The 141,742-nt window shown below is 53.8% G+C and overlaps 1 protein-coding gene across 3 annotated transcripts; it reads right to left on the reverse strand.

Annotated features, from left to right (window-relative positions):
* Positions 1–22,925: 22,925 nt before the first annotated feature.
* PAX7 (paired box 7) lies at positions 22,926–117,189 on the reverse strand. Of its 3 annotated transcripts, XM_088023044.1 has the most exons (10): positions 117,105–117,189; positions 114,278–114,513; positions 113,553–113,682; positions 112,517–112,651; positions 66,608–66,807; positions 60,528–60,693; positions 58,982–59,184; positions 30,065–30,313; positions 29,368–29,422; positions 22,926–23,041 (listed from the first exon to the last, which is right to left on the reverse strand). In XM_088023044.1, exons 1-10 carry the CDS (start codon positions 117,187–117,189, stop codon positions 22,926–22,928), a joined length of 1,575 nt encoding a protein of 524 aa, XP_087879170.1. The 3 variants fall into 3 exon arrangements, with proteins under 3 accessions (XP_087879170.1, XP_027964388.1, XP_027964387.1); XM_028108587.2 differs by lacking the exon at positions 29,368–29,422 and having other exon boundaries at positions 30,067–30,313; positions 112,517–112,645; XM_028108586.2 differs by lacking the exon at positions 29,368–29,422 and having other exon boundaries at positions 30,067–30,313.
* Between the last annotated feature and the right edge of the window lie 24,553 nt (positions 117,190–141,742).

The following is a 141,742-nucleotide window of genomic DNA, read 5'->3' on the forward strand; positions in this document are numbered from 1 at the left end:
ATAGGCTTACAGACACAGGGAAGAGATGGATTAGCCTAGGAATGACCTTCATCAAAGTCACCCAGCTTGGGCAGGGGACAGAGACCCCCTGTCCTGGGAGCTGAGACCCACTGGCTGCCTCCCCTGTCCACTCCTGATGAATCCCAAAATTCCCTGTCTAGCCCATGGAGCTGGAGCGAACCCCAGGCAGCGGCTGCTCATCCTTCCATCTCCAGCCATAAAGAGACAACAGAATGGAAAAATAATTAAAAAATAACAGTGGAGGTGGGGGGGCACATTGGTAGGGGGGAGAGCTGGGGGCTGGGGAAGCGATTTCTAGAGAAGAGACGGGTGGAGGGTTGGAGTGGCTGGCGTTGAGATAACCAACAGATGCGATTCTTCAGATAAGCGTAGCAATTTAGATAAATCTCAGGCTTTGGAGCTGGTAGCCTGCGTCTGCCTTTTTTCAATTTTATCTCTGAGCCAAGGGAGGGGGAGGGGGAGGGCAGGGAACTCTGTGGGGTGAGGAGATGGGAGGAGGGGAGGGCAGGGAGGGGGGCCAACTTCATCTTCGGGGACTTTGGCTTTTCTTTTTAATGTGTTTTTCCCAGAAGGTGGGAAATGCCAACACACACTCGGAGACCTAGAAGGCGGCCTATGTTTTTTAAAAAGCGGCGGACAAAAATCAAAATATTTGAAAATGTATTTCATGGTAATTATGTCATATTTCATGGGCTGGTGCCACTACTGAAAGAGAGGCTGAATGCCTTAATTTGTATAGAAATTGTAATCATTTGTTCATTTCAAGGTGAAAATTGCATTTTTTAATTTAAATTGTATCCTGCATGATAGTCTATTATCTAGTAAAATTGTCTCCATGTCTGAATGCCTTATATGCAGCTGCAATGCTTGTTACAAATCCACTTATATTCATAAAAGCAGGTGGACATCTCAGGAAATGGAAGCCGTTGTGTGTGCGCGCGCGTGGATGCGTGTGGATGCGTGTGGGTGCATGTGGATGCGTGTGGACACGGTGGCCCCTCTTGCCCGGCTCTCACTCCTGCCTTCTCGTCCTCCTTCCACCCCCCACCTCTGACTCTCATGTCAGCATTTCCAGATCTACTTAACAAATGAGAGTTAGTTGGAATAAATGAGGAATAAATGCACAGTGTGGAAGAGCAAGCCTCGGTCCAAGTCCAGGGGGCCGGGCAGGGCTGGGTGTCCCCCTTGTGCGCCCTTCTCTGGGCAGCTTGCCACCTCAACAATCCCCACTCTGGGCCTGACTGCCTGACTCTGAATCCTGGTTCTGCCTCTGGCTAGCTGCGCTCTGGGACTTAGTTTCTTTGCCTTTAAAATGGGGTAACAACAAAATCTACTTCTGGTTGTTGTCAGCAAGCCATGGAGGGGGTGGGGGGGACAAATCTGCCGGCGATCTGTCTAAATGATCTGCCAGCTGAGAGTGGCTTTTAGATTTTTTAGTGGGGGAAAAATAAATCAAAAGAAATGATAGGAAGTAACCTGAAATTCAAATTCAAGTGTTTATAAATAAAGTTTTATTGGAACACAGACATGCTCATGTGTTTATACATGGCCGCCCTCCCACCACATCAGAGCTGACAACTGTTACAGAGACTGTAGCCCACAGAACAGAAACTACGTCTTTATAGACAAAGCGTGCCCATTCCTCAAATAACATAAGTGAAGTGCTTAGCCCAGCGTCTGGCGTGTCTAGGCATCCATCCTCATTAGTGGTTACGACAGGCTGGGGACTTAAGGAAGTTTGAGTGTCCAGAAGAAAATCAACCAACCAGTATTTCTGTGGCAACAGTTACCATCTACCCAGCTTACATAGGTGGTATGTACTGGTCAAAGATACAGAGTTTCTCTCTGGGGCAAAAACTGGAAATGGGGACCTTGTTTTCCCCCCAGGAATTTCGTACAGGGTTTTCTTAAAAAGTCTATGACTTTTTTTAATCCCTGAGATGTCAGAAGGGGTTCTGGACCAAGAGTTAGATACTCTATCCATCCACTTCTCTAGGGCTTAGTTTCCCACCTGTAAAATGGTTCCCTTCCAAGGGGCGTCTGGGTGGCTCAGTCGGTTAAGCGTCTGACTTTTGATTTCGGCTCAGGTCATGATCTCATGGTCATGGGATCAAGACTCCACAGCGTGGAGGCTGCTTGAGATTCTCCTTCTCCCTCTGTCGCGCCCCCTGCTCGCATGCACTCTCTCTCTCAAAATAAATAAATAAAATCTTAAAAAAAAAAATGAGTCCCTTCCAGGGAAAGGTCCAGCTGCAAGTGCCTTATGACATGTGCAAAGGGTCAGCACGTTCCTGGCATATGGCAGCTGTCCAGATGGTCCTTTTCTTCCCCTCCTTCCACTGGGGTAGGTTTGGTGGTCCCTGCAGGACCCTATTCAGGAGCACCAACTACCCATCTTTTAGTCCATCCAACCATCCATCCATCCATCCATCCATCCATCCATCCATCCAACCATCCATCCATCCATCCATCCATCCACCCATCCATCCATCCATCCACCCATCCATCCATCCATCCCTCCCTCCGACAATTTCCAAAGCATCTCCTATGTCCCAGGTACTGTCTTGGAGGAGGCTCTATTGTGGTGTCTCTCAATTCCAGGCAACCTTGGGCAAAGGAGATAGAAAATCTACACTCAAACACAAGCTGGGTGTCCCTTGGTGAGTGACTTCATCTCTGACCCTCATTTCCCCAACCCCAAAAATCATTGCCCTCTCCCTCACAGGGTTATGGGGGAGTGCTAGAGAGGGTGTGTGTCAAAATGCCTCGGAAACTAGAGAGCCATGCAATTGTTATTTAAGGATTTACCTTCCCCAGGAGTCAGGTTGGGGATGACTTGCCCAAGACCACACCGGGGAGAAAGTAACGCAGTTAAGTTTAAGGCCAATGCTTGGTGTTACAGACTGGATGTTTATGTCCCCCCACACCCCAGTTCCTGTGTTGAAGCCTTAACCACACTGTGATGGCGTTTGGGGATGTGGCTTTTGGGAGGTAATTGGGATTAAATGAGGTCATAAGGGTGGGTCCCCCACGATGGGATTAGCACCCTTATAAGAAGTGGAAAGATGCTGGAGTCCTCTCTCTCCATGCGCACGTGCCAAGGAAAGGCCACGCGAGCACACAGCTGGACACAGTCTGCAAACCAGGCAGAGTTTGCACTGGAACCCAACTACACTGGTACCACGATCTCAGACTTCCAGCCTCCAGGACTGTGAGAAAATAATCATTTATTGGGTTTAAGGTAATTTTTTAGAGTCCAAGCCGACTGAGACACCCAGGTTCTTAGCCCCCCACCCCACTTCCTCCCTGGATGTATTTTATGAAGGGAAGAGAATGCTAGCCTTGTTGTGTAGCCTGGAGGAAACTGGGGTTCGAGGGAGCCAGGGATGGGGCTCTGGGGCCTCAGTTTCCCCATTGGTTGTCAATACCAGCTGTGTGACAGAACCAACAGGGGAGCTAAAATAACAATAAAACAATAATAATAAACATGCCTGAGCGCCATTCCCAGAGGGTCCCCTGTATGGGTCTAGGAGGGGCCTGGACCCCAGGGCGTTTAGTGCCCCTCCCCCACCCCTCTGCGATTCCACACAGAAGATTTGTTGGGTGGAGGCCCTCCCCAAGCAGCAGTGCCCTGAGCATGAGGTCATCCCAGCCCTTCCCGTGAGCCCAGGGGAAGCGGAGGGGCGCCAAGGGGAGCAGTTCACATGGCAAGTCCGCCCATGCCCCAGCCCCAGCCAGAATTCCTGGAGGGCTCCCAGTGCTCCCTGCCAACTCCGGGGAGTTTGGGAACATGGGCGTAATTCAACTGGGATGGATCCTGGGGCTGGGAAACTGGAACCTGGGGCCCTGAGCTTGTGCCTCTTCCCCAGGAGCACCTGCTCTGTTCAAGAGCGGTCTACGTGGGTGGGGCGCTCTCCTGGCCATCTTCCAAGCAGGGTTCCGCATTCACAGGGGCATTTACCATTTCCCGTGGGCCTACTATGTTCTAGATGCCTTGCTGACCACCTGCCACCATGAGGACCTCACCAGTCGTTCTACCGTCCTGGCTTCTGGTGCCATTCTTCCTGCTCTCCTCTTGCCCCCTCTGCCTCTTTTGCATGTTCCTTCACTGGATTCCTCTCCCTTCGACCTCAGACGGCTGGAGTGCCTGCAGCCTGGTCCTTGGCTCGCTTTTCTTCTCCTGTCTCTACCTCACTCATCCCTAAGTGACCTCAGCCAAACAAATACCAACTGAATTTCCCGAGTTAGCTGCTGCGCCCCCTCCTCTCCCGCACGCTCCACAATGGCCAGGCGCTGCCATCTCCACTCGGGGCCCCTAGGCGGTTCTCCGCTCCCACCTGTGGGACCCCTTCCCCGCCCTCGACTGGCTCCTCCCCAGTCTTCCCATCTCTGTAAATGGCCTCTCTGCCACCTACTTTTTAAGCCAAGGCCCTGGCCAGTTGCCTCCCACTCCTCCTTTCTTACCCCCTTCCACATCCCAGGTCATGAGCAGGACCGGCAGGTTCCTCTTCCAAAACGGGTCCTGAATCTGTCCTCTCCTCTCCACCACCGCATCTTTTTTTTAAAGATTTTATTCATCTATTTGACAGAGAGAATGAGCAGCAGAGAGACAGGGAGAAGCAGATTCCCCGCTGAGCAGGGAGCCCGACATGGGACTCGATCCTGGGATCATGACCTGAGCCGAAGGCTGACGCTTCACTGACTGAGCCACCCAGGCACCCAGACAACCTTTTCTTGACATAAATCAGATCATGTCATTCAAGATGCCCCCGTGGCTGTCATTCACTCTGGAAATAAAATCCAGCCTCTGCCAGGGTCTACAAGGCCCCTGCCCATTTTGCCCTTCCCATCTCCCACCCCAGATGAATGACTGATTGACTGCCTGAAAGAGCAGATGCATGAATGAATGTCCTTGGAAGGGCCTTGGCTGGGAACTGAGAGCCAGAGTCACAAGCCCTGGTTACTCTGGAACTTAGGACAATTCCCTTTGCTCTCAATATTTGTTGCAATAAAATCTCCTGTCAAGTAAGGTCTGTTACACCCATTATATAGATGGAAAAGAGGAGTCTGGGAGGGGTTCCGTCCCAAGCCAAGGTCATCCACTGGTAACTAAGAGGGGTAGGATTTGAACACAGGCCCATGTGGTTCCAAAGCCCACAAACCTTCTACTGTGCTTCTGCTCTGACTGTGCCTCCCACCCGAGACCCCTCTCCTTGTCTCCAGGTTAGGGCCAGAGGCTCATCTAGCTGCTGCTTGATGCCCCCCCCCCCACCCCCGCCAACTCTGACTGGGAGCGGGAGCCCTTACTCTGCAGAATCCTCCAACCCCCAGGACCTGGCCACTCCCAGACCAGCTGCATGGGCTTGGAGAGGACACTTCGTAAACCACAGTGTACCGGACGGCCACATCCAGCTGTCTTCCTGAAAGAACAGCTCAACTGCTACTCTGGTAAGGATGGAAAAATTCCATTAACTTAGTGGGTCTGGACGCAGTGTAGGACGGCTGAGGCCTCTGTCTCCCAGCCTCTGGGCAATGGAGCTAACCCCTCCTGATCCCCCTCCAATCTAGAGTTTCTCAGCCTCGGCACTATTGACATTTAGGGTCAGATAACTCTTTGTTGGGGGCGGTGCTGTGCATTGTAGGGGGTTTAGCAGCATCCCTGGTCTCTACTCACTAGATGCCAGGAGCAATCATACTCAGGTGTGACAACCAGAATGACCTCCAGACTACCAAATGTCCTGGGGCACCAGTAAGAAGTGCGGCTCTCATCTTGGGTGTGGCCTGGTCCTTATCTGCCGTAGCTTACAGGATAGTAACCGTTCTCCCAAATCATACCATGCTACGCTACAGGCTTCTAAGGTTAGTGACTCATGTTGAGCACCTGCTAAGTGCCAGGTGTTAAACATCTAACACAGATGAACTCACTCACTCCTTACGGCAGCCCTCTGGGGTAAGTATGATTATTACCCCGTTTTATAGATGAAGAGACACAGGCCCAGGGACATTGGGTGAGTCACCGACAGGGCTCTGTTCCTGTAGAAGGTGTGTGCCCACAGCCACGTTCTCACTCAATCCTGGCACCTTTGCGAGGCATGGCCTTGTGTTGCCCAAATTCCAGAGGAGGAACCTGCAGTTCGTGCAGTTTCCACGAGTTCACCTAGTGCCCACCAGTCATGGCAATTGGCAGAGTCAGAGTTTGACCCCCAGCCCTTATGGTAAAGCCCATTATCTTCCCACCACTCTCGGCTGCCTTTTAGACTCATAACTATGCTTCCAACTTGACAGGTGCTTGGGGATCGTTCACTTATTCAACAGATATTTATTGATGTCTACTCCACACCAGATCCTGTGGTTAAGAATGTGGGCTCTTCTGGGATGCCTGAGTGGCTTAGTCAGTTAAGCGTCCGCCTTCGGCTCAGGTCATGATTCCAGGGTCCTGGGATCGAGTCCCACATCAGGCTCCTTGCTTGGCGGGGAGCTTGCTTCTCCCTCTCCCTCTGCCTGCCATTCCCCCTGCTTGTGCTCTCTTTCTCTGACAAATAAATAAAATCTAAAAAAAAAAAAAAAAGAATGTGGGCTCTTCCTTATCTTTTAGACACAGGTGCTGATGTATCTAAGGATGAAATGATGGGGACCTGGAATTTGCTCCAAAGTAGCCCAGGATGTGGAAGGGAGGTGTGAGAGGGTACAGATGAGCTGAGCTTGGTGGGGAGTTGATAATTACTAAAGCCAACGGATGGCTACATCTTGTGATCGACTCTCATGAAAATTTCCACCGTATAAGGCATCTAGCAGTGTGAACGCTGATTCCTTGTTTGGGTTCAAATCCCAGCTTCACTACCTAGGGTGTGATCTTGAGTAATTCTCTTTGCCCCTCTAGACCTCAGTTTTCTCATATGTGAAGTGAGGGGACAGCGATTTGTAGCTCGCAGGGTCTTTATGGGGATTAAATGAGGAAGCAGAGAGAGGGCAGGCCCAGTCCCGTACAGTGTGGGGACCTGGTCAGCAGTGGGACTCCCGGGGGGCGGGTCATAGCAGATCCTCATTCACTGTCTACAGGGGGAAGTGGGGAGCCAGTCTCATCACAGGGCTGACCCTAGTGGTCTCCTTGTTCTCCTCCAGCCGTGGTCACCAGGGAGGCTCTGAGCCCTGCGATGGCCCGGGAGGGACTGTAATCCTGAATTACCCACAGAGCGAGGAGGAGACAAAGCTCCTGATCCCCATGAAGAACTCTGACTCTGTGCAAGTCCGTCCCCCTGGCCCCAGCATGACGAGGTCTCGTCTGGAATTCCTGGTGGCCGAAGTGCCACCTTCCCACCCACCCAGCCCTCTGCCTCTTCCTCTGTGCTCCCTCGGGGCTGACCTCTTTCCCTCAACGGCTCTCTGGGCCGCTTGAATTATTCTCATGTTCCCAGACTCTCCGGAGTTGGCGTGAAACACTCGGATTCCTCCAGGAATTCTGGCTCGGGATGGGGCACGGGCAAGCGTGCCATGTGAACTGCTCCCCTTGGAGCCCTTCTGCCTCCCCTGGGGATCGACTCATGCTCGCAGGGTTCCTGCTTGGGGAATGGGCCTCCAGCGAACAAGTATTCCATGAATTGCCTTACATTTCCCAGAAGGTCTTGCGCTAGCAAGTTGGAGCCATGTGACCAATTCCATATGAGAAAATAACAGTGTAATTTCTGAGTTGAGGCAGCTAGAGCCAGCATGCCCCGGCCACCCTTCTCTTCCCTGACTAGGGAGACCTGGGAGGCCACGCATTCCAAATGGTACAGCAACATGGAGGAGAGAACAAACCTTTCTAATATTGGCCCACTGAGATTTGGGGTTTATGTGTCTCAGTAGCAGAGCCAAGCCTCACCTGGCTAATATAATACGGCCTTTAAAGGGGTCAGCTCCACCTCCAGAGGGTCTGGAGACTAAAGATGAGCTACGTGGGCAACTGGACATAGCTCCCCAATAAAATCTCTGCACACTAAGGCTCAGATGAGCTTTCCTGGTTGGCGACAGTCTGTGTGTATTGTTATATCCCGTTGCTGCAAGGAGTTATCACTGGCTTTGACTCCACAGGGCAAGAAGCTCGGTGTTTGGAGGCCCCCCGTGTTTGGAGGCACCCCCCGGATTCCAGCATGCATATCTGCCCCAGCCTGATTTGTCTCTGCATCCCTGTGCTGTCGTAAACCATAACCACGAGTGCAACAACTTTCAGTGAGCCCTCTGAGTCCTTTTAGCAGATTATCAAACCTGAGGGTGGTCTTGGGAACCCCCAAACTCCAAAAGAAATGAGTGTCAGAAGTAGGGGTGGTCTGGGGGCACTGTCTTTGCCTTCTTCTGTCATGGAAGAATTATACCTGGATGTGGTACCAGGTGAACAGACCCGTGTTCCCCGGAGGTGTGAGTCATGGGCTAACCTGTCTTCTGGAGACACAATCATAGATGAGGAAAGTGGTGATGGAGGTCACCCTCAAGAGCACGGTGTTGTCCAGCAGGGCTTGATGCCCCCCATCCCACTCCCAGGTGTTTAGGCCATCCCATAAGGGGGCTGGCGCAAATGTTCAGCCAGTACCGTTTATGGGAGTGGAGGCAGAGGTGAAATCGAATGGACTGTTACCTAGTACACAGCGGTGATGCTCAAATATAGTCCCACGGCGGAAGTTCAGCATCACCTGAATATGCGAAGAAACGGAAGAAAGTCTACAGCACAAAGATATTTATGTAATTCTTCACACACACACGGGTATTTTTCAGGAATCTAAGGATATACATTCAACATGGAAGACGCTAACGGATGAAGAAAATGATCAAAAAATAAGACCATGAAAATTACATTTGATTAGAGCTTACAGAGCTACAGGAGGGCACCATAGTTTATAAAATTACTAGCAGAACTGGGGCCCACTTGTCTCGTCTTTTTTGGGAAGTCTTCGCCTTGCACTGCCCCCTTTTTCTGGCTTCTACCTCAAGCCAGTGCACCAGCTAGCATCGATTTTGATACAGTTCCTTTTGCTTTTTGTGCCTCATGTCTCCCACCTGCCTTCAGCACCCCATGAACCCAGAAATATGGGTAGATCTTGATGCCTCCTCCCAGCTAGTCAAGGGGTCTCAGTCCTGATTGCAGCTTAAAATCACTTGGGACTCTTAAAAATTACCTGCACCCCCACCCCTGCACCAAAATGCTGACTCATTTGTCTGGGGTGGGGTCTGGCATTGGCCCTTTAAATGGCCCCAGGTTGAACCCATGGATGGGAACCAATGGGCTAGATGCTCCTCATTCCGGCTTCCCTCCGTCAGAGCCTGTTCTCTGGCCACTGCCATCATCCACGTGTGTCTCCCCAGCTCGGCTTTCTAAAACACCTTGAACAGGACCTGGCATAGACTGGCCTCTCAGGGGAATGTTTCTTTGAGATGAACTGTGTTACAACTGTTCAAACAGATGAGTCACACATGTCTTATTCAGTTCAGCCTGGTGCTGCAATCATATATAATTTTTTTTTCAGTTGCTCCCAGGTTCAGCAACTAATTTCCACCTGGATCTTAGATCTCTTACTTACAGAGGAAAAAATAGTCATCTTTTTTATTTTTCAAGTTTTGAACTGCTGGGATCCACCCCCTTGCCTGTGAGCCTACTGCTTTATGTGGAGTCCATGGGTTTGAGGCAGTAAGTGGGTAAGGGCAGGCTCTGGGGTCATTTGGGCCTGGGCTTGATGCTTCCCAGGCATGAGATCCAGAGCAGAATACCAACTGCTTATCATAAAACGGGCTCACGTGAGAACGGAGAGAGATTGTATATGCAGAATGCTTAGTGCACTATCTAGCACATATAAAATATATCATAAATAAAAACGTATTCTTACCAGCTTCTTTTGGTGATGTTAGACATCTCCAAGCATTAAGACTGCCTGCAGAACCAGGGGCCCAAGAGGGCACAGAAACTTGGGGCCAGTAGGCAGAGAGTTTATGGAGAACTCCAGGACCAGTGGTCATATGGAGCGCATTTACCTGCACGTGGGACAGAGCTAATCTTGTCTTTCTGGTCGGAGGATCATGAAAAAAACTTCCTGTGAGTCAGAGAGTGTGAGAAATCTCTGGGGTTTTTAAATGATTTTTTAACCTCTGCCCAGCCCTGAGACCAACCCCGATGGTGGAGCAGCATTGAGGTGATGGCAGTGGTGGCAAGTGGTCCTCTAAAAGCCAGAGAGAAAACCCTTCTGTCTGGATGGAGGAACCAGGCAAAGGGGCCCCATGTTGTGAGGAGTGTGGAAGGAGTCCCAGAGTTTAAAAAATATATATATATTTCTCTCCTGTGTCTTCTCCCTGAAAGCAGGTCCAGTCACATGCAACTGTGACAGTGTGGGAAGCTAAACACTAACAGAACCCCATCTTTCCAGCCAGAAGGACCAGAAAAGGGGGCCCCTGGGAGCCAGGAGTTATAGGGAAAATCTCCAAGAGGAAAGAGATGGAGAAGAGGAATCCTTAATTCTGTGTATGAATTGACACAAATACTTGCCTCACCCTCAAGCTGTGAGTGCACAGAACACACATTAAAATGCAAGACAAAACACAGCAAAGGCTTTGAGGACTGAAAGATGCTATAAACCACTACCCTAGTCCCAGAGTGGCACATGAGTGGGATAGACCCAAACAGCATAGCAAAGGCTTTGCATACTGGGCTCAAGTTGAAACTGCTCTTCCTGGAAGGCAAGACAGATCTTGAGATCTGAACTTAAATGGGTTGATTGTCTGCTAAATTAAAAGAGCAACAAAACAAACAAAGACCCCATTCTCCAAGGGATTTTAACAGGATCCAGAGTCTCACAACATAATGTTTCAAAAGTCCAAAATCACTTGATGTATCAAGAACCAGCAAACTCAACTGATTCTCAAGGGAAAGGACAATCAATAGATGCTAACCTTGAAATGACCCAGAAATTGGAATTATTAAAGGTTTTAATATGGCTTTTATAACTGCACTCCATGAGGTAAGGTGAACATTCTTGAAATGAGTGGAAATATAGCAATTCATAGCAAGGAAATAGACACTACAAAAAAGAACTAAATAAAAATTTTGTAACCAAAACATACGGTATCAGAAAAATAATAAAAATCACTAGGTGCATTTAATAGCAGGATGGAGATAACAGAAAGTAGTCACTGAATTTGAGAAATGATTTAATCTGAAGAACAGAGAAAAAAAGATTGAAAAAAATGGACAGAGCTTTGGAGACTTGTGGGGTAATAATGAAAGACCTAGTATTTCTATCATCAAAATCCCTGAATAAGGGGAGTAAGAGGTAGATACAGGAAAAATATTAAATAAAAAAAGTGATGGCTAAAGTTTTCCCAAATGTAAGTGAAAAAACATAAATTTACAGATTCAAGAGGTCAGTGAGTCCCAAAGAGGGTAAGCTCAAAGAAAACCATGCCTAAACACAATCTAATCAAACTTCTGCAAATAAAAGATAAAGAAAACGCTTTAAAGCATTCAGAGAAAAACTACACTTACACAAAGGGAGCAACAGTCTAAGTACCTGTGGGTGTTTCATCAGTAACCACAGAAGCCAGAAGACATTGGAACATCTTTTCTGAAAGAAAGTAAACTGTTGACCCAGAATTCTATACCTAGCAAAAAAATCCTTTGGAAGTGAAGATGGAAATATATATACTCTTGGATGAGGGAAAGCTAAGAGAATTCTTAACCAACAGATATTCTCCAAAAGAAAGAGTAAAGGAAGTTCTGGCGGAAGGGAACTGATACCAGAGGGTAACTTGGAAGTTCAGGAATAGAGAAAAGGCAACAGAAATGGGAGATATCTGGGGAAATATAATAGACTATTTTTCTCCTCTTAAGTTCTTTAAAATATATGATTGTTCAAGGGAGAAGTATAATATTGTTTGGGAGTGTTCAGTGTATGTGCATGTAATACATGTGTCAGCTATAACATCAAGGGTTGTAAACTTCTATATTTTATTTGAAATTGTAAAATATTAACTCTAATTAGACTGCAAATGGTAGGTATATAATAATCGCTAGACCAATCACTAAAAAATATTAAAACATGTGCCAAAAAGCCAACAGATAAATTAAATGGAAAACTAAAATATACCTAAAGAATCCAAAGCAAGGCAGGAAGAAAGAAAAGAGAAATTTAAAAAGGAGATTACAAAGAAATAAGATGGTAGACCAAATCCAATTACATCAATCATACATTAAATGTAAAAGGCCTAAATATAGACCTTAAGGACAGAGATTATCAGACTTTAACAATGCTGTCTATAAGAAACCTGTTTCACTATCTGTATAATTATACTCTAAAAATTCTCCAGGATGTTTACTGTCCAGCTTTTTTACATTCAATATTTATCAAAAAACTCAGTTGGGGAAAAAAGTCATGTTAAGTGTGATATTTTGTTTATGAGCTTACCCTCCCTCTTTAAGAATTCCAAATGATCCTTGGATCAAGTGAAGTCATCAGAGAACCCAGTGTCCAGATCATATCTTGTTCTTATCTCTCCCCACCTGCCACCAGGGTTACTTTTATTGAATTACCATTAACCTGTATTGAAGACCTTTATAAGAAACAATTCCTCAAGAACAAATCAAAACCACAACGAGATACCACCTCACACCAGTCAGAATGGCTAAAAATAACAAGTCAGGAAACAACAAATGTTGGTGAGGTTGTGGAGAAAGGGGAACTCTCTTACATTGCTGGTGGGAATGCAAGCTGGTACAACCACTCTGGAAAACAGTATGGAGGTTCCTCAAAAAGTTAAAAATAGAGCTACCTCATGACCCAGCAATTGTACTACTAGGTATTTACCCCAAAGATACAAACATACTGATCTGAAGGGGCACCTGGACCCCAATATTTATAGCAGCAATGTCCACAATAGCCAAACTATGGAAAGAGCCCAGATGTCCATCAAAAGATGAATGGATAAAGAAGATATGGTATATATATCCAATGGAATATTACCTAGCCATCAAAAAAATGGACGCTTGCCATTTGCAATGATGTTGATGGAACTAGAGGGTATTATGCTAAGTGAAATAAGTCAAAGAAAGACAATTATCATATAATTTCACTCATATGCGGAATTTAAGTAGCAAAACAGAGGAGCATAGGAGTAAGGAGGGGAAAAATAAAATAAGATGAAATCAGAGAGGGAGACAAACCATAAGAGACCCTTCAATATAGGAAACACACTGAAGGTTGCTGGAGGGGAGGTGGGTGGGGGGATATGGTAACTGGGGGATGGGCATTAAAGGGAGCACATGATGTAATGAGCACTGAGTGTTATATACAATTGAATCACTGAACTCTATCTCTGAGACTAATAATACACTATATGTTAATTAATTGAATTTAAATAAAATGAAATTTTAAAAAAGAAAAAGAAAGGAAACAAACCTTCACAGCACATCTTTTATATTTCGGGAGTTTGTTCTTGAGTTCTTATTTTTGACATCACACTGTCCTATTTAAGAGGACACCAGGGAGAACTATCCTTTAGCAAGTTTCTTATTTTCTCATTGACATCAATACTTGCATAACTCATGGGTTTTCCTATTTTCCATTGGCTGCTAGGAAACTCCAGGCATCTCTCTATAATGTTAATAAACATTCCTACAATAAAAGATCCAAGGGTCACATGAATTTGTGAAACACAGGGCTAAAGAAAGTGAAATTGGTTTTTTTTATTCTCGATCTCATATAATCTTCACAATTGCCTTGGAGGTTGGTACCATCGTTATGCCATTTTTATAGATGATGAGAAAACTGAGTCCTCAGAGAGACCACTTCCCCAGCGTTAACTAGTAGTGGTGTTAAGATTAGAACATGCTGTTTGATTTCAATCTGCTCTCTTAAAACCATAGGCAAATCATGTATGTAAAATACCTAGCAAAAGCAAATGTTTATCCATATGACATAGGCAGCTAAAGAGCAGGCCTTAAGGGCTAGCTTCACAAAAGTAGGGAGTTCTGTAGGGTCAGGTGGATGTGGACCAGCCCAAAGAATCAAGGAATCCAGCCACCCATACCCCAACATTTACCTAAGCCCTTCTGCCTGGGAATGCTCCAGTTCAATTTTACCCAAAACTGTTCTTGATAATCCACAAACTTCATCCTGGTACCTGCTCCTCACCCTGACTTCTCCCAGTTCCTACTTTCCTTTCTTGGAGGTCTGCTCTCCATGGACCAATTTGACGGGGCTGGGAAAGGGGGCTCCATGGGTTTCAAATGTATGATGGAGGTAACTACTTATGGTCAGCTGTGTACCACTGGACATGGAGAAGGTAGAACCAGACAGAGGGATTTGTGTGTGTGTGTGTGTGTGTGTGTGTGTGTGTTAAATTTCCCAAGTAATGGGTCCTAATTCTTAACTCCTCTGTAATAGATATCCAAACTCTTTCCATGCCTCAAGGTAGGTGGAATGGACTTCCTGGTCCCTTGATCTTGGGCTTGACTATGACATTTGCCTTGGCCAATGGGAGGTTAATGGATCTGACAAGAGAGGAAACTTGAAATGGGGCTTGAAATGGACCTTCACAATGCCCTTTGAACTCTGGTGATACGTACTCATGGCCCAGTAGCAATCTTCTTCATGGGCCCCCAAGAACAAATATCATCAGACCTAGAGCCAAAAGTCTTCTTATTATTAGTTTTCTATTGCTGCATACCCAATGACCGTAAACTTAAGAGGCTTAACACAACCTCCCCTCCCTGCTTTATTATCTCACAGTTTCTGTAGGTCAGAAGTCTGGGCACAGTGTAACTTGGTCCTCTGCTCAGGATCTCACCAGGCTGGAATCAAAGTGTCACCAGGGGCTGTGATCTCATTAGAAGGCTCAATTGTGGGAGAATCTTATTTCCAAATCCATTCGGGGTGTTGGTAGAATTCAGTTCCTTGGGTAAGACTGAAGTCCCCACTTTCTTGCTGACTGCTGACTGACTTTCTTGCAGCTCCTAAAGGGTTCCCTAATATCTTAGCAATGGTTCTGTTGTGCTATAGCAGCTTACTTCTTAAAGACTGCGGAAGATCTCACTACAGTCTGCTGTGATGGAATCTTGGGTAATGTAATGTAATCACGAGAGTGCCTACACCATCATCTTTGCCAGACAGTGTAACCGTGTCAAGGTAATGACCATCCCATCATGTTCACAGATCCCACCCACTCTCAAGAAGACATATACCAGGGAACAGGAATCTTGGTGGACATCCTGCAGGTGATCTGCCTACCATACCACCCAAGCCTAGATTAGCCAAACCATGGTTGACCCACAAAACTGTGGAAGTGAGAATTAATGTTTGTTGTAAGCCATTATGCTTATTATGCAGCATTACTGTGGCAATGGCTGACTGATACACTTCAAGAAGTATTGTCCTCCTGGTTCACACAGTGTCCTATTTGCATTTTGGGGAGGCAACCTGTTATGATGGACAGGATACTGGGACAAGTCCTGGGTTTGAATCTCTACTCTTCCACCTCCTAGTTGGGGACCTGGGGCCAATTGCCTCACTTCTCTGGGGTCATTTTCTCATCTGTATAGTAGGGTCCACAATGCTTACCACAGAGGTTTAGTGTTAACTAAAACAATGGCTGAGGATCACCTGGTACACAGTAGGCACCATAAATGTTAACATCTTTTCTCTCTAAAGCTCATATTTCTAGCCAACATGACCTTGTCTTCCAAGAATGAGTGTGGTAAAAATTCTGGGAGGGGTCACTGCCATGCTGATACCTGTGGGTTATCTCACTGGTGTCTCCTCATCAGATGACAGGGGTGACCTGTAGGGCTCTCTAACCCTGAACCAGATCGTGGAAGAAAGCCCTACTTGGTTTCTATGGGGTACAGACCATTGGCATCCACCCTCAGACCAGATCCCTGCTCCATGTCTCCAGCACTTCAATATTAGGATGCGACATGGAAGCCTTCTTTTGGAGAGTTCAGTCCCTACTGGTAACTAGCTGTGTGAGCTTGTGCAACTTTCTGACACTTGGCTGCTTTCCCCATACATTAATGGTGAATTCTGCGCCCCCCCAACATCATTGTCATGCTGATGATAGGACAAAAAGTGCATGCATGGGCACACCACAGGCGCTTTGTAGTCAGTGTTTTCTTTCCCTCAGAGAAGAAACCATCTTTGTGGTTCTTTTAGTGCCACTCTCTGCCCCACTCTACCTCCAGGGTCCACCCTGGCAGGGTGTTCAGAGCAGGTCTTTACAGAAATATTTGTTTTCACATCATTAGACTCACTTGAATCTCAGGAAAACCCCCTGCATAGGTGGGCATGGTGGTCCCAAGTGCTGTTCCTGATAGTCCTGCCTCTCATCTCCCAGGCACAGGATGGATTACACTTCCTTTCCCCGTTTCAAGGTCAGTGTGGCCATGTGACTTGCTTTGGCCAATGGAGGGTGAGCAGAAGTGTACACCAGCCACTTCAAGTGGACGCTTTAAGAGCCAGTGCACAATTTACCATATCTCTCTTTCATTCTGGTACCAGCAGCCAGTAATGCTCAAGACAATGCCCATTCTCCATCAGGCTGACTATGATGAGTAGCGGTCACAAATATGAAGGAGAAAAAAAATTAAGCTTTTCGTGTTTTAAGCCACAGAGATTTGAAGTTGTTGGTTACTGCATTCTAGCCTGATACACTGGGACAGATATTATTCCTATTTGAAGGATCAGGGGAAGTGGCTTGTCTACAGTCACACAGAGGGTACCTGGGACCAAGGACAAGGCTTTACATGAGGGAGCATTTTGATTCTTTCCAGGGGAGAGAGAGCACAGAGGTGACTGGAGCCCTGAACATACTCTCCCTGGTGCCTCTGGGAAGTGAGTCCCCACTCCCTGCAATAGGTATTTACATCACCAGGGCCAGGAGATTGATTCTCTGCTCAGAGCAAGCCAGTGGCAGCCTGGGGAGTGGGGGGGGGGGGGCTTCTGGAAGCTGTGCTTTCAGGAGGACCAGGTGTTCTAGACTCAACTCCACAACAGATAGATGCCTCATCTCTCTGTCTTCTGTGTCCCTCCCACTCAGGGCTCATATATCTCCTGTCTCAGGAATTTCTTTCATTCACTAGTAAATTTTACTCCAGGAAAGATTGTGAAACTCATTCATATAAGATGTGCATGAGCAATGAGACCAGGAACAGAGGCTACTATGTTACACAGCATTACTGTGGCAATAGCTGACTGATACACTTGTCCATCCAATAACCGTTCTTTCCTTTTCCTTCAGACACAGAAAACTGGTTTTATTCTGGGCAGTAGTATGCCTGGGCAGAAAATTACATTTCTCAGCTTTCCTTGGTCTGTTGGATGGGATTCTTAGAAAAGGTCTCTAAGAGGGGGGGCAGAGAGCTCCAAGGGAAAGTTGTGTCTGGGAGCAATTTGGCATCACTCAGCACACAGTACCGAGTATTGCTTTCCCAGCACTGGTAGTGGACAGCTCTGAGCCATTGGGGGCACTCTCTGGGCCACCTTCCGGACCAGCTTTCGGCTCAGTTTATTATCAGGGTAACCTGAAAGATCCTTAGGGATTATCTAACCTGCTTTTTAAAAATATATAGAGGGGCGCCTGGGTGGCTCAGTTGGTTAAGCGACTGCCTTCGGTTCAGGTCATGATCTCAGAGTCCTGGGATCAAGACCCACATAGGGCTCCTTGCTCAGCGGGGGGCCTGCTTCTCCCTCTCCCTCTACCTGCTACTCCACCTGCTTGTGCTCTCTCTGTCAAATAAATAAAAAATCTTTAAAAATTTAAATAAAAAATAAAAATAAAAATATATAGAAATAGGGTCTGAGACAGGGAGAAAATTTTCTCAGGACCCACATCGAGTCACATGCAGAGCTAAGAGCAGAACTTGATCAGTTCTTGACTCTCCCCCATATCTTCCTGACTTACTGAATAACTATACAGTTGGGGGTGGGAGGGTGGGGAATGTGGCTGGGAGCCCTGATTCTGACATAAGCTGCCTGGGTTCCTAGAGAGCTGGTACAAAGCTCTGTAGGGATACTGCAGGGATACTAAGTAGAGGAGGGAAGACCCAACCTCCCTCAGTCCTGCCCTGGAGCACTTGGCTGGGTTAGATGGACTCGGGTCCATAAAAATATCCTACCAATCCTTAATGTACAATTTCTCCCAGCAACTCCCCCACCTTGCCCTTCTTGTTCAGATCATCCAAGTAAACCAGTATGCTGGAATGACATGGGTATCCTGGTTTAGAGCCAGGGGAACATATGTGGAGTAGATGTTGCTGTTCTTCGCCCAGATCCCTTTTACTGGGCCAGTGTACCTGTCCCCTAACGGATGTGATGTTGCTGCTAAGGGTGCATTGCCGCATCTTTCTCTGGAGAACTGCCCTCAGCCCACAGGAGCCACTTTGACCAGAGTTGCTTGGGCACATTAGCCTTTACCTACCTACCCACATCCCCAGGGACAGGCAGCAGCCAATGAATGACTGACACTTTGGAACAAAAGACCAGTCCTCCAGGCTCAAGGTGAGACTAACTATGTGCTACTTATGCTCCAGAGTTCCCTGCACTATCAGGTTGAAACTAGATTCCAGTTAAGACTCCCTCTTTGCTTAGCTCCTTCCCCTGTCCTATGTCATTTCCTTCATTCCCTTATGCATTTCTCTTGAGGGTTCCCCCTCCATAAATCCACCTGCCCATGAATCCCCATATCAGGCTCTGCTTCTTAAGGAAACATGGAAGCTTCTCCTCCTCCTCCTTCTTCTCTTTCTTTTTTTTTAAACATGAACACTTCTGAGTGCTCTCCTACCTTCTAAATTCAACGTACTGGGAGAGGGCCACAGAGGGCTCTAAGCTTAGCAGCAAGAAGTCTAGCCTAGTGAACAGAACTGAAATTTCATCAGAGAGATGTTTAAGCAACAGCATTCATTGATCAAATATTGATTAGGCATCCACTACATGCCTAACAGCTGCTTGGCACTGGAGGACCCTGTGGTCCTACCCTGACCCTCTAAATTAGGGCAAAGGCCTTCTCAACCACCCCTTGGTTCCTTTTAGGGCAGCTGCCTAATGACAGTCAATTGAGTACATGGAACCTTGGAAATGCTTTAATTTCTTTTAATGTATAACAGTTACGCCTGAGTTACAGAGGAAGCGCTTACAAGCAGGTAGTTAAAGCAAATGCCAGTTTCTCTTTCTAGTCTACTATTCCATATAGCTGAATAAATTATGGTGCGATTATATTTAAACACACACCCTTGCACCCACAGGCCCACGCACACACCCCACTCATACTCTCATGCACACACACTCACTTCCACATGGAGGAATATGGCTGTGAGTCAAACACGGAAGTAACCAGGTTGCAATTATTAGGCAGAAGGAATGATCTAGAGTGCTATGTAGGTATTTCCCAGGTGGGGAATTGGCCATGTTAGAGTTGACAGAAAAAGCATTCAATACACAGTTGTCTGAGCATTTCAAGATGGTGGCCAGAGTACCCCCCATTTGGTCTTGGTTAGGTGTCTTTGCAGGACAGGGCTGTCAACTTCAAAAAGCGTCCAGTAGTGAAGGGCACATCGGGAGCTCGGCGAGAACATCAACCCGAGAGAGGCCCCAGAGAATGTCTTTTTTGGGCAATCATGGAATTTCACCAAGTTCCAGGATCCAAATCTCAGAATGCTTCGCCAGCTCCATCTAAAACAACGTTGGATCTCGGTGGAGTCTGGGCAAAGTCTTGGACCTGTTCTGCTCTCAAGCCATAGTCAGATTGGAAATCTGACCTTCTCATTTTTCTTCTGGGCAAAATTCCCTCTTCATCCTTCTTTCCTTCTCTCTTATTCATCTATCTCTCTTCTTCATGTTCTTCTGGCAAAAGAATGGCAAAAGTAAATCAAGTAAAAAATAAGAGTATAAAGCATAGCTTGGTTCTTACACATCACTTTTTTTTTCATAGCAAGAGAGAAATACCAAATGAGAAAACAAAGCAATAAAAATGAAAGAACCCAGCAGAGCCTGGAATGTATACTTTGAAACACACAATATGCAGATATATCCCTACAGATGGTCCCTGGCACTAGCACGACACACACTGTGGGGGTTTTCTTTCTTTTTTAGTGTATATATATATATATTTATATAAAAGTCAACTTCCTATAAACGAACAGCACATCACCACATTTCCAACTAATGTACAATGAGTTCAGAAGAGGGACCCCCCCCATAGGTAGGACCAACAGCTACTTGTGATAAGTTGGAGGAAACATCTCTTATTTTGCTACAGATTCTATTTACAGGAATGGATAGGGATTGTTTCTGGGCTGGCCTGGCCATTGCGATTCAGGCCTTCTTTCTCAGGCTGTGGTCAACCCTCAAGAGTTTGAAGCCTTGTACCTCTTGTCCCATGTTATCTCTCTGGTAAAGATGTGAGCTGCCAGCATGAGACTGAGTTTTATGAACTGAGTTGGCTAGACACGTTAATACACAAAGTTTTAGGGAAAACCTGCCAGGGTCAGGGTCTCTTTCTGAGGGGGGTGGGGCTCCAGGGGGGAATAAGTCCCATTTACTACCAAGATGGCAGCTTGGGAGAACTCCAGAGAAGTTGGACATAATGAGAAGTCACTTGGTTTATTCCCATTTCATCACAGGGGGCAGATATTTGGGATTGGTCCTAGCACAGGAATGTCGCCTCCCGGGGGTAAGGCTGGGCAGTTTTGATGTCATCTGCCTGAGAGCCCTGCTCGTGTGTATGTAACCGGTCTCAGATGATTTCTGAGCCAGGCCTCCAGGGGGGAGGATTGACCATTCAAGGAATGTCAGTGAAGACTGTGGTTGATCTTAAGAGCTGCTTCCTGGCTGGGATGGTCACAAACACAGGAACTGGGTCATCAAGAGACGACACAGTCTTCCTTTCCATCCAGAGCTTGAAGAACCAAAAGTCTTCTGCAGTAGATGCTCCAGTTGAAAGCTTGGGTGAACTCCATGGGCTACACATGTCCAGGTATCTGCTGCTACCAGAGAGTCTATTTGTCCCCATGTATGAATAGGTTTCTCTAAACAAGAGATACGAGCCACCCTGGCCACAGTCCAGGGCAGGCTTGATATTACCACGTCTGAAGATGAGAAACAGGTGAGCATTTGTCACTGAGGTGGCGTCCATGCAGGAAAGTGTCCTAGCATCTTGCCAGTCCTGTTCCCCAGTAGGGAGGAACTCAGGTTGACTCATAAGGCAGCAGCCCTTCCTTCCAGGAATGTCTTGTTGGCTGAGAGCAAGCGGCACGGGTTGAGCAAAGAGGTGGCCTCACGTACCCAGGTGGGGACAAGCAATCTGGCCCAGTCTCTGCGGATTCAGTGCTGTGTCTCCCGTCACAAGTGCCTTTAACCTAGTAGCACTTGATAAAGGTTATCCAAGTGTAGATTATAATCATGGTGATGGTGAAGATGAATATAATTTTGATAAGTAGGTGAAGGTGGTGAAAAGTCCCAAGGGAGGCATAATCAGGGGCTTGAACAATTCCCCAAAGGTCTCAACTTTTAAAGAGAAGGGATATGAGGAAGCCATGGGTGTGGCCAAGGAAGGCGCCTTTCCCCTATTCTCTGAACCCTTTGGCATCCCCCACCTGTCCAGGAGCGGTGGCTTGAAGACTGGTTACATATGCCCCCGCCTAGCTGTGCTGGATGAGCAGACAGGGCCCTCTCAGCCTAGAGTGGATCCACACTGAAAGGTGCCACTGTCAGTGGGACGGGGACACACCCCCTCTCCCCCCAAATGTTAAGGGGAATCCGTGGGTAAGCAGTCCTTACTGGTCCAAGAAACCTCCTCCAGAGCTCCAGGGGAAGCTCTCTGCACTCCTGAAGCTTAAAGGGCAGATGGAGGTCCCCTTCCCAGAGGGTCAGGTCTCCGAGGGACACTCTGTGAGAAATCACAGCTCCATGGGTTGTGGACTCGAAGGCAAGTGCTGAAGTCTTTTGGTGACAAAAGTCTGTGCCCACAAGCAGAGGGACCCCAGCTATGAAGACCCCTTCTGAGCCGGCCCTATGACTCTTCACACAAGACTTGCTCCCCTCCCCCTCCCATCTGATTCAGAGAATGAGAAAACTGAAGGGCCCGTGGGCTCCCCAGGCCCCACACAGGGTGGGCAAGGTTGGAATCTGGGCTTCGGTCCAGGAGCCTGCTGCCTCTGGGTGCCTGGGTTGGGTCCTTGTACCCCTGGCAGCCCACTGCTGGTGAGCCCTGCCCCCTGGTAGGCCTCTTCCTGCCCTTTCTGGTACCCCGGCCTGGGCTAGATTCCTCTCCTACACCCAGCAGAGGTGTGTGGGGGAGGGTCCTGGAGTCCTCAGAATTCCTGGGTGATTCTCCTGGGAAAACCCCAGGGCTAGGGTCCCCTCTCTGCTGATGTCCCAGCATCCAGAGGAGGAATGGGCTGTGGTTCTGGCCCTGAGCCAGAGATCCACCTGAGAGGGCTGCCTCCCAGCACTTCCAGCTGAGAGTGACCCTGGGAGGTACACCCTCACCTCTGGCCAGGGTACTCGCTGGAGTCAGGTCCAAAGGGCTCCAGTACCTCATTCCAGACACCATCCTCCTTTGGGTGCCCAGGGTGCTCTATTCAGGGTGAGCTTCCATTTCTGTGCCTGAGATAGCACAGAGGCCAGGACAGGGTCTGACTGGGGGGAGGGTTTGACTGACCCGAAACCCTCCCGGGGAGACAGTGGAGGGGCAGACTCCAAGGGGGTCACTCTGGGGTCCTAAACATAGGTGAATGGTAGACTGGCTGCACATCTCCAGAGGGTTGGCTATGAGAAGGGAATGGGCTCCTTCCCTGGCCTCCTGGGACCCTAGGGCGATGAAAGGACTGAGGCCGGGAGGCTCAGGGATCAGTAAGGGTTGGGCTGGGACTTGGTCTGGGGCAAGTCGCCCCAGGGGCCCTAGTAGGCCTGGCCAGTTTCCACAGGCAGGAGTCCCAGCACAGCAGAATGCTCCCCAAGCTTCATACGACGCTGTGTGGAGAGGCTCACGTTTTTGGCCAGGTAATCAACAGCAGCTGGAGGAAAAAAAAAGAGAAACTCATAAAAATTGACATTCTTTTTACCTATTCTTCCATCTGCTCTGCATCCATCCATCCACCCATCCATCCATCTTTCCATCCATCCATACATACATTTATTCATTCATTGATTCATCCATTCACCCTTCTGTCCACCTGTCCGCTTGTTCTTCCATCCATCCAACCATCCATCCATTCATCCATCCATCCATCCATCCATCCATCCATCCATCCATCCATCTTTCCATCCATCCATACATACATTTATTCATTCATCGATTCATCCATTCACCCTTCTGTCCACCTGTCCGCTTGTTCTTCCATCCATCCATCCATCCATCCATCCATCCATCCATCCATCCATCCATCCATCCATCTCTTCATGAAGCTCTTTCTCTTATCTCCTCTCTAACCATTGAGCAAATATTTACTTAACACTTATTATTTGCCCAGCTCTCTCGTAGGTTCTGTAAGAAGGTACAGAGGATATCCACATTGCTGAGTGAAGAATTAGTTCCAACACACCTGTATGTATGTCTGCTATGGGAAATGTCCAGTGCATCCCACAGAGCCCAGGTAGTAATGAGGGCAAGGTCCTTCTGCCTTCTCTGGACCCTGAGCCAGCTCATGGATGAGGCAAAGCAATATCCCTTACTCAAAAGCAAAGCAGCTTTTGCAGTTGAGCCAAGGGGGTCCATGCAGAAGGAGGAGCCAGGACCTTGATATGCAGGGAGCTGAGACCTTTAGTCTTGAAGTTCTGGCCATCCAGAGGAGGGAGATGAGAGTCTGAGGGTGTGTACTTGTGTGTATGCGTGAACAGTGGAAACAAAAATCTGTGTAGTAATGGGCACTAACATGAATGTTCACATATGATCAATGTTCACACATGTACATGTGGATAGATGTGGGTGAGCTGTGCATACCTGTGTGAGTAGAACGTGGGGATGCCTGTGCATGCACAGGTAAGTGCGTACAGGTGAGTTGCCCCTAAGCCAGGTACACGTGTGTGTGTGTGTGTGTGTGTGTGTGTGTGTGTATGTGTGTGTACAAGTGTGACTGCTAGGTCTGCATGTGCATGTATTCTGTCTTGATTGTATGAACTGCACCTGCCTGAGGCTACAGCAGAAGTCAGCCCTGACCAAGTGATTTGGCTGGCATGTGACCAAGGCCTCTTGAGGCAGAGATGCCTCCTCCCAAGCTGGAATCCGTGGCTGTGGCCAATTCAACCCCTGGGGCCTCTCAGATCCAGAGGTGAGAAGAAATGTAATGAACGCTACCTTGGAATCACGAGGCCTGGCCCAATACTCTCCCTGTCACCTGCCCACCGAGGGACCCTGTGGGTAGAGCCAGGAGGTGTGGGCACAGCCAGTGGGCAAGGCTCAGGGGGGTGAGATGGCCAGTACCAGGAATTGAGGCCCTATTCCCTAGGGTTTCAAATCCTGCACGCGCCAACTTTTACTGTGTGATTTAGGCCACACCAGCTCACTTATACAAGCCTCAGTTTCCTTGTCTGTAGATTGGGGATGCTGATAGCACCTAGGTCAACGAATTATGGGGATGAGGTGAGCAAATGCAGATGAAGAGGTTAGTCAGCACTGCGCCTGGTACCCGGTGAGCTCAATGGCCTTGGGCTCTCGTACGATTGGGACTCAGTGAGCAGATGTGACCTTTGATGGAGGCAGGAAGGAAAGGAACAGCAAATGGAGCAACTCAAGAGTCCCACCTATGTCCTGTTCATGCGGCTTTGGGCAAATCACGTTGCTTCTCGAGACCCATTTCCTTGTCTGTAAAATGGGTAGAACAAATCCCAGCCTCCTCAAGGGCTCTTATGAGGATCAAATGAGATGATACGCTTTAAGATGCTGGGCATAGAGGGCTCAGCAATTGCACCTAGATTCGCAAAGGATATGCAAATGTCCTGGGGCTTTAGGAGTGCCTGGCTGGGCCCCATGTTCCTCAGCTTCCCAGGCTCTAGGGCCGGAGCTGAACCCCTGAGTGCTGTCCCTGAGGTCACCCAGCCTCCAGACTCCCAGCTGGTAGCACAGAGGTGGCGGTGGCCAGCCTTGCCCTGCCTTGGGGCTGCCCCTCGCTCCGGGTGGAAGCGTGAGAAGCTCTCATCTCCGGCCTCAGGGGGAGCCTGCAACTCAGGCATCTCATCTCTGCTACTTGGAGCAGGTCTTATCTGAGTCCCGGGCGACCTCAACCTCGACCTCACCTCGAAGAAGCTAATCTGCAGAGTAGCAGTAGAAAGAGAGGGGGATTCTGGCCTAAGCCCTTCCATGCACTATCTCAGTTCCATGACCCCATTTTACAGGGGATGCAGCTGAGACCCTGCCCTAAGACACTGTGTAACTTGAAAGGTCACATGGCTCTCAGGTTGTGGAGCCAGGATTCAAGGCCAGGTGGTTTGATGCCAACTCCTAACCACCCCCATGCCCTTCACCCACAGCCTCCTACAGAATAACCCCTGGTGTGTGCACAGCACTTCAGAGGCTAGGAGACACTCTACACCCCAAATCCTGCATTGGCCCCATTTTTCTCCTCCAGGAAATGTAAGTGACTTGTCCAAGGGCACATGGCCAAGCCAGGTGACCTTTCCTGACTCACCGAAGGCTCTGCCTATTCCCCCTGATTCTACCTCATGCCCAACTCTGTGCCCACCTCTGCAGTGCTCCCTGGGGGTGGATTGGAAAGGTCTGGCTCCAAACAGCAATCAGAATGACAAAGCCTGATCCCCTGCCTGTTGTGTGCTCCCTGTGGGCTGGGTGGACACAATCTCATTTCACTTCTCACCAATCCCAACAATCTCAACAATGGTACAGCTGTTCCCATTTTACAAAGGTGGAAACTGAGGCACAGCAAGATTGTGCTGCTTGTGCCTGTGGTCACTCCATGTCGTCCTTTTTAGCCTCTCCCGGCTGCCAGCGCGGGCTGAGTGCACAGTAGGACCCACGCCCTGTCAAGGTGGGCAAGGAGACACCAAGAAGCCCAACTTTACTGATGAGCAGCCAACTTCAAGGGCACCCCTTGTGTCGCAGAGCCTGCCTCTCCCTGGGGTCGAGCCGGGGGCCGGCGAGGGCAGGGCTGTGACATATCTCATTACGGCCTCTGTCAATGGCCCTCCCTGTCCCTCTGTCTCTCTGTGTCCCCTCTCCTCTGCCTTGTGCCCGCGCCTGGGCTCTAAATGTCTCAAATTAGATTAATCGGGAGTTGGCAGGAGATGCCAACCAGTAAACAAATCTCAGCCGTCAGCGCCTCGTCAGCCCGCGGCCCCAGAGGAGGACCCTTCTAGACACAAATTCTTATTAGACTTGTCAGATCTATTAAAATTCTTTTCACACTTCTGCGTTCTATCAGCCCCATCATTAGTACGGCCCTGGCCTCTGGGAACACCAGGGCCATATTAATCTGCCATGTGCCCCATCCCTGCCCCCTGCCCCCACCCCCTTCAGGGACAGGAAGACAGACAGATGGACAGATGATGGCCAGGAACAGAAGAGAAGGTGTGGAGGTGTCCCTGGGAAGACAAGGGGCCCGGGAAGAGGAGTGGACTCTCCTGCTAGGGAGTCTGGCCACAGGCACACTCCTGGCCACGGGCACACTCCACGCCCGCCCACAAGGGAGCCTCTCTGAGGGCTGTAGGCATGGCTGTGTTCACATGGATACGGGCTCTCGGGCAAATAGCCTTTCTGGGATCCACTTCCTCGTCTGTCCAGGAGGAATAACCACATACACCACACAGGGCTGCCATGAGTGCCAGACACACAGTAGATGCTCAATAAACCTCGAAGCCATGTGTACAGACACACACTAGTGAACCCTCAGAAATAAAGTGGTGTGTGTCCAGCTCTTCACACGTAGGTGCCTGTGAAGTCACGGACGGGAATCCACACAAAGGTGGGCCAAGGTGTGTATTGTTACTGAGTGTCTTACATGAGTTTGTGGTCTGGCCAAAAGAGAACCAGGTTGGAAGTTAGGGGACCCAGGGTCCACCATTCACCTATTGTGGCCTTGGGAAAGTCTCTAGAGCCTTAGCTCTTGCATCTGTAAGCTGAGGAAAAATAAAATCTACTTTGGGTGGGGTTTTGAGGATGGCATCAAATGAGGAACATGCAATTTGCCACATGCCTGGGCTAGACTCATGCACGGGACAGAAGGCAGCAGGTGATGGGTGGACCTAGGCACGCACAGGGGCTGTCTGGGATGTGCACTCTTGCACATGGACTGGGAGCTCAGTCATAGGTGTCTTCAGTGTCCCATGAACATGGGGCAGGTGGTCAGCGGCAACATGACGTGTCCCTGTCCCTGACTGTCCTGGAATGTCAAAGGTGAGGAAGACAGCACAATGGAAAAACTCTGGGTGTCTAATCCCTGGACTCCCATTTCCCAGATGGCAAAACTGAGTCTCAGAGGCAGGGTGACCTGGCGGCAGAATCAGTGGTAGTGGGGCCAGCTCTCCCTTGGGCCCCTCCCAGCCGAAGCCTGGAGCCTTTGTGGGGGTGGGGTAGGGTCTGCCCGGGGATTCCCTCTGGATAGGGCTGGAGAATATGGCTCAGGAGGAGCTCTGAGCCACCCCTGGAGGAGCCAGGGGAACAGGGCTGGAGCTAGAGGGGGAGAGTAGGGGGAACGGAAACGAGGGAGGGAGGGGGAGGGGAAATGGCTCTGAAGAGCTTCTCCCCTAGCGAAGGAGGAACAAACACTCCTTTCTCGCCTCCTGGGCCCTTTCCCTTTTGATCCCCCCTCCCTTGCAGCCCCCATGCTGACTTTGGGGTTAATTTTATTTCCGACTTGGGCAGGCACCCCTGGAGCAGGGCGCGGGGGCTCCGGGTGTGACTAACGCCCGCCCCAGGCCGGGGCTGCTGCCTCCGCGGAGCTGCTCTCAACTCTTTATCAAGAGCATGTGTGTCCCGCTCGCTCTGCCCGGTAACGGGGGCTGGGGCCGGGGATTGCCCTGGGCCCCTCTGGAAACACTCGCGTGCACATGTGCGAGCCCAGCTCTCAACCCTACCTGCACACACGTGCTCTACCCCCTCACACACTTGCTCCTCCCGTGGCAACTCCACGCAGTTACACGCACAGGCAACACCATGTGTCCACGGCCCGACGCACAGCTAAACACAGGTACATGCAGCCTCGCCTATGTGCGCACCGTAGCTCTCACGCACCCAGATTTACGCACCGCATGTGTAGCGTGCATGCCCGTACAGAACATCTATGCACCCACAGACACATACAAACTTTTGTGCACGCCGGAATGCACATGTATACAGACATAGAGCCACGCATATCTGCACACTCTTACACACATCTGCACACACGCATACGTTTGTTACACATGCCCACAGAGTGACATCTGCCAATCACGTGTCACACATGCAGGCACACACGGAGACAGCCAGCCACATGTACACACCTGAATGTACACTGAAACACACATGTATATGTGTGACAGACTCATAAACTCACGGGACCAAACGTGAGCACTTGTGTGTTCATATACAGACTCACGTGCGTATCACATGGCCGCAACAGGCTCATTTAAACTCAGCTATGTGAATAGCCAGGTGTACACATACGTGTACCACTCACATTCACACATACAAACACACACCTACACACAAGGATGCACACGCAAACACGTGTGCTGAACGACACAATATACACAGACACACGAATCATACGTATCCATGACACACGTATTCTCACACACGCACGCACACACACACACACACACACCAAACACACACATCCATGGGGCGGGGGCCGTGAACACAGCTCAGAGGTGGAGGGTGGCACAGCTGGCCCTCATTTAGCTGTGGAGGCCAAGGCCGAGCGAGCAGGAGCGGCTGGTGTGGGGGCAGGAAGCAGAGGTCAGTGAGGCTGGGCTAGGCGGGGGGGGGGTGGAGGGGGGCAGAGGACGCCCTCGGGCTGGGACCTCAGCCTCGCCCCGCACGCCCTTCTGATTAGTTTGACACCAGCAGGTGAGGCCTTTGCCAGGAGGGGGGCAGGAGGGGAGCCCGGTGACCTCGGCTCTCGGTGCCTCATGGCCTGCCCTGACGCTGCCCCATCTGGCAGCCGGAGGCTGTGGCCGGGCCTGCCTTTTGCAGCCTCTGGTCCGAGGGTCAGCTTCCCCCCTCCACCCCACCCCTGCATCTAAGCAAGGTGCCAGGGGGATGGGGGCTGGGGAGGGCCCAAGAGACCAGCTCAAAGTTTGGAGCAAACAGGGCTGAGGACGGTTGGGGCTGGGATACAGAACAAAGATGAAAATCCAGCTGTCGCCCACACCCAGGGGGCAGAAAGGGGCAGGGTCTCTAGCACCACACCATCCAACATGGCGGCCGCCAGCCACACATGGCCACTGAGCCCCTGAAACGTGGCCACGCCGCCGAGAAACCGGATTTTACATTTTAATTTAATTTTATCTAATTTAAATGTGAAAACTGAAATTCGACTTAGCTTAGTGGTTGGGAAACTTTACAGTATATTTGGAACAACTTGGGTGTGTAAATCCACTTCTCAGTTGTAATTTTACGAAATTTAAATACAGATCGAGTAGTTCCAATGAAAACTTAGTGTCTGAATTAAAACGGGCTGGATTTCAAAGACACCGCATGAAAAAAGAAATGCAAAATAGCTCACTCATAACTCTGTATGGATGACATGTCAAAATGATCATCATTTCAGATATACCGGGTCAAACAAAATACATTAGTGAAAATCATTCCACTTGTTTCTTCTTACATTTTAAGCTGTGGCTACTAGGACATTTTAAACGCCATTCTTGGCTCCTGGTACGGTTCTTTGGGACAGCACTGCTCTAAGGCCACAGTAGGGGGAGTGCAGGGGCCGGGCTCAGTATCAGCTTAGGACAACAGTCCATTCTTGCCGGGCCTCGATTTTCTTATCTGTGAAATGGGCACCCCCCACCCCAACACCGCCTCGCAGCGCTCTACAAATAAGCAGACGGTCCTCGGAGTGGGGCAGGGAGGGGGAGGGGGACGCCTGGGGCGCCAGGCACTCACTCTGGCTGTATTGGCCATACTGGTAGCCAGCCACGGGGTCCACGCTGTAGCCGGTGGTGCTGTAGGTGGGCGGGCAGTAGGACTGGGAGGTGGGCAGGCTGTCTCCCGGCTTGATGGAGTCGGCCCGCTGGCTGCAGCTGGCCGAGATGGAGGTGGCCGAGTCCAGCCCGCCGTGCAGCGGGGAGATGGAGAAGTCGGCCTGAGGCTGCGGCGGTACAGCGCTGGGGTTGCTCAGAATGCTCATCACCTGTGGGGGAGAGATGGTCAGTGCGGCCCGAGCAGCGGGTGTCGGGGGCTTGGAGGACGGGCCCCACAGACACGGTGTGTGGGGGGACGGTGCCAGGCTGGCCCCAAACAGGCCTTGGCTGGGGTTGCTCCCTTGAGATCCCTGCACAGCCCCAAGAGCCTCAGTTTACCTGGTTTGCTTGCCCTTATGGGTAGGACGGCTAGTGGTTTCTCCTGGTTAGGTCCTGACCCATGGACTCACCCCTTGCAGAGAGCTCCAGGGGGCAGGGCAGGGCCTCATTCCCCTCTTGGATATCCCCAGGCCTGGTTCTAAGGGACATCTGGTGTGTCTGATGAATGAATGAATGCATGAACGAACGAACTAGTTGATGATGTCTCTCCCATCAGACAGGGGCTCCTCCAGGACAGGAAGCTGAGCCTCCCCTGTCAGACTCGGATGCCCCCATCTTCCAACACAGAGTTAGAACAGGACTCTGGATCTAGTCTGGCTTCACCCCTGGTCCTGTGGTACGCCTGCTCTGCTCTTTACTTTGAGATCCTGCTTCTACAATGCCAACATCCATGGCCAACGCTTTCAAAGAGCCTCGCGGGTACCCCTCCTTGACTCTGGTAGCTCTCAGATGTCTGTGATCATCACCCCTTCCCTGCTTGGCTGGGACAGCAAACAGGATCTCACCACCAGTGCTGGTGACCCCAGAGTGGCAGGGTGAGGCTCATCTCTAGATACTCAGCTTAAAGAACCTGGCGTTTGTTCACTGATGTGTTCACTTATTCATTCAACAAACATGCATTGATGGGGACTGTAGCCCCAGGCCTCAGGCAGGGCCCTGGCTCTTCAGAGGAGGAAGAACCATGGTCCCTGCCCTCGGCAGGGGGGATGTCTGCATCAGGAGGGGGAGGCAACCAGGAGAAGACCATCAAGATATGAAGTGGTGAGGGGCATGACAGAGGCCGCTCAGGGGGGCTGTGGGAAGGGAACTCAGCCAGTCTGGTGGTCCAGGCAGGCTTCTGGAGGAGGTGACACCTGCTGTCCAGCTCTCCAGGACAGAGAGTGGGGAAAGGTGGTGCAGGCAGCAGGTGTCTCTCCGTGTGGGAGCACGGGCGTCCCGGCCAGTCCCGGGAGACAATGGAGAGGCAGGCCGTTGTGCAGCCGACCTGCAGGGCCCAGGACCCTGGTGACCTCTTGGTGATGCCACACCCCCTGTGGGAGGGAGGCTTCGGTGCCAGGTGGGAAGCCGAGCTGCTAACCTGCCCAGCAGCAAGCTGAAGAAGCAGGCTGTGGTCCGTGCTGGGCACACGGCTGTGTTCGCTGATTTCCCCACTTGCCTCTCGGGAGAAGGCAGACTAGGGGCACTGCTAGAAGCAATCTTGCTGCCGACTGGATACCTTCTGGAAACTTCTACCTTCTCCTCTGTGACTTGTCCCTACCATAGGCACTGAGGCAGGGCGGGGGTGGAGGGCATGGATGTGGAATCCTCAGCCCAGGGACAGCCCCTGGGCTTCTCCACTTACAGCTTCAGATGTGCCTTAGCACCTGTGACTGCCCACAGTCTTGAGGAAGAGACATGACGACTGTCCCTAACTCAGAGGGTGGCTGGGGGGATGAGGTGGGGTCTGAATACAGAGGGCTTTACGCCTGGCCAGCGCTCCCGGGAGCAGGGCCCCAGCTCCCCGAGGGCTCCTCTTCCCTTCCCCCTTCCTTTCCTTCATCTTGGCATGAACTCACATGGCTCGCCCAATCCAGAGCCCTACAGAGGTGCATGAGGCTGAGCCGTGATGCCCCTTCCTCAGATGAAGGAACAGAGGCCTTCAAAAGGCTGTGTCTTCTCCAGACGTCACCGCAAGTCTGTGGGGAGCAGCTCGGGGTCCAGAGGCCTGAGCCCACTCGCCTGATAGGGTCAGGACTGACTCTCAAGGATGAGTTTGGGCATCTGAGCCCTTCAGAGGTCCTCAGTCCAGGGGCCAGCAGCAGCCTGTACTCTGGGCAGCCACTGGCTGGGGGTGATTGAGGTTGGGGCCCCTCGTGGCTGGGGCATGAGCACAACCTCTCCCTGACCCTCCCCTGGATGCTCCCAACAGAACCCCCTCACTCTGGGGTCACCCTCCTGGGTCCTTGCACTCCCCCTCCCCCCAGAGCCAGAGTCAAGGGCACTGGGCCTGGGGGGCTGGTCTTTGCCTCCACTGCAGCTAGTAGGGCTTAGGTGGGACTTGACAGTGTATCAGCCCTGTCCACAAGGCAAAGACCCGAGGGGATGGGTGTGTGAGAAGGGGAGAGTCTGGGCAGGTGTCCGGCTACTCTAGGCAGTGGCCTGACCTGTGGAATCTCCTACATGGGAGGGTCCATGTAGGGGTACAGGGGTGGTGGCAAGAGGGACCCCATGAAGGGGGTGTTGTGTGAGGATGCCTGACACCGTTGGGCAGTGTTTGTTGCTTTCTGACTGTGGAGATGGGTTCTCCAGGGCCTAGGAAATTTGGTGTATGTTTGGGTGGGATCTTAGGGGGAACTAAGGAATCTAGCACTTGCCAGGGGGTTAGGGGACCTGATTCTCTTCCATGTTGCCTGTCAGGTGCCCAATCTAGACTCCACTTTCCATCTAAATTAAGAAAATCACCGGGGCGCCTGGGTGGCTCAGTCGTTAAGCATCTGCCTCCAGCTCAGGTCATGGTCCCAGGGTCCTGGGATCGAGCCCCGCATCGGGCTCCCTGCCCCACGGGAAGCCTGCTTCTCCCTCTCCCACTCCCCCTGCTTGTGTTCCCTCTCTCGCTGTGTCTCTCTCTGTCAAATAAATAAATAAAATCTTTTAAAAAAAAAATCACCGCCAATCCCACCCCCCCGCACCATATAAACATTAATCCTCTTCTCCCCTTGAAGGAGGCCTGGACTCCAAGAATAGACTCAGAGGCTTAGGGAAAACACACAGGCCCCATGTCCCTTCTTTCAGGAGGATAATTATGGGCACGGGGAGACTCTTGGGAGGGTCTGTCAGCTCTGGTGAGACCCCAGTTTAATCCTTCCCTCCTGCACACGGCCAAGACGCCAAGCTCAGAAGAGACGATGGAATGGGAGGGGAGGGGTTCGGGAGAGGAGGAGCATGTTTTGGGATGGGCTGGGAGCTATGTACAGACAGTACTCATCCTGCAGGACAGAGAACTGCCACAAATCTGACCACAGCACTCAAGAATTATCAGTGGCGGGGCACTTGGTGGCTCAGTCATTAAGCATCTGCCTTTGGCTCGGGTCATGATCCCAAGGTCCTTCTCTCTCTCCCTGTTGCTCCCCCAGCTTCTGCTCTCTCCTCTCTGGCTCTCATTCTCGCTCTCAAATAAATAAATAAAATCTTAAAAAAAAAAAAAAGAATTATCAGTGGCTCCTCATTACCTCCCCGATAAACAGGACAAAATCTTCTAGTGATCAGACCGCTACCTACCTGTGCCAACCCCTCCCCTTCTTCCTGTCTTACACTTTGTGTCCCAGCTAGACCGCATGATATGGTGTTTCCCAAAGACATCTGTCATTCGTTCATTTATTCATTCAACAAACATTTCATAGAGTGCTACCAGTGCCAGGCTGCAGAGAGGGCTGGCCCATGAGCTCTTTGAGGGCAGGACAGGACTGGGTCTCACCTACCCTCGCTGCCCCCGCACCGAAATTGTGCCTGCTACATACTATGAGCCCAGAAAAACCCGGCTGAATTCATGGATATCACTTAACAGATCTTAAGTGAGCACCTATTATGTGCCAGACACTGAGCTGAGCATGGAGGACGCAGCAGTGAGCACCAGCCCTCCGTGCCCTCCTGGAGCCAGCTTCTCATGAAGGAGGCTGACAATAAACCAACAAATACATAATATAGTTTCTGATACCGGGAAGTGTTTATAGAGGATAAACGAAGGGGACAAGCGCAGTAGTCAGGCAAGAGCTCCCGAAGAGGTGATATCCAGCAAGACCCAAAAAAGCCAGCTATGGGAGGATGTAGCAGAAGAGCTTTGCGGGCAGAGGAGTCAGCAAGTGCAAAGGCCCTGGGGTGGGAACACACCCAGCAGGTTTTAGAAATAGCAAGAAGGTCAATGTGGAGAGTGAAAATCCTGAGAGCTGCAAGGCTTCCTAGAGTTTGTCAGAAGGGGCTTGTGTGGTGCCCAGTGGCTCGGGAGTTCTCAGAATCAGCTCAGGCCTGGGGAGATTTTCCTGTAATGGGATTTGTTCAATGGGATTTGCCCTGGAACATCAAATCAAATCCACATCTGGGATAGGTGTGAATGGGGATGCGAGGAGGCTGCTTACTCTCTCTCAGAGTCCCTGGTGGCCTGTGGATCAAAAGGGCTGCCATTTCATCCAACCCCCTGTCTCCAGGCATAGCAGTTTCCAAGCAAATGGGACAGGACCCAATTGAAGAGACGTGGGAGCATTGACTCCTTGAGCAAACAGGCTATTGTTACCTAGATTATGCAGACGGGGAAACTGAGGCTCAGAGAAGAGGAAAGGCACACCCGAGATCACACAGCCTGGAAGCGGCAGGGTTGGGATTTGAACCTGCGTCTCCCTGACCGGGAGCTGGGCTGCTTCTCACCAGGCTGTGCCAGAGACTGTGGGGAGAGAGGCCCTTGACAACTCTGTGGTGGGGAGTGCTGTGGACCTAAGTGGCCCTCCGCGGCTGCCGGTTGGCCCCTGGGCCCCTGGGAGCCCCTCTTTGCCCGCAGAAGCAGGAAGCTTTGCCCAGGGTTAGGGGCTCAGCCGAAGTCTGGGGCCTGCAAACTTTTGAACTTGAGGAAGTCCCAGTCTGATGCGGTAATTCACCCCCCTCAAGAATGCTAAGGCCTCTCCCCCGGTGGGTTTTACTTTTTTCCTGGTGACCTTGCTTTCGCTAATGTATTACTTCTTGGTACGTTACCGTTACTAACTCAAAATCAATACCGACCTCCACATCTGTAAGGTTTTATCTGAAGGCAAATCTCCGGGCTGTCCATCAGGCTGAGTGACAGCCATCCCTTCCTCGGCCCCCACCCGCCGCGGCCCCCGCCCGCCCCCAGTCCCTTCCTCTCCCTCTGCTCTAAATCAGTCCCAGCCTCCACCAGACTAAATCAATAAGGGGCGGCCTCATCCCCCTTCCGCCGCTGGGGAGAGGCTTGCAGGTTTGGGGGGTGGGGGCTGCGGGAGCCCCGTGCCAGCCCTCCTTCCACATCCTCCGCTCGCCACCCCCTCCCCGAGATGTGGTGGCGAGCTCCCCTCCTTTAAAAGAAGGGGATGGGAAAAATGTAATTAATTCCCTCCGCTCCTGAGCTGGCCCCAGGGCCTGGGACCGAGGAGGCTGAGCGGTGGGATCTGCACCCTCTGTGATAACCGAGCGCGCTTCGGGAGTGAGGCTGCAATTAGAAGGGGGTCGCCATCACTGGGGCTCCGTGGCACGGTGCGGGGTGGGTGTTTGGGAGCCGCAGGGGAACAGAGAGGAGACAAGGTGGGGCAGGGATCACGCCTGGAGAGTTCGGGACAGTGGGACCCAGAGATGGGACCAGGGCTGGAAGGAGGCCAAGGGCCACCTGGACCCATGGGCAGGTCAGGGAGCCCCACCTCCGCAGCCGGAGGGGATCCCGAGGCCCCAGAGGGACTCAGCCGTTCCGTGCTCTCAGGGGCTTCCCTGTGGTGCCGTGGGCCAGAGTATCAGCACTAGCATCCGGGCTCAGCCGCGGGTGAGCTGTGACTCTCCACAATTTCTTTAACCTTCTGTGCCTCAGCTTTCTCATCTGTATAACGGGCACGGCAAGAATTGTAGCTACCTGCACGGGCATTTTAAGAAATAACTGAGTAAATGCACCTTGCATGCTTAAGGCAGTGCCGGGCACGCGGTCTGTTCTCAGCACAGGCCCACTCTCCCCCTCCACTTTCACCTGGATGAGAAGGCACCTGGCCTGAGCTTGAAATCATTGCTGGAAGGCGGACTCCAGGAACTCCTCCCGGTCCTGACTGTGTCTTTCTCATCTCTTCTTCCCCAGGGGCCTGGTGCGCAGTGGGAGCTTTCTGAGTGGAGAGGCCCTGCCCGCACACAGAAGGGCACGGGGCCCTGATGGCCAATCTGCGAAGTCTCCAGCAGAAACTGAGGCCCAAAGGGGGCAGTGACTTCCACTCCAGGAGAGTCACCACAAACTAATGGCACACCACGCCGGGCTTACTGCCACTCCCTCGGGCCCTCCGCCTGGGGGTGGGCTCCAGAAGGACCTGCTGGTGTGGCTCACTGAGCACCTTCATCTCCGCCTCCAGCCCTGGGCCCCCAGCTCACTAGCTTGTTCTCCTGACTTCCACAAGAACTGAGGGAGGGGGCAGGTTTGGGGGGCAGCCTAGCTCACCACGTGCCCTGGTCCCCAAGGGCCTGGGGTCCCTCCTTGTGTGCAGATCGAGTTCACGGGGGCAGGCTGAGGGCTGGGGTGTCGTGTCTGCCCCATTGGGCTCTGTCTGCTCGGTTACTGCCTCCCCACCTTGGCTGCCCACTGGAATCAACCGGGGAAGTCTTTTAAAATGACGACGCCAGGGGGACGCCTAGGTGGCTCAGTTGGTTAAGCATCTGCCTTCGGCTCAGGTCGTGATCCCGGGCTCCTGGGATCAAGCCCTGAGAGTCGGGCTCCCTGCTCAGCGGGGAGTCTGCTTCTCCCTCTCCCTCTGCCCCTCTCCCAGCTCATGCTCTCTCTCTCTCTCTCTCTCTCTCAAATAGATAAATAAAATCTAAAAAATAAATCAAATGCAGATGTCAGGCTCTCACACCCTGTAGATGCTGAGTAGTTGGTCCGAGGGTCTGGGCATCAGGAGCGTTCCCAGCCTGCTGCCCCAGGTGATTCTAATGTGCAGCCAAGTTTGTGAAACACTGCTTTCAAATCAAATCATTGTTATTCTTGCTACACACGCATAATAACGACCGCAAGTCCTCATCCACACGGATGAAGACACGGGCGCGCACACAAAACACACTGACACTCACACCGGTTGCACACGGCATTATGCAGACACGCCAGCACGAACACACGAAAAAGTGCGTGTATGCACACAGCTAGGCCAAAGCCCATCACATGCCTCACAGACCCACACTCGGGCAAACACGCACACACATTCACACACACCTCAACCTCACAACTCCACAATCGTCAGCTCACTGATGCAAGCCGACGAGCCACCGTTCACCCTGCTCCAGCCCCCAACGGACACCCAGACACACATCACACAAACACACCTCCAGCCCGTCCCACCGCCTGTCCCCAGCTCCACACTGGGATTAGTGCAAGCGAGAAATCACCCACCCAGGCAGCCAAGCACCCGCCCCATTCCCCCTCTCTCCTGCTCCCGGCTTGCTAAGAGGATCGGGCCCCCTCCCCTCTCCCTGCCCCCTGTGGACAGCGGTAATGGGCTTCGGGTGCTGACTTTGAGCTTCCAAACAAGATTTCCTGCAGGTCTCCCCGTCCCCGCCCCCCTTCGCCTTCCATCTCTCTGCTTATGGCCCTCACCCTCCCTCCACCGTCCACACCTCAACCAGGAGAGCTGGTGCCCCGCCTGGCCAGCAAGCTTGCCTGCCCCCGTCCACCCACCCCCAGACCCCAGCCCCTCTCCTGCGTCACCACCAGCCTTCCGTGAATGCTTTTCTAAGCCTGGCTACTGCCATTCTCTTGCCCAGCACAGCACCTTACAGTTTCCAAAGCACTTCCCTTCAAGCCTCAAACCTTTCCAGATGAGGGACAGGCTTAGGGGCTCACCCAGAGTCACCTAGGGAATGAGTGGTCTCAGTGGGGCAAGAACCCTCGACCTCTGACTTCTAGTCCAATACTCTTGTTCTGCACCTGACGGTGGTCTTCGTTTACCATAGACAGCTCTCATTCTTAAGTCCGTGCGTGTGTGCATGTGCGTGTGTGCGTGTGTATACGGTGTGGGTGCACGTGGGAGTATCACATGTGGGAATATTGCTCCCTAGCCCCAAACTCCTTTGGGTTAACTCTCCCTTCCATGTAAGAGTCCAACATAGCTGACCCGAAAAGACTCAGGAGACAGGCAGGCTCTGTTTGATTGCAGAGGGAGGCAGGGAGGGGAATCTCTGCAGAGAAAGGCTTCAGCCTAGGCTCTGTTAAGAACTCCCAGAGTGTGGAGGAAGATGCAGGAAGGCTAAGCTGGAAAACAGTGGGAAGTCTTGGGCTTGGGCCTCACCCAGAGGATGCTATCAGCCTTACTGTGGCCCTACCCATTGACCCTGATCCTGACCCTGACCCAGGAGGTCTATCCTATTCCCAGTGCCTGGCACATAGCAGGTGTCCAACTGATACTGGTTGAGTGAGTGAATGAATGAATGAATGAATTTATCTGTCATCCCCAGCGCAGGGCCTGGCATAGACTTGCATGAATGAAAAGAAAAAATGGAGGGGTCTTGTGGCACATTCAGATGGTCCCTCAACTCCATGGATTTCAGAGCCTCCTCCCCACCCTGGGGGTCCTTGAGGCTTAGCTAAAGACTAGAAGGGGGGGGGATGGACAGAATGACTCCCACTCATTGTCTAAGAAGTTAAAGACTTTCTCTTTCTCTCTCTCTCTCTCTCTCTCTCTCTCTCACACACACACACACACACACACAGACACACACACACACACACACACATTTCCAATGTTTGCTCTATGAGATGTCAATCTCCAAAATCTGGAAATATCTGGAAGCACTGGAGGGGGGCTGGCTTTGGCGTCCACTCCCTGGGTGGTGCCTGGGTCAGGTGTCCATGCCAGGATGAGTCCAAGGACTCCTGGCTCCTGGCAGGGGCTGGAGCTAGTGGGGTACGGTGGGATTTGGGGACCATCTCTGATGGCACGATAATGGTGGAGGGGGATTAGAGCGACTGCTGTGAGCGGCGGCGGCGGCAGTGGCGGGGCTGCAGAAGGAAGGGGCCGATCGCTGGGAAAGATATGACTATTTAAAGATAATGATTGCATAAATTTAATTAGCACACTTTCACGCGGCAAATGGCCGTTTTGTAATTAATGTATCTGGCCTTACTAAGCATGAAAGATTCCATCTCCTCCCCCTCCCCTCCTGCTCCCCCTCCTCCGCGGCCCTAATGAAAGACAGAGAGCAAGTGACAGAAACAGTTTGTCAGTGGCTCCAGGTGTCAGGGGCCTAATTGGCTGAGCTGAGGGGAGGGGGGGTGGGAGGGCTGAGACGGGGGCCGTGGGGGGGGGGCCTCCTGGACTCCGGGCACAGGTTGGGAAAGGAGGAGGTGGGGAAGGCCCAGGATCTCGCCCCCCTGGCGTGGGGGGTGCTCCCCCTTGGTAATTGCCAGAGACGAGGACGCAGATTGGCCGTGGCAGGGAGTGAGTGGTGACAGGGAGGCCTCGTTAGTACCTGGGCAAACAAGCTGGCACATATCACAATGCGTTAAGGACTCCCAGCCATGATAGCTCAGGGCCCGCTCCCCCTCTCCCAGGAGCCAAGTCCCTTGAGCAGAATGAACAAATGCCCTCCCCGCCCCCCTGCCCCTGGGTATGGAGAGGCTCAGAAGGAAAACTGATCGTCAGCTTCCATTATTAAGCACCTACTGTGTGCCAAGCACCTACTATGGGCAGGCAGCACTGCGATTCACCCCTTACACCTGCAGTCAGGAGGATGGGTGTTTTCATTTTGCTGAAATTGGAATGCATTTTACCACCCGGAACGCCTTGCTGGGGCTGTCCTAGCAGCCAGGTAGCATCCGTGTTAGGCAGCAGTGACAACGGGGCTGGGTGTGAAGCTCCTCTCGACACCTTCCGAGAAGATCAAGGATGGGCCAGCATCAGACTGTCTTAGGTTCCAGGAAATATGGGTATTGGCTGTTCCGTGTTACAGGTCAGGAAACTGAGGCTCGGGGAAGCCCCAGGCTACACAATGAATAAGTGATGGGGCTGGGATCTGAGCTCAGGAGGTATAATTCTGAAGATGATTCTCCCTCTAGCATCTACCTAAGGGACCCACTGCAGGGCCGGCCCAGCCCCCTTCCTACCCCCACGGTGCCATCCCCTGCAGGCTGGCTAAGATGCTTGGCGGACTCCATAGGAAAGCCTCTTTGTTAGGTGCCTACAGCTATCAATCACAGTGATGTCCTCCAGAGTCAGAGCTGCCTGGTTTTCCTGGAGGATGACCAGGGAGGGAACAGAACTGAGAGGGTTCCCGCTGCCATGTCCCTTCCCCTTGCGCCGTGGCTGTCTCGGGGCTGTGTGCACACCCTCCTCTCTGACAACGACCCTCCACTGTCTTCACCAGCCGCCCTCTGCCAACCTCAGCCGCCAGCCCCTGCCCAGTGTTCTCCGAGGAAGGCGGGGCAGGGAGGCCTGGAGCCAGCCTTGGCCGGGTGGAGCAGGGCCCAGCCAGCCCTCTCCTGGACCAAATTCAATTTCAAAGCTTAATGAGTTTGCAGAGGAGCCCGGTGAGCTCGCTGACGCTCCTCCTTGCCGGCTGGGTGGTTCCCGGCCGGGCCACCGAGCGCTCAGCGGCCCGAGCAGGGAGAGCCCTGGGCTCCATCGAGAGTGGCGGGGGCACTGAGCGAGTGAAAAATGTCAGAGCAAATTGCTCTTGACAGCGTTAATATCTGCACCTCATAGCAATAATTACATGTAAATAAATAGCAAAATCACACTCAGCTGGAGGCAGCTTGGGGAGGACAGACGCTGCTAAGGACCAGCTGGGGACACGGATGCTCTGCTTCAGCCTTTTCTTTCCTTCTTAGAGTCTCTGCGCGCCCCCTCGCCCACAGCCAGAGTCTTGCTGCAGCACAGAACACAGAGCGCTCGGGCTCCTGGCCGCTCGGACTGAAAATGGGAGGGAAAAAGAAAACATCTGGATCCCCACCCCCTCCCGTTCCCATCCAGCTGTGGGAGAGCGGCTGGAACATGCATCCTCCCAGTCTCTTCCTCACCTCTCTCCGCAAGCGTATTATTCCACCTGGGGGTCTTTTAGAGACACTCACCTCTGAAATCCACATCTCTGTCCCAACCCCTATCGCCCCTATCCGGGCACCCTGCAGGCCGCCTCCTGGCCTTGACCTCCACACTGCTGCCCTGGCCCAGGTCCTGCTTCTGCACCCTCTGCTTCTGTGATCCTATCAGGCTCTCAGTCATCCAGACCCCACACGGCCCCGTCATCTCCAACTCCCCGGCCGGGCCCGACACCCATGCCGCTGAGCAACGTCACGCGCCATGCGACGTCACCAGCTGAACGTGGCGTGACTTCCTGGTGAGTCAACCTGACACGATGCTACTTTATTACCTTATTAGGACCAACAACTATGGCGGCGCAATGGCAAAGACGCCGTAAGGTGCCTGCACGTCTGTGTCACAGGTCTGTGTCCCCACGGCCCCAAGAGTACACACTCAACCAACAGCAGGGGTACTTTGGAGAGAAGCTGAGAGGCCCCGGGTGTGCAACCGAAGTCGCCTCTTGCTATCATACTGGTTTGCTTCTGGGCTTCTGCCTGCAAAAGCAAGGACCATGTCTTACCCACGTCTGGATTCACAGTACTTAGCGAAAGGCCTCCGGAGGTGTTTGAGGGACCAGGAAAAGAAACAAAATGGAAGTGGAAGGGCCAGGGGGACAGGGGAGGAAGGAAGGGAAAGGTGTAGGGAGGTGGGAGGTAGGGAGGAGTATCAGGCACCTGATACTCTTCAGACGAGCCCAGGTGTACTGCAGTGGCTGGGTTTAATCCAAGGTTCCATCCCCACCCCCTCCCCAGAGGGACCCAGGGGCCTGTCCTCCAGGGGCCCAGCCTCCCTCCCACTTCCTGTCCGCCTCATAGAGAGTTCCCAGTCTGGGCTCCGTGCCCCAGGAGGAGGAGTGCAGAGGGCCCTCCAGCTACTTCGCTGCCCGGCCTGCTTTGCCTGCACAGGGCAGGGAACGCAGGCTCCATTCTTCACGAAACAAATATCTTCTCCAGAGCAGCCCCCGCGTCCCACACCGTCTTATTTAGTTCACCGACTAATCCACTTATCGAGGATAAAGCGCCCGTGAATCCCCATTTGATAAAGGCAGTCACAAAATTAGCAAAAATGTGCCCACGGCTCCGACGCACCAAACAAACAAGAGGCTGGGGACGGCTGCGGAGAGATGTTGTCTCCCTTTGGTCCCCGGGCCCCGGAGAGATGCGGGAAGAGATAGCAGCCCTCTCACGGGTACTGCAGGCTGCGAAGGCGATGCCACGGGTTATTAGGGAAGGGGGCTGGGCGAGGTGGCGAAAGGAGCTGGAATGGAGTCCCAGCTCCACCCCATGCCAGCCCGGGGCCCCAGCTCCCTTTACAGCCCAACTCCGTGACCCTGTGCCCAGCACACCTCCAGATATAGCCGCTCGGCATCCTGGCTAGTAGTTCTCCACGGCTTTCGCTCCAAGCCTTGCCTGTGCTAACTCCTTTGCTCCTCACTCCAACCCTGGGAAATCGGTACCCCGGCCACCCATGTTTTATAGATCAGGAAGCTGAGGCACAGAGAGGTCAAGTCACTTGCTCAAGATCATACAGCTGGTAGCCACTGCCCCCAGCTGGAGAATTATTATCAAAAGCTCTCCCGTTCACCTCTGGCCAATTCAAACTCAGCCGCCATCTCCAACCAGGGTCCCCAACCCTGACGGCAGTCCCCCAATTACCTGGCCATACCCCCGTGATTCATGATGCCGTCCCTGCCACTGCACAGAGCCTTCAAGTTGCTGGAGCCTGTATGCCCGCTCCCCCACAATCTGATGATGCCAAGTTCACCTCCCTGTACCTCTGTCAGAGCCAATGTTATTCTGTGCCCCACGTGCACCATCAGTGACTCTGGCGCCAGGGCTGTGGGGGCCTTCTCGCGGAGCCCAGAGGTCTCCCGGCTTTGCCCCAAGGGGCTCCAGGCCCTTTGCAGACACCACCTCCTCCTGACCACAGCAGCAGGGTTATTAATGCCATCACACAGATGGGAAAACGGAGACTTGAATAAAAACTCGGCCAGAGTCAACCGGCCCATCTGAGGGTGGCTTTGAGGAGGGGTCTTTTCTCTGCTCTTGGTGGCTGGAGAAGGTCCAGGAAGAGGGAGGAACCAGGAACAGGATTCTGGAAAGCTCAGTCCCTGTGCTGCCCACATAGCCACCAGCCTGGCTTGGGGAGGAGGGGCTGGTCTCAGACCTAGGGGGCAGGGACATTAATCACAGGGAGCATCTGTGGGGGGAGGAGTATCTGGAACTAAAGGGAAACACTCATCAGAAGGGCAGGACTTCTCACCCCAGGCTCCCGGGGCTCTGAGACCAACCACCACCACCCCCAGAAGGCCAGGGCTGGGTGCAGGGCATCTGGGGTTCAGGCCCGGGCAGCCCCCTTTGTTTGGGAAAAGGCCCTGCCATGGATACCTGGCCTGTCGGTGGGAGGAGGGAGAACAGAGCAGCAGGACTCGGGGGGATGAAGGCACCTTTCTGCTGTTGCCTTCCTGCCGGAGGGAGCCAAGGGGACACAGCTGGGAGGTGGTGGGGCTGGGGTCCATGCTGCAGAGTCCGCTGTGTCTCTCTCAAGCCCTCTCTCCGTGCGCCCCCTCCAGCTTTGGGGGCCCCCTCCTGTCTCAGATCCCTGTCCCCACCCCACTTCTGTAAGTTTGTGTCCCTCCAGCTGTGTCCCTGAGTCCTCATCACGCCTTGCTCGCTGGCCTCCCTTGTTTGCTCTGTCTTCCTGCCCCTGTCCCTGCCCCTGCCTGCGTACCCCTCTCCGAGTTGCTCTGTCTCTCCTTCTTTCCTTCTCTCTCCTCCCGTTTCTGTCTCTCACAGTCTCTGGGTGTCTCTCTCTTCCTGTTTCTATCCCTTCATGTGCTTCTCCAGACTCTATCTCCCCCTACCTCTCTCCCTCTCTCCCCGTGCCCCAGCCGGTCCCTTTCCCTGATGTTCTCTACACCAGCATCTTAGACCGTTTCTCTCTATGGGTCTGTCAGTCGGTCACGGGCACCTCCCTGCCTCTCTGCCCATCACTCCTGCATACCTCCAGCAGGAGGTACCTCCCCAATCAACCTGGAGCTCCTTGCACCAAACCTGAGCCCACTACGCCCGGGGTGCCAGGCTCACACCCTGGTCCAGCTGGCTGTCGCCATAGCACAGGACTGCCGGGCCAGGGGAACCCTCAGCCCACCTCCCCTGCTCCCCTGCTTCTCCTCTGGGCCTTCCCTCCCAGGCCCCTCCTGTTCTCCTCCCTCTGCTGTCCAGGGTGGTTCACTGAGTCACTGCAGGGAGCTCACAGGGATTGTGAGAGCTGGGCGGTTGGGGAGGGCACTTGAGCTAGTGCTTCTCAAACTTTCCTGCACACGTGAATCCCCTGGAACCTTGAAGTCCAGACCAGACCCAGAGCAGCCAGGGTCTAGTCCAGCCTCTGCCTGTGCTGGCAGCCCAGCCTGGAGGAGAGTTTCATCTCTGCCATCCGGCAGACCTGGGTTTTGGATGCCGACATTATCCCTTGCTGCTGATCTTGAGCTTTGCCTCTCTGAGTCTGCAAAACCGGCATGACGATTCCAGAGCCTCAGGACTCAGCGAAGATCAAATCACAGAACGGCGCAAAAGTGCCTCATGGACCCCCATGCTCTAAACAAATTGATGATGACATTGCCATTATTACGGACAATATCGGTGCTGAAAGAGCCACCCTGCTCCTGCCCCTTCGGGGGCCAAAGCAGGGCGGGACCGCAGTTGGGACAGCTGCTTCCTCCCTAGAGAGGGAGCATGGTATCAGCTGGGGTTGAGGTCAGCACCCAGGGGGCCTGGGGAGTTAGGGGAGCAGGGTAGTGGGGGCATTATCTGTGGTGGGGAAGGGAAGGCAGGCCCTGCGGGAGGCTCAGGGACTTCGGCCCTGGGCATCACGTCTCAATTTCAGCCTGGATGTGCCCTTTTGTATAAGATGCTTGGCAGGGGCCCTCGCAGGACCTTCATCTTCCGACCCCAAAGGTCAGACCCACTGTCTGGAGAGAGGGATGCATGCTGAGCCCTCATACTCTCTGCGGGTCCCCAAGAGACCAGCAGGATGGAGGAACAGGAGCTGGCCAGGGGTGTGTCTTCCTCACACATCCCACCCGGCTCTGCTCCATGCTCCAGATTTCCCAGGGCTTTGCGTCAAAGTGGGGATTGCCCATGGCACTTGGAGCAGAGGCACAGCTGAAGGTAAAGGCTGTCCTTCCAGCCATGGCCACGCCCACTCGTGCCCTCGGAAAAGAATCCCTGAGTCCTTCTAGGCAGTGAAAAGCGTGCAGGGCCATTGTGGTTATCTTTCTTAGTAAGAGGAAGCACTGGGTTAACTATTTCTGGGATGCCTTCGGCCTTGGACATTGCTGAAGAAGAGATCTCCGTTCAGTTCAAACAGACCCTACTCTGAGGTCATTTCCTAAAGAAAGGGGAGGTCAAGGTGCTCCTGGGAGGCTGACAAGGTGAAAGGTTGCTAATCCAGTGCTTTGATAATCCAGGCTGCCTCAGTTGGTGTCTTCTTTTAAAATATAGATTCTCCTGGTTCCCATGCAGACCTATGGCATCAGCCAATCAGGGTGGAGTCTGGGATTTAGATTTTTAACAGGCATTCCAGATCATTCTGATGCACAGGCTTAGGAACCACAGTCTCTACTGAATCCCCGACACCAGATTCTGCTGCTGCCCCCTCCCCCCCACCGAATCGGGACGCTCAGTGCTTTACAAGGCCAACCCTTCCATGCCGGCTTGGATGCGGACGCCCTGAGCTGAATTCTACCCCTGCCCCATGACCTCCACCCCCTGCCACCAATGGGAACGCGCGCTGGCTCTCTCTGCCCCCAAAAGACAGCTCTGTGGAGGTTTCTGGTAGAATGATGCAGGTTCCCTTTTGGCTTACTTTACAAAATCTGACCTCCCGAACCTCCAAGTCAGACCGCAGCCTGCCAAGGGAGCTGGTTGGAAGCACAGCTGGACCCCTCCAGGTCATCCCTGTCCAGCCCAGTCAGGTCAGACCTGAGGAAGGGGTGTCCCTTGTAAGGGGACTCTGGGGGCGGTCACAGATATCCCTCTACCCCCATCCTCTCCTTGTCTGGGGCATCCCCTTTTCTCTGGAGGCTTTTGGCTCCTGGTTTGCTTCCTTGTCTCTTGCAGAACCAACCGGAAGGGAGGTCGTCCAATGCAGGGGCCATGGAGTTGGGCAAAGAACGAACGCTCAGGGTGTCCATCCATGCCCACAGCTGTTTATTGGATCCCTATTGTGTGCTAGGTTTTGTGGTGGAGACATGGGCCACCAGCAGAACCTGGTCCTGGCTTTAGGGGCAGAGAGCAGTATCCAGAAAGTTAGAATTCAGAGCCAAAACTGCTACCCTGGGAGGGGGTGTGGCCGCCCAGACTGGAGGGTCGGGAAGGCTTCCTGCAGGAAGTGGCCTCTGGGCTGAGACCAGAGAGATGAATGGGTCTTGGGTAAGTGAAGAGAGGGAGGGCGAGCATGTTCTAGGCGAGGGAGGGCCAAGTGCATTGGTGCAAGGGGGCAGAATGAATGCATGGGGAGTGGGGGAGGAGCCCTGGCCCCGCCGAGGAAGCGAGTCTCCGGAGCGCCGGCCGCTGGCTCGCCCACCGTCGCCGCCCGGCCCCTGGGCCACCGCGCGCTCCTGGGTGGACGGCCGGGCCAGGCGGCGCGCGTTCCGGGGGCGGCCGGGCTCGCGCTGCTCCCCAGTCCCGGGCCCGGGCAGCAGGAATTAAGCAGGCCACCGAGCCCGAGCTCGTCCTTATCTCGGGGAGACAGTTGTTGGGAATCACTTTGACTGAGTGGTTTTGTCTCCCCGCATTTTCCACTGTCAGGCGGCCTCAGGCCATGGATCAAAGGCGCGGCGGCGGCGGCGGCGGCGGCGGCGGCGGAGCGCGGGGAGGGGAGGGGTGGGCGCGCGGATCCGGCCGATCCCGCGCCCCTCTGTCCCCCCACGGCCCGGACCCAGCCCCGCCTCCCCCGGCCCGGAACTGCGCCCAGCCCCTGCCCGGAGCCTCTCTCCCCCAACCCGCTTCCCCATCCAGGGTCGTGAGCGCGTGAGGTCTCAGAGCGGGCAGATTGGGAAAGGAGAAATGGGGGGTGGGAGGGGCGGGGGCTGGAGACATAGGGAAATGAGAGAAGGAGTGGAGAAGAATAAGAGATTAGGAGAAAGAGAATGGGAAGCAGGACTGGATTTGCGGAGAGATGGGAGAAGGAAGGAAAGGGGTCTGAGAGCCGCCTGGGTGCAAGTGGGGTGAGGGACAAGGGGTGGGGAGCACTGGGGTGCTGGAAAGAGGAGTGCGGTCAGCAGAGAAATGGGAAGCAGAGGGAAGTGCCCAGAAGAAACCCCAGGTTCATTTCCCATCAGGTGGCACCAAGAGAAAATTCTGGGCTGAACCATGGGACATGGAGGCAAGACTGGCTGGAGAAGGAAAGTGGGGGACATGTCTGGCTGGGCTGGCGCCAGGGAGTCTGTCCTCCCTCTAAAGAAAGTGCTGGCCTTCATCACTCACAGGGGAACAGGTGCTGAGTGGAAGTGACTGGCCAAGGCCATACAGGAGGGGCGGTGGCACTCAGGCCTGACCTTCCAAAGGTCACCAGCAGTGCCTTAGGGGACACTGGTGGAGATCTCAGATGCTCCCAGGAGCCCCAGGCGGGGGGAACGTCCTCTGCCAGTTTCCTCCCCATCAGCCATTATCCTGCAGCCTAACTCCTAGGGGTGGCTCAGAACACCTGTCCCCACTCCCAAAGGTGTTGGAGAAAAGTTCACAGCTGGGGAGAGGGCCAGGAGAGAGGAGGGGCTGTGGGAAGGGTCCGCAGAGAGGGGAGCCCTGGGGCTGAGGTTGGGGCAGGGCAGATGCCTAGACAAGGAAGCAGGAAGGAACAGGGGAACTCCAGGGCACCAGGGGAACATTAATTCTGCAACAGGAGGTCTGGGGCCTGGCCCTGCCCCAACTCATTGTGTGGCCTTGGAGCCCCCATCTGCAAATAGCTACCCTGAAGTGTGCCAGATGCCAACACGCTTTGCATATCACAACGGGCTCATTCCTCAGACTACTCTATGAGATGGGAACTACTGCTAGCCTTGCTTGATGGTGGGGGAAACTGAGGCAGAGCAGAACCTCTTTGGAATCATGCAGGTAGGAAGTGACAGTGTTAGAGACTGGGACCAGGCGCAGGGACCCTAGAACGCATGTCTTGACACCCCTGCTCTCTTGCCTCTTGGGGCTCTGGGAATAGTGGAGATCAAAAATCTCACCGGCAAGTGGGAAACAGACCATTCTCATGACATGTGCCAGGTGAGAGCATGGTCTCTGGGGCCAGGCAGGCTGGGTTCAAGTCCAGGGCCTGCCACTTGTTAGCGGTTTATCTCAGGTAAATGATTTAAACTGCTTGGTTCCTCTGTCCCCCCATTTGTGAAGCCCTCCCCTTCCAAAGGAGATGGTGCAAAGATTAAATGAGCTGATCCATGTGAGGGGCTTAGCACAGCATCTGGCCTGCAGTAAGTGCCCCGGAAAAGAGAGCAGTTCTTTTTATACAATTATTTGTCTAGTAATACAAGCACTTTTAATACACCGATAAAATGTGATAAATGCACAGGCAAATCACAACTAACCCACCAGGAGGGGGTGAGCAAAGGCGTCCCGGAAGGTGGCCAAGTCTTAAGGAATAAGCGGGAGTGGTTTCAAGATGACAGGGTGGTGGAGGAGGAGTCTCAGCAGAGAGACACAGAAGGAGTCCCGGCAGGCACAACGTCCTCGGGGCAGGGGAGAGCGTGACCCCTTGGGGACCTTCCCAGTCCCCTTGCCTGTCCTAGCTAGGGTACTGCCCGGCCTCCCAGGTCCGGTCGCTGGCCGTCCTGGTGGCCTCCCTCCTGCTGGGGACCCCAGGGACTGGCCTTGAGCTGCTCAGTGCGTCTGCCCGCTGTATTAATTGCTAATCTCCCTCATTTTCTTCCCCTCTATCTGCTGGGACTGTCTCATTCCAAGTCCCCATGCTAATCAGAAAGAAGGGCAAATCCGCTATCCGCATTCTTTCCCACCAAACCAGGCAGCTCTAGGAGGCTAAAGCCCCGGCCTGCTGGGAAGCCCGGAAGGCCCAGGCTGGGTCCCCATGAAAGTGAGGAGGAGAGATGTGGGACACAGAGGAGAGCCAGCCCCTGTCCACGGATCTACAGGCTGTGGCTCACGTGCTCGTACAAAGAACCCACAGAAATCACAGACTCTGAGCAAGAAGGTTCCTTACTAGCAACTGGTCCATCTTTTTCATTGCACAGATGGGGAAACTGAGGCCCAGAGGGGTGGCATCTACCAAGGTCACACAGTGAGTGAGAAGCAAAGCCAGCAGGGAGCTCAGATCTCCCGAAGTTCTGATTGGAAATTGGCCAAGCCAGACCTCCAGTCCCAGAAAGGAAATGGCCCTCTGCTTGAGGATGGACATCGCTCATTCAGTTTCTAATCGGGGCAGGGAGAAGCAGAGAGGAGAAAACTGTCACTTAGTAAGTTCTTACTATTTGCCCCGCATGGTACTAGGTGTTTCCCATGAACAAGGTCTCATTATTGCTCATAATCTTGCAAGGTGAGTAGTATCGGCCTCATCCTACAGCTGAGGAAACCGAGGCTCAGAGAGCTCGTGTAACTTGCCTGTGGTCGCACAGCAAGTAAGTAGAGAAGCTGGTATCTGAACCCCAGGCTGTATGATCATTCCACTTGCTCATGATGCATCTGCACTAGACACTGGTTTAGTAGTTGCCCTATGATTTGCTGCTGTCCTGCCCGCACCAGCCCCCTACCCCTTCCCTAAATATTGTCTCCCCTGAAATATACTTGGTTAGAGAGAAACAGCCATGTCCATTTCTTTTTTGAGCCTCCCTATAGGCTGCATTAATAACAGGAGCCAGGGAAATGAACTTGAAGGGAATTGTAGGTAATGACATTCAAGTACAAACTGAACGATCAGCTGCCTCAAAAACCTTTTGGGAACAGAGCATGGCTGCGTGTGATCAAGTTGCAGAGGCCCGGGGGCTCACCACTGGTGGCTAGAGGCCTACCATGTGCCAGCCACTGGGTTCTGTGCTGTGCCAAAATGAATCAATAGCCACCGGGTGCTGCTGCCTCGCCTGTGGTCCCCCTGAAGAGTGTGGTCCCTGCCATCCAGGCTCCCCTTCCCCACTTGCTCACGCCAGGCCTTATCCTGCCTGTGGGAAGCCTGCACCCATAGCTTCTCAAGGTGCGAAGATCGGATTGCTGCACCTGTTTGGGTGGTGGGCAAAAGAGGGGCCCAGAGCAGCCCTGACTGAGGGCAGCCCTCGACCCACATCTCTTGTCCAGACTCAGAGATGTGGACTTAAGATGCTATCTTTCCAGAATCCCACCCGGTCCTCTAAGGAAGGAGAAAGGGCCAGGGTGACCCTCCTACTTCTCCCTCGACGATAAAAAGACTCTAAATTCAAGCAGAAGCAATAAACCCGGCCCCCCAGTTCCTGGCAGTTCCTGCACATAGGCACAACCTGCCTCCCTCAATCGCAGTCTGGAAAGTTCCTGATCCCAGGCTCGCCTCCCCCGCTCCTATCCCCTCCACCCAGGAAAAAGGAGTGAGAAAGGCAGAGAAATAAACAGGGGTCTGTTTTCACCGGAGATGAGGCTCTGTCCGGGCCTCTCCCTGTGGGCTGGAACTGAGCCTCTGATTGACGTGAGCAGGTGGTTTTGTTTGGCGAGGAGCTGCCGGGAGGGAAATAACTCAGCTTTTCCCACTGAGGAGGGTTAACTGTGGACAAAGGCAAAGCTGGATGTGAGAGCAGGATCTTGGCAGGGTCTGTCCCTCTAGGGGCTGGCAGGGCTCGAGGATGCCCAGGGCCCCACTGCCGATTCTCTGAGCCTTGTGGCTCATCCCTGTCCCAGGGCTGGCCTGGCAGGAGTCAAGGGGAATGGGCACTTGGGGTGTGGGGTCACCCGATGAGCTGAGTGGACACGACTCACCACCCCCACCTGGCACCCCCATCAGGGCTCTTATGAGAGGGTGGCAGATGTGGCTTGTGGCAGAGGGGTATCTTGAAGCTGGGCTAGCACTGGGTATGGTTGGGGAGGGCAGATGCTGCCAAATGGCATCTGGCTTCAGGGCCAAGAAACTCTGGCCATAGACTGTCGCCCTTCCCACCAGCTGACCCCTGACCCCATCACCATTGGTCACGGTGAGAAATGGGTACATGGGTTGGACGGGGTGACTCAGCTCTTCCCTAATCCTGGGGAAAGCCACTGAGGGTCAGAGCCATATCCGTCCAACCTGAGCCAGTCACTCCCTCCTTCCTTGCTCATCCTTTCCAGGGACCCGAGGCGGGAGAGCAGAGATAAGCTTTCCCCGTGTTTTCTGCAGAGAAGGGTGCTTTCCACACCCAGCATCCTCTCTTCCCAGGACTGGGGTCAGGGGGACATACTACACTGTCCTGGACTAGAAACCAACTCAGGCATTTTCCAACCAACGGAAGGGAGGGTAGGAGGGAGAGGAGGGAAGGGAAGGGGGAAAGAGATGGAAGGGAGTAAGGCAGAGTTGGAGGCCAAGGCACAGATGCGGGGAGGGTGGTGGGCGGATGGAGAATGGATTCGAATTTATTAAGCACCTACTATGTACCAGGCACTTTACTCAAATTCTCCCTTCATCCTCAGCACCACCTGAGAGGTAGAGATTATCACTCCTGTTCTCAGATGAGAAAAATGAAGCCCAGAGAGGTTAAGCAAGCCACTCCAAGGCCACACAGCAACTCACTAAATGGCTGAACCAGAACTCCACCCCAGAGCTGCTTGTTGGCAATGAGCCTTGCAGTTTCTCTTGCCCACCCCCCTTCCTCCTACTCGGGGGACTTGCGGGAGAGACCCTCAGGGAGGGGGCAAGCCTGGAAGAGATCCTGAGAAGGCACAGGGAAGGAAGCTGGAGGCAGAAGAGGCGCCCAGAAGGGAGGAGAAGAAGGGCTGGGCGGGGCACAGAGGCGCGCTCACTCGGCTGGGGGCTGGGGTTAAAGCCCCGTGTTCCTACAACCCACTAAGCCGGAGAAATGAATCCTGATCCCTCCAAAACCCAACCTTGGAAAATGTGCGAGAGAAGGGTCTCCTTTCAGGGGAGCAGGAAATCCTCCACACCTCCTCCCGATGCCCTGGTAATGCCAGGATGTCCCCAATCTGCTTTGAGGAATGGAGAGATTAAGAATAATAAAAAAATTGCAATAAAATACGTGTGAAGGAGGGGGTAATTGTGGACAAACGCAGCATTCAAATTCATTTTTCAGCTCTTTTACACACCATTTCAATCTTATTTTCTGCTTGTTAATGAGATCTTGTTGCCTGGGCTAGGCAAAACCTTCCAATATCGGGACGTAATTGCACATAATTTTCTCTCCTACCAGTGATTTGCATCAGTTTTTAAAAAATTCTGGGCTATTTAACACCCCACCATCCCCCTCCCCGTCTTCCTGCCTACAAATCTCCCACTCCCTCCTCCTTCCTCATCCCTGGTCCAGCAAGACTCATTTTAAATGCTTATTATAAACGCAGTGTCGCCAATAAAGAGAAAAAAACACAAGGAGGAAGTGAGAGGAGAAAGAAGCACGGGGAGTTTCCAGGGCCCACCGCATGAGGGGCACAGCTCGGTTCCCTAGAGCCAGCGGAAGTATCCTGCTGAGGGTCATCGCAAGGCGCGGTGCGTGGGTTCGGTAGAGCTGTGTCAGGGTCCCGGCTCTGCCGCTCAGCTGCTCTGTGGCCTTCAGGAAGTTGCTGAACCTCTCTGAGCCCGTTTCCTCAGGCGGAGGGTTTCCTCAGAGCTCGAATGACTTCATAGAGCCAAAGCGCTTACGTGGGATCTGGCACTCTGTAGGTATTCAGCTGATGGAGCATCTCCCCTGGCTGGACTAGCTGCCCTGGGGCCCTCGAAGGAGGCCAGGAGGGGGATCTGCTATGGTGAGCCATTCAGGAGACCCCTTTCATGAAGAAATTAAAATAAAGCCTTGAGCTTTATTCCTGCGGGTTTTCGGAGGAAGGGAAAGCTTAGCATTTGTTGATTCGGACTCTGAACCTGACTATGCCCCGTGGGTGCAAACCTCAGCTTCACCAGATGGGGTGCAGGACAAACCTTGGGGGGTGGCGTGGGGCGGCAGATACAACAGAACAGCAAGCACAGTGGACTCTGGACGCAGACCGGTCCAATCCCAGCCCTGCCACTTTCCAGAACCTACCACAGAGCCTGGCACACGGTAGGTACATGGATGGATGGATGGATGGATGGATGACCCTGGACAAGTCGGTTTCCTCATCTGTAATTTGGAGATCACAGGATATGGCCAAGGCTCTGTGAGTGAAAGTGGCTACAACATTTGGCTCCATCGGAGCCGGCCCTCCAGGAACGTCTACTCCACATTAGCTGTCGCTGTAATTATTCCGGGCAAAAGAGGGAAAGGAGAAAAGAACATCAACGAGCCCAAAAGGACAAAAAACCTTGCATGGTGATCGCGGCCGTGTGATGAACCACACACTTACGGTGCGTTTCATTAGTTCAGTGTGGGGGAAATGGTAAATATGTAAATCCCTTTTACAGGTTCCTTCCCGTTAAGCTCCAGAGAGAAGCAAGGACACGATGAATGTGGGGCCTTATGAAGGAGCAAAATGAGCTGCGGTGGCAAGAAAGAAATGCCCCCTTTCTGGGAAGCAGTGGCAGGGGCCCTTGGCTGGGGGTCTGGGGCTCTGGGGGCTGGTCCCAGCCCTGCCGCTAACCCGACGAGGATTTGGAGCAAATTTTTCCCCCTGTCTGGCCCTCAGTTTCCACTTCCAACTCTGACAGAATCTGCATCTAAAAAGACAGGGGGAGAAGGAAGCTCAAGCCAAGGGTGGGTCCTCTCGCCCTGGGGACACACCCACAAGGACCCCAAAGAAGCCCCCAGCACAGGGCACCCTGCCCGTAGCCTTCAGCCAAAGGACAGAACTGCGCTCCTGGTTCTTTCTTCGGGACTCTGGATGGTGAGCTGCCGTGAATGACTTTCTGAGCCTGTGTCCCCTCAAACTGGGAGCTCTCCAGGACAGCATTGGCTTCTACCATCGCCCTAGGGCATCTGAGGACAGAGTTTTTTCCACTTCTGACTGTGAGCTCCTGAGGACGGGAGGGGAGTCCTTCCTCTCTCAGACCAGGAGCCCCTCAAGGCAGGCGCCGTGTCTCCCCCATCAGACTGGGGAATTCCCAAGGGCAGGTATCCTAAGGGACCAATACATAGGTGTCCCCTTTGTATCCCTGCCCACTCCCCTACCAGCGTGCCCTGCCGTAGCAGGCATCAGATTGCTCGCTGTCATTCACGTTCACACCACAAAAGGTTCCTCTTGCCCTAAGTTGTCCTGAGTTGTTTTCTAAGAGTTGTTTCCAAGGACCTCAGCCTAGGGGGGCTGCGAATCCTAGTTCCTGATGTCTCATGGGCAGTACACTGACCCCTGAACAACATGGGCTTGAACTGCGTGGGTGCACTGAATACACTCTGCCCTGGACCCCGGCTCTCACATAAGGAAGAGTTTTGGGGTGCCTACTATGTGCCAGGTGCTGTCCTAGGTGCTGTATTTCAGTAAATACAGCACAGCACTGCAAATGTATTTTCTCTTCCTTATACTTTTCTTAGTAACATCTCTAGCTCACTTTCTTGTAAGAACACGGTATAGAAGAAATAGAACCTACAAAATAGGTCTTGATGCACTTTACATTCTCAGTAAGGCTTCAGGGCAAGAGCAGGTTATTAGTAAAGGTTTGGGGGGAGTCAAAACTTACATGTGGATTTTCAATGGTGTGGGGACGTGGGGCATCCCTAATCCCTATGTTGTTCAAGGGTCAACTGTGTTGGTTTTCCTTGTACCTCTTCAGAAGGACCCCAGGCACAAAGCTGGGGACGTCCGTGTGCTGAGCGCTGAGTCCCTGATCTTGTAAAGCTGGGCTTGGCAGGTGGTTGAGGGGCGGGGCTACGAGGGAACCAAGCCTCATTGGTGTCTGAACCTCTCAGAGGCTTTTCGGCCCATGTGACTCAACTCTGCCCAGTGGCCCCTGACCTGAGGCCCTGGCCTCAGTCTTCTCATCCAAGACATGGGTTGAATGAACTTTCCCCTCCTCCGAGCTGAAGGGGGAGAGGATTTCTTCTTGCTGCCAATCTCCAAAACAGAGGGTAAGTGTGCCCATTTCTGAGGCAGGAGGGCAGTTACCATTCTAGGCTCCAGAGAGGAGGGCTGAATCCTGGCTTTGCCGCCCCAAGTAGTGAGGGTATAGGAAACACTCAGAACAGGGTCCGAGTCACAGGGGCTCGAAAGTTTAGCTGTCCTTGTCAAAGCGGTATCAGACACATTCCGTGAACTTGCTGTTAATTATTATGTATTGTCTGTCTGTCCCGTTAAACTGCTGGCTCCCCTAGGGCAGGGGGTCTCCATCCCTTACGTTCACTGATTTCTCCCCAGGGCCTAGAACAGTGCCTGGCACATAGCAGGCACTACGTAACTATTTGTTCTGTGAGAGCCAGGGTCCAGGGCAGAGCTGAATAAATGGCTTTTCCATGGGATTCTGCTGGGCAGTCTCTCCGTGGAATTTCTGAGGCTTGACAGCCCCCACTTCCCAGGCTGGGTCTGAGACAAGGACCCGGGTCTGGCCCCGGGAGGGGGCACCACTGCAGGCAGCACCAAACTGGCCAGTGTGATGAGCAGGTGCTCAGCAGAGCCCCAATGTCATCCCCGAACAGAATCCCCTTGGGCTTTTGTAAGAACAAGGGCCAAGGCTATCTGGGTGGCAGTGGTGGGGACCTGCAGTCTGGGGGGAGGGGAAGCCCCATCCCAGACGGAGCCCACCCCATCCCTCTTGAGCCCATGCGAGCTCCAGACAACCGCCCTGCTGTTGGGGGGACAGGACCCAGGGGAGGGGATCCGTCCTGGTGGAGAGCGCCACCCCCCACCCCTCCCGAGACCACGGAGATGTGCCCAAGACGTGCAGTTGGCCTGCTCAGAGGGAGGAGGGGGCGTCCCAGGACTCACAAATACCAGGAACTTTTGTACAGACCCAGAAACACCCACTTGCTGCCCCCTTCCTCCAGAAGTGATCCAAGCTGAAGCCCGGCAGTTCACACGGACAGAAGCACACACAGCCGGCCCTCCTGTGCTCCCTGTGCGCAGCCCCCTCTCCCTGCCGGCAGCTGTTCACCTCCTGGTCCCCTCTGCCCCTGTCAGACCCTCCATCTGTCTTCACACCTTTGGTGGGAACCTCTGGGCAAGTCTCCCGAGTTGGCCCAATCCATCATGTCCTCATAGCCTCTCCGCCTGAAGTGCAGGGAGGAAGCCTCCCAAGCAAGGGTCTCTGGGAGGAGAGGTGAGGATCCAGCTCAGGCGGGGAGAAGGTTGGGCTACTGGCTGCTTACAGTAATGGCTGTTTTGTTTTGTTTTGTTTTGTTTTGTTTTTTCCTCTCTCCTCCTTCCCTGAGGCTTGTTTCTGGGCCCACACGGTGCATGGGCATCCTCACCGGTTATCCCATGGCCGAGCCACGCTCCGGAAGCCAAGGTCCCCTTACTGGCTTGTCTCTCCTCTGCCCCGTGACAAAACTGTCATGTTGGGGAGAAACCTCAGCCCACGCTGAGACAGCGGGCTACGAAGAACAGTAGTCAGCGAGCCAGGTGCCCTAGACTCCTGGCTCTGGCCCAGCCAAGGTGTCCCCCGGCCCCCATCCCACAAAGTGAGAAGGCTGGCCCATGTAATCTTAACGTCCCTCTTCAGATTTCCAAGTGACGCTCCTCTAACCTGTTTCGTACTGTGAGGCCAGGCCTGGACCACATCTTCAGGTGTGGTCACCTCGGGGCTCTGCTGCCACAGTCAGCCGGCCACCTCTGGGGTCCTGTTCTGCCTGTCTCTCGACTCTCTGGAAGGTTAGCTCAGCCAGTTTGTCCTCAGTACCGAAGCCAAGGCCTTGAACCCCAAAGAGGCCAACTAGGTTCCAGCGGGTAAGCATTCTGGTCTGCAGGCTGCATCACCCCCGCCCCATAACGTGGGCCCCAACAGGCCTTGGTGCATCACCACTAAGAGCTCTGCATGGAGCTGCTCAAGTTCCCCAGAGCTCAGCTCTGCCCCAGCCCTGGGCTAAGTGTTTTATGCGCATCAGCTCATACCTTCCTCAACAACCCCCTGAGATAGATGCTAGTGTCGTCCCCATTTCATGGGTCGGAAAAATCAAGGCAGAGAGAGGAGAAGGGATCTTACCCGTAAATAAATGATGACACAAAAATGCACTCAGCTGTCAACCACACTCATTAACAGAGGCAAACAGGGATGAACCCAAACCACACAGAAAATGAACATTCTTGCGAAGGTCTTGGACCAGGGGTTAGCAACTGTTTTTCTGTAAGGGCCAGATGGCAAATATTATTTGCCCTGTGGGCCATGTGGTCTGTTTTGAAATTTCTCAGCTCTGGTGTTGTAGCCCTGAAGCAGCCATAAATACGTAAATAAATGGGCATGGCTATGCGCCAATAAAGCTTTACTGACAAAAACAGGAAGCGAGATGGATATGGCTGACCTCCCCTTTGGCCCCCTTTTTTCTTCAAGTAACAGGTTTCTCATACTAATCGTATCGTCCTGGTGATGGTGGGTGGCGGCAGGGAGGGCGGCTGGCAAGAGGACTAATGTATTTTTGGCCTCTATTTTGTGCCATGCTCAGTGCTAAGGCTTTGGCCAGTTAGAACACCCTTCTTAGGAGATCAGCAACACCTGGTTTCATCACTCTTTAGTTCAGTGGGGGATAAACTGAGGCTCAGAGATGCTAACTTCCCAATGCCCTGAGCACTGGAGCTGGGATTCAAGCCCCTGCAAGCCTCCACATTTCCTCCTGAACCACAGCTGTCCAGAAAACCTTGCGCCATGTGTGTTCCCACAGACATGAGAGAGGCCACTCAGAAGGTGGCAGGCAGGGTGAAGCCAGGCTTGGATTTAATTCTTTCCTCCATGGATATCTGAGAGCCTGCTGTAGCCACAGAAAGGAACCCTCAAGGTGACCAGTATCAGCACGACCTGCTCCCCAGACCCACCAATCACTGCCATCAGCCTCAGCACTGTCTTTCTGACTTGATCTAGGGTGGCCCCACACCTTCTAACAGCAGGGGCAGGGAACGAGGGACTTTGCCAGCAACCAATCGCACGTGAGTGAATGAGCTCCAAGACCCAATGGGAGCAGAGTTCCCAGTCTGGAACCTCAGCCGTGTTTCTCGCTACAAATCGGATGTGGTCCTGCCTCTCACTCATAGGTCACTCCTGGGGAAAGGCAAGAGATGGAGCACAGGATGGAATCCAGGAAGGACTCCTGGTTCTAGAACAAAGCCCAAACCACAGTCAGCATCCCATAGGAAATGGTACAAGGCTTCCCCCCACACGCTGTCTGAAGATGCCCGACTTTTATGGACCGAACAGCCATGAGGTGGGTGGGGGGTCAGTTTCATAAGCTCTGGGGCGCTTTCGGGCCCAGAGCACATCTCTAATACGGTCTCTGTGTGTTTCTGGTGGACAGAACCCTTTCTCCATATCTGCCTGCTGGGTCACCCAGACCGGCAGCTTGAAGAGCATAAACCGAGGGCGAAGGATCCCAGAATACTGACCAGTGAAAGTGGAAGGAGCATCCCCACTGGGCACTGTAACTCTCTCAAGATACCCAAGAGCCCGTGGCTTCCTGGACACGGGTCCAGTGAGGCCACCTACCTGGGGAGACAGGCCGTTGCTGACGGGGTTCATGTGGTTGGAGGATGCCGCCGGGTTCATGAAGCTGTCCGAGTAGCTGGAGAAACTGTGGCGGGCTCCGTAGGCAGAGCTGGTGTCGGCGGCTGCGGCAGCCGCAGCCAGCCCCCCCTGGTGCATGGTGGACGGCGGGAGAGGCTGGGGCCGATGCACGGTGCTGCCCCCATCTGTGGAGAGACCCACAAGAGGGCCTGAGCAAGTGGCCCCAGCCCAGATGGTGGGCGTCCCAGCGCAGGGAAAGAAGCACCTGCTTGGAAAACAAGCCAGGACCCTCCTCCCAGTCTCCATCCAGTGGAAGGAGAGACCACCTACTCTCACTACTCAGGATGGGACAAGCTGGCTTCTGGGCAGGGCACTAGGGACTAGCCAAGTCTTGACTGACAGCTAAATAACGTTCCACGTAACCTCAAAGCAACTGTGAACCAGCCATGTGGCTCAGTGTTTGGCACACAGTAGGTGCTTGATAAATGTCATCTGGACTCAAAGTCAGACCTTGCTGGGGACTCTGTTAATCTAGCCAGGCCTGTCCCAATGGCATTTTGTGGGCACCAACCACTTGCCAGGTGCCTTTACAAGTACTGGCTAAGGGTATGAGGCAAGAATACGATTCCCACGTTATAGATGAAGAAACCGAGCCTTGGAAGGGTCGGGGCACTCGTGCAAGGTGACAAAGCTAGTGAGTGGTGGGGCCAGGATTTGAGCTGCCATTTCTGTTCCTGGCTGTGGGGTTGTTGTTCTGTTTGCCAGGGCTCCTCCATGCACCCTTGCAGAGAATGGGATGGTCCTCAATTTTTCATCAAGAATCATAGGGAGGGTCTCCTGCCTCTCCAGAACTCCAGTCTGCCAGCCCTTTAAGAGGGAGCCACGGGGACTTCATGAGTCACAGGTCAAGTAGTGGGACTGCTCATGTGTGCTGGGTGGGGGAGAGTGTGGGAGGAGGGCAGAATGGAGGGAAGGCCCAGGGAGGGGGGTAGCCTTGTATGTCACTTCGGCATTTTAACAAGACTGCAGGAGATGCACATGACTTTACAATTTGAGAAGCTCTGTTCTAAAGGTGTGCAGGGAGGCTATGTTGTGCATGCTCACCTGGATGCTCTGTGGTCTGTTGGCAGAACAAAGAAGTTCAATGGCAAAACCTTTTTTTTGTCTTAATCGCCTATCCATATGCAAATAGACAAATGGTCACTTAAAAACATAGCTCTGGGGCGCCTGGGTGGCTCAGTTGGCTGAGCGTCTGACTTGGGCTCAGGTCATGATCTCAGGGTCCTGAGATTGAGCCCTGCATCGAGCCCTGCTTTGAGCCCCACATAGGGCTCTGCGTTCATCGGGGAGTCTGCTTCTTCCCCTGACCCTCCCCCTGCTCTTGCTCTTTCTCTCTCTCATATAAATAAATAAAATCTTTAAAAAATAGCTCTTATGATTCCTTCTTGGTTAAGGAAGGGAGGACTGGGAAGTGGGGGGGGGAATGAAAGGGTGTGGTTGAGGTACCCAGGTAGGCTTGCGCACTCACCTTGGGAAATGGTGGTGGTGGGGTAGGTGGAGTCCGGCAGCTGGTAGGGGGGCAGCGTGGGCATGCCGGTGGGCGGGAAGCCCCCTGGCAGAAGGTGGTTGAACGCTGCAAGCTGGTTGGCTCCTGCCTGCTTACGCCAGCGGGCGCGGCGGTTACTGAACCAGACCTAGGGGTGGAGAGCGGAGAGTGGAGAGCCCTCAGCCCGGCTCCGGGTGGAGAGAGGAGACACAGCTAGAACTGGTCCCCAAGGCATCACCCTCTGTCCAGCCAGGATCCTCCTCCGTGGGAGGAGATCCCCACCTTCCTGCAGCTCGGGACAGCGAGCAGAGCACTTCCGCGGGCGTGATCCCGTCCTGCCCTCACCACCACCCAGTGAAGGGATGATTGCCGCTATCCCCATTTTACAGATGAGCAAACGGAGATGCAGAGACAGCGGGTGACTTGCTCAAGTGACAAGGTGAGCTGGAGGCACAGACAGGTCTGGGTGACTCTGGGTGCAGTGTTTTTCCATTACAGCTGCTTCCGCCCCGGTGGATGGACACGTGGGTGACCATCCTTGTTCTAACACACGCTCCCCCCCCAGGAAGCCCCATGAGGGGAACCTGCCTGAATGAGACCCACCTGCCAGAGGCAGATGTGAGAACCAGTCCTTTGTCTGGAGCCAGAGGCTTGGCTTTGCTAAACTTTGCTTAGCCAGCATGGGCCCCCTTGATCAGGAGAACCCACCTCACACACACGCGCGCGTTTATCAAGCATCCGTGGAAAAATAACACATTTGAGTCTTCCTCTGATCCAAGCCCTGTGCTAGCGCTTCACGCCCATATGGAGACCCATGAGACATGTCCTCCTATTCCCATTTCACAGAAGGGGAAACTGAGGCTCACACAGGTCAAATAATTTGCCCAAGGCCACACAGCCATAGCTGTAATGAAGCTGAGGTTCCAACTTAAATCAGTGTGACCTTCTAGAACTCACCTGTCTGGATTTGCAATGAGTTCTGGGCCCGAAAAGGAGAATGAGTGTGGGACACAGGGGCTACTTCAGGGGGGCTCCTTTTCCAGCTCTGGGCTTTGCACATGCTGTTCCCTCTAACCCAGACCCTCTTCCTGCAGCTGACTCCTCGACCAACAGGCTCAGCTGCAATGCCTCCTCTCTGATTCCCTCATCACTGGCTCCGAGGCAAGTTCAGGCAGGTCCTGCCTCCTCTCCAGAGGCCTCCAGCTTCCCCCTGAGCTCCCCCCACCCCCCGCCCATGCGGTGGGATGGGTGACCGCTCCTGGCACAGGATCACCTAAGACTCCCCAACCTGTAGACCAAGTCTGCAGACATGGGGGAGGGCAGTCTCAGCTGGATGGAGGGAAGGAGGGTGTTTATGTGTCCCTGGTGTCTTCTTTTGTTTTCTGGATCCTTCTGGAGGAGAGAAGCTATGTTTAGCTTTCCGAGCCAGATGAACAGAATAGCTGCCCCTGACGTGTTTAGGACGTACGGAGAAAGGGGATGAGGCAGTCAGATCAGGAGTGAAAATGGGCTCTGGATCAAAATTAAGGTCCCAGCTTCTCTCCACTCCCCAGGGCACTGAGGGCCTCCCCGGGGGCGTCCTGGTGGGATGGAGGCCACCCGTCGGACCGAGGGGCTTCTAAACTGGCGAGGAGTGGGCAGTGTCTCCTCACTCCCTGCTTCTGGGAGCGGGTGGGGGGCTCATGTTTGTTTCCATTCCGTGTTCCCCAAAGGGTGGGTCTCCTAGCACCCCACGCTGGAGGGACATCCCAGTCGGCAGCGACACAAACCTTAAAGAGCCCCGAACCGCTTTACTTGTCCTCCAGGCCTTCTGGGCGTGTGGAAGGCAAGGTCTGGGCTTGGTGCTGATGAGGCCTTAGTCCCTTTTTAACACACAGAGGGGAGCCCCTGCATGTGCTCTTCTCCTGCTGGACCGCCATTGTGTTGTTTGGTCTTCCCTGGTGTGTGTTTCCAAAGGCCTTCCTTATGTGACAGTGGTAGATGCTTTTATTTTAAAATATGTTGATTTTATTTTAGAAGTGAATAACAATATGGGCAATCTGCGTATGTGGCAGCAATCTCGAAGCTGGTTGGAGAATGACTTAGGTGTGGGACCCGCTGCTCCCGTGTGGCGTGCTGTCGCTGTCCCTTAGCCGGGAGTCACCCTTTCCTCGAATAAAGAATGCTAAAGGAAGTTGGAAACGTTCTTTCCCGTCTATCCTTCCCTGTCTTTTCCTTCTCCGCCCCTCCTTCTCCTCTCAAACCTTTGCTGGGACTCTGCTCTGTGCCAAGCGAGATGCTAAGGATGAAGAGCTAAAGGGGACAGTCCCAGCCCTCCTTCAAGCTGCCCTCCGCCTAGGCACACGACAGACAAGGCAAAGAATGCCTGTTTCCCAGGGTGGTAAGCGCAGGGGACATACAGGTGCTGGGAGGAGGTCTGAGGACAGGCTTCCAGCTTTACTTCTCAGAATCTGGGAGGACTTCCTGGAGGAGATGACACGCCCTTGGCTATCAATTCTCTCACCTCTTCTTCCTCTATTGTTCCGTTTTCCTAGGGATGTCTCCATCCTAGCAGGCACCTCCCTCCTCACAAAGTGTAGCTGGATGATTAAGAGCAGGGACTCTGGAGCCCGACAGCCTAGGCTTGAATCCTGCCTCCAACTCCTAGCTAAGATGGGCAAATTCCCTTATCCCTCTGTGTCTTTGTTTCTTTGTGCCTCATAATGGCACCCCCCCCTCCGGTGGCTCTGGACCTCAAATGAGTTCGCACCGGCAAAGTGCTTAGAGTAACATCTACAACTATCATCCTGCTGGAAAGCCTCTGATGGCTCAGCTGAAAGAGCAAGCTGCCCATTCACAGGTGGGGAATGGAGGCTCCAGCAGGGACAGGGGTAGCCCCAGCACCCACCCAGAATCCCTGATCGGGGCTGCGTTCTTTGAGAGCAGAGGCTGAGTTTTAGTATCCGTTCTTGATCCTTCCCTCAACACCTCGCACTGGGAGCAGGACGCTGCAGGAAGCAGCTGTTTACCGAGCGGAATAATCCGTCTGGCCCCTCTCTCAATGGAGCACAGAAGAAAAGAATGGGACAGGCAGACCTGGGTTCAAGTCCCAGCACTGCTGCTTAGTAACTGTGTCTTTCGGAAATTTCTGCCCTTAGCTAAAGCTCAGGCTTCTCACCTGGAAAGGGAGAGACTAATCATACCTACCTCCTAGGATTACAGGGAGAATGATAAAGATAATGTACGTAGAACACAGCACGTCACGCCTGGCACATAAGAAGTGCACCATAAACATGATCTACCGTTACGGAAAGAATCAGATCCGTTTACCTCCAAGGAAGATGCACGGTTGTCCCCTAGCTATTTAAAAATGAAGATTCTTCCAGAGGAAGTTATTGGTCCCCAGGCATGTGTCCTCCTGCTTGATCCCCTTTCCCACACGTCCTGGTGGATTGCTGCCAGCTGAGACGGGGGTGTCTCCCCCAGACATCAGGGATGCCATGTAACACCTGTAGGCTTTGAAAGCCAGGCTGGAGCAGAGCCCAAGGGAGGGAACGCACTTGAGTTACTAGAGCCCCACCTGACACGTGTTCCTGTTTCCTCGCTTCCTGGGGTATCAGCTCCATGACAGCAGAGATTTCTGTCTGCTGAATCCCCAGGGCCAAGAACAGCGTCCCGCACAGAGTAGGTGCTCAATAAGTGAGTGCCGGACGAATGCACCAGGAGTTTCCAGCGTGGCCAGAATTGGAACACCAAGAACAGGTGCAGTTTAATAAGAATGTACCCCACTTATGGTGCTACCTGACCTTGAGTGTGTGTTTTTTTTCACGTGTAAGCATGGAACCCTTAGAACAAGGCGGGGGCGGGGAGGCTGTTACTGCCATCTCTGTTTTGCAGATGTGGAAATTAAGGCCGGAGGTGTACGTGCTGGAGCTGGACCTCACATATGGCTCTGAGCCCGCTCCCATCATCTCCCTAGGGCCACTGAGATGACATGTCTTAGGACTGCAAAATCCCAGAACCACAGACTCTTAGAAACAGAGACCCGAGACCCCAACACCACAGAATTGGAGCAGTGCTCAGGAGGCTTTGAGCTCCCTGCTCTACTCTTCACAGCAGGAGCACTTTCACCAGGGTTTCTGATCGACTGGACTTTGTAGTTTGGCTTGAATGCCAGTAATGGGGATCTCATCACCTCACAATGCAGCTCTGATTGTCAATAAGTAAGGATCCTAGAACTTTAAGAAGCTTAGTGATCACTTAGTTCCTTTCCTTTACTTGTAGATGGGAAACTAAGTCTTAGGAAGGGAAACTGATCTGTTGAAGGTGATCCAGCTGATCAGAGCCAGAGACCAGTGGAAACCCAGGCCTGTGGCTCCCAGTCCCCACCCTCTGGGGCCTCTTAGCTCCATCTTCCAAATCTCTTCTCCAGGTCAAATGTTCTATCATTCTTGTCTTGATTTTTGGGGGGTCAGCCTTTGTTCATTCTTTTCAAACTCAGCATGTACAGACCCCTCCCCTGCTGGAATCAAGCTAAGTTCTCAGACCAGAGTTGGGGAGACTCACTGCCCTGGGGGAGCCCAAAGGATGACAGAGGAGTCAGCATGTGCAAGAGGTCTGCCTGGGCCCCCTCGCTATGGGTTTGCCTAGGCTCTGGCTGCTCCCCCTGTTCCCAGCCCCCCTCCCTCCTTGGACCTTGAGTGACACCTGTTTCTGGGTCCCCTGGGCCAATAAAAGCATTGCCCTGACAGCCAGGAAATTTTACAAGGAGCGGTCAGGCTTCAAGGTGGTGGGAAGCAGCCGTGGCCGCCAGACGTGGGAATGAGAAAGCACCCAGGAATGTGCCCAGGAGAACAGCTGCAGGAGGATCAGAGCAGGGGGAGGGAGGTCCGGAGGCGAGGGCAGGCTCGGGTATCAGCCTGGAGAGGAGGGTGGGGATGAGATGAGCTGGCTGCTGCCGCCTGCCCCTTCCCCTGGGGGTCTCCCTCCAAGGCAGCCACGGACCCCCCACTCCAGGAGTGGGGGTGGGGAGGGTGGAGGGAGGTACGCTGGCTCCTGGAGCGTTTACATGCCAGCTTGTTTCTAGAACTTTCCCTATTGCTGTCACATCCCAGGCTCTGAGTCAACTTATTCCTGAGTTCCGAGCCCAGCTCAGCCCCAGCTGAGCTCTGTGCCCCTGGGCATGTCGCTTCTCTGAGCCTGTTTCTGCCCCTGTGGCCTGCCCGGAGGTGACCTGCCTAATAAGGAGGTCCGAGGTTCCACCAGGTCATGTGTGAGAAGGCCTGAGCGTTCCGGCGGGAACAAAGTGGGTGTCCAGCAAAGGCTGGTACCCCTCAGCTGGGAGTCCCCAGTGAGCAGTTTGGGGGGCCCTGCCTACCGACCCACCTCCCTCGCTTGCGGAGAAGACAGGCCGGGAAGGGGTTCCCACAGGAGATACACAGCACGACCCTCTCTGCCTTCCTTCTCCACCTGGGGAGAGAGGGCTGTTCCCTCCGCCGCTGCTGGCCAGGGGGGCAGGTGAGGGGCCGGCCAAGCCCAGGCTCTGCTCCTTCTCCACACTCCCTGCCCCCAGCCCCCCGCTGATGAGGAACTGCACACTCGAGGGCGTGGAGGGAGTGTTTGAGGTCTGCCCACCCTCCCTCTGATGCTTCTAACCCACCAGGAACATGCCTGTACCCTGTGCTTGCATGCTGCCTGTAACAGGAAACTCTTACCTATCTTAAGAAGCTAGGCTTTTCAGGAATTTTCCTCCTAATCACTTCCTCCCCTCACCAGAGATTTGGAGCCGTTTTATGCATCCCAAGCCCTCTCTCCCGGCTCATCCCTGGAGGGATGAGCGTAATCCAGCAGGCCTCACTGCACGTCCTGGCTGCCCCGGGGCTGTCCAGTCAGTCAAGCACCACTTGCTGCCCACTTACTCCGCATCAAGCGCCAGTGGCATTCTTCGTCTACACGGTCCCTGGACCACCCGCTGCAGACCCCTCTTGGGGCCCACTAAACCCTGGGACGCTGGCCACCTCCCCCTTCTCCATTCCCGCCTCTTCAATATGCCCGCAGGGCAAACACCCAGGGCGCCGCCTCACCTGGACCCGCGCCTCAGTCAGCTTGGTCCTCTGCGCCAGCTCCTCGCGGGTGTAAATGTCCGGGTAGTGAGTCCTCTCAAAGGCCTTCTCCAACTCCTCTAGCTGCTCAGCCGTGAATGTGGTCCGACTACGACGCTGCTTGCGCTTCAGAGGGAGGTCGGGTTCTGACTCCACGTCCGAGCCCTCGTCCAGCCGGTTCCCTACAGCCGGGCGAGAGGGAAGGAGAGGGTGGGGGCCCAGGGAGACGGTGGGCTGCTTTGTGCCCACCTTCCCACCCATTGCTGCATTGACATACAGATCCCTCCTGAGCACAAGGAGCATGTTTCCCACAGCACTGTTTACCAGAGCGAAGGGTGTGAAGCAACCTCCATGCCCAGCCTTAGGGGATTGGTTCAATACTTTAGGGCATGACTGTTTTGTTTTTCAATTCCCTATTGTTGGGCATTTAGGTTAGGTCCACTGACACGGAATGATGTCCCTGATATAGGACTCAGAGTAGTTTCATGATGAAATACATTTGCTAAAATTTTCTAGAACCATACTCTCCAAAATGAAAGAGTTTTGCTGTGCATGAACTGTATCTCCATACACCTAACTGTAAGAAAAAGGTGAGGTATAAACCAGTGTGCAAAGATCGATCCCACTTATGGGAAAGGAAGCATGAACATTATGAACACTATACTCAAAAGATGAACAAACATTAGCCTTCAGGGTGACAGAGCTATTGTTTTTTTTTTCTTTACATTTGTTTATAGTTAGTATTTTTTAAATGACCGTTTAAACAGCAATGCTATTGAATTTGGGGAAAATATTGCAAAAACTAAGGAAAGGAGAAAGGCCAGAAGAACGGGAGGGCGGGAGACAGAGAGCACATGCATGTGCTTAGGGCTGGCAGCCAGGAAGCTGAGACTCCAGATTTTGCTCCACCCCTAAATGCCCAGAACTGTGACCTAGGAAGGCTACCTTCCTTCCTTGGGCCTCAGTTTCCCTGCTTGTAACATGAAGGGTTTGGACTTGTGACTTCTGCACACAGGCCCTTCCTGGGATGTTTCAGGATCTCTGAGTAACCTTCGAGGCTGGAAGAGGAGACCTTACCTGATGACCTTAGTAGTGGCCATGGCCCCTACCTGATAGTCCCCACTAATCCCCACCCTGGAGTCTAGGAGTGGATGAAGGCCGTTGCTTCCTGTGCAAAAAGAGCCCAGGAGTCTGGAGCCAGCCTACTTCTCAGCCTCGGAAGGGGTTATCAGGCCAGGTCCAGGCCAGGGTGGTTGCAGGAAGGGCTTGATCAAGCTCCTTGGCATCAGAACTGAAGACGCCCTGGGGACTGAACTGGCTTCTCAACCCCATCGATCCTGTGCCTCTTTCCCATCTTGGTCCAGCAGAGGGAATGCTAGCAAGGAATGGCCTAGTCAGGGCTCTGGAGCTGCACCCTCTGTGGCCCCTGGGGGACTGTGGGGAGCACGGAGGAGAGCCAGAAGAGGAGACCAAGGAAGGGAGAAGGAAAGATGAAGCAAGCTGTCAGAGATTATTTTCCTGCCATTCTTGCCTTCTTTCTCTTTCCTCTTTGCCTTCAATTTCTCTCCCCTTCCCCTGCCATCTCTATCTCTGGAATTCCTGGAAGCACTTCTGTGTTCTGTCATTCATTTGTTCACCAGAGCATCAGTAGAGCACCTCTTAGGTGCTGCCCCTCCCCCCCCCCCGGGCTGGGTACACTGTGCTCACAGCGTTCAGTCTGAGTCAAGCTGGAAGAGCCTCAGTGATCATGTGATCATACTACAGATGGGAGAAACTGAGTCACAAAGTCTCTCAGGAAGTGTCCACACTGGCACCCCGTCCCCACCCTGTTCTCGTTCAACTGTTTTAAATGTCTGCTATACAAATAAGTCTAGGCCTCTTCCACAAGGGACAACCTCCTCCTCCCTCCCCCAAACGCCTAATACAGCCTCTTAGATGTTAGGTGATGGGACAGGCATTCCAGGTCAAGGGAAGAGCATGTGCCAAGGCCTGGCATGGCAAAGGGCACGATATGCAACATTGTCATGGGGCTGGATGCACGGCTCGGGCGTCATGCCATCTTGAGTAATGCCCCTCTGTCCCAGGTCCCCTTCCCTGCTCTCTTGGCCACTGGGCAGGCCAGTGTGGGCCTGGCGATCCTGAATACCAAACAGGCCTGGGCGCAGGTCTTGGAAAATGGAAAAGTCATTTACATTACATTACAAACAAATCCCTGCTTTGTCTTGGCTGTTCCTGATTGTGACGCCACATGACAAGGGAGCCCTCCCTTCATCATTGCCTACACCGTCCCTAAAGGCAGAGACCTGGGGTCCCATCCAACCTCTCGACTCCCCTTTCCCGGCTGCCTGGCTTCCCATCATTGAGAGGAGACCACGCTGACACAGCTGGCCTCCTGGGGCACCTTCCCCAACACATCTGGGGCTCAGAGCCAAAGACAACTAGTCCCAACGATTCAATCCTGAAATTCACTGCATAACCCAGAGGGGAACAGGGAGGGGGTCACGTGGGCAGAGTGGACATGGAGCACGTTCAATGAACAGAGGATTTGGGGTGGGCCCCTGCCCCCACACAGCTGTGAGATGGAAAGCTCCCAAAGAGGGGAGGGACAGGGCTGGTGCAGGCGTGGGGAGAGCCCCCAAGACAGAGGGATATGGGGAGTCCAATATGGAGCAAGGATACAACAGCCCCACCTCCCAACCTTATGGGGGAAAAACAGTCTCCGTCTTAGGAAGCTCTCAATCTGATGGAGGAGGTATCACCCCCTACTCTGGGCATTTCCCAGTGCGATGGAGGAAACACAGCTTCCGTATGAACTGGGGCCAGGACAGGCATAGAACACAAGACAGCTGCAGGACTTCAGAGAGCCTCAGAGTGCCCTGGGAATAGAATGGATGAGGGACGGGAAGGGTGACGGGAGCTGTATGGTTTGTTGAAGCTTAAGAGTGGGCAGGAACGAGGTCTACTCAGGGCCGAGTCCAGCCCAGGCTAGGCTGATGGAAGTGGATAGAAAATCCCCGGGGTGCATCCTTTCCAGCTTCTATCTCAGCCTCTGCCCCTCCTTCCAAGCCTGCCGGCGCTCACAGCCGTTGACTCTGGAAGCTTCAGTGATGCCAGTGAGGCCCCACCACGTGGGCGGACGAGCCCATCACCCCACCAGCTTCCCTGGCCAGCTCTTGGGATCCTTAAGTGACCGAACCAGACTGTCTCACACCACCCTGCCTTTAACCGTGAGCTTCCTCTGCTTGGAATGCCTCACCCCGTTCCACTGGGCTCCCTCCTGCTCATCCCAGTTTATGGGGGGCCTCCCCCAGCAAGGCTTCCTGAGTGCATCCACGCTGGTCTCTGTGCCCCTTCATGGGCTCTCAAAGCTCATCAGGGTACCCCGAACCTGCCTGTTTCTGGGTCTCTCGGTCCCATCGGACTGGGAGATCCCCTAATGGAGCAGAGACTGTGCCCAGCACACAGCAGGGGCTCAATAAAGGCTTCTTAGATGAATAGGCCTTGGCAGGACAATTACAAAGTGCCTTTTGAACTCAGACACACAGCAATAGTCATCACCCAATGCATGTGAACCTCACCCTACAGTTTACAAGCTCTGTCCCTGTTCCACCACAGTCTCTCCCAAAAACCCTGGAGGACAGAGCAGGCAGTATTAGCCCCATATTACAGATGATCAGTGGAGTCCTGGGGCAGCGAGGCTGGGAAGAAAACCCAGGACTCAGGACTCACAGCCCAGTGAGAGTCACCTTTACCCCAGAGTATTGCCAGGTGGTGGAGAATTCCATTTCTGAGCTGGGGCGGGGGTGGGGGGTGGGGGGGGGGCGGACCCAGGGAGCTTGTTTTCCATCCCCGCCCCCAAACTTTCCCTGCTCTCCCTCTGGCCAGAGGAAGACGCTTGAAATGAAGTGTCTCAGAAGGCGGGAGCCCTGGCCTCCTAGATCTGAGGAAGCCAGAGGGGGCCTTGAGGTTTGGGGTCCTTCTCTCAGTGCACCCCCACACCCCCACCCAGCGATGCCCTCCCCCCCAACTCCTGCGCTCCCCCTCCCTGCTGCCTCCTAACCAGGTCTTTATTACAGTTTAACATAGGCCCTGCTCGAGCTGCGGCAGAGAAACGAATCACATAATAGTTGATATGCGTTTTAATCAAGTAATTCGGGCAGAGCCGAGAGCTGGCGAGTGTGGGCCTGGCGATCCTGAATACCAAACAGGCCTGGGCGCAGGTCTCGGAAAATGGAAAAGTCATTTACAGCTCAGCTGGGGGCCCGGTGAGCTGGGGCCAGGCGGGAGCCCCTCCCGGCCCCTCCGCAGAACTGCTCAGCTGTAACCCTGTGGGAGCCCGGCCCCATACAAGCACTGGGACCCGGGATTCTGGGCTCGGGTAGACAGAGAGGCAGGGCTCGGACCCCACGTGAAAGCTCCCTGGAAGCCAGCCCCTTCTGTCCACCACCTCTGCCCGCACTTCTCTTGGGTGCCCATCTCAGCACTGCCACCCCAGTGTCCAGATCGAAGGCCTGGCGCTCAGCCCTAACACCCTCTTCCTCTTTCTTCATGCCTCCCATGCAGCCAGCCCAGCACCGAAGCCGGGGGACTCCGAATCCCCATCGGCTCTGAACACCCTCCCCTACAGCTGCCGCACCCCCGGCTCTGCCTTCAGTATGCCCTCTCCTCTCTCCCTGGACTCCAGCAACCCTCTCCTCCTCCGGCAACCACAGGCCTTTGCATAGGCTGTGCCCTCTGCCTGGAGCGCCCTCCCTGTGCCCTCCTCGGGCTGCAGTTGGCCGCCGTCCAGGCCAAAGTAGAGCGGGCATCTGGGAGCACAGGCTCCTGATGCAGCCTGCCTGGATGTAAAACATGGATGATATTAGGGAGCACCCTCTGCCCACCTTCCTTGCTTTGCCTTTTTCCACACCACATATCACAATCAGATGGGCTAACTCTTCTATTTTATTTCCCACCCCCACCATCGTCCTGGCCATCACTAGAGCTCCATGAGGGTGGGTGGTTTCATCTTTTTTGTTCACTGGTATATCTCCCGTGTTTGGCACAGAGTGGATGACCAAGTAGCTGTTGAATGAATGAGTAAGTAAATAAAAGTGCCAGGGACAACATGAGCTTCCTTTGATCCTCGCCCTTTTCGATCAGCTTGGGATCCCTCCTTCAGGAAGCCTTCTGAGGTTGTCCCCCCCACATCTGGCTTGGAGGCGCCCACCTCTGTGCTCTCATTGCTGGGGCTCAGCAAAACTGTCCATACTTGTTTCACTTCAGTCCTGCTTTCTGGGAGGCCTCCTGGGGGTTGAGATGCCCTGGCAAGGTGGGGATTTCTGTCAGACTCTACACCAGCAACTGAGTCAATGGGCCCAACTCCCAACTCTCCCAACAAAGCTTTTGTTTCTCCAGAAAGTCCCTATCCATCCCCACCAGGCTGCTTTTTTAAAACTTGAAACTTCAGGTATATAATTTGCATGACAAAATGTGGAGCCCCTGTGGGGTGTTCTCGGATCCTGGCTTCTCAGCTAAGAGCCTAGTACTGTTCTCAGGCACTAGAGGGCACTCTTTATACATTCCTGCCAGGAAGCGGGGGGGCCTCTCTAGGAAGAAGGAAGTAGTACTGTTTGAAATGGTACTGTGTGGTTGCACAGCCAGAATTCAGAGCCACACTGTCTCACGATGGAACCAGAGCTGTCTCTGCACGGAATCGTGAACCAAGCACAAGTCACATGAGGGAGAGAAGAGAGGGTTTGTAGAGGGCTGGAATTGTCTGGGTGCAGATATTCAAAACTAAGGTTTCCCTGCTAAATCAAGAGGTTGAAACTAACGAGGTCAAGAGGGTCCTTCCAACTCAGTCTCTTTAACCTGTTGGCATCATTCGCAGCAAATGTGGAGTTCTGGAAGGGGGGACAGCAGCTGTGCATTAGGGGCGGGGAGAGGGCAGGATATGTTAAGCAGGTGACTTGGGGGCAGGAGAAGGAGGAGCTATAGGAGCTCACCATCCACTTTAACACTCTTCCTGTGACCTTAAGACAATCTTGCAAATAATCACCAGTTTTTCTTTACTTCTTCTTTGGGCTATTTCAGCCATTTACTCACCGACCTCATGTGAGGACAGGAAGAGCCATGCTTGGTGTTGGGCGGACAGCAGAACTCGGTATGTCAGGGCCTAAAGGAAGCCTGCCAACAGGTCCCACCTTACGGAATGTGGCTCAGGCAGCCAGGGGCAGATGCTGGTGGGCGGCGGGGAGAGAAGCCGTGGGGTCAAGATGGACCTGGGCTTGAATTCTGGATCTGCCCCCGACAAGCTATAGATGTTGGGCAGCGCTGTTTAACATTTGAGCCTCATCTTCATTTTCATTTCTAAAATGGAACAGTGCAGGGATCCAGCCCCCGCCTCCCCCCCACTGAGCAGCTGTGCCTCCAGATCCAGAGTCTCCTCTCATTCAGAGAGCCTGGCAGGGGAAGCTGGTCCTCCAGGCTCATGTCCTGAGCTGCTGTGTGACCCTGACCATGTCACTTGCCCTCCTGGGATCCCCGTTTGCCCACCCGTCCCTGGGAATAAGAACTCCGCGTGTCTACTCCTCACGGCGCCATGTGTCTGCTTCTCAAGAAACACCAAGTGATGCCTCTGACACAGTGATCACAGTCTGCTCCCCACACTGACTCGGGAGTTACTCCCCGCCTCTGGGTCACAGATTCTTCATCTGTAAAATGAGGAAAGTAATAATAGAGTCGTCATGCATGAAGATTAAATGAATTACTACAAGACCAGGGTTTATAACAGTGCTGGGTATACAGTAAGAGCTCAATATACACGAGCTGTTATTATTATTACTGCTGGGGTTTTTTAAAAAGATTTTATTTTTAAGTAGTCTCTGTCCCCGACGTGGGGCTCGAACTCACAACTTCGAGATCAAGAGTCACATGCTCTACCGACTGAGCCGACCAGGGGAGAACTTAATCTCCCTCTGCACGCCCTCAGAGGCAAGCACGTTTGCTGGGCACGTTTGCTGGGCACACATGCTCTCAAAGGAATGAGAGCATGTGTGAATGAATGATTGAATGAATGGCGACCCCTTTGTCAGCCCTCCCTTGTTCTCCTATGGCGAGTGCTTGGCACAAACCCCAGCAGGCCCACAGACTCAGAAGGTGCCTGCCGAGGACAGGTGCCCAGGGAAGCCACGCCGCTGGGGCATGAGAGCAGGCACAAAGGGCCCAAGAGGGAGACTGGCCTTCAGGAAGCGGGGCCTGCGGAGGCCTGGCTCGAGGCCTCAAGGTCAGCGAAGGGGAAACAGCAGCTGGGGCCCCAGCGGCCAGAAGAAGCTGCCCCGCATGGCGGTGAGGAAAAGGCAGGCCGGCCACCCGTCGGCGCCCCACAAAGCCACTGTGAAAGGGCCATATGCCTGAGAAGTCAAGCCCGCCCACCAGCCCAGCTCTGCCCGCCACCCCCTCGCCCCTGCTCACTGCTGGAACTCCAGGAGGCAGAGGGGGTCAGCCGGTTGCCAAGTCACTGAAGGAGGCAGAGATGGAAAAGGGCTCAGCACCCCTGGCCCCTGCCTCCCTTCGTCCATCGAAGCCCCTGCCTCCAGACTCGGCCCTGAGGAGGGGCTTCCACCTGGGGGCTCGCTGGACCCTCTGACCCTGAAGACGGGGCTCTGAGGTCGCACAAAGCCTCCTACGGCAGGACTGGGCATGAAGGCCTCAGGAGAATAAACCTAGCAGCGGCTGACGTGTTCTGGCCACACCGTGCGCCTTTACTGCAGCCAATCACAGCGTCCCGCAGAAGCCCTAAGAGGGATGGGCATGATCAGCTCCGTTTTATAGGCTCAAAGGGGTAAATGAACTCCACGGCAGAGGGATGGTTAAAGCCGGGCAGCTGGCCCCGGAGGACCCCTGGAGCCGGGCATCCAAGGACCTGGCACGGGCCCAGGTGTGCCTTGCCCCGTGGGCTCCTTCCAGGCCTTCAAACCTCGCAGCAGCCTGGGCTGACGCTCTAACCTACCTCCTAGGTCCCCCTCCTGCAAAGCCGCACCTGGAGACCAGGAGTCCACCTAGCCCACGAAGCTCTCCCTAAATCCCCGAGGCATCGGCCGCCCGCGCCACCCTCCCAAGCACTGGGCATCGACTCCTGCTGGAGACTGACGATGAACGTTTAATTCATCTGTTCTGTTTACCAAATACACCCGATCAACCGGCTTGGAAGATCGTTAGCTGAACTTCCTGTGCGTGAGGACGGGGTCTCCCCGCCATCGAACGGAGGACCCTCTGACGTAGAGAGAGGTCGTGCCTTCCCAATAAGACTGGGAGTATCTTGAGGGTGGAAACTCTGATTTCTCTATTATAACTGGGTGTTACTCCGCGCTGGGTAACAGCGCTGTGGTTCCTATCATTCTAGAATGTTCTTAATGACAGTCGTTGGTAGGAACGGCAGCCATCGGTTTCACAAAGAAGCCACAGACCTTGTCATTGCAGACACTGTAAGAAGTGACTCAAGCTTCCCCAGAGCCGTAGATTCTCTCCCAGGATTCTGTGCTGTGTCATTTCTATCCATCAACTTCCGACTGCCCCCACCTCCACCTTTCTTTAAATAGGCCTCCCAGAAAACTCCCAACACCCAACCAATGTCACGTTGCATGTCAAGGAATACGGAGGAGTATGTGCCCAATAGGTATTTATTAGGCACCTACTGGGTGCCCCACAGCCTCACACTAAGAAAAGCTCCAGCAATGAATGTCCACCACAGTGGAACCCAGTGGGTATCTCAGAATCCTGCCTTTAGAGCGAGAACCACTCCCTTAAAGGTGGGCAGGGGTGCAGGCCGAGCCTAGAACACACAGGTGAAGGTCAAGCTGGATCACTGGGAAAGCAAGCCAGGCCTCCCCACCGCCCACCACAGGGCATTAATGGAGGCCAGCCTCCCTCCTTAGAAACTAAAAGCTTCACCTGGGAAGGCCACCTCATAGAACAGACTTCCTCTCTGTAGACAAACACCAAAGCCATCAACCGGAGTTACTTCCCCACCTATTGCTGCCTCCAGAAATTCCAGAGTAAAATGCAAATATTCACCACAGAAGTGCCCTCCAGCCTGGCTACAGGCACACAGCACCCCAGTCAGATGAGGCAATGGTCACTTGCCCAGGGGCGGGTCCCCAGGGAGTCTGTGGGCTGGTTGGAAAGACTAGGGGCTCTGGATTGGAGCCCTGAATTTTGTTCCTGACTTTGCCTCCAACTTGCTGTGTGACCTTTGGCAAGCCTGAACCCCTCTCTGAGCACAAATTCTCCCACCCCTAAAAACCAGAGGTCCTCCTGGATTTTTAGGAACAATCCTGAGAAGGGGGCCTGGGGTATATCTGATTTACTCACTACTTCACACTCCCAGAGTTCAGTACCGATCCTGGCACACAATAGAGCTTTCAATAAATGACTATTGCTGGGTAAATAATGATCAATCGATGGGGGTAGGGATGAGCTCCAAAAGGGCCTGGGATTCTATGTTGGTGCAGTGTGGGACAGCCTGAGATTATTTGATTCTTGTGGGGACAGGGAAGGACAGACTTCAGGACTCTCCTATTGGGCTTCTCAGTCGTCCCCAGGCTCTTCTTCTTCTCTTAGGGGAAGGGGTTAGGGAAGAAGGCTTATCTCTCCCCTCCCCTCTGCATCCCTCTCCTTCCCTCCTTGCCCCTCCCCAGGCCAGTCCTGGGCCCCTTGTGTCTCAGGCTGGGCTGGTCGCTGGGCAGCCAGAGGCCTTTCATGGTGCATTCTCCGCCGCCCTTCCCCGCCCTCTCTCCCCAGCAACCCCACCCTGTCATGCTCCCATCAATCTGCCGCAACCCGGCCTCTCCAGCTGGCCTGGCTGGGCTGTTCCCAGGCAAAGCAGGTCCACAGTGGAAGGTGGTGGAAAAATGTGGACAAATTTCTGATTTGCAACACTCTGGGAAAGAGTTTATTGCCATTGTTTGAGGACGAATGTATAAATAAAGCAAGGCGAAGATTGCAGGGGGAGGCCGATGAAAGGCAGAAAACGAGAAATTTTATGGCCATAAGGAGCGTACTCTAATGGTGATTTTTGAGGCACTGGACCATGGTAGTTACTTAGCCAAATGATCACTGTGAAGCTGGGCAAGGCGGCTTATTTCTTAATTACTGTTACGTATTATGTCAGGCAGACGCCCCAACCCTGGAAAACTTGGTCCTGAAGCAGACACCGGCTCGGAGTCAGGTCCCGGTGCCGGGGTGCTGGTGGGCCAGTGGGAGGGCCATCCCCTGCACCCACTGAGAGCAGGGGGCCTCCGGGGCCTGCCGCCCTCTCTCCCTGCCCAGGCTCCTGCCCCCCGGATGGGAATCTACCCACTCCACGCATAGGTGTTGAGCGCGTGCAGGCTCTGAGCTAGCCACGGCTGATGCAGCACAGAATGAAACAGACACCACGTCTGGCTTCCAAAGATATTCATGGAAAGCAGCTAGGGGCTCATTTGGGACTCCTCACTGTGAGTCTCTGTGCAAGATAACTCAGGACAGGACAGAAGGTGGGAAGAGGCGGGCTGAGTGTCCAGAAGAGAGCTGGTGGGGGGAGGACGGGGTGGCTGTCTCGTGCTGTGTCCCCTGCCTCTGTTTCTTCACCTGTAAAAAGAAAGGGAGCGGGACTAAATCATCCCCCTTTGAGCTGTGATTCCAAGATGCTGTGATTCTCTTGCTCTCACGGTTGGCGAGGTTGGTTTTCAAAGGTGACCAACATTTGCCCTGTGGAACACTTTGCTCTTCTCCTACTGGTTCACCGCTGACAAGTAACGTAGCGACAGAAGGAAGAACGGGGCTACGGCTGACTGAGGGTGTCCAGTGGGCCGGGAGCTCAGCGTGCGGTATGGCCTCTCGCGGGATTCCTCCCGGTCATCTCGGTGCTCCTTGGGAAACGCTCAGAAAGAGGTGGAGGCTTTCCAGACGCTAAGTGGTAAAGCCTCCATTCACCCAACCCAGGTGGGTCCCCAAAGTCACCAAATACATTTCAAGTAAATCGAGCCCCCTCCCTCGCACCTTCTGGACCAGCGTTAGGCCATCAGAAGACCCTGGAGGGCTTGCTGAAACACAGAGTGCTGGGCCCTCGGGGGGGAGCTTCTGACTAGGTAGATGGAGCCAAGAAGGAGCATTTCCACCAAGTTTGCAGGTGGTGCTGATGCTGCTGGAGGGGGCCACACTTTGGAACGACTGTTCTACAGAAATTCAGAGAGAAACAGCAAGAGCAAACACAAAAACCATGCTGCTCTGTGGAAAGGCCGAAGCATACAACTCTTCTTACCTCTTATCAGAACGGAGGGACTAAAACAGTGTGCCAGGCCCTTAGCCCCACCGCCCCCCACGGACCCCAAACCTGACAGGTTCTTCACACTGGGATTGGCAGGAAGAAGACTCAGCCCAAGGTGGGCCCAGCCAGGGGGCAAGCTTGGCAGGTGAGCTTTCTTCTCTGTGGTCCCTGCTCCGGCCTCTTGCCATGGTGTCTAGGACATCAGAGTCTTTTTTTTTTTTTTTAAGATTTTTATTTATTTATTTGAGAGAAGAGAGAGAGAGAACATGAGCAGGGGTAGGGGCAGAGGAAGAGGAGGAGGGAGAAGTAGGCTTCCCGCTGAGCAGGGAGCCTGATGCGGGGCTCGATCCCAGGACCCTGAGATCGTGACCTGAGCCAAAAGCAGACGCTTAACCGACTGAGCCACCCAGGTGTCCCTGGGTCATCAGATTCTTGACAGACCACAGCCCCAGGATGCCTGGAGTCCTCACCAGGACCCAGCCTGTCCCACCCCCCCTCAGCCTCCGGACCTACCCCTTTCCACGCCTTCTCTCCACCCTGGCTCCCTACCTAGGTCCTCTTTCCCTTCCCCCACCATCCTTCCCTCCGCATTCACCAGTCAGATTCTGTCACTGTTATTAACAAGGGGAAAGAGTTATCACAGTATCAGGAAACTGACCTTTACAAGGCTGATGTCAAGGACCATGCCTGACACCTGCTTCCCCCGTGCCCCATCTTCCCGTCTCCTAGCTTGAATTATTTGGAGGGGCAATGTTTCTGCTCCAGAAAGAGGATGATTTTTTTTTTTTAATCTGTTTTGTTCATTGCTTTATTCCCAATTTCCAGAAGAGGGCTCGACCCATGGGAAAAGCTCAACACGTGTTTGTCCTGTGACTGAATGAATGAATGAGCGAGAGGGTGAATGAATGAGTGGCCTCTTCCTATGTGCCCAGATGCACGCAATAACTTGGAACATTTCCACAGACGCCTGTGACAGTTTGTTCTCCAAGCCAACGTGACTACTGGTGAGTGGGTTAGGATCATCCTGCACAACTGTCTCATTAGAGATGGATTTATGCAACACCAGACACCTGGCCCCACGCGGAGAGCCCCAGCCAGCCAGCTGGACCCTTCCAAGAGGTCCGGAGGATTGACACTCTATAAACCAACACACAGGTACTCCACTGAATTCCCCCTTCTGCATCCAGATGTTTGGTCCACTCAGAGGTGGCCCACATGCAAATGTGGTGTCTTAATGAAGGAGGGATGATCCCTCAGCCACCCCGAACTGCAAGCTGCAAGCGTCTCCCTGCAAAGAGTCCAACGACTTTGGAAGTGGGTTGCTGGAGGGAGCCAGTTTTTAAGGGAGTTAAAATCCAATTTGATCCTGCTGCTTACGCCTTTTCTAGTTTGATGTGTTTTTGATAAAAAAAAATTTTTTTTTGATCAATAAAAATAAAATCTGTTACTCACACCCCGGGGCAATTATTGCTCTGGGCCCAGTTTGCTGAATCTTGATAGAATAAATAATGCTGTTTTTCCAAAATGTGGCCAGCCATAGGTTAGTTACCTTAAACCAGCGGGGAGGGGATGGAATCTGAAAACGTACTAGTTCTCAGAGGGCAAATTCAGGCCTCTAGGGGGTGAGGGATGGGGCTTCCCAGTTCTGAAAGGCAAGTTGTCCTCTCCACAGAGATGAAACAATGATGCTTTTACCTGGAGCCAGGTACTGTGCCCGGTGTACATAACTGGCATCACCCCACAACACTCAGACCTGGCGGGCACTGATATCCCAGCAGTTCCAAGGAGAAGACTCAGAGAAGGGCAACGCTTACCCAAGGTCACACAGCTGCATGTGGCCGTGTCAGGACTGGGGCTCTGGTCCATCAGGACTCTGAGCCCACGTGCAGACCCCCTGCCTTGGAAGGTGGAGAACATTCCCATGCCAATGTTTCTTTTCCCACCCTCCCTTGCGCCCTTCCCTTCTCCCCGAGTGGCATACTGAGCTGGCTCCAAATAGCCCTGATCGGGGCAGCTGGAGAGGCCAGCACCCTCTGGCCTGGGGCTGCATGTGGTGGGAGGGGATGTGGCATTTGAGAAACGGATGGATATCATGGGAAGGTGCTGGGTCCTGTGCCTTGGGGAATCAATGTGGAAGGACACACATCTACCGTTAGCCATGGTCCTACTGTGTGCATGCATGTGCGTGCACGTGCTTATAATCGGGGACGATTTTGTTTCCTGTTACCTATTTCTGAACAACGACAACAAAATACAATCTTTTAGTAAAAGAGTCTTATGTATCTTGCAAGAGGTCAAGGGAGGGGGACGGCTTGGTGGCCTCACAGGCTACTCCAGACGTGTGATACCTGGCTAGGGGACCCAGTGACTAGATTCAGAGGGTCAGTGGTGTGAGAGGGGAGATCCTGAGTCAGGAGAATTCTCGAGAGTGCCTGGGGATGAGGAAGGGGTTCGTGCTGGAGGTGTGGAGGCTGGTAACCCCAGTGGCTGAAGGACAGAAATAAGCCAACACTGAGTGCCCAGTGAGTGTTGAGCCCGTCTAAAGACATAAAGCAGAGCCGAGATGCAGGATTTGAATCCAAGTCAGCTGAGCCTCCCACAATGTGGGGAGGGGAAATGCCTCCCCAAAGCCCAGTGATTCCCCTCCCAGCCCCCTCGCATGCAGCCACGGGGCCCCCCCAGCCCAACCTCCAGCTCCTATTGCTCTCAGGCTCGGCCGCCTGCCTGCTAATTAGATTCCCCTGGAAATAAGAGTGCATTGTACAGTCCCGCTAAAGGCAAACTGATTTCACAATTTCTTTTCTTTCCTCCTCTTAATAACTCGCAATGTCTCAAGGAGGTTTTACTTACAGCCTGCATACTGGAAAATTATTCTGTCTCTCATGCACTCATTTTTCTCTTAAGGAAAATTGAAAACTGGATTTCTCCTCCATCACCGGCCCCTCTCTTTGCCTGTCTTGTGCCCAGACTATTCTAGTCCTTGGCCCCTCTCTACCTTGCAAGCAAGGCCCCCCGCCTTCCTGCCCCACAGCCTGGAAAGCCTGGCAGCCCCAACTGATCTCGGGAACAGTGAGGCATCTTTCAAAAGTTTAGAGAGGGGGCCGGAGGGAGGCATGTGGTGGGGGGCGAAGTGGTCCGCTTTGCTGCGGGATGCATTTGCCTCCAGAGAACTGGACCGGTTCCAGCACTTTTGAGGTAGGAGCTGGGTGAGTGAGGGGCCTTTATTGGTCCCATCGGGTTCCCGTTAAGTGTCAGGGAGTAAATTATAAACAAATGGGTCCCATTTCCATTTCTGAAGGCATCTCCCGCCCTGCCTTCACCCTCCACATTTAAGGGTACATCCCCTTAAATAGTGCCTGATGGGACGAGGAGCCAGGTGGATGGTGGCACGCAGGTGTGGGCTGTGGTCCGCACAGCCCGCAGCTCCTGCCAGCCAGCTGGCACCCACTCCCCGGGCCCCGGGGCCAGACCAGCAAGTGATGTGTGATGGATGGACAGATGGACAGAGAGACGGACACCCCGGGGGGACTGCGGATCTGGGCTCTAAGTTAGCAGGTTTCATGAATTAGGATTTGAAATCCCCCCAAGGGGGAAGCAAGAGGGTGGAAGAGGGTGCTTGCTGGAGAATGAGGCCGGGGCTGGGCAGCCAGGGCAGCCGGAACAGCCACCACCGTGGGCTGGAGCCAGGGAGGGACGCAGCAGGTCCCTGGGCCTGGCACTCAGGACATGTGGGACAGAATGGGACCCTGAGCAGGGCAACCAAGAGCCACCCGCTCCACCACCACCCTCCGCACACTTCCCCGCTTCTACTGCCCCTGCTCCCACTGTGAGAGTTGGAAGTGGGAGAAAGATCCAGCCACACCCGTGCAAACAACTGATCTTATGGCAACTGGGACCACGCACCAGGCACCGAGGCCCGGGCGCTTATGATCGCATTGAGTCCTGACATCAGCATCGCCACTTCAGGGACAAGGGCTCTGGAATGCAGAGAGGCCATCACCAGTGGTCGCCCCAGCTCACAGGCAGCGCTTCCTACGTTCCGGGCACCGTGAAGGGCTTTGTGCGCATTAGCGTATTTAACTGTTGGAACGTCACACTATTATTCCGTTTACAGATAAAGAAACCAAGGCTCAGAGTGGCAGAGCGTGGGGTCGATCTCAGGTCTGGCGCAGGCACTGGCCTCCCTGTTTAGGATGGCTTCTCCACATGGACTGGGTCTCTAACGTTTGAGACCTCCTTTCTGTGTCAGGGGAGTCCAGAGGTTCAAGCTAGAAGCAACCCAAGAGATAATTCAGCCCCATCTCATTGTCTTTCAGATGAGAACACGGAGCCCAGAGAGGGCATGTGACTTGCCAGAGGCCACACAGCAGGTCAGTTGAAGAGCTCATACTGCTGTCAAGGGTCAGGCCCCCTCTCTAATCACAGAGACCCACAGACACTCTCAGGATCTGGCCCACAGCAGGCCTCCCCAGACAGGTATGCCCTGACTGTGCCAATAACTCCATGTTAGCTACGTCCTGGGGCTACTGAGTCAGAACAGGCTCTGGAACTCTAAAGATGCTCTGGATTCCTGCTGGCCTCCCCTGTCAGGCTGGAAGCAATACCAGGGGGCTGCCACCACCAGTCTGAGGGTGCTCCAGACCTGGGAGGAGGACAAAGGAGAAGGCAGAGTAAGGCCAAGTGCTAGGAAATGAGTCGTGTCCGGCCAGGCCTAGGATCCAGAAACATCATTCCTTTGTTCCTGCCATGGAACGGCAGGCTGCCAGCAGGAGGGGGCTCTGGAGACCAAGCACTTCGGGTCCGAATCCTGGGTGACCTCGAGCTGGTCACTTAGCCTCTCTAAGCCCTAGCATCTAGGAGGCAGTTGGGTGCTCAGGCAAAGCAAGTGTCTGAGGAAGGGGAGGCAAAAGAGAGACTCCTGTCCTTTGGCCTCTGATCTCTCCCAAGGGCCCCAAAGAAAACCGACACAGCCTCTTCCCATCTCCTCGAGGGCCCTGACATGTTGCAGGAAGAAACTTGAGGAAGACGGGCCTGGCCTGGGAAGGAACTCTGCTAAGGCTGAGTCACTGTTTGCCGAAGGTTACCTAAGATGTGTCCAGACAAGAACCAGCCAGGGTCCTCCTGCAGGGCCTCCAGACACACCGGCCTGCCCAAAACCGGGACAAAGGCAACCCTCCTTCTGGGGAAAAGCATGCCAATCCAGGAATCCAGGTCCAGAGGAAAGCTTATGTAAATGTATGCAAAATCCCTGGCTCTGAGCAGCTCCGTGAATGGAAACCATTATTACTTTAACAAGCATTTAATGAGCACCTACTAGGTACCAGGTGCTTTCTCACACATGGTTGGTCATCCTTCTATCTGCCTTACTGCTCTGTGAGAGGGTGCTGTTGGCAACCCCCCGCCCACCGTGTTTGCAGGTGAGGCTGTGGGAGCTGGGAGGGTGTGGCTCAGGCATCCATCCCTGTAGCTGCGGCACCCACAGCCCTGACTCTGACAAAGGGTTCGCAACCTGGGCTGCTCACTGGAATCCCAGAAGAATGGTCTGGGGTGCAGCTTGGGCACTGGGAGGCTGAGAGCCACCTCTCTCTGGGCCCCTGGATTTTGCTCTGGATTTGCCCATCTCCTCTTCAGCTCCCGAGGCAGCAAGGCTCAGAAGGAGTATGGGAGGAAGAATCGTGGAGATGTCGGACGGAGGAGACAAGTGGGACCTGGGGATGGGGTATGTGCCCCATTGGCCTTGGCTGGGGGTCGAGAAAAGACTGGACCGTCCCCAAACCCCAGTGCTTCTTGGGCCGGCTCAGGGGCAGGGGTCCCAGACAACGCTGACGGGTGGGGCAGCAGCTCCTGGGACTGGGATGGGTGGGAGGTGGGGGGGGGTGTCCTTGACACCATTCCACTGCTTCTACCACATTCTCAGAGCAAATTCCACTCCCCCCTCACTAATCTCCCTCCTCACCCGGAGGGCCCTGTGACTCGTAGAGACCGCAGGTGTGCATTTCCTTAAATCTGAACTCAAACCCCTCCGACGGCAGCCTCCAGAATCCACCTGCTGGAGTTGGTCCGTCTTGTGTTCCCTTGTTGTGTGAGGATCTGGCTTCTTGGGAAAAGGTCTTCCTTTACGGGGTTGTTGCAAAGTCAAGGCTGTGTGCAGACCGAAGCATCCTTCCTTGCCCTGCGGCTCTCTGAAGGATGTAGGTGAAGCCCAGCCACAGAACAAACTTCTCCCTGCCCCTTCCCTCTCTGCAGGACTTCACACTTGGCCAAGAACCTCAGAGTGTTATTATTCTCCCCCGTTTTACAGATGGGGAACAGGCATCTAAAGCAGCCTGCCCAGGAGCACGCGCATCTAGCTGTGGTAGGGTCAGGACTCGAAGCTGGCTCCTCAGCTCAGCTACCGAGCCAGGAGCAAGCGAGGGCCTGCCGTCTTTTGATCTGCAGCAGGAGGGAATGGAGTCAGACGGAAGGAAGAACTGCTCCCTCTCAATAGTCTAAGCCCTACAACCAGCTGCTTTGGGAGAAGCTAAAGAATGTCCCAGGGGCCTTTCCTGATGACCCCAAAGGACCCCTGCCCCCTTCAGCATACCACTGGAGTCAAGCTCCCAGATGCGCCGCCACCCCCACCAAACAGTCTGAATTTTTCCCCAGGTGAGTTGGGAGGGGAAATTCAATCCTGTTTCCTTTCCTCCAAACATGCCAAAAGCTTGTTTGCTCTGAGAGGCCCTTGAGGCCTTGGCTTCCCTGGTTTCAAATAATTGACTTTCAAAGCCTGTCTTCAGGTGGAATGATGCCACATAGCACCTGGGTGAAGGGCTGAACCCCCCAAGGACTTTGCCAGGGAATGAATGGGAGGTGCCTGGGCTCCAGGATTGGCCTGATACCTTCCACAGTCACCTCTGGGCCCACCGACCCCTCCCCCCACCCCGAAGCCTGTCCCACAGTCACTGGCTGGCATTGGGGGCTGAGATGGGGGAGACAGGCCCCCTTGTGCTCCCGCGGCTCTTACTGCGCAGCTATTAGAGAGAATGTGGTATGTGCAGGTGTGTTCACCTGTGCCACTAGCCCTTCTGGGGCTTGAGGCAGAGAGCCTGCCACCCCCTACCCAGCCCATGAGTTCCCCACAGGCCTCAGGGTCTCCCTTAGACCACAATTGGGCCACTGTGCATGGAGGGGGCGGTGGGGAGAGGCTTGAGGTTTGGGGTGGGTGCAGAGCAGGGCGTTTTCCCCTCCGCACTAAATTATTTTGAAATGGGATGAATTTCACTGACACAGTCTCACTCCTTGGCCCTCTGAGTTGGCCCGAGACAAGGAAGGACGCATGCTACAGTGTTGTAAAGGCCACTGCCTTGGAGAGCCGTGTCACCGTCAACCCCTCTCCGTCTGCCCTGACTGCAAAAACAATAAGCCGCCCACATTTATCGAGCACTTACGGTAAGCAGGCAGCCTGCTAAGCAGTGTGCGTGCATGTATCATCTAATGGGCACAGCCACTCTATACGGAGCCCCGTGTTGCACCTGAGGAAGCTGAGGCCCAGAGAGATGCGGTCGTTTCCCCAAGGACACACAGCGGAGTCAGGATGGACGTTTGGGTCTAGCTGATTCTAGGACCTGGGAGCTTCGCTACCATCCTACACTGCCACGTTTAGAATCACTAGGAACAGAGGGTGGCGTCCCTGGCTGGGCCTCATCAAATGTTCCCTGGGAAAGGTCAGACATTAACCTGTTTCCCCTCAGGATCTGGGGTTCCCCTGTCATGTGTCCAGGGGGACAGCATGTGTCAGGGGAAGAGGTCCCAGAATAGGGAGCTCCTGGCTCCCCCTCCTCTGGGCCTCACCTTCCTCATCTGTAAAACGGGGGCATCGAACTAGGTGGTCCAAAGCTCTCCCCTCCTCCGGGTTTGACACTCCATCGTTTACTGTGTGACTCTGAGCTATTGGTGTCAGTCACCCTTTGGGCCTCAACTTCCCATGTGTAAAACAGGGGTGACAGGCTACTTCACGGAGGGTTGTGAGGGTCGCGGTCTTGGGGGCCTCCGCCTCGCCCCCCCGACCCCGGGAGCAGCTCCTCTCTCCAGCCTGCAGCACCACACCCCCCACCCCTAGGCTTTGTCTTCCTTTTCCCAGGTCACCAGCTCCCCATTTGTTATGCCTCCTGGCCTCCTCCAGGTTCGGAACACTCTCAACCGTGGGGAAGGAAACACCCAGATGTGGCTACAGGCCATGTGGGGGCCACAAGAGAGGTCACCGCTGCCTCAGAGGAATAAGATCATCTTTCCAGCAAGATGGGATGTGTGCAGGCCCTGCTGCTAATTAGCGGTGTGACCTTGGGCAAGTCACTTAACCTTTCTGGGGCCTCTGCCCCTCCATCTGTGAGCGTGTGAGGGTCAGACTGGATGCTTCCAGAGCTGACATGGGAGGAGGCTCTGATGTAGGAGATGCTTTTTTTCTGCTCCAAATCCTAATCTTTGTACAGTGATCTGTGAGCTGCGAGTTTCAAAATCCCAGATCAGGAAAGAAAACTTGAGCCCAGGCACCCTGCATTCTTAATGCCAGTGGGTGAGGTGTGGGCTTACTAAGCCTCCCCATCTCTTTCTGGGGGCAGAAAGGGGAGGCGGTGGTGGAAGGGACCCGTCCTGGACGGGCTGGTAGCAGCCGACCTTCACTTCTAGTTCGTGTTAAAGCCCCCTAATGGCTCCTGGCCTGTCAGGAGAACATCAGTGCTGCTAAGTTTTCGCCTCAGAGCGAGGCTGTTGTTCTAACCTAGAGTCTGTCCGCTGAACGCAGCGGTTGTATTTTCAGGTGGAGCCAACCCCTCCACACACCGCAGAATATTTCAGAGGACTTAGACTCGGAAAACTCACATTCACATGCCAGCTCAGCTACTTTCCAGCGGGAGGCCCGCCGTGATCATTCCCATCCTCTGAGCCTCAGTCTTACCTTCTGTAAAACAGGGACAGCAATGGCTTCTAGAATGAACAGGTGAACGTGACAGGCACCGGGGACAGGCACTTCCGTCCTCGCCTGTCAGATCGACAGCAACTAAAGCAATTGATAAACGCATTGTCGGCGAGGCATCAGGAAGAAGCAGCCCCTTGCACCAGCCTCCAGAAAATGACATCCCTGATATGCTGTTCACTACTGAAGTCCTGACCAGTGCATGTTGCAGAGCCCATTTTGCCAAAGTAAGCATATGTGTGCATGCGCACATTTCCCCGAAGAGAAATATCTAGCTGATCAGATTCCCACAATATTTAACTCTGGGCTCGGGGGGCCGGGGGTAGGGGGGGGATGACAAACCTTTTACTTTCTATACCCTTCTAGCATGTGACTTTCTTTTTTCCACCACAAGCGTGTCATTCTCGTATAATAAAGAACCAATACAATGTTTTCAAATGTGGGAAACCAGCTTCCTTTTTTCCCTCATTCCAAGTGGAAGCCTGACCTGAAGCTGCAGCCTCTCTCACGGGGCAAGCGCATAAATGACGGCACAAATGAATGAAGGAACGAGCGAACTGCAGAAGGAACAAAGACGCAAACGCCAGGCCTTCTTCACAAAGGTTACCTAGTGTTATCACACCACTGAGCAGCCCTTAGTGCGTCCGTCAAGGACGCGGGGCAGGGGTCACCATCCTCAGGCCCCTCTCGAAGACAAGATCACTGAAGCTCAGAGAGGAGGCGAGGCGTGACTTGGCCTGGGTCCCGGTCACAGGCCTCAGAAGTGCTCGCTGTGGGCTTTGGGAAGCCAGAGCCCCCACCCCTTCCCCCCAGCCCCCAATTCGGGGTCCTCCCCAGCCTGACAGAAGCTGATGGAAGAGAGGCTGCTCCCCGGCCCCTGAGTGCTCGCCCTGTCCCTGGCGAAGCGCCAAGCCCCTTGGGCCAGCCCCGGAGCAGACCTCTGAGGACCAGGCTGTGCTCAACCAGGGACCAAAAAATAAATAAGGCTGTTCTCTGGGCTCTAGGGGGCTTCCACCCCCTCCTTGGAAACGTTCTTTGATTTCAAAACAGGCTGGAGTGTAAAACCAATAAAGCTTCCTGGGCCCATAAACAAACAGGCAGCCGCTTAACCTCCCTCCTCCCGCTGCCCCTCCGCCCACCCCCTGCCACTCGAAGGCGCGGGCAGAGGGCAGGGCTGAGCGCCATTGTCCCGGGTAATTAATTGCGGTAATAAGGAGCTGCACAAAACTTCAAAGGCCAGGCCCGGCCACGGGAGCTGGAGCCCGGGTTCCTGTGTTGCAGCCAGAAGCCAGCCTGGGCTCTGGGCCCGCCTCTGGCACCAGCACCCAAGCTCTGAAGCCCTACTGTGCACAGACACAGCACAGGCACTCGGCTTTTTCCCACACTGTGAGTTGGGTGTCATTCACCCTGTTTTCCAGATGAGAAGACTGAGGCTCAGAATGGTTGTATCTTGCCTGAAGTGACAGAGCAGAAAAGAGCTAAGTTGACACAGTACCGAGGCCCACATGGATTTGGTGAGATACGTGGGCGACAGCCATTCCCATGAGCCTGGGGCGTCGTAGGGGCTCAGCAGTGCCGGAGGGGAAAGATGACGAGAACAACGGGATCAGCCGGGGGCACAGACTAGGGGTCGAGGGAGGATTTCAGGAGTTGACCCTATTGTCAGGGGACCCTATTCCAGAAGATCTGGAAGGAGAGTGGAGACAGACCGTTTCGCTTCTTCGGCCTCTGCTTCCCCATCAGGGAGACGGGGGGCTGGGGGAGAAGCTGCAGGCTAACGCAGGAGACATGGACACATCATGGCAAGTTTGGGGTGGGCAAGAGTGGTGGGTGGGAGCAGAGATCAGAAAGTTTCTGGAAAGATGCACAGGAAACGTGAGTTTGAAGAAAGAAAGAAAAATGCATTTCCATCTCATGAACCCCAAAGCCCGAATATCCTACAGTGCCTGGGCCCCACCCCAAGCACCTCTCACACTGAAAATGGGGGGTATGTTTTCCTGTCTCCCCAGCAAACAAGGGGGCCCCGAGGGCAGGGACGTTCCCGTGTTGCCATCCACCTCAGCCTTGTGCCTGGCATTTACTGGGTTCCCAAATAGGACAGACTGATCCCGACAATAGGGTCAACTCCTGAAATCCTCCCTCGACCCCTAGTCTGTGCCTCCAGCCGATCCCGTTATTCTTGTCATCTTTCCCCTCCGGCACTGCTGAGCCCCTACGATGCCCCAGGCTCATGGGAGTGGCTGTCGCCCACATATCTCACCAAATCCTTCCACAAACCCTACTGGGGACAGTGGTTCTGGTTCCATTTTAAAGGTGGGAAAACAGGGTCAGAGAGGGGAAAGCCGTTCTTAGCCGAGGGGCCAGCTACCACTTCTCCCCCAAGCCCTTCCACCTCCTGACAGCCCTCCTGCCCATACCCACCCCCTCCTCGGCCATGTGCTCACAGGCCCCACCTCTGGGCCCCTTCTGGTTTTTCGCTCAGGATTCCTGAGCCCAAGGAGCCCCGCTTGTTTATAGCCCTGCCTGCCCGGTTGCCTTGGTCCCAGCTCAGGTCAGCTCTCTGGGGCTAGCAGGGGCTTTTGAACGTGCTAAATACAGGTTACAGGGGTCAGGGGTCATAGCCCTTCCTTGGGGGAAGTTCGACTTGAATCATCCATGAAATAGCAACTCTTATCTGCGGGGAGGGAGGAGAGGCAGATTTCTTACATAAGGATGATTCTTAAACAACCTCCCTGCCCCACCATGCCTTACTCACCTGTGCCCCACTCACCCCTGCCCCACCGTGCCCCACTCACCCCCCACCCCCCTGCCCCCCTTCAGTCTCTCTGGATAGATTCCGCATCTGGATTTCCCGTTTCCTCCCCTCTAATTCTGTCCTCGAGCCAGAAAAAAAAAAAAAAATCAGGGGTCTGGGGGATGAGCAGAGTAGAAACGGAGGGAGGGATTTAGCATCTGCTGGAGGCCCACTTTGTTGTGAACAGATCTGGATTTGGATGGTATCACTTTTGTGTCCCAGGCCCAGGGATGACTCTGCTGAAACCAGCGAACTCCCTCCGCCCTCCCCGCTGACATGTTCCCCCAGGCTCCAGCCACGGGGGACCCCCCACACCCAGACACCCAGCACAAAGTGCAGATGCCCAAAAGGCTTCTCCAAGGGAATGTCTCCAAGCACTGGGCACCCCCATGCTTTTCAAAGTCCTTCTGCAGGCCCTCTCCCTGCCCGCCCGGCCTTTTCACAGAGCCAGCGTGAGGCTGAGATGCCCCCACTGGATGGTGACAGACCTGAGCCTCACAGGCCACAGGGCCTATCCCAGCATGCCAGAGAACAGAATGACCAACCACCCAGTGTGCTCAGGACTGAGGATTTCCTGGGACATGGGACCCTCAGTGCTGAAACCAGGACAGCCCCAGGCAGGCTGGGACAGCGAGTAGCCCCACGGGGGAGGAAAGACCAGGGGCCAAGGCCAGGGTCCTATCTCTGGGGCAAGAGTGATTTTCCTTCTACCTGCTGCTTGCCTGAACCCCCATCCCAACTCTTCATCCCTTTCCCCAGGGAAAAACCCACGGGAGGATGGCTGCAAACACCCTCCCTGGCTCTGTTAAGACGCCAGCTGTTCAGAAGTTGAAGGTAAATGATGCCATGATCGTTAGGGACGCTCCCTTTTCAGGCCCCCTGGGAACCCAAATTAAGACAGGTGTGGGGTAGGGGGAGAGAAGGAGGAGAAGCAGGGGAAGGGGAGGTGAGGGAAGGGCTAGGCCTTGACGCTCACAGAGGCCTGGTTGTCCCTCTCCCCTCCGATGCCCATGTGTCTCAGGAAAGTTCTAGATTTAGGGAGCGCTTATTAGGTACCTACTCTGCTTACCATGTTGTGCTGGTACGGGGTAGAAAACCCTCAAAGGACATTCTGACGTGGCACGGGGATAGAAGCAGAGAGCTAACCTCACCAGGACAGTGAATCCGCAGTGCACACACGTGCATACACACACATTCACACGTGCACGCACACTCCCCATCCCAGGTAGAGGGCACCAGGCCTTATTGGAGCCGTGGAGTCTCCTCCTCCAGCCGCGATGGACAGGAAACGATTCTCCCAGGGACACTTCATGTCTCAGCCTCCCATCAGATCGCTCTCAGCCTCGCCCGCCTGGCGAGCTGCGGTCTAGGCCTCCCGGACAACCTCCCTCTCGGAGCGCATGGATCCTCCCTGAGCCCACCGAGCTCCAGCCTGCCGACCCACAAGCCACCATTACAACTGGGGCTAACATAGGCTTTTGGCCTCAACCCTTTCTGAACGCAGCCGCTGAAAAATGGGGGGGGGGCAGGAGGCTCCAGAGTCGGCGGGCCCAGTTACCCCCCAACTCAACAAGTCCCAGGAAAGGCCCGCCCGTCCAGCCTCACTGCTCTATCCTAACTTGCAGGAAGTAACACCCACCTTGCTGTAAATGCATACATAAGGTCCTCCTCCAGCCCCAGGCCACAGGGAGCGTTCAGTTAGGGTGCTTCTTACTATGGGGACAGACACGGCAAGAGCCAGAGGCTTGAGAACCCCATTCTCTGCTCTTCTCCAGAAACACCCACCCTGGGGTCCCTCAAAGACACAGAGGCTGCTCTCGCAACATATGGCTGGAGGGCCGCTGGCTGGGCGAGGGGGCGGGCAGGGCTGGGGAGGAGGGGCAGGTGGGGGCAGGGGAGAGGCGAGGAAGGGTGTATTTAGGAAAAAAGAAAAACCCACACAAAACCGACAGAATTCCAGCCGATTATTCCTCCCGCTGCAGATGTACATTAATGCAGGGGGAGTGGGGGGCGGAGCTTCGGGCCGGGAAAAGAGAAACAGCTCGAAGTTCCTTTTAACAAGCCCTTGTCTGGCTTGATCTTGTCACTCTAAAGAGGGCCATTGAGAGGTATTCATGCGTCGGCCCTGGGGGGACAAAAGGGCCCAGTATATATACTGACTGCTCAGTTGCCTGTGGGCCTTGGGGCTTTTGTCTAACCTTCCCTTAATAAACTTTTGGGAAGAGTTCATCAATCCACTTCAATAGCTGATGTTCTCATTTTCAGAGAGAGAAGAAAAGTAGCAGAAGGCCGGCGTGTTTTTTTTTTTTTTTTTTTTTTTTTAAGGAGGCATTCTCAATAAGAAGGTGAATGGGGGAGAGAAAGGGAGAAAGCCTGTAGACACCCCACTTTAAAGGCAAAAAGAACACATCGCAATGACAGCCACAAATCCTAAATGGGAGCCCAGACAAAACCGCTATTCATCAGGGCCCTGGAGCCAGCCTCGGGCCTCGGGTCTCTGGGCCCTCCAGAGCCGGGTCCCTTTGGCTGAGGTGGGGAAGGCTCAGTTCGCAGCTGGAGGGAGCAGAGAGAGAAGGAATTTCTTGGAAGCAAAGTGTGTATTAGAACCAGCAGCAGGCAGGAGCCGGTCCTCCAGCTTCTTTCTTACATCTGGGGTCACCTGGTTGACTTCCCGTTGGGCAGTTTTTAAAAACTGGAGGTGTTTTTCTTCATTGAGGGCAGGGTGGGCGCAGTTTTTCCTTCTGCTTCTAAGGCCACGGCGACCTGTGCCCTCAGGTGGGGTGGGGCTGGCATCCCTGGCCTCTCCTGGAAGCGGAGAGTTTTGCTTTGGGTTGTAGCAAAGTGCCCCCGGTGGTCCTCACCAAAGGAGCGAGCTCTAGACATGTGCCCCGCGTTGCGCGCTGCATGGTAAGGTATGGGAAAGCGGGTGGAATGGGGGGGGGTAAGGGACAAAGAAGGAAGGGTATCGCTCACATTCCTACAGTGCCAGACACCACACTGGCTCCCGCTCCGTCTGTGCTAAGTCCCTTCTCAGCACAAGCCCATGTTCTGACACACATTCTGCTCATCTTCCTTGGGGAAACTGAGCCTCAGAGAAATGAACCCCGATCCAGGGTCCCGAAGCAGGAAACGGAGGTCCAGACGCGAATCTTATCAACTCCAGATTTCCAAGTTCCCAACTAAGCTGTCTCTTACATCTTAAACTATTATTTTTTTAAAAAATATTATTTATTTATTTATTTGAGAGAGAGAGAAAGAGAGAGAGAGAGAACTTGAGCAGGGGGAGGGGCAGAGGAAGAAGCAGACTCCCCGCCGAGCAGGGAGCCCGATGCAGGGCTTGATCCTAGGACCCTGGGATCATGACCTGAGCTGGAGGCAACCGCTTAATGGACTGAGCCACCCAGGCGCCCCCATCTGAAGCTATTAGTAATAATAATACCTAAAAATATTACTACTACCACCAACAGTAATCGCTACCAGTGGCCGTGTTCTTAGAACATGTGCCAGGCATCCTTATGAGCGCTTTCCACGTGTTCCTTTCCCAGCGGCCCAATGAGGCAGGTCCTATTAAAATCCCCATATTACAGATGGGGAGGCTGAGGCATAGAGGGTACGGGACTGGCCCACGTCACACAGGCAGGAAGGCAAAGGCAGATTCCAACTGGAGTCTGACTCTGGAACCGTGCCTCAACCCCCACACTGTTCCACCTTCGATGAAAGGCACATGCAGGAGGAAGGAATCGGGACTTCTGCCCCAGCGAAGCCTCAGAGGTGGGTCTCCCAGGGCCTGGTTCAGCTTTGCAGTGCATGCTCCCAGACACACACACACAGACACACACACACACACACACACAGACACACACAGACACACACAGACACACACACACACACACAGACACACACACACCCCTCTGCAAGTCTCCCCAGTGGCTCTAGTTCAATGTTTTACAGGCCTAATGAGTGTTGACAAGTTTAATGAGTTTGTTTTAAAGAGGGGAGGGGGAACCTGGTCAATTTGAGATTTCCGAGTCAAATGAATTAGTGGCGACCGCCAGACTTCAACTGACAGGTCTGGAAACCCTCCCGCCGACAGCAGCCTTGGGCCACGGACCCTGGCTCCCCTCAATGGGACCGGGCCCCACGCCAGACACCGGGAGGGCTCCGGGGGCCTCTGAGCGGCCCTCGGGTGCCTGGGTCCCAGCAGAAGCCCATCTCCTCATCTTGCAGCCCCCTTCCCTACCAGCCCACCCCTGATGGGCCCCCCTTCTGCTGGACTCTCCTCCCCCACTGGGTCCCCAATGAGAAATTTGATTCAAACCCAGTTTGGCACTTGTTTGCATATTGATTGCGTGGTAATTAAGTGGCTTCATCTGCGGAGGGGACGCGCCACCTGCATTTCTAAGCTTCCCAGGCTTGAGCCGGGACCGGCCGCAGCCCTTGTTTCTGACCATGGAAACTGGAATCCAGGGAGACCAGCTTCTGGCTGCTGGAAGGGAGTATGTCGCCTTTGTCTAAAATAGTATTTATTTTTTGCAGAGAGATGAACTGGGAAGGAGCTTGCAGAAACTGACCAGCTCCCGATGAAATAACAGAGTCAAAATGAAATCCTAAATATTATGCCAAAAATAAAGGGATACGTATGTGCTCTGGCCTAGGAGCAGATGTCACCATGGCATGGTAGGCACGTTCAAACCAAGATTAGCTCTCCCCTCAACTGACCCCTCCTAAGCCACCCAGGGGCTGACATGAGTCCTGGACCCAAAGCAGAAAGGAGAGGCCTGGTTCTAACGCCTTCCGCCTCTTTCTCTAGTCCTGATCTTGGGAACTCTGAGCCCCAGTTGCCTGATCTGTAAAACGGGATTAGCAAGACCCGTGATATTCGCAGGACTGTGGGGCTTACAGGGGGAATGTGCCCCTCACATGGTCCGTCCTCCACGGTCCCGAGGTTGCTTCCCAGAGCTGCATCCCCGCTGGAGGTGAGCATGATCTCTTCATCTCTAATTCTTGCAGCCTTGCCAGGAGCCCACCCAATGTTTGGTTTTTCCTCCTCTGCTAGCCTGGGTAGCCTGTGAAGTTCTCAGGTGCTATCTGTCTCCCTTGCCACTCACCAGGAGGAAGTGGGTGAGCGGAGATTCAGGAAGGACAAAGGTGTTGCATCCCTGTGCCTGGGTTTTATTTATTTTGTTGTGTTTTGTCGTCCGCATTCAGAACAGAGTTGGAGGTGACGCATCTCGGGCTGGGTCACAGGGTCTGGGTGGGATTCCAGCCACCGCCCTCCCTGCTTCTCTCTCTCTCTCTCATGTGCTTCTTTATTAGCTATTTCTCCCTGGGAGGGGCGCCCCCTCCTTTAAGCTTCCCTTAACCTCTGGTCCAGTGCAGGGCACTTTGTGAGAAGCGTTCTTTCCAGCGAGAACTTCTTTACAGACTCTGTTTTCCCTTTCCAGCTGGGAGCACAGAGCTGGGGTGGGGTGGGGCGGGGGGGGGGGGGTCACTCCGAGTCAAGTGAGCAGACCCTGTGAACCGCCTCTCCCGACGGGGCTGTCCCCCGTCGTGGCTCTCTGGCTACTTCTTCACTTCCTAGACCTCACCATTGTTCAGGGCTGCAGCCAGCTGCAGTGTTAATCTTTGTCATATTTGCAATCCCAAGAAAGAAAGGCCCCCATGCAACAGGGCTGGGCTAGGGGCCCGGGGAAGAGGCAGAGGAGAGGGACATGCATGTCACCGCACTTACATACGTCCCCCAGGCTCTCCCGGGCATTTAAACCTTTTGCTGTCACTTGAACCTTTCCTGGGGAGCCGGGGAAAGAGGCTGGACTCGGAAGGCAGCCCGCCCTGGTTTCCCTTCCTGGCTCAGCCACTTACTGGCTGGTGACTTCTGGCGGACCACTTGAGTTGACTTCCCTAAGCCTCAGTATCCTATCTACAGAATAGGGCAGATGCATTTAGAGCAGAGGCAAACGCACTGCCCCCGCACCCTTGAGAACTGATGCAGCCCCACGAGTACACACACTCCTTATTCTCCAGGCACAGCCCCGGGGCCATCCACCCCAGCGCACCAAAGGATGCACACCCCTATCCCCACAACCACACATCCCTGAACACGTTCACCCAGCTGTCACACTTCATGTCACAAGAACCTACGCACACACACCAACAGATGAAGACAGACCCCCCCTCCCCCTGCCCCAGGCTACCCAATCTAACCAGGACCCGCTCTCTCCCTTCCTGACTTCCAAAATATGGTCCATCAGCAGCCGTGCATACACAGGACAGTTGCAACAATAAAATGCACGCAACAAGGAACACTTCCTCAACAGAGTCCCAGCATCTACCTTCCAACACACTCCCAAGGCCAACTGGGATTTCTCCGTTCATAATCCCAAACGCAAGTCATGCATGTGGGGAGGCCACTCCTGCAAGAAGACGCATCAGCAAGCCTTCCTGCTGCATCTCCGGTTAATGACAAGCCCTTTCCTCCAGAGATAGGGATGCCACTTCCCAGGAACACAGGGCTCTGTGGATCAGAGGAGGGAGGGCATCCCAAAGTCAGGTCCCTGCCAAAGAGCTGGTGTGTCACAGCCGGAAGAGTTTGCGGCACCCGCCTGTAAGACCTGGTTCTGCTGCTTGGCTGTGTGACTCTAGGGGCCTGAGCAAACCTCTCTGAATTCTGCTCTCATCTGCAAAGTTGGGATACTAGATCCCTGTGGGGCAGGGCTAGGGGGTGGTGGTCAGGTGACAGGAAGTGAATAGAGCACCTGGCAAGGCTCCTGACCTGTAGCAGGAGGTGGGCACGTTGAGAATACAGGCTTCCAATGAGACGTACCTGCCCGTCTGTGCCCAGAGGGCCTAGGCACCTCCTCGTGCCTCAGTTTCTGTATCTATAAATGGGTATCTTAATAAATCCCTCCTTTAAGGTACCCTTGGGAAGATTTCATGGATTCACGAAAGTGCTTAACCCGATGCTTGGCACACGGTCAGCTGCCACGAGGCTATGCTCCTGAGTAATAGATGTTCAATAAACCGCTGCCGCTTTCCTACTACCCAGGTCTCAGATCAAATATCACCTCCTCGGGGAGGGCTCTGTGATAACCCATCACTTCCCCAGGTGGCCACTTTCCATTGTGACTCTGCGTTTGATTCTCCCAATCCTCGTCCACCTTCTGAATGTATTCCCCGCCCCGTGCTCCTTGGCTCTCCGCCCCCAGGGCGTCAGCTCCGTGAAGCCAGGGCCTTGTGCATTTCGAGGCTGCACTTCCAGCCCCCAGAACTATATGCCTGGCACGTAGTAGGTGGTCCGTACATTGTTGCTGTGGGAATAAAATGGTAGTTCTAGCTCCATCTTCCCAGGGCAATAGGGAGGGGGGAGGGGAAGAAAGATGGTGGAGGCTGCAGGTGGAGGGGGCCTCCCTTCTCCTCCCGTGCCCTGCCCTCCCTGCACACACTTCACTCCCCCCCCCCCTTGGGAATGTGATTCCCAGCTGTTGGCCCAGCCTTTCCACTGTGGGCCTGGAATTCTCTTGGCGCCTCCCGCCAAGAGCCAAGAGGCCGGTGAGCCTTGATGGGTTTACCTGGGTGTTAATCCCCCAACCATCCCCCCCTGGCCTGACCAGACCGTCAGCCTCTATTCTTGTTCTGGGTCTAATTAAGTGCCTGAAATGTCACTTCCCCTTTGGAGGTGAGGCAGGTAAAGCCTAGCCTGCCGCTTTGAAGCAGGGGAGGCCCGGAAGCCCCGGCAGGTGCACAAGGGGAAGAAGGAGGGGAGAGGCACTGAGGGGCTGTGGGGAGGAGTGGGGAAGAGTGGAGGCGGGTGGGGGGAGTGAAAGCTTCTGCTGCCCCTCCTTAGAGAGGACAAGCAGCTGCAAATCTCCTACCTCGAAGTGCTTAACCTTTTGGGGACCCTGAGCCCTAGAGGCCCAGGGAAACTAAGGATCCCGGGGAAATGCACGTGTACCTACACATACCTACAACTGGGATTCAATTCTAGGGTCTCATGCTCACCCCCGAAGCCTCTAGAGTCCCCAGCTTAAGTTGCTACGATGCCACTTTATTTTAACTATCCATGTCTATATCTAGATGCACAGCTGGGTGCATAGATGCGGATACAGATCTGGATCCATGAATCCAGACAGCAATACCCCCAAACTCAACAAGATCATCTCTAGGGAAGGAGAAAGATTTTCCATTTTTATTTTGTCGGTTTTTAAATAATTTGAAATATTACAAGTACATATGACTTCGGTCATAAATCTTTATGGAAAAATATGCATATGTATCTTAGAGCCCCCGATAAAACCATCTGCATTTGATTTGGGAAATTCTTACCTTAGAAGCCTGTATGGGTCCTCTGTTCCATACCCGCTGCTTTCAGACCTTTCACCTCATTTTGATCATGCACTCCCTAGGGGCCAGCCCCCTTTTCTGTGTCTCAACTCCTGTGTTCCTTTTGTGGTTTGTATCTCCATGGGATTCGTGGAAACACCAAGGCCCAGAGAGGTGAGCAGCGGGCCTGGGGGACCCGCAGTGGGGAGGCTCCACCTGGTCCTGCTGATTATGAGTCCAGTGCTATTTCTATCGCCCACGGCTCCCTTTGGATGTAAGGGCTGCGCCCAGAGCTGAGATGAAAGGGGACGTCTGGGAGGCCGTGCCCGTGGTGTGGGCAGAAGTCCGGCACAGCAGGACAGGCAGGGGTCTTGCCCTGACAGCCCCCTTGTTCCTGACATGGTGCCTTGCTGGTCAGACCCTCAGTAGGGGCAGGCGACAGTAATAAAAGTGAAGGACCCAGGGACTTTGGAAGAATGGTCCATTCATGGTGCCTGGTTGAGCAGTCTGGAGACCGGGTCCCCGCTCTGACTCTGTTCCCGATTTGCTGTGCAACAAGGAACAAGTTTCTTCCCTTCTCCGGGCCTCAGTTTCTCCATCTGTAAAATGGGGTGTTGCAGTGGACCAGTGACTCTCAACTGGGGTGGCCATCAGAAGGACCAGGGCAGCTCACCCCCAAAACCACTCCTGTCCCATGTCCCAAATCAAGAAAGTGCCTGTGTGTGTGCACGCTTTGCAAAAGCACCAGGATGACTCTGGGACACACCATTTGCCGTCCTGGCTCACGGATCTTTCCGTCTCCTACACTCTGCATTGAATCCTGCTTCTCGGACCATGCCAGGATGGCACCGCCATCCCGCTGCACCACCGGTACTCCCCAGTGAAGCACAGAGGGCCCTCCCTGGTCACACAGCAAGCTGAGCAAGGACTGAAAGCGTAGACCCCAGTGTCTGGAGACCAGCCATGCCTGGTCTCCCGAAGAGACCTCTTAGCCAGGAGAGAAAGTTCCCTAATGCAGGGAATAGAAGAGGAAGGGAATCATTTGTCACCAGATAAGCAATATCAGCTTATCTCTGAAGACCAATAACCACAGCCCCGGGGCTCTGATTCCAGGCATAAACAAAGCTTCTCTGGCCCTCCCCCTCCTCAGGGCAGCCTCCTTTGGAGGTAGTCCCTGCTCCTCCCGGACAAAGCCCCGCCTTGCCTCACCAGAGTTCCCTCTGTCAATGGGGAACACGCTGGGTTTTGACTTCCTCCTGGAGCTCCGGTGCAAACATGCCCAGAGGGTCAGAGCTCCAAGGGTCCCCGTCTGCTACATCTCCCCAAAAGCTCCAGCTCAGAAAGCCAAGGCTCTGTGGAATTCACTTTGAAAACCACTAGACCGATTGTGCCTTGCAGACAAAAAGCCCCGATACTGCCGTAGGTCCTTTCCCTCTGGGCTTTTAATTTTCCTTGCTCTTCCCCGGAAGAGGACTCTTCCCAGGAAGGTGGCCAAGTCTGTGAGTTCTGTCAAGTCTCAAGATCCCAGCAGGTGCTCATGGGTGCTGGGAATGTGGGTGGTAGTGGGGGGTGCTGGCTGGAGCCACAGGATCTAGGGTTCCTGAAGAATGGGGGCAGGTGCTGGTGGCTGCAACTGTCCCGATGGGACGGGAAGAGCTGCCGGACTTGCGCCCTCCAGGCCTCTGAGGGTAAAGGTCTCGGGGTCCTACAGACACTATTAGGAGAAAACCCTCCTCTCCCTACTTCCTTGAGCAAATCTCTCTGAGCCTCAGTTTCCCCCTCTGTGACATGGAACTAAAAAAAAAAAAAAAAGCAGGCATCACATGAAGCACAAAGGGTGACAGGCGGCAGGGATGGACAAACCCCAGACTTCCCATGCCCTCACGCCGCGCCTCCTGAGCTCCTAGAAGCAAGACTTCAACTGCCAGCGAACCAGAGTTACCTTTCTGTCCTCTGGGCTCACTCACGCCACACTCTCTGGACCTCAGCTTTTCGTCTGTAAAATAGCCAGATGAGCTCTAAGGCCTGTTCAACTCTGCCTCACCCTTTGGGATCTTGGCCTGGAGTCCTCTAATTCTGGGGTCAGGCTAGCTGTTCTAGGAGCCAGCCACAGGCTCAGCACCCCTAGGTATCTGGTAAGGGGAGTCTTGGAACAGTGCCTCCTCCCTCTCAGGCAGGGGTCATCTCTGGACGCATCCTCTGCTCTCCACCTCCTCTGTACCTTTCTCCTACTCCCCTTGCAGGACTAAGCTCCTCGCTGGCCTTCCCAACAGCCTCCAGTCCCTTCTCTGCTCAACCCATCACTCTCCTGCTGAAGTCTCTTCCTTGGCTCCCCACCGCACTTGGAACAAGTCCTAACTTAACTCAGCCTGGAGATGCCCACCACTTGGGCTCTAGGGGTATGACCCGCCCCCCCCCCAGGGCAGCAGCCTGCAGGAAGCCAGGCTTAAGAGACAGTTGTGGGATGAATGGATGAAGAGCCAAGATGCCTTCAAAACACTTCCAAGTCTTTCCAGCCAGTGCCTAGACCTAACCCCTATTTCAAGGGAACGGCGAGTAGCTATCCTTGGAGCAGCTATCCTTGGGGAGTGGATGTGATGGGGGGACTGTGTCCCATACCCTCCCCAGCCTCCTCTACACCTGGAGGTTTCTGCCATCTCCTTCAATCACCAAATAAGGCTCACCCTGACTGTCCCCACCCTGCTCACCAAAGCTGGGAGGGGACAGAACTCATCGAGGAGGAATGATTCCACATTATCTAACAGTGTCCATAGGGTCCCAAGAACTGGCTCTGTTTGTTTCTGCCTTCTTTCCCTGGCCTTCTGTTGCATGAGGAGCTGCCTGCAGGACCCACTTAACTTCTTTTAGATCAGGAGAGACACCATTCATTTGTGCCGGGCTCAGCACCTGCCCCCACCCCACCCCAGCCCAAATGTGATTACTTATAGATTTACAGCCCCTATTACTTCTCAAGTCACAGGGGAGTGGCCTTGGAGAAGAGATAGAAGGGATTGGGGAATACTATTTACCCAGCCTCCTAATTTGCCCTACAGTTTATGTAATTCTATCACCGACTCTTCCCCAGGAACTTTGCAGGTATCATGGGTGGATCGGTTTTGTGGGAGCACTGAGGCTCCAGGGGCAACCTCATTCAAAGTCCCCCAGATCTTTCAGGCTGGGGAAGGCGCTCGTCTTTCTCCTTCATCTCCCTCCTCCCCAGCAGCCCTCACTCAAGCACCATTCAGAGAGCATCTCAGAGGAGTGGTCTCTGCCCACCAGATGTCCCCATCACAGACCCGCAGGTGGCCACGCTGCACCCAGCTTCCCAGGTTCACAGAGGAGGAAGGGAGACGCTGAGAGCCAGAGCCTCGTGCCCAAGCCACCGCCACGCTGCTCAGCGACAGATACACCAGTCTCACCGGCCGTGACTTTCTCCTCCACCCCACCTCACCCCCCCCCCCCCCCGGCGAAAGCCACCAACTCCGTCTCCGGCGGGCCCAGCTCCTCGGCCCAGCTCCTCCGACCCGCACCCCACTCCTCCGCCGGCCGCCAGCCTGGGACAGCTGACCCAGCAGAAGTCCAGGGACGAAGCCCTCCGCGCCAGCTTCCCTCGCCGGCAGCTTGGGTTTTGTTGTGGGGTTTTGTGCGTCCTGTTTTGTTCAGGTCTCCCCGCCCCTTCCCGCGCGGGGCCGGCCCCTCCCCCCTGCCCGGCGCCCCCGTCCCCCTCCCCCGGGGCTCCCAGCGTGCCCGCTCTTGACTTCATCCACTAAGTCAATAGCCCGGGCGCGGGCGGCCCGCTCCCCCCCGCTTCCCCAGCCCGGCGCCGCCCCCGGTTTTCTTCTTGGGATAATGGGGGCTCTTTGTGGCCTAATCAGCCTCCTGAGGGGCCGGGAGGCCGGGAGCGCTTCCCCCGCGGCCGTCGGTGAAAATGAAAGCGGGATTAGGCCGGGGCCTCGGCCCACACCATAGTAAAGCGCCACCAGGCATTCGCCCCTTCAAAGCCCCTTTCGGGGGTTTGGTTACTTTATTTCTAAAGTTGTTTGTATTTCTAAAGTGGCCATTGAGGCGCGAGCGGGGGGGGGGGGGGGCGCTGCGCGGCCGGGGGAGGAGAAACTCCTGGAGCCTCCCTCTCCCCCTCCAGGGACCCGCTGACCAGTTTCCAAGGAGTCTTCCCCGCCCTTATTTCCTCCGCGGCTTCAGGAGGTGGGGAGGGGCTGTTATCCCCACTAATCAGACGGGGAAACTGAGGCTCGGGGCCCTGGAAATCACTGAGGCGGGCTCCTCGGCAGAAGATGAGCTCCCAGCATTCAAACCTACCCCTCAGCCAAGAGGGGGAAAGGTGTTTTTGTTTGCTTGTTTGTTTTTAGCAAGGGGAGGTGAAGGCGCTTTTACAGCGCTAAGCGCCCCCGATGCAAGCTCTGAGCGCACCAGCTACACTTAGTCCTGTCACCTGGATAGGCCATTGAAGGGAAAGTCCCTACCTGAGCACAATTTGACTCCCGACAGAGGAAAGTTGTCCCTCCCTCATTTATTAAAGAAAGTTCCAGAGCCTCTTTAATTAGGGTTCACTCCCAGCACCTCCAATCAATCCCAGAAATGCCAGCGCCATAATTCAGAATCTTACCCCATCACTAAAGATGGGAGAAGGTGGGAATTTGCTGGCAGCGGGAGTGACCATAATAGAGGTAGGGGTACAGACTGGGGCCGAGGGGACAAAAAGCGGTAGAAGAAAGCAGAGGGGCATCTCGTAGCTGTGCCCTTTCTCACACACACATTCACTGGAATTTCATTCTTTCTATAGGACTTCTGATTCTCCGAAGAGTGTGAATCTGAGCTCAGGAAGTCCAGGTGAGGAGAAAAAACTGCAAGGATGAGGAGCAAGAAGGTGGAGGGGGTGGACAGGGGGTGGGAGGGTTTCATGCAAAGTTGGTCTGGAAAGTTCCAGGTTCCTCCATTCTGCCTCTGCACCAACAGTGGGAGTTGGTTCTGTGGTTACAAGAGAGTGCAGGAGAAAGAAGCTCTTCTGCAGGCTTCCACGGGGGCTGAGAAAGTTCTAGAAGGTTCCTTGGAATTCCCCCTGACCCCTACCAGCCCCAAAGTTGTTGCTCTGGAGGCGAACTCTGAATCTGATTTTTGTGCAGCCCAGATAAATCCGGTGCGGACTATAGGACAGGTACGTTTCCAGGGAACCGAAGGACACACAATCTCCATGCAGAAGGATACACAACACACCAGCCAAACACACGACACCCCACAAAACTTCCCCGAATGTTGCCTTCTTTCCACCTTCCCCAGTCGCCTAGAGACCCACAACTGCAATTCGAACCAGGAGTGGACCCTCTCCATTTGTTACCCCACAGAGGCTGGCAACCGGAGGGAGGGTCCTATGGAAAGGCAGCTACCCCCCTCGAATGGGGCTCCTCTGGGTCTGGGTCCCATGGAAAAGACCCCAGAAGAGTTCAAGGTGGAGTTTTCCAAGCTACTTCTTGGGCTGACGCCCCCCCACCTTTTTTCTGGCCCCTTCTAGGGTCTGTTTGATCTTTTTGCGGCGGCAGACAAAGAGCACAGTGAAGGGGAGAGGCTCCGGTGCTCAGCGGCTGGCCTCTCCTACCTCCTTCTCTCAGCTCGAACCCAGGGCGCTCCCAGGTCCTGTCGGATGCCTGTGACTCCTGAAGCCTGGTTGGGGGCTGCCTGCCATATCCGGCTCTGGCCCCAGACACATCCTGTTGTTGCGCGCTGTGCGCGCGTGCGCGCGCGCGCGCGCGCGCACACACAGGCAACACTCACAAACACCAAAACGTACAGGCAGCCTAGCAAGGCGGCAGGCACACACAGAGACCCAGGTAAACACGCCCAGAGACACATGCACTGAGGCAGGTCTCTTCATCGTAGGCTTGTTTATTTTCTGTCTCAACCACCTGGCTCAAAACTCTCTGAAGGCAGGGACTTTCCTGATGTCTCAGGTACTCCTGGGCCCTTAATGCAATGCCTGGCACATAGTAGGTGCTCAACAAAATTTCACAGACTGAAGAAATTCACCCTTTGAAACAAATTTCAATTTCTTTTTCTTTCTTTCTGCCTTTTTTTTTTGTGGGACAGACAAAAGGGGAACACAGCATTTGTGCTCATTTCATCCTCAGAAAGGACGCTTCCAACAAATGAATGGGGGGGGGTGGGCTCTGCTGCCTCTGTTTTGGAAAGGGGAGGAAGCAGCAAGGGCCAGATGGAGGGCAGGCTTTCAGCCTCAAACTCTACCCTCCTCCCTCCCCCCAATTCCATCTCCTCATCCTGAGCTCCTAGGCTCCCGCTCCAGGGATGAGCTGCTCCTCTGAGAATATTGGAGTCACCAGGAAACTTGCAGATTGGAGGTTCCCAAGGGGGTGTGGCCTCTAGAGGCCCAGAGACCTCTTTATACTGTAGGCAAAATTCTGAATGTATGGACTTGTATGATTGGTCAGTTTTTTTTTTTTTCATTTTATCCAATTCTCCAAGGGGTCTAGGGTCCCCCCAAAGGACAAGAAGCTTTGACTCAGTCCAGTTCTCTGGCTTTCATGGGAGAAAACTGAGACCCAGAGAAATTGAGCAAGTTGTCCAAATGACATTGCTCATGAGCTGGGGCCAGGATAGACACCAGAACCCTTCCTTCCCGGGCCCACCACGTGCACTCTGCCCCTGCCGATTCCTCCTGCCTAGCGCAGCTGGCTTCAGAGGGAGACAGGGAACGGGGCTCTCAGCCGCTGGGAACCTGTGGGTATGAACTGGGCCCAGAGCAGCACGAAGCCTTCAGCTCTCCAGGGTTGCAACCTCGCCTTTACTCACCCTCCGTTCTGCCGCGTGGGAAGCCAGGGAGCGCGGCGGCGGCGGGCCTGCGCGCCACCCCTTCCCAAAGCTGGGGCTAAAACCCGGAAGGCAGCGAGCCTCCCTCTCCGGCAGTGAGACGGGCCTGTTTATTTAGCAGCGTTCTGAATAAGGGTTCCCCGCCCGCCCCCCTCTCCTTGTTCCTAGTCCCGACTGGGCCAGGCTCTCGGGGCCGGCCCCTTCCCAGAGCCCCGGATCGGAGCGCGGAGCTCAGGCCCCCGCCTCGGGGTCGGCCTCCCTCCCGCTCCGCCGGCCTCCCTCGCTCGCCTCTAATTAAGCGGCGGGATCGCAGCGAGCCGCCGGGCCGCGCTGTAATATGATGAACTGCCTTTGTGCCAGTGTCACCGAAAGCGCTTCTGATAAGGGGAAGCCGCCGAGGATCAAAAGGACCACAGCGGCTCGCCCGCCTCCCGCCGCCGCCCGGCTTTGCGCGCTCGCCCTCTCCGCCCGCGCTCTCCCGCCGGCTGGCTCCAGGTCCCGCGGTTTCTCCTGATCTGCCTGTCCCATGCCAGCCTCTCGGTGGTGACTCTGCGTCCTTTTGTCTTTCTCCCTGCTGCTCCGCGCCCCTCTTGGTCCTTCTGCATTTCTCAACGTCCTGGAACGCTCCAGGCAGGTTCTCTTAGGCCCGCGCTCCGACTTTCTCACTCTTCAATTTTCTAGCGCACAGCGTTCTCCCTCTCTCCCCACTGTTGCTGTTCTCCTCCTTTCTGACTCTCTCTCGTGCCACCTCTGTGGCTCTGTGGCTCCCCGGTGTCTGCCATCCCTCTCTTGCTCATGCCCTGGGCTCAGGCCCAGCGCCCAGCCAGGGCCCTGGCGACCAAATCTTGGACCATTAGCTGACCCGCTGTCTCAGGGAAATCGGAGGGATCCTTCCTCAGCAAGCTTGCAGTGCTCTGCGGCTCCTCGAAACCCAGCCTCACTCAGCTGCTCACCAGAGGGCCAAGCAGGAGTGCCCCAGGCGCCCTGGAATGCCCCTGGGGCCTCCTCCTGGAAGCATAACTTGGGGTACACACTCCTCCCCTCATCCCTCCTGAAGCTGCAGTGCGGGGAAACCTTTCTTCTCCCCCAGTTCCAAGTGCAGGGGACCCCCCCTTTGGCGTCCCCTTCCCTACACCCCCTCCTTTGGCCCCCACCTCCCCTTTGCCCTCGACCCTTTCTCTTCCTCCTCCAGGCCCCTCCCCTTCGCAGGCTCCTGGTCCCGTCTGTGCTCTTTTTCTGGACCCCTTCCCTGCCTGGCCTCTGCCTACCCTGCTTCACTGCTCCCTTCCCCCCTACCCCCACCCCACTTCGTTTGAAGTTTTTGGAGAGATCTATCTACTAATGGCGAAGTTTCCCCCTTAGGTCACCGTTCTGCCTTGATTCGATTTGGGAAGGCAAGTTCCCTCCCTCCCCCTGCCGGACCCCAGCCGGGGCCAATCGCTCCAGAGCAGGTCAGAAAGCGCTGACCCCACTTCCACCTTTTCCTCTTTCAGCCAGAGTTGGGGGGAGGGGGGAAAAGAAGGAAGGCGTAGGACAGCAAAAACTGAGGGGGGCAACCCAACCTTCCAATCCCCTCTTATCCCCATCCCCAACTGGGTTTCCTAATTACCTCATTAGTCTGGGGTGGGAGAGGGGGAAGAGCTATTTTTCTGGAATTCCTGGAATGTGCCCCCCCCATCTTAGTCATGGCCTTCAAGGCCCCAAAACCCCAGAAGCATCTCTCTTTTGGGGTTTCTCTTCTGTGCTCCTAACAGTAGGAAGGCTCCCCCCTCACCAAGCTCTTCTGGGTCTCTTCTGTGGGTGTGAGTTTTGTCTGGCTTTAGGCGAGCTCTTGGGCCAGAGCCAGTGGGCCTTACACATTTCAGGTTTCGGTAGGTGCCCATTAGGAACCAAGCCCTCATCAACTTTGCCCATGATGGCAAACGGGAACTCCAAAGAGGCAACCTGGAAGGAAATCTCATTTGCTCAGCCCTCTCTCTCCCTATATAAAAATAGGTGTGTTTTTATATAATATTATTTATATAAAATTTAGTGTGTGACAACTCTCATTTTCAGAAAGACATTCTTTTTAAAAAAAAAAAAAGCCCAAATAATCACCTTACTGCTTTAAGGCTACTGTTATATGTGCTTTTAAATCCTTCCATGTAAATTCCACTGAAAAATTTGGAAAGCTGTGAAAGGGGAGGGGGCGGCGGGGGTGGGGGGAGGTTAATCCGGGTTTAACGCCGAGATGCCGTCTTAGGACCAGGGTTAGCCTGATTGCCTTATCTCTTCCCAACATTTGAGACGCCCATATTTCACCCAGCCAAATAGCTCCAAGAGCAGCGCAGATGGCTGCCGTGGTCGCGCCTCAGGAAAATGTGTTATTAATATCTAAATAACTTCCCAATACTGTCTGGTAAATCTCCCCTCAACCATTCCAAATGATGAATTCGTTTGAAGTCTTCCCCCAGCTTCATCTTTTCAATGTCCCTCTCTCTCTCTCTCTCTCTCTCTCCTCTCTTCTTAGCCAGGCTTATTTCAAACTGGTAAATATCTAATTCCCTTCACGGCTGTGCCGAGCACACGAGTCTTTTAGGTACAAACGCCTCCAAACAGCCGGTGTGTGGCGGTGCGTGCCCGGAGGTGAACATAAAACCCGCACGCCTTCGCGGTGGGGGACCTCACCCCGTTTAGAAACGCATTCGGGAGACTGGGGCTGCGTGGGAACCTCAATCTGGGAGCCCAGCCCTTCCTCTGCAGGCCCGGGGGGCCCTCTCCTGGTTCCCCGTGAAGTCCCAAAGGCACCCCCCCAACACGCATCTCTTCCGCGCCTCCTGCCCCCCACCACCGCACCCACAGCCCTTCAAAGGCTTCCCTCGATCTCTGGGGCGGATAATTACCCTCCGCTCTCCTGTTCTCCCTTGTTTCAAGTTTGTTTGCTAAATGTCTTCTATTAGATTATGTTCGTTCATTCCCCCTCCAACCTTATCTCCTTCTGTCTCTACTCTCCTTGCCCGTCACACTCGATTTAGGCACGAGTTTATCTGGCAAACAGTTTGCCGACTTTGTTTATTTACCGCGGGTTCCGGGGCTGCGAGCAAGTGAGCGAGTGAGCGCCAGTGTTTGCCTTTGTAACACTTATCTCATTGTTGTTCTTCGTTAGTCTCAGCTCCCTCCTTCCCCTCTCTCTTCTTCGGTTGGGGGGATGGAGGGAAGAAAGGGGGAGTCCTGTCGGCCCAGTGTGGGCTCGCCCCCTCTCCGCTCACCCCATCCCCCCACTGCCCGGGCGCGGCGGAGCCCTCGCCCCCCCTCCCTCTCTCCCTCTGGTCTCACTGAATATCCACCACTGAGCGCAGCCTAAAGCCGGGGAATTGCCTGACACCCTCCCATCTTCCTCCGAGCCCCCATTATGCGAAGCTGATCCCACTCTGAACAGCCTCAAATCCCGCCTGGACTCTGTTTGATTAGATTGCCAACCCGGGGTAATCCTTTGATTTGGTGGAGTGTCAATTACCTTTCTCTAAACACACATTTACAGAGGAGGGAACTTGTTGGTTTAAATCAATGCAGATTGTTTCTTGATAAATGGACTATCTCCATCCCCTCCCTCGCTCCCTCTTCCCAGGCCCCTCTCCCTCTACGCCTCCTCCCCTTCCTTCTGCCGCTCTCGCCATTCCGGTAAACAATGCCCCTTCCAGGTGTGAAGCCGGGGGAAAAAAAATGGTGTGGGCTGAGGGGAGCCGTGCCCCCCTTCCCCTATTCATGAGCTCCCCCGGAGCCTAATTAAATTTGGCAGGTCCTTGTACACACAATCAAAACAGCTTCCTCCAGTGTAGCAAACGACCGAAAACCGCATTAGCAGCTAGTGGCGCTGCCAAATTAAATTGTTTCCCACCTCCTTTTACAAGTGTCTAAAACCGTCACTTTGGGCTCTCGCCTCCTTTCTGAGCCTTCTCGGTCATCTCCCACACACCTGTAAGTTTGCTGCTTTAAAAATAAATTAAGGAAAAATGCACAGAAACACAGATCTGCCTCACACACACCACCTTCGGCCCCCACCCCAGATGGTCTTTGATCGGGTGAAGTCGGCAAATTCTTGGATGGACTTTGACAATGGCACTTCTCCCCACAGAGGAAATGCACGCTCTTCTTCTAAATCTTGTGACACCCCCCCCTTATTTCATATTAACTGTGACCTCTCTGGGCGTTGTGCCCTAGAGACCCAGGTGGAGCCCCATGTCTGATCTGGTCAGTTTCAGCCTAAGTTTGTACATAGTCAGATGCATGAGGCTTTGGTGTTCTTATTGTTTATTGCTGTTGTTATTGCCTTTTTAAAATTATTATTATTTCTTCACACTGACTCCCTTAGCTCCCTCAGAGAAATGGTTTGACTTTTTGCAAACCCCTATCAAATTTCCCACCAGAGTTTCCCTGGGCTCAAGCTAGGAAAATCTTTTTCTTTCCCATCCGTCCTCAAATCCTTTCCCGGTTGGGTCTCTGGTCTGTGTCTCCCCTGATTCTTCCAGAAGGGGTGAGGAGAAGAGAGTCCAAGTGGATGAGGGCAAGGAACTGTCCATTTCCCTCTCCAGGTGAGCAGAGCATGGCTGGAGCCCCTATCCTCTGTGGTCTGAAATTCTCACAACCAACAATCCTAATAACTCAGTCTTAACAAGGATAAGAGCAAAAAAAAAAAAATATGAACAGCCTCATGAATATCAGCCCAAGGGGAGCAGGAGTGAGCTGTTCAGAGATGAAAGTGCACAGAAATAAAAGCTCAATTTAATCTGCTTTAAAACCCTTCAACTTAACGTTTGTGCTTCAAACTCTGAGAGTGAGGACTGATTGCGGATAAATAGTTTCTTACCATGCCTGGGAGCTATAACACCCTTCTGCAACACAGTTTCCTATTCAGCAGCCCCAGTTTTCATTACCAGCTCTAATAAGTCTTAACATTATTAAATGCCAAGCGGACGATAGGGAAAAACGGACTCAGGGAGGGATCTCTCTTTAGCGCTTAAAGAGGAGAGCTCTTAAACCCCTTCTTGGAAGGCTCCCCGCCATGAGAGGGGCAACCCCCGGAGAAAGCATTTGTCAAGAGCAAGAAACCAAAACAAAGTTTGTGGGTGTGCACCCCTCCCCCTGCTCTGCCCTTTGAGGCATCTCTGCCTCTCCCCACCTGGTCCACTTGGGTGGAGGTTAGGAGGTCTTTTCACTTCTAACTTGGCCATGAAACTGATGGCTGGGGCCTGGGAGAGAGAGGAGAGGTTCCAGCTGGGTGGTTCACTGGGATGCCTGCCTACTGGCTCAGGTACTCAGGGGACCAGTATGTTTTGTCCCAGGAGGGACAGACAACCCTCCCTCATCCCCACTGTCATTCTGCCCATTCCCACCCACGTACAGACACCCTGCACATCCACGCAGAACCCCACTTGCACAGAACACGACCCACGGCACAATGATCCAAAGGCCCACGGACAAACAGCCACCCGGAGAGTCACATGCGCTTACGCAGCCATCCAGCTCACGGTCCCAGAGCCGACGTGCCCACTGTCACTCAAAACCTGCCAGGCTCTCTGGATACCAGACCCACGGATTCCATTTCGTTTCTGCAGCTCCTCTCCAGACTCAGCTCTTGTGCTCTCTGCCTCCCCATCCGGAACTGCCAGGCTCCTCCTAAACCCTTGGAGATTTGGAGCTTCCTGGTTCTGCTGCGGGGAAATCCTCTCTCCAGCGAAGCTGCCTGTGAGCCAGTTTTGTGTAAGCCCTGACCCGCGCCAGAAGCACCCAAACTCCCTGGAGCCAAAAGGGTCCCCAAAGCACAGGCTTTCTACCCCCTTCCTCTCCTTTCCTTCTTCCTCAGAAAAGACTTATTTTGCTTCCTCACAGACTGAGCTAGACAACCCCCCGCCACACACACACACACACACACGCGCGCGCGCGCGCGCGCGCGCACACACACACACCTAAAGTCTCTCCAAATAAAACCAAACCTCCTTCTGCCTCTCCCGGGTACTTCTCAGAAACGGTATCTGTTGTGTGGTATTTCTCCAGGAAAGATCATTTCAAGTTCAATGTGCCCCACCCCACAAAAAAGAAGTCCAAGCAAGTCCCTTTCGGATACAAACTGAAGTCAGGAGTGGGCTCTGGGCCGCCTCCGCCAAGCCTGGGGCTCCTGAGCAGCACAGGGGTAATTCCCACTGCAGACCCGAGGCTCCGAGGCCGGCCCCGCACAGCGGGGTGCCAGGCACAGCTCGCTCCCTTTCATCCCTCGCCCTTTTGTCCCTGGCGGGACAGGGCTCCACTTGGGGCCCTGAATGTCAGTAGCCCGCCCCTTCCCCAGCTCTAGGCTGCTCTCTCAAAGGGGCTGCCCCTGCCCCTCCTCCCACCTTCCCCCTCGACCAGGCCTGTGGGGGCTGGGCCTTCCTGGGTGTTGTCTTTGGAAGCCGGCTTTGTCTGTGAAGTTCATCTTCAAGGTTGGGAGAGACTACTGACAACTGGAGAGAGACCTGGGCTAGGAGTTCACAGGAGGCAAGGAGAGGGGTCCCCTGAGACACCTCTGGAAAGAAACTCAAGCCAAATGTGCTCTTCACAGGTTTCTAGGTTTGGGGCACTCCCCCACTTTTTCCAAAGCGACCGCTTTGCAGGTTTTCGTGACCACTGTCTTTCCTGTCTGCTGCTGCCTCCCGGCATGCCCGTCTGTGGGCTCGCTCCTTTTCCCCAGCCAGTCTTTGTGACTCTGGGCCTTCTATTTCTGTTTCTCACCCTCCCTCCCCCGCTTAAGGCATGCTTACCGAGTCTCAAAGAGAACGTCAAGGGGAGGGGATAATGAGGAAGACTTTCCCTTCTCCCGAAACTTCCCCTGCCAATAAATACAAGCACACTCCCCTCCCCCGGGTGTGCAGACGCTTGAAAGATAAACGCCTTCCCTAGCAGACCAGAGAAAAAGAGGGGCGCAAGCCTCAGACTCCAGCCGTCGGGGCAGCGGCGCTGCACGGGGGGGAGCGGGTGGGTGCAGTCGGAAGCTTTCTCCCCGCCTGAGATCCTCCGATCCTGGGACTTGGGGAACTCGGTCTCAACGACTGGCCCCGCCAGAGGCAAGCGCCCGACTGGTGCACCCATCCGCACCCACCCGCCACTCTCTCGGTTCGGGGCCCTGGCAACGCGGGGCTGAGGGTTAGGCGGCGGGCCTCGCTAATTTTTATTGATTGCAGCGGTCAGTCAACTGTCAGGCGGGGTTTCAAGGGACCGTTTAGAGAGCGTGTGCGGGTCTGGTTAACAAATTCATTTAGGGAGCCGCAGGTCGGCTCCTCCTTCCTCGCCCCCCGCCCCCTTGTCCAAGCATCCTATAAATAATAGACCGGGACTGGGACTAGCCGCCAAAACGCGGGCCCCGCAGGGCGCACGCCCCGGAGTGCCCGGCCCGGCCCTGCTCCCGGGGCTCGTGCGCTCGGGGACGCCCAGTGCACCAGCCTGCAGCCGGCTCCCCGGGGACGCCCAGGCCGTCTGCGCCCGGGCTCCGCGCTCTGCCCTAGTCCGGGGCGCACGGAGGGGGCACCCTCCGCAAACCCCGAGGGTCTCCCGGCTGCCCCCCGGGGCTGCGAGTCCGCCAGCTCAAGTGCTGTCGCTAGCCGTGGGCGGCGGCAGAGAACCACTGGCCCGCACCCTCGCGAGCAGGGATGCGGGGTTCGGCGGCGGAGGCCCCCCTCGGAGGTTCCCTACCTTTGTCGCCCAGGATGCCGTCGATGCTGTGCTTGGCTTTCTTCTCGCCGTCGTCCTCCTTCTTGTCTGCTTCATCTTCCTCCTCTTTCTTCCCGAACTTGATTCTGAGCACGCGGCTAATCGAACTCACTAAACCTCAGAAATTCAAAGGCAAAAGAGCAAGTATAAGTTGTTGGGGCACTGGAGCCAGGCGACCTGGGCCCCCAGGAGAAAGCGGCGCAGTCCGGCCCTGCAACACACTGCGAGGGGATTCACACCCACTGCCAACCCCCCTTCCCCATTTAAGCATTTACATCCAAGTACAGTCGCCGGCTAGGGAAGCTGGCTCCCCTGGGACACTCTCACGGTGGCATTCCTCTGCTCCTCCTTGCACACACTTGTGCCTAACACGGTCACATCCCCTAGATGCACTCACACCCACACCCACTTCCCCAGGACCTTGCCAGAGGCCCTCCAGCCCCTGCGGCTGCCACCTCTACACCCAGGTGTGTGTCCCCTCGCTGCACGCCTGGATGCCCCCCGCCACGTGCACACGCGCACATTCACCCCAGGCTGCTTTCCGTCTCACGGGCAGCGTGGTGGAGGGCCTCCATATTTGGGAGCCACTGCTGGCTGGTGACACTGACAGGACAGAAGAGTGACTTGGGGAAAGGGGTCCAGGGAGCCCCAGGGAGATCAACCCTCCTAGGACAGACCCATCTTTCTAGGCCACTTCTCTGAGAAAGAAAGCCCCAAGGGAGCTTCTGTTATCACCCAGCCTTATAGGATAGCCTTCTGTCCCTCCTTCCTCCTCTTTCTTCTTTCTCCTCTCTCTCTCTTTCCTCATTTTCTCTCTTTTCTTTGCTCCTTCTGTCCGTCCATCTTCCTTTCGGTTTTGATTCCCTCCTTTGCCCTAACTCTTCATTCCTGCTCCCTTTCCTCACAAGTCTCCTTGGAGCTCCCCATCATTCACCTTCCGTCTTGTCCTGTCCCGCCTCCAGCCCCGTGCAGCGGAGCCCGGCCAGACTGGGCTTGGCCGGCTCAGCTGCCTTCTCACCTGAGGGCACGGTGCTGCGGTCACAGTGTCCGTCCTTCAGCAGCCTGTCTCGGATCTCCCAGCTGAACATGCCTGGGTTTTCCCTCTTGTACTCCTCGATCTTTTTCTCCACATCCGGAGTCGCCACCTGCTTCAGAGGTGGAGGTGGGAGAGCAGGAGCGGAAAGATGGCGTTGGGGGGAGGGAGACACTTTTAATATCAAACTCCCAAGAGCCCCAGGCCAGGCTGGTGGCTCTGGTTTCCATGTCCCTCCCCTTTCCCCCCTTCGGAGATTGACTTTACCCTTTCACAAAACCTGTGCCTGGTTCCCAGGAAGGCAGCCAGGTGCATAGGGTAGTCATAGGTAATAAGATAGAACCTAATTAGGACTCTTAGGATCGCCCCCCCACCAACTGCCCCGCTCACTATTTCAGGCAAGACTGAGGGGGGAGATTTCCCTTGGTCTGGGATGATGCTGGAGGTCGGGGCCGATGTAGGGGCAGCCCAGGGATGACTCGTTGGCCGCAAAGACCTGGGCAACCTGGAACCTCAGTTATCTTATCTCCTAGAAATCCAAATAATGAGAGGGACATCTGGGGGTGAGGACACCCTCCTCCTGTACTTTCCATAGGAAGCATTTGGACACCCCAGTGGTGCTGGATGACACAAGGTAGTGAGAGGGGCCACAACCAGGATCCCCCAAACATTGGAAGGCCAACTGCCAGCTCTGCAGCAAAGACACTCACTCTGGGCTTGCTGCCGCCAATGGCCCCAGGCCGGATGGACCCAGTCTCCTGGTAGCGGCAGAGAATCTTGGAGACGCAGCCGTGTGACACACGCAGCTGACGGGAGATGACACAGGGCCGGATGCCATGGTGGGCCATCTCCACGATCTTGTGGCGGATGTGGTTAGGCAGGGGTCGCCCGTTGATGAAGACCCCACCAAGCTGATTGACCCGGCCTTGGCCAAGTGGTGTGGACACTGGAGAAGGGAGGGGAGACGAGGAAGGAGAGAGGCACAGGGTGAGGATGGGGAGGAGACAGCGAGCACACCCCTTGACTCCAGTGTTGTTGGAGCCCCAAGACCCCTGACAGAGGGACTGTGAGTTCCCCACGTTTGGAGGTGCGGCAGTTCAGAGGTCAGGAAAAAACTGTCAGAAAGCTGAGAGAGGGTCCTGGAAGGATGGAGAGAAAAGTCACAGCTGGCTGCTACAGTCCCCCAGATGCCGTGTGCCCCCATTCCTGCCACACTATGGGGAATGAGGACACACTGGAGAGGGATCTGATGCTTCTGAGAACGGGAGGGAGAGGGCAGAGCCAAGAGGCTGATGGAGTCTCAGGAGTCTGTGGGACCAGGGGCTCGGTCCCCCAGGATGCAGTTTGGGCCGCAGGTCTGCTTGCCTCTTCAGGAGGCCAATTGCTGGCAAGATGTGGCCCCTCTCTCTGCTCAGTTCCATGCCCTAAGTGGTCAAGACTGGTCCATTCTGGGGGGAGCCAGGAGAGGCTGGTTAATTACCAGCATTTACAGCCCTGGCCTGGGCAGCAGATCTGTCCTACTTGCACTTGAACAGCCGAGGGACTGGTGACATGATGCTGTTGGTCGCTGCCTCTGGGGTCACCGGGCTGTCCCTTGAGGGACTCTCCTTGCTTCCAACCCCTCTCAAAGTTCTTATTTCGTTTTGGGGTGATTTGGGGAAGACGCTCTGCTGTCAGCGAGCTCCCATATCAAATAACCTATTCGGCTTCAGAAATCCATGATCTGTCCCTGCAGGCTCTGTGAGGGTGGTGCACGGAGGGGCCAGAGTCTCCCAGTGTGGGTGACTTTGGGAACCAGGGAGACAGGCTCCCCTGCTGTATTGCTGGGGAGGGGAGAGCTCCTCGGAGGCCTTAATGCAGTCTACACAATTTCCTCACAGAAGGTTGGGGGACACCCGGTGCACTAATCCAGCCTCCATCCCCCCAATTTGGGGACCAGGCGGCTGCAGAGATCTGGCAGATTAGAACGATTTCACAGACGCGGGAGTGGAGGGAGCTGCCAGTATAATTGGAAGGGAGGAGGCGAGAAGGGGCTCGGCTGCCGAGCGGTTCCTACCGCCTCCTCCCTTGCGCTCCCGGTCCCCCCACCTCTCTTTGTAAAAGTAGGTGTCTGAAGCCACCTTCGGATTTAATCAGAAATCGTGCGTCGCCAAGTCAGAGTCACTCGGTCTCCGTGGCGGGATATGCCATTAGCGCTCGAGAGCTCTCGAGCGCCCAACTTTATATTCAAGAGCCTCTTTAGCGACCGGCGCTCGGCTCTCCTCAGTATTCTCCGTCATGTTGGGCAAATATTGTTCTAATCCGCCGCGCGTCCTCGGCCGCCTGTTTTACTTGCATTCGCTACAGGAGAGTGCTACCGCAAATCCCCGGGCTTGCGCGCTCTCCCGCCTGCGTGGTTGCTCGCGCGCACTTGATCACGAAGCCACTCTCTTCGCCTCTGTCTAATTCAGGGACCCGCGCCATCCCGCTGCCAGAGGGACCCCTCCCTCCCCAGATCGCGGGCGGCCCGCCCGTCCATCCCCTCCCCGCCTCCTTTCCCCTTCCTCACGCACAAGGGGCTCAGACAATTACAAGAAGAGTAATTAAAAAATGAAAGTGGCCCCTATCTCTCACCACTCCCCTATGACACCCTGGGCTACCCACCCCCCAGAAACCCAGTCATCCCTCGGTTGACAGGTCGAAGGCCTTCCAATTAGTTTAAAAAGAAAACAAAACAAAAACGCAGGAAAGGGTCTTGGCAGCGCGCTCCCACCCTTTCCTCCAGCCGGGAACCCGTCCCCTGCCGGTCGTCTCTGCTCGCCCCGGTGCTGGGTATTGACGGAGGACACATTACAGAATTCACGTTTTCCCCTGTCTGGACACCGCGGGGCCCGCTCACGGTCCTGACGGTCTCTCCCAGGAGGGTTGCAGAGTTCCGAAGCCCGAGTGAAAAGTTTTTTGGGGGGAAAATCGTTACTATTTATTATTTCAAATGACTTTGTTTCCAAACCAAAAGGCAGGAGTTTCTGTCTGGTGCTTTGGAAGAAGCGGATAGCCTTCCTAGTTGAGACACAGAAACTATCCCACATCGCTGGTATTTCGAAATAAAAGGGATCGGAGGACCATGCGAGGAGTGAAAAAAGGAACAGTTCAAAACGAGAGTGGAAAGCACTGTGGCCGGCGAACGCAGAGAGCTGAGAAAGAAACCGCGGGGAAAGTATCTGAAAATAGTGGAAACGAACTGAAATTCGCTAGGACTTGAAATTTACTAGCGGCCGAGATCCGCCGGGAGTTCGTCCTGCGGGGGAAGGCCAGAGCCCGCGACCTGTGAAGCCACGGCCGCCGGTCACTGAAAGCCGCGCAAAAACGGACAGGCGTCGGCCCCTGGAAACTTCCGGGGGTCCAGCGCCCGGACTCGGACCCCAGAAGAGAAGGGGACCCCTCCTCCTTCCCTCCCGCTGCCGCTGGCGCCGCCACCCCCTTGGAGATCGCTGCCTCTCCCAGGACCTCGGGTTCCCGGCGGAGGAGCCGAGGCGCGGCGAGCCCAGGAGCTCTTACCTTCCAGAGGAAACCCCGTGCGGGGATAGTTCTGCCCCGGAGCCGGCCGCATCATCCTCGGTACGGTGCCGGGAAGGGCCGCCATTCTTGCGCACGCCGGGGACGAATCCAGAGTCGGCAAAAATCGCCTCCCGTCCGCTCCCTTCACCCCTGCTGCGATCTCTTTCTTTCCTTCTTCTTCCACTTCTCTTTTTTTAACCTCTTCCCCCCTCCGCCCCTCCACACACGCTCCCTACCCCCACCCCCCCACCCCCGGCTGCAGTCCAACGCGTCCAGAAGCTGGGGAGGGGGGCGAGGTGGGGGCGGAGGTTGGGGGGGGAGGGAAGGTGGTGACAAGGAAGTTCAAACAAACAAACACAGCCACCCCAAGTCCGCCTCTGCCCGCTCCGCTCGGCCAGAAGTTGTGCGGGCGGATGCGCCGGGCGGAACCGGGAGGCGAGGCCAGGCGGCCGAGCGGGGTTGAGGGGCGGCGTCCGACCGGCAGCCGCGCGCTCTCGCGCTCCGGGCCAAAGTTTCTGCGCCGAGAGGCTGTCGAGTGGGTTCGCTTTCGTATTTATTTATATATTTATTCTCGCGCTCGCTCGCTCCCTCCCTCCCCGCACGCCTCTCCACGCCTTTCTCTAGACCACACTCCCGACTCCCTCTCGCACCCGCTTTCACACCCCGCCCCCCACCAGGCTTGCGGGGGGGAAGGCGGTGGCTCGTGAGTTTCGGGGCTTGAGGGGAGGCGACAGGGGGTGGCGGGGGTGGGAAGAGAAGAGGGCAAGCAAGGGGGCGAGTGATCCGCTGGGTAAGTTGTGCAAAAGTGCTCAACTGGAGTACGAGGAGGTGGGGGGAGGCATGAACGAGATCTGATAGGTTCGGACTTTTCTTTTATTCATGAGGAGGGAAGGGGGCCAGGGCGGAAGGGAGCCGAGGACCAATAACGGAAAGAAATCGCCAACGAATATATTTTTTTTTCTCTTTTCTGATCCCCGGCTCGACCTCGTTTTGGGGGGAGAATTTGAACCGCCCGTTAACACATAGGGAGCGAGGCCCGGGGGCTGGGGGAGGACGCAGAAGGGGAGGGGGGCCAACTTTGTGCAAGTGTCTTCTTTTGACGAATGGGCCAGTTCGGCCGAGTGCCCGGCCCCCTGGTCGCCCGCCGCCCCTCTCGGCATCCCGGCTGCTTGGGAATGTCTGCCTCCGGTTGGTGGCTCCTCTGGATTCTCGCCTTTTCTCTGGCCTCCCAGGGTCAGAGTCGGCTGACTGCACATCTCCTTCATCTCACTCAGACACTCCGAAATTTCCGCCAGTGGGGCACATGGGGGACCGGCCTAGGGTGACTTCAAGGGAAGGGTTTATGACTTTCTCGGTGAAATAACGTTTCAGCCCCGGTGTCCAGTTCTTGCCCAGCTTCCTGCAGCTCTGAGAAGCCCAGACTGCTTAGAAAACTGAGTGTGCCAAATGTTAGGGACTATCTCTTCTCCCCTCCTCTTCCCCTTCCCCTCACCCATCCCCAGCCGGGTTGAAACTCCTCTTCCTCTTCAGGCCCCCTGGCCACAACCCAGAACCCCTTTTCAGCAGACAGTCCACTGCCCTGAGGCTGACAGCAAGTGGGTGCCAAGGATCTGGGAGGGAGGCGGGTGAGGACTTGGTTCCACCTTCAGCCCATCAATTCTGAGCTCCTCCGTCCGCTCAGAATTTAGAGGGGGGAGGTGTCCCAATTAAAGGGTCAGGAGTGGGGGTGGTGATCAGCGGTCCTGCAATTCTGTGCTCTCCCCTGCCCGAGTGACCAGACGCCCCTGCCCGGGGACACGAGTCCCGGGGGCGAAACGCCCTCCCAGCGGGGCAGGACGCCAGGACAGCAGGCCTTTTGTCTCCCCCGGGAAAGAGTGTCTCCGGCCCAGCACTGGAGGCAAAATACAATAAAATAAACCCAGCCCTCCATCTCGGCCCCCACCCCGCAGCCCGCCCCCTGCCCGCCCTCTCCCGGTCCTGGGGTCAGCCTTGTCTTGGCCTGGGGGGCTCTCCTTGGGCTGGCCCTAGTGTGCCCCCCTGCCCTCCCCTTTTCCTCACCTGTGACCTTTGCCCCTCTCAGCATGTGACAGACACCCTCCTCTCCCTCTCTCCCAGCAAAGGGGCTCATCAGGCTCTTGGCGGGGAGGCGCTCTGGGAATGGGGGCCTACGGAAAAGCAGTTAAACCCACACCCTCTGGTGGCTCCAGAATTGAGGGGGAGGGTCCAGGTCGCTTTGGAATTGGAAAGGGGGACACCAGGGTGCCTTGCCCAGGTCAGGGTGCCAGGCTGCCTCAGTTATAGGGGCCCTACAAGGTTTTCTGGGCCCCTTTCTTCATTGGAGGGGTACCCCACCATACCCACAGCCCCTGAGAGAGGGACAGGGCGATGCAGTTTGAAGCCGCAGTGTGTGTGTCTGGGGAAAATGAATTAGATTTGGGGCCCTTTACTTCTTGTCTTGCTGGAGGGTCTGGCCTGCCTTGACTTCCAGAGGTGGCTATGTATTTTATATATATATATATATTTATATATATATATACATACAGATAAACACTTACAGATAAGCACACAATACACACACACACACACACACACTTATATATTACAGAATGTACACTCACTCACTCATTCATTCATCGGTATTTTCTGTTCTGGCTTGGAGGGATTTAAGGCACAGATTCTCTGTATTTGTGGGTGGACCCCAGGGCGTCTTTGCCTGTGTCTGGGTGAAGTTGGGTTTGTGTGTAGGTCTCCTGTAGGCCGGTCTGAGTAGCTCTGTGTTTCTAAGGGAGGGTCTGTGTCTGTGTTTATGTTTTGGGGTTGCTTCCATGCTGCCTTGGCTAGTTCTCAGCGCAGTCAGGAAGGTGTAAATGTTTGTTTCGGTCAGTTCCCGGGGCCAGGAAAGACCTCTGGGGAGCGCCAGCGTGGACCCTGGAGCCTTCAGTCCCTTCTCGCTGACTGGGGAGAGCACAGCCCCACCTCTCGGTTCAGGGCCCCCCAGTTGGCTGAGGCTGGGGACATTGAGCCCCAGGCGTCCCTCGCGGGGCTCCACCTAACCTGTCGCCTGGTTCCCACCGTGCTCTGCAGAGGACCCAGCAGAGGGTCCAGTTGCCAGGGAGGCCCCCGAGCAGCCTCCCCTAAATTCTCTGCTGGAGGCACCAACCCTGAGTTTTCACAGCTTGGGGATTCCATGGGCTCCCGCGGGGCAGACGGAGGGGGAGGAAGGGGGGTGTCTGTCGGAATGAGCGTGGCCATTCTCGCCTGTTGGAGACCAATTTCACAAATGATTTTTGCAACAATTAAGAAGTGTGGCGGGGTGAAATGGCGATTTCACATCCAGCGGGGGAAAGGGGGGTTCACCTGGGAACTGGGGCGGCTGCAGCTGGAGGTGGGGAAAAAACTTTCCCTCTCCTCTCAGCTCCCCATGGCTAACCCCCTTGCCCAAATTCACTCCCCACACAGACGTTCATCAACTCCTAAGACCTCCAGCCGCTACTGTAATCTGCTGAGGGGCTCAGGTCTGCATTGCGTGTGTTAGGCTGGACTTGGCCTGGAAAGTTTCCCTTCAGCCCCTCACCCTAATCTCTGTCTCTCTCCCTGCTTCTTCCTCCCTCCCTCTTCTCTCTCTGTCTTGGTCTGCCTGTCTCTCTCTGTCTCTGTGTCTTATGCGCGTGCACGCATGCATGCATATACACACAGACACGCTTTTCTGTCTCGTGGGCCCCTTCCATCTCTTTTTTGTTCCCATCCCCTTTGACTCCTTGCCTTTCTGACTTCTCCCCAGTGTTTTCCTCTCTCAATCTATTCATTGTGGGCACTGCCTCCTCCCTCCATGGTGTCCTGAAGTATGTAGGGACCTCCATCGCACGCACCAGGCTATACCTCAGACCTGTTTCCTGGGAAAGCCCTTTCTTTGGTCCAGATGGGGTTGGGCAAAGACCTTCCAGAAGGGGCCCTCCTCTGCTTTGCATCTACTTGGGGCTGTCTCTAAAAGAACATCTCCAGGCCCAGCCCACCTGATTCTAGCACCTCCTCCCTCTAGAAAGCACTCTTGTTTTCCCTCTCTCTGGCTTGGGCAACCGATCCCTACCTCTACCTCTCCCTGTCCCATCTGAGTTCCTTGTCTGTCCCCCACCTCCTGCTCCGCCACACCTCCTTTTAAGGGCAACAACAATGTTCCTAGGAATTCCTCCTCCCAAGTTCCCCAAATGAGCCTTCCCAATGGGAAAGAGAGTCCTACGCCCAAGGATCAGGAGCAAGAAGCCAGGTTGACATCAGCTGGGGAAGCTGGCCTTTCTCTGGATGCTCCCGCCCCAGACTGTGAATTGATGGGTCCAATGGGTAAGAGACTGAGGGCCACACTGGGGCTTCCTTGTCCCTGCCCCCGGTGGCCAGTGGCCCGTTCCCCCAGGCCAAGGGAGAGGACACTCTTTTTGTTTTAGATCCCTGTGCAATGGGCACTTTCTGAAAGTGATTACCCAATGAATCTCCCTTTAAAGGGTGATAAATCCACCTTGAAAACCAGGGGTTTTGATTTCGGCGGGCCTTTTGCGTTTTCAGAGGCTCTGGCCAAAGACGCCAACAAATGGAATTATTCAGTCTTCAAATGTTTGATAATGAGAGAGGAGGGCGTGGGCATGGGGGTAGGGAGAGAAATGGAATATCCATGAACAAAAGATCTTCTGGAGGCTCCCTCGGTTCCGGAAGCTGGAATTCCTCAGTGCCGCCTATGAAGGGGCACCCTTGAAAAAGAATACCTTTCCCCCACTCCCACAATCTTCTATTACGATTTCTCTCGTAAGAAGTCCCACTCTTGGAAGAGCGACTTTGAAATATCTGTCCAAACCAGAATAGGAAAGGGAGGGAAATGGATGTTTTCTGGCTTGACATTTTCCTTTGCCCCAGAACAACAGAACAGGACCAAAATAGTGCTTGTTGGAGTCCAGGTCCCAAGGTAAATAACAACAACAATAGTAATAGGCTTCTCCCAGGCCCACCTCTTCATAGGATCTGGGTGACCTTCCTCCTGCCCTTCCTCCACCCTCCTCCCCGCCCCTCTCCTCTTCTCTTTGCCTCATCTTCCTCCTCTTCTTCCTCCTCCTCCTCTGGCAACCTCTGGGCTCCTGCTAACTGCTTTCCACTGGCTTCCAGAAATGCAAGCAAGGCTATCTTTACAGCGTGTTCCCTAATATCTCTAGAAACCTTCCCCTCTGCCAGGCAGTCCCTGTCTCCTCTTCACTCCTGGGGTGGGAATGAGAGGTTTCTTCCATTCCGGTAGCCCAAAGGGGATGGAATGGGGGCAGAGGTGACCGACCACGTGAGGGTGCACGTAGCCATATGTGAGGCTGAGAGCGTGTGTGTACCTGTGTCAGAGTGTAGGAGAGCATGTGAGTGTGCCTGTACATGGACATGTGCGTGTTCGCAGGTGTGCACCCAGGAGTGCATGTGCGTACCTGCAGGTAGAAGGAGGTGGGGGTGCGTGTGCAAGCGGAATCTCCATTTCCTGGAACCTTTGGCAAGCCTGAGGAGGGAAGACTCCTCCCAAGCTCCCAGCTGCCTGAACAAAAGACCAAGTGTCCGATGGATGGCGATGGGCTGCCTTCTCTGGCCCCTTTAGATCACCACGCCAAGTTCAATTTGCGCCGAGTCCAGCGTTAATGGGTTGTAGACTGCGCCCTTGCACAATTACCTTATCACAGCCGAGCATCTATGGAATCGGCAAAGCTTTTTCACTGAACAAATCAAAGTGGGGGGGTATTGGCGCCCAGCTCTGGCTGGCCTGGAGCTCCGGGCTGTACACAAGTTCCCAGGAAGCTTTCCCTCCAGGCCCCCAGGCTTTTCGGGGGTGGGGTGGGGTGCGAATGAGGACAAAATGATCAAGGGCTGCTTGGTCCCCACCCCAAATCGCTAAGGGGAGGCTGATGGAATTGGGCTCCTTTGGTCCCCAGGGCTCCTCCTTCCTGGTCTCCTTGGGAAGCCCCCTCCTCTACCATGGCCTCAGTAGGGAGGGGTCTTTCCTCTCCTGGGTACAGGAGCCCTTGTAGCCCAAGTTCCATAGGAGATGCTCTGTGAATCTTCATTGGCTGAATGAATGAACGAACGAATGAATGATTCTAGCACCAGCAGGATATCTGGATTTGGGAAAAGGCAGGGGAGACCTAGGCTTGAATCGTGTGCAGCTAGTGATTCTCAGTGATATCGAACCTTTGGTGTGTGCCTTCTGTGAGCTAAGATCTCCTGGAGCCCTTGGAGCATCGGGAGGGTGACAAGCCGTACCTGCATGGTGAAAGGTGCTCCAGTGGAACTAAAACATGGCTGACCTGCAGTGTCATAAGTGGCAGTGATGAGAGCTGGGTGAGCCTCGGTCCGCAGTCTGTACTCAGTGCACGCTGGCCTCCTCGCTTCCCGATTCCTCTGCAGTCAGCCACTGGAACCCTTCTGTATTCATCTCCACAAGCATTCTAGGGCTGAGCTCAGCATCTAGAAGAACACAGAGGGTGCTCGATAAAGAGCTAAGTTGAATGATCATATTACTTTTTGCTCTTGGGCACCAATATTAATAACTAGCATTTTTGAATGCCTACCCTGTGCCAGGCATTGAATGGCAAGCCTGTTTAATCTCAAAGCCCCCGTGTGTGGTAGCTATCAGCATCTCTATTTTATAGAGGGGGAAACTGAGACTCGGGGATGTCCAAGGTCAAACTAAGATTAGTTCAAGGTCAAAGAGTATCAGGTAGTAAGGAAGGGATTTTAACGTAGACTTCCTTGACTCTGAAGTCTGCTCTCTTTCTTGCTCCCATGTAGTCTCTTGCTGCCTCAGTTTCCCCTTTGATAAACCAGATGATCTCCAGCACTGAGCACAGAAACTGGCACATGGCAGGTGCTCAGAGGTGCTACTGAATGAATGAATGAATGAATGAATGAGGCTGAAACATTCTAATGACCATAGCATTGGATGTCTTGCCTCCGGAGTCCATGGGGGTGGGGATGGGGGATGCAGGACCAGAGAATGCTAGCTCTGTGAGGGAGCTTTTGAGATGACCTTGTCCAAGGACTTTTCTGCTTCAGGAGCCCACTTCCCTCCTGCGGGCTCTGGGGAGGCCAGAGGGGCTTTTGCCTGGCTAGAAAGTGCCTACCCCGAGGGAGGAGGTGGCCAGTCTGGGGGTACCCAGGAGCCCCTGGCTAGTGCCAGGTCTTCATTGAAATGTATAGGCAGAAGGGAGGGTGCGCTGCATATTTGTCTAGGTGAATTAAAAGCACAATCCCCATTTCCCAGAGGGAGCAGTTGGTTCATATTCATACATTTAGTCTTACAGGTGTAAAATAGGCTTCCTTTATGCTTATATAATAATTTTTCATTTGAATTTCAAGGCTTTATTCCCTTCTTTGGATTCAAGTCTTCCACCTGAACCCGATTCTCTCCATAACCATTAATTCCTTCATCATAAAAATGAATTCCATCTAATTCTCTATAGTGGCAGTTAGAGCAGATCAAAAAGTGCCTTCGCAAAGGGGCTCCCCCCGCCCCCCGCTTCTGCCATTGTAGTTTTCAGCGGGCCTATTCTCCCCACCCCCTCCCAGTGCCGAGTTTCAGAAACCAGGGCTGGGAGCAGAAAAACTTATTTCTTTCACTCAGGAGGGTGTGCGTGTGTGTGGGTGTGCAGTAGGAAATGCTCCCCAGTTTCAGAAAGACAGCGACAACAGCAATGGTAATGGTGATGCGGTACTTATGAGTCAGACACTTGCTAGGCACTTTGCATACAGTCTCTGATTGAGTGCTTGTACACATCCGTGAGGTAGATACTGGTAACTTCATAAGGTAGACGAGAAGCCAAAAGTCCATAAATGTGAAATAAATTGCCTGAGGTCACACAGCTAGGAGCCAGTAGGGCTTAAGATTTTTTTTTAAAACACCTTATTAAATATTTCATCCAGACATTATAATAGGATGGGTCTTTCCAGACACAGTTGACACCTTGACGTACCTGTCTCCTCCCACATTCCCTTTCTTTTCGTCCAGAAGAAACCACAGTCACGAATTTGGCACATTTCATTTCTATACATGTTGTCATAGGTTGAATCATGCGTCCCAAAGATACTGTGTCCTAATTCCTGGAGTATCAGGAATTACAGTGTAATTACCTTACCTTACAGTGTAAAAGGATCTTTGCAGATGGGACCAAATTAAGGACCCTGAGATGGAGAGATGATCCTGGATTATCCAGGTGGCCCAAAATGCCATGACGCGTGTCATTATAAGAGAGAAGAGAAGGGGAGATTTGACACAGAGGAGGAGAGGGTGCTGTGGTTGAAGAGGCAGAGATTGGAGGGATGTGGCCATAAGCCCAGGAATGTGGCAGTCAGCAGAAGCCGGAAGCAGGAATGGAACGTCCACAGAAACCTCTGGCAAGAGCATGTCCTGAGACACCTTGGTTTTGGCCAAGTGTTAGAGTGACTTGGGACTTCTGGCCTCCGGAACCAAGAGGGAATAAGTTTCAGTCATTTTACTTCATGAAGTTTGAAGTTGTTTGTTACAGCAGCCCTAAGAAATTAATACACACGCTTTTGTGAGTTCACTCCATATTTATATGAAATCCTGTATAGTTTTTACAGTTTACATAATGGTATGCCATGAATACCATTCTGAAGCTTCACACAGTGTTTTTGAGATTTATCCTTATCGACACCAATAGTGTTGGTTTATTTATTTATTTTTTAAAAAAGATTTTATTTATTTATTTGAAAGAGAGAGAGGAGTGAGCATGAGCAGGGGAGGGGCAGAGGGAGAGGGACAAGCAGTGTCCCCGCTGAGCAGGGAGCCTGATGCGGGGCTCGATCCCAGGACTCTGAGATCATGATCTGAGCCGAAGTCAGATGCTTAACCGACTAAGCCACCCAGGCGCCCCAGTAGTGTTGGTTTAAAGGCAGAAAAAAAAAGAATCTAATTTTCTGGGCAGATACAGTTCGGTCTTGCCCGGCCTCATTTTGCCCTGCAGAGCGCTCTGTTACACTTGCCCTCCCTGGACCTGGGGGTCCAGGGACTCTGTGAACTTGGATTTGCCATGTGTTGGGACTCACTGGAACAGGGGAAAGATGTGGGGACCTGGTTCCAGGTGAACTCAGGATTCTGTGTTGTTGAATGAAACAGCGTGTTAGTGAGTCCGAGGGTAAGGGGCTGGTGATAAGTGTCCCTGGCTTTGTATGATTGGTTTAAGTTGATACACGTTGATGAGAAATACAAGCTGATACAAAGTAAGCTTTGTTGGACACTTTTACAGTCTATGGAGTTGTCATGTCCATTTTAAAAGATTTTTATTTATTTATTTGTCAGAGAGAGAGAGAGAGAGAGAGAGAGAGAGAGAGAGAGAGAGAACAAGCAGGGGGAGCTGCAGAGGGAGAGGGAGAAGCAGGCTCCTCACTGAGCAGGGAGCCCGATGTGGGACTTGATCCCAGGACCCTGGGATCATGACCTGAGCTGAAGGCAGACGCTTAACGACTGAGCCACCCAGGCGTCACTGTCATGTCCATTTTAAAAACTTGATTCTTGTTTCCATATTGTGTGGTACAGGGACAGGTACGTCACAATGAAAGAAAATGGGATTAGGGTGATGAAGTGGTTTTCCTAGTGTCCTAGAGCAAGCCGATGGCACAGCGGGGGTTAACCCAGGTGGGTCCACTGAGCGGGGCTCTGTAACAGAGAGTAGGTGTTGAAACCTGATGAGCTCCATTTTAATCTTGGTTTCCGTCCTCACAGCTGGGTTTCCTAGGGCAAGTGACTTCACCTCTCCGAACTTCCATTTCCTCATTTAGGAAATGGGCACAGCAACACTCAGCATGTGGAGGATTGCTGGAGAGATGATGTGTGCACAGTGCTGGCACTTAGCAGGGCTCAGAAAGGGGCAGTTTTTAGGGTTTGTCCTCAGTTGAGTATTATTTTTCCTCTTGAGGTCCTGGGCTATAACTTACATTCTACCAGAAATTATCAGGGAAATTTAGAAAAGCAAGCAGCCAAACCAGTTGGCTGGCATCAACTGTTATCACCAGGGGGCTTGATTTATTCCTTTTTGGGGGTCATTGGGGCGTGATGACCTGTGACCTGGGCTGCCAGCAGGGGTAGGAGCCCAGCAGATTTGGGGTCATCTAGGACTTCTGGACAGACCTGATAGACCACTTTCCAATTGGGTTTTTCATTATGTAGGGGGCAGTAAATCAAAGGGACTGCCCCAGGCTACAAACTTAAAAGGGCCCCAGGCTGATGGAACCCGACTAGGAGGATACTGATGGGGGGGAGAGTGAGGGCACCTCTGGCTGGTTAACAAGTGGATCTGAGGGGAACAAAGTATCACACAAGGGGAAAAACCCACCAAAAATAAAATTAAGAAGTAAATGACAGACCAGAGAACATGCTTTCAATACTTCAATGTCTTTGCTATATAAAGAGCTCTTGCAAATCAATAAGGATGATGCACCATCATTAGGCAAAAAGACACAGACAGGCAATTGATTAAAGACATACATCTTTAATACACGAGGGCTAGAAGCACATGAAAAATTGTCCATCTTACCAGATACCTAAGCAAAGCAAATGAAAACAATGAGTTGCCACATTCACCCATTAAAGTGGCAGTTGTGAGGGGAAAAGCAATATTATCCAGGGTTGCTGAGAGTTCTGGAAGCTGAGACTCTCATATGCTATCTGTGGTGGAGTAAATTGGTACCAGCTTTCTGAAGGGCAACTTGCAAGGTATGTTTTAAAAGCTCTAGAAATATTTAGAACCATCCTTGGGATATCACTTTGTACTTCTAGGAACTTATCACGCACGTGTGCAAAGATACAAGTGTGTTGTTCATCACACTTTTTTTTAATAATAAGGAAAACTGGGGGAAAAATCTCAAACGATATAATATTGGCGAATATATCATGAAACATGCATATAAGGGAATCCTCTGGAGCCATCATAAGGACGCATGGTAAGAGGTGACACTTGTGTAATGTTTCTTTTATCATCGTAGCTCATTTAATCCTCACGACTGTTTGAGATCTGTACTAATATTATCACCCCTATTGTATTGGCTAAGAAAGTGAGCCACTGAGAGGTCAAGTAGCTTGTCCTTGGTCCCCTACCTGGTAAGTGGCACATACAGTGTGAACTCAGGCAGTCTGGCTGTAGGGTCTGTTTTTTTTAAATTATTTTTTTAAAGATTTTATTTATTTATTTGACAGAGAAAGACACAGCTAGAGAGGGAACACAAGCAGGGGGAGTGGGAGACGGAGAAGCAGGCTTCCCGTGGAGCAGGGAGCCTGATGCGGGGCTCGATCCCAGGACCCTGGGATCATGACCTGAGCCAAAGGCAGACGCTTAACAACTGAGTCACCCAGGTGCCCCTTTTTAATTATTTTTATTAAAAAAATTTTTTTAGAGAGAGAGAACAGGAGCAGGGAGAGAGGGAGAGAGGGAGAGAGAGAGAGAGAGAGAGAGAGAATATTAAGCAGGCTCCACGCTCAGCACAGAGCTTGATACAGGGCTTGATTTTACAACCCTGAAATCATGATCTGAGCCAACATCAAGAGTCAGATGCTCAACCGACTGAGCCACCCAGGCGTCTCTAGGGTTTGTGTTCTTAAGTGAATGAACAGAGATGATTCTGGGCAGATGCAGGTGGATCTTGAATGGCCCCATTTTTGTCTCTGCAGGACGCTGTGCTGGGTAGGAGTTGGAGTGAACGGTACTACCTCTCAGAATTTTTAATCATCAGACAAAAAGTTCATGGAAATTGAGTGGAAAAAAATGCAGCTTCCAAAATAGCATGATCCTACTTTATTTTTTTTAACGATTTTTATTTATTTATTTGACAGAGAGAGAGAGAGCACAAGCAGGAGGGGCAGAGGGAGAGGGAGAAGCAGGCTCCCCACTGAGCAGGGAGCCCAACAAGGGGCTTGATCCCAGGACCCTGGGATCATGCCCTGAGCTGAAGGCAGATGCTTAACCGACTGAGCCACCCAGGCGCCCCAGCATGATCTTACTTAAAAAAAAAAAAAAAAAAAGATACGTATATCTAGAGAAATAACCTCAGAAGAATGCACAGCCAAATGCTGAGTGCTACTACGGGGTAAGATTCTGGGTGATACTGATTCTCTTCTTTTTGCCTCCAGGCATTTTCTAAAATTTCTGTAATGAGGATTGCACCTTTAAATAATGAAGGCATCCACATGGAAGTGATACAATGAAAAGAAACAGACTTTGGGGCCACGTTCATGCCTCAGCACCTAAGTACCCCCCCAAACCCAATATCAAGGCAAAGAAATGAGTCTCATGGGTCACTCTTGACGTTCCCCTAGACGCTGGCCATCTCTTGCTTCCTTTCCGCTCGGGGAGTGGGCAGGCACCCGTGTGATTGCCTCCACCCTGCAACAAAGGGAGCATCCGGAAGCACGCATCCGTCTGGCATGGTGATGTGCCAGCCCTGGGGCCAGGCACGGGTGCACAGCCGCAAACAATCCTCTGCCCCTGGCGTGTGGCAGAGCTCGGGGCCAGTCACCTCTGCCCGACTCTGAGTCTTGTGCCTGACCACAACATCATTCTGCCCCCAGGTGAATTAATTTTTTTTTTCACCCTTTTGTCTGGGTGAAAAATAGCTTCGATGGCCCAGAGCGTTGATTCTCAGTGTGGTCCCTGGACCAGCAGCATGGGCATCACGGGGAGGCTGGTTAGAAAGGCGACTTCTCAGACCCCACATCAGACCTGCTGTATCTGGGGCGGCGGGGGGTGGGGTGGGGGGTGGGCAGCAATCTGTGCTTTCACAAGGCTTCCAGATGATTCTGAGGCATGCTAAAGGGTGAGTCACTAAATCAGAAGGATCATCGTACAGGTTTAGAGCATTCAAGGGTGTGAGAGCCATTTCTCATTTTTTCAGCCTCCCCCAAAGTGACTGGCTCTGCTAAACTCGTTTTTGAAATCCTGGAGACAGGCTCTGGAAAATGAGTTCGTCTTCTCCATTCTCCACTCCCCTCCCCTCCTCTCGCTCAGAACGCTGCTGACAGCTGATTAATGGGGAACGACTCTCCAAAGATTTCTTTACATATATTAGGTTAGGAAAGGCTTTGAAAACTTTTTGTGGCAATTGTGTCTGCAAAGTCTCCCTCCATTGGCTCTCCTCAGGGATGGAGAAGTGGTAGTTGTCTCCTTTGAATTTAGACAATGACTTCTATTCTTGTACCTCTCTGGGCAGTGCTGGACTGGGGGCCAGGGGGCCTGGGTACCCACGTGGGCTGTATGACCTTGGGCAAGTCACTTCCCCTCTGAGTCTCAGTGTGCTTCTTTCTTTAATTATGGGGTCAGATGGTCCCTACGCTTGCATCCATGATTTGAAACCTGGAAATTTTCTTCTGTCCTGAATGTCTAGAGCTGGGCATTATCCAGAAGGTTCATGGAAGTGTATCTCACATATTGATTAATTTTAGGCAAGAAACCCATGGAGTTGTAAAGGGTGTGCGTACATGTGTGCATGTGTATGCCTCTGCGCCCAAAACACTGATGTGGGCTGATGTCCACAGGAAAGAAGGTGCATATGGATGCAGATAAAAAGAGCAGATTTCAGTTTTCTTTATTCCCTGAAAGACATGTTTACAGAAAAGTGTTGACTGATACTGGGTTGCTGTGATTTGCAAAATATGGGCCATTCAAATGTGCTCATTGTCAAGTCTAACGTATTTTCAAGTACTCATGGACACCGATGGCTTTACATTAAAGCTGGGAATCTGCATTAAAGCAGCGCTTCCTTGGAATGAGCTGGGGGTCCTTTAAAAATCCTTTAGAAGCAAATTCTTTATTTTTCTTTCAGGTGAAAGGTAAATCCTAGAGGGTGGGGTTGGGAGAGGGTAGTGAGGAATACCCCTGAACCATGCCTCCCACTTTGTGTGCCAAACTTTGGACACCCCAAAACCTGGGGTGGGAGTGCAGGGGTGTGGGGTCCTGAGCCAGTTGCCCCTGGCTGCAAGTGGTTGGTCTCATCTATCCCTTTTATGATCCATTTCTGTGGGTGCTATGATTGTATAAAAGGCTGGGAAGTAAGCACCTCCATTTTCTCAGCAGGTTACATCCAGGGTCTGGCTGGAAAAGAGCATCTTACCTTATCTCCGGCAGCTGGGTAATGTCCACTGACCTACAGCTGGCTTATAATGCCCGCCAGTCCACAGCTGCCTAACGCTCCCACAGTCTTCATCCTGGGAGTCTCCATGTACCAGCTCTATGCCCCGTGCATTGCCGCCCAGCTGTAAGCGGGAGCCAGGGATCAAGATTTCCAGCAGCCCTATTGGCTGAGCCTGCTCTGCGCAAACAATCCATTTGGAATCCATTACCCCCGGTCCTATACAGATAACAGTTGTAATTCCCAAGCCACAGAGCCAAAAATCTTCATCTTCAACCCCGCAGACGCTCTTGGGTTTAGATCCCCTGATTTACCAGTTCTGTGATATTGGGTGAGTCAGTTTGCCTCTCGGTGTCTTCATCTCTTCGTCTGTTTAATGGGGATATTAACAAAGCTTACCTCTCAGGGACTGTTGACAGATGCAAGGAGATAATGTATGAAGAGCACTTAGCACAGTGGCTGACAATCAGTAGTCGCACAATGAAGTATTATTATTTAGATTCTGCACAAATGTTTACTGAACCAGATGTGGTGTTCGTCCTCAAGCTGCTGTGTAGCCTGAGGGGCAGTGTGGACACAAGAGTGAGAAACCAGTGGGGCGCCTGGTGGCTCAGTCGGTGAAGCGCCTGCCTTCGGCTCATATCAGGTCATGATTTCCGGGTCCTGGATCCGGTCCCACATCCGATCCTGCATCGGGCTCCTGCCCAGTGGGGAGTCTGCTTCTCCCTCTCCCTCTGCCCCTCTGCCCCTCTCCCGCTGACCGTCTCCCTGCTTGTACTCTCTCTCTTTTCTCTCAAATAAATAAATAAAATCTTTATATATATATATAGATATATATGTTTTAGAAGTATTTTATTTATTTATTTGACAGAGACACAGCAAGAGAGGGGACACGAGCAGGGGGAGTGGGAGAGGGAGAAGCAAGCTTCCCGCTGAGCAGGGAGCCTGATGAGGGGCTTGATCCCAGGACTCGGGGCTCACGACCTGAGATGAAGGCAGACGCTTGATGACTGAGCCACCCAGGCGCCCAATAAATAAAATCTTTAAAAAAATGAGAAACCATTCAAAAGAGCTTGGGTCCTGCAGCCAGGATTTTGGGTTTGAATCCTGGCTCTCCATTTTCCAGCTACGTGACTTTGGGCCTCTGTTTCCTCATTGGTAGAGTTGACGCTGATTCGGAGGGTCTCCCGATAGGTGAATAATCAGACCCGATGGCCTGAACACAGGGTTCAAGTCGGACTTGCTCATTTGAATCTCACGGGAACAAGCATCTCTTTTTCCTGGTGAGGGATTCCCATGACTCGCCCAAGGACACACAACCAGTTAAGCAGAGCAGCGGGGGTGGATGGAAGACTCAGGGAGAACTGTCCGCACTTAGATCTAAGAGGACACTTCCGACCTTCTCGGAGAAAGAAGTCCATCACGGGAGGAACGGGGGTTGGAGAAAAACATTCCTGGGGAGAGGTTGTGTGTCCCGCCAAAAGTCCCATTACCTCTCTTGGGCTGGGTTTCTCTATTGCTCTGTGCCGAGGCTGCATCTTCGGGAGGTGGCCAGGAGCAGCCTGCAGCCCAGCAGCTTCGTTGCCTGTGATCTGAATTTCCCCCACTGCAGCTGCAGGGACAGCCAGAGAGCAAAGACAAGTGTAGACAATTTGCAAGCTGGAAGCCATTTCAAAGGGAAAGCTGGTCCTTGATATTCCCTGCAAACATTTGGAAAAAAAAAAAAGTTTTTGGATTATAAAAGCAACACTCGTTCTTTGCAAAGTCTAAGAACAAAATCGGGACTGCCCATCACAAGATATTCCTTGCATTTTCAAGTATTTGCTGCCAATATTTTCCCTGGACCTACATTTGCAATAATCCCATGGGTTCAAGGGCTGTTTTACTCAAATTTGTGTGAAAATGTATCTTCGCGTCCTTAGTTTTTTGTTTGTTTGCTTGCTTGCAGACAGCATATGTAATAGCTACGGAACGTGCCATTGTATGGACAGAGGACAGTTTCCTGAGGATTCTCAATTGCTTCCCCCGTTCCCAGGATAAATAATGCTGGGGAGAGCCCCCAGCACACCTGTGGAAGAAAAGCCTCCCCTTCGGGCCCCAGGGAGGAGTGAAGCCCAGTAGGCTCCCTGAGCCCTTTTCCCATGGCTTGGAGTGGGCTCCAAATGCCTGAGGCCAGACCCTTCAAAGAAAGGACTTTCCCCCTTCTATTAATTGGGCAATTTGGAAACCCAGGCTTGAATAAAAATATTATTTTTCCCCAGTCATTCTCAAATTGCTTATTCACCAAGTTAAGGCAGCCAGTCAAAGCGAGGGAAAAGAAAATAAAACCCCAAACTTCGAACCAGCTGTGCCGTGTTGTGTAGACAAAATAACCCTTTGACAGACCGATCGGATCACCTTTTTGACCTGTTGATTCTCCACAATGTTAGCAAGACTCAGCTGTTCCAGTGGTCTGGGTTTTGTTTATTTCTTCTTTTTGTTTTGTTTTCTTTTTGGTTGGTTTGCTGTGCAAACAATATTCCAATATTAGAGATGAAATGAAAAGAAGAAAAAGATGGTCACACACTCCTAGCCCAGAGGAGTCAGACTGCTTCTGCCCATTCTCCCTCCCTCCCTCCCTCCCTCCCTTCCTTCCTTCCCTCCTTCCCCTTTTCTTATTTTCTTTTATTAATCTTTATACATTTTTAAAAATTATGGTAAAAGTCACATACATGAAATACACCATATTTTACCGTCTCACACTGTACAACATAGTGGCATTTGATACTTTTATAATGTTGTGCACCCAGCACCACTATCCACTTTCAGCACATTCTTGCCCATCCAGAGGGAGAGGGCCACCCATCAGCAACCACTCCCCATTCCTCCCCTTGACCCCAGCCCTAAGCAACTACTAATTTACATCCTGTCTCTTTAGATCTGCCCCTTCTGAGTATTTAGGTGCTATAAATGGAGTCCTACAATATGTGTCCTTTGGTGTCTGGCTTCTTTCACTCAGCATGACATTTTCTTGGTTCATCCATGTTGTAGCGTGACTCAGGACTTCGCTCCTTTCTATGGCTGGGTAACATTCCACTGTTGGGTTGTACCACTTTCGCTGTTTTGAGTTGAGTGTTCCGTCAGGCAGCCTGGTGCAGTGGAGGGCAGGGGGTGCTGGGGTGATGAGGCTGGCTGACAATGGGCAGTCAGCACCAAATGTGCCAGCCATCTGGGGAACGTAGCCTGTGTAGACCACAGAATTAATCAAATTGTCTTCTGGATGAGGATACTAAGTGGGTCATCCACATTGGTTGGGAATGTTAGGTTTCTCCTCTTTAAAAAGGAAATGATGTCATTTTTGAAAGAGTTGCCGTGGGGATTAATTGGTTAATGTATTAAGAGTTATTACTCTTCCCTATCGAAGCACATCGATAGGATTTCTTCAGTCGCTGACATTTCATTTAATTCACATGAAAGTCCCAGTTCCATTTACTCACAGAGATACTTGGCTGAGCCTGCTTCCTCTCCTACTTGCCTTTTATGGCTTTCCAGAGGACGGTATAAATTATGAGAGAAACTGCCAGCCATAAAAATCTTTAAAAATCCCTTTAAAAAACCCCAACAGGGATTAGCTTTGGTTTGGTTTATTTGCCCACTTCCTATAACAATAAAACATGATTAAAATGAGACAAAAATTTATAGGCCTATTTCAGAAAGGTTAAAAGAAGATATAATTAAAAATGGGAGCGGGGCTAAGAGTGGAATCAGAAACCTTGGCCGAGAGAAGCTGTGACAGTTGAATATAAAATTTTGCTCCGAGCTTCCTAGTGGCCAGGGCAAAAAGGGAAAGCAAGTGGGTTTGATCAATCTGATGCAGGGTCTCTCAGCCTAGGTACCATTGACATCTTGGGCTGGGTAATTCTTTGTTGTGGAGTGCAGTCCCTTGCACTGTAGCCTGCCCTGAAGCACCTGCCCTCCACCCAGCTATGACAATGATGTCTCCAGGGATGCCTGGGTAGCTCAGTCAGTTAAGCATCCAACTGTTGATTTCAGTTCAGGTCATGATCTCAGGGTCATGAAATCAAGCCCCACATCGAGCTCCATGCTCAGCACAGAGTCTGCTTGAGATTCTCTCTCTCCCTCTCCCTATCTGTTCCACCCCCCCTTTCTTTCTCTGAGTAATAATAATAATAAATGTCTCTGGACAATGCCAAATGTCCTCTGGGGGTGAAAATTGTCCCATGATTGAGAACTGATGACCTAATAAAAGGACACAAACTTTCATGTGGGGTCGTTGGAATAAGAACTGGACAATGTGACCACCAGGGTTTTCAGGATCAGGTCTCAAAAGCCAAAGATAAAATTTCACCTGTGATGTGCTCAGCTCAAGAAGACATCAGCTCTAGCCCCAGTGACTGCCATCATTGGTGTTCATCTTCTCTGGATGACACAGTCTGTTCCCCCCAATCATGATCATTTCCTTTGATTGCACACACTTGCCAGATGCTGGGTTGAGCCCCTCACATGCACCTCATGGAACCCCTAGATTGTATCTTTGCATATCATTATCACCTGCATTCTACAGGTGTGGAGACTGAGCTGTAGGAAGCCGAGTAGCATGCCAATGATACCACTAAGTGGCAGAAAGGGGCATTTGACCCAGGGTAGCCTCGTCCCTGTACCTTTCACTGCTAGAGCAAGTGGATCTGCAATGGGGGATAATTTTGTACCCCAGAGAATCCTAGGCACTACCTGGAAATATTGTGGTTACAGCAGCTGGGGTGGGGAACTACTGCACCCACTGTACAGGATGGCCCCAGCCCACAATTATGGGTGCCCCCTGTCAGCGCTGAGCCTAAGAAGCCCTGCCCTGGGGCCTGGGGGTTGTGTGGGGTGGGCAGGGGGTCTGTCGGAGGAGAGGAACCCGGAGGCTTAGGGGTTCTGGCAGAAGAGGAAAGATGGTGAGTGCCTTCACAGGGTCTGTGGCAGGTGGTGCTTGGTGGACCCGTCCACCTCCTGGAATAAAGACCCAGACCTGGATTTTCCCCCTTTCAGCCGGCGTCCGCACAGGCCCCGGAGAGAACTGCCACAGCATGGGAGCTCCTCCGGAAGTCTTTAAGATTCCAGACACATTTCTTTCTTTCTTTTTAGTTGACGAGGAAAAGTTGGAAGATGAATGTATAAATCCTAGGCCTGTGGAACTGTCCGAGGTAGTGGCGTAGGGTCACCCCGGGGGAGCCAGGCAGGATGGGGTCCGAGCACCGCCCCTCCCTGCCCGATGGCGAGGCTTCCTGGGCCTGGGGCGGGGCGGGCCATGGCACTCTCGTCGCTCCTTCTCCGGCCCCACACTGCACCCTGAGGATAACGGTACCGGCCACGCTGTTGCTGGGAGGACTCCGTGAGATTGTGTACATGGCAGCTGGTGCATTAGCGCTCGTCATTGTCATCATTGTCATGATCGGAATCAGGAATATCCCTAGAGGTGACCTGATCTGACCCCTGGGCTGACAGATGGGGAAAGTGAGGCCCAGAGAGGCAGCCGTCCGAGCGGCATCCCCAGCGCATGCAGGCTGGTGCTGGGCCCTCTCCTGGCCCAGGGCTCGCTCTGGGGCCCATCCCGGACGGAGCAGGAATTTCCACCGGAGATCGGAGCTGGGATGGGGAAATGTCTTCTCCAGCCTTCCCCTCCCTGAACCAATTTGTAATTAATGGCTTGTGGCCAGTTTCTCCCCGCCTCTGAGGCAGACCTGTAAAACCTGTATGGGAAGCCGGTGGAGGGCCGGGCAGCTGGCTGGGCGGCCAGCCTCTCTGTTCCGGCCCCTTTGTCCCTCTGCTCCTGCAGGAGGGGTTTGGATGGGCCGCCTCCCCATCCCGGCCTCCCCACCTCTAGGCCCTTTCCTGCCGGCTGGTAATCTTGTCTGGGCTGTAATTTGTGCCTGGTGCTGAGCCCATCGTGGCCTGGGGTGCCTTGCCCGGGGCCACTGGGGTTCCCAGTAGCTGAAGAATCCGGGAGGTGCTTGGTGGGGGCACCGGAGGGGGTGGTGTGGGCAGCGGCCGGAGGAATGAGGACGGCAGTGGGTGCCAGCCCCAGACAGGTCGCCTCCCCGCCGTCCCTGAGGCCCCGTGGGCGATGCCACCGAACCTGGAGTTCTGGGACTTGGGGCGTCTCTTGCTGCTGACTTTGGCAAAAAAGAAATCCTCCTACTTAATACACTCTCCTTCCAGATTGGTGGGGGGGGGGCGGGTTGAAGTTGGCTGTGGAGAGGGAAGACAATCTCGTTACTAATGCACCATAAAGTACAATAAATATTCTGCTGACAGACTCCAAACCCAGGAAACAATTCCAAAACCCTAAAATAATAATAATAATAATAATAAAGAAAAGGAACCCACACCTTCCCGAAGCCTCTTTCTCCTTTGGTAAAATTTTATTGAGAAGAGAAGTGAAGTCACGCTCCCCCCCCCCGTCCCCCCTCCACCCAGCCCCTCTCTTTTGGGTCAATATCTTCCTTCTGCGTGCAGACTTCTCTCCGATGTGACAACTTTGCGGGCAGCACCGCCCGTGAGTGGGGTGGGACTCGGTGCCCTGGTCCTGAGCCCTCCTGCTGGAGTGGGGTCTCCTTGGAACCCCCTCCAGAGAAAAACCTTCCAGCCCCTTCTTTTTCTGTACCTCACAAGCATGCCTGGCTTCAAAACCACCTCCAGTTTTCCATTAAATCTGAGAGTCATAGGGAGGGAATGACCTGGCTACTTCAATTAATTTTTTTCCCCCCGTTCAAATTGTAAGGTTCAATTTCCTTTGGAGGAGGGAGTATCTTGCAGGGGGAGAGGGTTGAAAACGAAGGGCTGCATTTGAATGTTTGGTCTTGATAGGAGATAGGGACCAGCATGGAAAATCATCTTTATCACCCCAATATGGAAGGTAAAGCATGTGGCCTGGGCTGGCATACCAAACGGCCTGCGAGCCCTTATCATAATCCCAGGAGTCGCCCCCCCCCAACTCTGTCACCTCTGCTATTCCAGGCAAGTGTCAGCCGTCTTCCCTGCTGTAGGGAGCTAGATAGCACCGAGCTGGGCCGGCGCAGCGGGCATAATAAGAAGTGGAAATTGCTCCCAAGGAAAGTTTCCGAGGAATTAACTTCGGATGGGTGGGGGAGGCCGTGCAGGGGTGGGGGAGCAGGAGGAGGAAGATGAGGAGCCCAGCGAAGACAAGATTGCTGGTGGCATCTGAGGAGGGAGGGGGCTGCCTTGGATTTATCCAGAAGGGATATGCTGCTGTGCACGAACGACAGGTGGGCCACCAGCACCCATGGGACAGCAGGGGCTTTGGGGCCCCAGAGACCTCCAGCCGCCTGAGAGAGGGGATCTGAGTTCTCTCTGTGGCTGCCAGCCATGCCAGGCGGGCTGGTCTGCGTGTCGGTCCCAGAAACCATGAGGCTTTGCGTCGGACGGAGCTTTGGCCTGATGCCTTTGCTGATTCTCCGGTGAGCGGCCTCCACCCCACCTGGGCCTCTCTCAGGCCGCCTTTAAGTGCGAGCCTCCCACCCCTGTGCGGAGGGCTCCTGGGTCTACGAGACACTGCCTTCCAGCCCGTATCGGTGCCTGGCACCCTTCCAAGCACCTGGTACCCAGCCCAGCATAGGAGGGCCAGACGAGCCTGCTAAGTCAAGGCGAGCAGGATAAGCACCTTCTTGGACACAGACGCATGAAAAGACTGGCGAGGCAAGCGAGAGGCGCTGTAAAGAATATGAAATCAGGTGGCACCCTAGGCGGTGGGGTGGCTGCATTTTAGCCCCAGGCCTCTAATTCTTGCCCTGTAGCACGAGATGGAAACCCCGCATTTCCTGGGAGGTGAGTTAGATATAAGGGATAGCACTCAGCACTGAGCCTGGTGTGTAGTAAATGCTCAATAAAGCTTTGTTCAGGCTCTATTACCTGTCGGGGTAGCGGGGGTGGGGGAGCAGAAAGCTGGCAGATGTCCCTGTTGGGGACATGGAGAAGGTCGGGGTGGTTCCTCCAAGCTTCTATTGAGCTCGTAGGAGGGACGAGTGGAGCTGGGCCCCCTGGATTTGAAGCCTGGCTCGCTGCTTCCTGACCGTGGGAACTTGGGCAAGGACCTGCCCCCTGGCCTCGGTTTCCCCATCTGTAGACTGGGGACGATTACAGTAGTTTTGTTATGGAGCTCCAGCGAGGACTGGATGTGCTATATGGAAGCTGCCCCACCCCAGTGTGTTAGGTGAGAGCTACTCTTATTGTGGGCCTGATTCCCATTCGACTCTGTGCCCCAGGAAGGGGTGGCCAGGCTCAGTGGAGCTGAAGGGCCACACGGGGGCTGAGGGGCAGGCACGGCGCTCGACGGACGTGTTAATTCGCAGGGACCTTCGGGACACCAACGAGGCAAGATACCCAGAGAGGGTGTGTGAACTTCCTAAGGCCACACAGCAAGCTGGAAGGACTCGTGCCCCAGCTGGTGGCACCTGCCTGGCCCAGCCTGGTCCTCACAGGGGCATGTGGAGAGGGTAGCAGGGAGAGGGCAGCTCTTCAGTTATGGCTTCGGGGGAGCCTGAGTCATCACCCCGGAGTAATTGGGTGCTAATACTATTATGCCTCCCATTTCATACTTCCCACGTCCCCAGGGCTTTCTCCGAGGATCTCAAAGCCCTTTACATGACAATGCCACCATTAACTCATAAATCCTTCCCAGCCTGCTGGGAGGAGAGGTGGGTGGTATGATGGAGATGCTGAGGAATTAACCTCAATTATTTCCTCTGATTCAGACTTCACAGAGTTGTCAGGTTGGCCCTGGGGTTTGTCAGGCCCCAGTCAGTCCTTGCGGGGTGGAGGCCAAGAGGCCGGAAGGGGGCTGGTGGAGTCTGCTGAGCAGAGCTCTGTTTTCTCCAGCTGAGCTGCCTGTCCAGCATTTCACTTCGTGATATTCGGGAAGTGAATATCCTGTGGGTTCGGGAGCAATATTCCCACTTGAGAGCAGGAGAGACTCAGAGAGGCGCGATGCCTCAGGGAAGGTCACACAGCGAGCGAGGAACAAGCCTGGAACTGGACCCCCAGCTGCTGCTCGATCATCAGCACAGGGTGGTCTCAGAGGGGAGCAGGGCGGGGGTGGAGGGCCTGGGCCTACAGTAGGATGGGGCACCTGTCTCCTACCAAAGTGCTGTGTGACTCAGGGCGGTGGCTCTCTGTCTCTGAGCAGGATCCCGTGAGCTGATGCTTCAGGGTCAAGGGTCAAGATCTTAGATTTTGTGATTGCTTCCGGATTTGAAGGGGTTGCCTTGCCCCCCCACTGTTCGGGAACCAGGCGCCCCTGAGGGAACGGGATAAGGGGAGGAGGGTGGCAAACTCATTTGTGCATTCATTCATTCTTACCTAGAATTGTTTTGGGCATGTCCACTCAGTAGGGTGGACGGTAATAGGACAGGCTCCGGAGGCAAGCTGCCTGGGTTCAAAATACATTTCCTCTGTGTCTTGGGCAACTTCCGTCATCCGTCCAAGCCTCAAGTGTCCTCATCGGTAAGAGGGGCCGCTAACAGCACTCACCGTATTCATCAGCCCATTCATCTGGCCCAGCTTCTCCGAGCCAGGCCCTGCCGGCCAGCCTGGGGTATACAGCAGTGAATGAAGCAGACGGGATGGGCAGAGCCGTGTGACCTGGCAGGGCAGGCAGATAACACACAGCAAGTAAATCTAGGGCCGCCAGGCGATGAGTGCGCTCATGGGGGTGTGAGGTGGTTGTGGGGATTAGACCCGATAATCCACACAGACGGCTTCATGTGGGGCTCGGAGCAGGACGCTGTTGACTTGGCATCAGAGGGGATTCTGGTGTGCCGGACACGGAGCTGGGGGCTGGGGACATGTGGCATGCACAGCTGGGCATGCACAGTGCTTGGTCAGGGTGGCCGGCAGAGCCCACCGGCCCACCAGCAGGTGAGGCAGAAGCAGCATCTCCTGGGGGCAGGGTGGGTCTGCCTCCCCCGCCCCCCTCCGCCCCGGAAGGAAGGACGCAGAGCCTCTGCCAGGGCCCAGAGCCTGGGTCCCTGGAGGCGCACAGTGCTGGGGGTGGGACGATGTTTCTGTAGCGGCAGTCTCTTGGGCCAGGGCTGCAGGGAAAGAGGACCTGGCTCCCATTTCACAGATGTGGAAACTGAGGCCCAGGGGAGTGATTCAGGAACTGACGGATTCTGACGCCACTTGGCTGCCCCAGCACAGAGGCCGGAAGGACCGGGGCTTATGAGGAGCCTTTTGCCTCCCTCCTTGGATAACCCCAGAGAGTTGGGGGCTGCACTGCTTTGTGGAAAAGAATTGTTTCCCATGTGTTTGTTCAGCGTTTGCTCATCGCAGGGCCCAGGACTGCGGGTGAGTGTGGCTCATGCCGGGAAGGGAGAGACACAAAGTCTGGGTTCGTGTCACCCCCACCCATTCTAGCCCTAAGGGATGCGGGGGAGTGGGGAGTGGGGCGTGTCCCACACAGGGCAGCCAGGTTTAGCAAATAAGAAGGCAGG

Source organism: Eumetopias jubatus, unplaced genomic scaffold (genome assembly GCF_037043125.1).
Source record: "Eumetopias jubatus isolate StellerSeaLion01/CBP00866 unplaced genomic scaffold, mEumJub1_p1.0 scaffold_4, whole genome shotgun sequence".
Lineage (NCBI taxonomy): Eukaryota > Metazoa > Chordata > Mammalia > Carnivora > Otariidae > Eumetopias > Eumetopias jubatus.

Excerpts from the sequence above, each read along its gene's own strand:
- PAX7 (XM_088023044.1), bottom strand. The coding sequence starts at position 117,189 with ATGGCGGCCCTTCCCGGCACCGTACCGAGGATGATGCGGCCGGCTCCG. Across the intron at positions 66,808-112,516 it reads CGGCATCCTGGGCGACAAAG|GGAACCGGCTGGACGAGGGC; the intron begins GTAGGGAACCTC and ends GCCCGGCTGTAG. Across the intron at positions 59,185-60,527 it reads CACCACCACCATTTCCCAAG|ATGGGGGCAGCACCGTGCAT; the intron begins GTGAGTGCGCAA and ends GTCTCTCCACAG.